Raw genomic sequence first — 144,179 nt, forward strand, 5'->3', positions numbered from 1 at the left:
CGGGGAAATGGACTGCTATCTGCGCCGCCTCAAACAGGAGCTGGTAAGAGAGGAGCGGGCGGCAGGGCGGGGTGCGCCCCCGATGGGTACCTGGCCTCGCCGGACCCCGGGAGCCCGGACGCGCGCGGGAGGAGGAAGGCCGAGGAGGAGGGGGGGAGGGGACGCGCACTGGCAGGCAGAGGGCAGGGCCTGTCCCGAGAGAAAAGGGCCACGAGGAAACTTAAAGCAAAGATTGTGTGAGAGCGAGGCCACAGGAACAAGTGACAGAGACCGAGCTAACCCAACCCAGACCGAAAGGTTCCAGGGAAGCCTGGGCAGAAAAGAGGGCGCGCACCGAGGGCGCACACCGAGACGCGCGCACACGCGGACGGAGTGGGACCTAGACGCCCGCACAGAAGGAGCGGGGCGCGGTTGAGGGGCTGGGTGAAAAAGGTGTAGGGATTAAGCAAAAAAAAAAAAAAAAGAAAGAAAGAAAGGAAAAAGAAAAAAACCTCATAGACACAGGAAAAGAAAAAAGGGAGAAAGAGAGAGACGCAGGGTGCCCGGCTTCTGGGGTGGCTCTTGGCGATTGGGGCGGGCGGGGCGCTGGGGAGGGTTCGCGGGCCGGATCCCTGCCCGGGGCAGAAGGTCAGCCGGGGACTGGTCGCTCGAGAGGAGCTGGCACTGCCTGGGGCCCCCAACTCTGCCGGGCTTGGCAGAGCTGCCGTGGCTGCGGGGGCCCGCTGGGCCGGCTGTCTGCCCGGGCTTGCCTGCCAGCAGGGAGGGGGCTGGCAGCTGGAACGGCGGGGGAGGGCCCGGGCGGAGGGAACCGCCTGGCAGATCGCGAGCGGGAGCTGCGGAGGCCCAGCCAGATGTCAGGTCTGGGCGTGCGGGGGCGGGGTGCGGGGTCTGGGAGAAGTAGCTCCGTGTGGTGGTGGTGGTGGGGTATCCAGGAGGGGTGAGGGGTGCCCGCTCCAACTCTGGTTGATTCTCACTGACTTCATATACCTCCACCCCTACCTGCCACCGTGTTCCTTCAACCGCCAGCCAGAATTCAAGCTCTCTTTCCTCGCCTCTGCCTTTTTGTCCTGTTAAGTGTTTCTCTGGGAGTCGGCTACTTCCCAGCTCACCTGTTCTCTCCTCCTCTTCTTAACTTCCCAGAGCGGGGCACCCAGGCTCACAACAGCAGACCTGGATCCAGACAGTGCCAGCCCCGGGCTTGCCATCCCATGGCACCCTCTCCCCTCCCGCCTGCAAACCCCTCCCTCTTCCCGCTGGGGAGGGAGCCCCCTCCTGCCTGCAAACCCTCACTGCTCCCGCTGCGGAGGGACCCTGGCAGCCTGGCAGGGGCCAGCTCCGGGGAGAGGGCCGTGGAGAGCAGGTGTTCTCCGTGATGGTGAGGCTCCCGGCCTGCCAGCTCCAGGGCCTGCCTTCTCAGCCCCGGCGCTTCCCTCTGAAGCCCTGCTTGTGGTGACAGTCAGAAGGGAAAGTTACCCAGCGAATTCCGTGAGCGACAGAAGAGTCTCCATCCTGTCCCCTCCCAGACTAGTTTCACATGCTTCCCAAGACAGTTTGGGATGGCTGGCCCAGCCCACACATACACAGTTCTGACCTTTCCCATGCATTTGTCCAATACCAGAGAGGAAGGTCAAGAACATCACAGATAATGTCTGAAGTCCAAGGCCCATGCTGAGAACAGAATCTAACAGAATCTTTTTCTTTTTCTTTTTTTTTTTGTTGGAATCTGGGACCACACCACCCACCTCAGGATCTATCTTAATAGAGGGTTTGTGGGTGTTCCTGGCATGGGCTGGAATTTTAAAATCCTACCGATTTGCATTTTTTACTGCACCCTAGGTGGGAGGTAGTGAGGGGAGGAAGACAGAGTCTGTGGGTGCCAGGAGAATAGAAAAGGCAAACAGGCATCTGCACCGAGCTGAGCTCCAGGTCCTGATTTGCACCGTCTCCTGCCAAGGCCTGGAGCCCCTGGTCCCCAGGAAGAGGAAGGGGAAGAGGCTGAAGTCCCCAGCTCCCCATTAGCTTTCATTTGGCCCTTTGTCTGAGCAGCTTCAGCCTTTGACTCTCTTGGAGAGGAAGCCAAATGCCTGGCCTGGGGCCCAGAATGACACTCAGATGGGAGAGCTATGCACCCTCCCCCCCCACCCCCATGGGGCTCCATTCCCGCCCCTGTGCCAGTCCGCTCCAGAAGGGAGACAGCAGAGTGACAGGCAGAGCTGTTAGAGGCTCCTTCGCTCCCCGACACCTCAGCCCAGTGCTTAGGTTGCTGAACCAAATCTCAGCGCCTCAGTTTCCCCAATGGGAATGAAGGAGCAAGCAGAGCTGAGTTGGCCCTGGCTCCGCCCTCTGGCTCTTGTAAGGGTTGTGGGGGGTGAATTCAATGCAGCTTGGTTGGAATAGGAAGGTGTTGGCTTATGTATTCCCCAGGTCCGCAGTAGGGTGGGAAAGGCATGACGTTTGTCATGAGTTTGAGAGGGTGTGTGTGTGTGTGTTCGTTCCTCCCAGCCAGAATCATCCCTGCCACCCGGGAGGACTGGCTTTGCAGTGTGTGCCCAGGAATGGCACTTGTGGAATATCCGTCAAGTTCGACATTTATTCCATGAAATTCCTTTCCACCGGTATTGGTCCCGCAGACACTGTGGGTTAAACCTGCTGGAAAAGGGAACAGTCAGGGGCTGTGAAGAGGTCTCTGTCCGGGGCCTTCTGCACTCCCCTCCTGCATCCCGGCCCTGTCCCTGGCCCAGGAAAGCTAGACAAGAAGAGTCTGTTCCTGGAAAACCAAAGTAGCAGAATCTCCCAGTTTCTTGAAGCAGAATATTTGCTCTGTAATGAGTGAGCTCAGGGTGGGGGAGGGGGAGGCTGAGGGTTTGGGGGTCTTGGCTCAATTTGGCTAATGTCTAGAGAACTGGCCCCTGGGCCCTGCCTGGATCGGGTTTCAGGGATGAAATGTGGCAGCGAAGTAGCAGCAGCTGACACGCTTCTTCATTAGGACGAGGGGCTTGGGGGCTGCAACTACTCAGCAGGGAACACATCTCTCCCGGCTCCAGGCTCCAGCCGCCAACGGAGGGGCCCTGCCTGGAGCACAAGGCCTTGGGACCAGCTGTTGCTTACACTCCGCTCCCGGAGGGCTTCTAACAAAGGGGTAGGCACGGCACACGAAGGAAGCAGATGTAAGATGCTCACAGGGCGTTCCTCATGAGTTCAGATCAGTAGCAAACAAAGTGCATACAGGCTGAGCAGTGGGGGCTCGTGAAGTACAGCCAGGCTGGGAGGGCTTCCTGGAGGAGGAGGCGGTTGATGGAGGCCAGCTCTTGGAAGGTCCACCCCAGCTGAGGCCTGGGGAACCAGGAGAGGGACTTCTCTCAGGCTGGAGAAGGCCATCCTAGGACAACACGGTGTTGCTAGAAGGTAGGCCACTCGCTAGTGGCCACAGCTCAGGAGGTTCTGGCATCTGGAGGAGGGCCAGGCCTAAAGGCAAAGAGAGGAGGAGAAACGATGGTAACAGAGGAGACACGGCAGGATCAGCCCTCAGCTCTTGGTGCAAAAGAGCACATTCCCTGAGGCGGGTCAGCGCTTTTGCAGAGGACCTCACACGGCCGTTCCCTCGATGTGGAGAACTGGGCAAAGAGGAGTTTGGACGAGCCTGGCCGGTGTGGCTTAGCGGTTGAGTGTGGACCTATGAACCAGGAGGTCACGGTTTGATTCCTGGTCAGGGCACATGCCCGTGTTGTGGGCTCGATCCCCAGGGGGGTTGTGCAGGAGGCAGCCCATCAGTGATTCTTATCATTTCTATCTCTCTCTCTCCCTCTCCTTTCCTGTCTGAAATCAATAAAAATACTTTTTAAAAAAGAAACGGAGGCAGAGGATGGGCTAGAAGGCTATTAGAAGAATCCATGCAGGAATGTGAAAGCCGAACTAGGAAGGAGAAAAGGAAGGTAACTTTCTGAGGTCCCTTAGATGCCCAAGGAACTTGATTGACCGACTGCTGGGGGCAGGAGCTGAAGCTGTCGGGGAGGAATCGGTGAGGTGGAGAGGCCAGCGGAAGGGGCGAGATCGGGCACCTCTGTCTGTCTGCTTCTTGCCGGAGCACACAGCCCCCGGGAGATGGTCCGGATGGGAGAGTGGGCTCATCCATCTCAGACTTCCCTCCTTTCTTTCCCGTCCTCCCTCACTGGTTCTTGGCAAAGTTTCTGCTCTACCTTCCTGTTGAGCGCTCCAGCCAAGGGCAGGGGCTGTGAAGGTCCCCATTCACTGGGCTGGAGAATGGGCTGCTTGGCAAAAGCGGGGCTTTTCCCATTTCCGGCCCTGAACCTCCTTGTAGCTTGCAGAGGGGCTGAAAGGCACTGTGTGGGGAGCCTGGGAGTGATGGGGAGGGGGCAGACAGGCAGGGCACACTGCCAGGCCCACGGCTGAGCTGGAGCTGGTGTCACAGGGTCCTGGCTGAGCTGGGAGAGGGCGTGAGACGGCTGCTGGAGGCACAGCTGTGGGATGGGTCAGGGGCTAGGAGAGGGCGGGAGGGCTGCCGAGGATGCTGGTGCCACCCTTTCCCACCTCCACTCCTCCCACACCACAGCGGGCCCAGCGAGTGCCCGGCAAGGGTGCTGGCCATGGACGGCTGACCTCACATGCCCCGTCAAGGGCTCGGGCCCGGAGGTCCAGGATGCTGGGGTCTGGCTTCCCAGCAGCAGCGTCCCCTCCCGCCCAGGGCAGCCAGTCCCTTCCTCCTCTGATGGGTTAGTGGAGAGGCGCCTTCCCTGGCTCTTGGAGTCCCTCCCAGACTTCATGTTCTTCTCTCTGTACGATGTGACTTTGCACGTCCACTGGCCAGCCTGGTTTCTTTCCACAACAATCCCATGAGGCTGAGAAGTGAGGGGTGGGGATGACATGGGAAGCCCTCCGCCCTTGAGTAAGGGCCAGGCTCGGGGGACTCGGGTCCGGTCCGGTCCTCCCACGAATACACAGGAACCTCAGGCAGTCGATCGATGTGTCCACTGGAGGCGTTCAAGGCGATGTAGGTGATGCTCGATGAAAAACCAGTTTTAGAGCGGCCATCTGCTCCCGGCAGATGATATGCATCTCATCTAGGTTCCTCTATAAAAGCACTTCCACAAGCAGTAGATATAGGTAAGGCATTAAATCCTAGTAAGAGCCGAGGCCGTCTGCAGATATGGTGAAAATCGTGAGGGCAGTCTCGGGAAGAATGTTCGGGAAACACTGAGGGAGAAACTGAACCTCCAAGCTGCAAGTCCATCAAGTGGGGAGGACTCCTGCCACCCCTGCCAGCCTCCCGGGTCACCACGGGGTCGGATCTGGCCACAGAAAGGGGAGGGTGAGTGCCACTGCCCACGTGGGAAGGGTTATCGTTTTACAGATTCAGAACCCAAAGCACACAGGTTGGTGCACCTGCCCTGAGTCACATGGCCGAGCGTCAGCCTGACCCAGGCCAGGCCTCAGACCACAGCAAGTGGCTCTGCACAGACCCCAGGAGGGTGCCTGGGCGTCCAGCTCTAATTTGGGAGGGAGCCCAGGCTGGTTTCAGCCGCAGCGAGAGACACTAATGTTGGGCATGAAGACAAGTTTCAGAAGGAAACGCCTGGAGGCTCAGGAGGGGCGGGGGTGGAAGGTGGACTGTGGGCGGGTGGATGGATGCTAGGAGCATGGGGGACCCTGTGTGGCCTTTCTCAGAAAGGATTCCCACACCATTGCTGGGACGGGAGAGAGATGTTCGCAGTAGAGAAGACGGAGGCGGCTGTTAGCTCTATTCCCACCCAAACCAAGTGGGGTGTGATTTGGTCCCCGACCCGAGGAAGGGCCTGAGGCCCTGGGAGGCTGGAGAGGAACTCCGCACCCTCCCGCCTGGAGACTGGGACTCCGTGCTGATGATTTCCAGTTCGGGATCCTCTCTGATGTGGCCCTTTCTTCGCTCCCATCCCACACTGCTCTCTTCTCCCTCCTCTGGTCCCGAGGCCAGAGAAACCCTGGGATGGAGAAGGTCCCACGCTCTGGACCAGACAGCAGCTTGCCCCTGGCTGTCTCTCCGGGGGTGACGTCATTCCCTCGGGGTGGGGAAAGGCAGCTGCTTCTCAGTCCAGACCCAGCCGCTGCTCCTGCCTCCGTTTCCCACACTTGGTGTCCTTCTTCCGTTCTCACTCTTCAGTGTCAGCACTCCTGGCTGGCTGACCGAGCCTGCCTGACGATGGGCAGGCGGACGCCAAGGCTCCCCCTTCCCCTCCCCATCCCATGTGGGGCGCTGGTAGGGCAGGACTAGAGATGCTTCTCCTTGATCAGACCAGGTGGATGAATGGAACCCAATCATTACTCTGTATTCAGGTCCACTGAGGAAGAATGTTCTGGAAGTTCTCAGGAAGCCATGACAACAGCCCCAGTTCACCTCCAGGCCTCTTATAATCACATACTGCCTCACCCGATTCCTCCAAAGCTGTACCTACAAGGCAAGAAGTCTTATTCCCATTTTAAAGAAGGGAGAAATAGAAAAACAGGATTTCAGTAACCCACCCAGATCATTACCTGGTAGAGGTGGGATTTGAACCCTGTTCCATTTGTCTCCAGAACCCAAGAGCTCAAGCAATACAGAGTACCATTTTCCATATGGCTGTCCTGTCAGCTCCTGTTGACTTAAATGCGGCCTCTGTTTTATGGACAGCCCCGAATTCATACATACCCACACATTCATTCTCCCTGGAAAACCACACAAAATGTCAGCATTATTTCTCAAGGATTTTTCCATACTGGAAGAGATTGAATGGGGTCATTTCATTCCTCCCCTGCCTCCGACCTGGACTGTGTTCAGCCTCGCAGGAGGCTGTGAGCTCAGACTCCTGGCCTCTTGGGGAAATGAAACCCTGAGGTCTGTCCCAACGCTCTCTCCCTGTGCAGGGAGGTGCTGTCGGAGGGCAGCAGGCAGTCTGGGGATGGTCTGAGGCCGTGGTCGGCAAACTCATTAGTCAACAGAGCCAAATAGCAACAGTACAACAATTGAAGTTTCTTTTGAGAGCCAAATTTTTTAAACTTCTAACGCCACTTCTTCAAAATAGACTCGCCCAGGCCGTGGTATTTTGTGGAAGAGCCACACTCAAGGGGCCAAAGAACCGCGTGTGGCTCGCGAGCCGCAGTTTGCCGACCACGGGTCTGGGTGTCCAGTGGGACTCAGTTGGTTTTTTTTACTCCTCACCCAAGGAACGAGGATACTTTTTCCATTGATTTTGAGAGAAAACCAACTGGGGGCGGGGATGGACCCTGCAACCCAGGTACGTGTCCTGGACCAGAAATCGAACCCGAGACCCTCCAGTGCGGAGGCTGATGCTCTAACCCCTGAGCCACGCCGGCTGGGCTGTGTGGTGTGGAGCAAGTGCAGGTGCTAGCGGGGTTCTGGGGAGACATAACGAGGCCCAGTCCCTCCCTCAATCAGTAGATGCACAAAGAATGTTGCCCGAGAGGAGCCGGCAGGGACAGGCGCTGCGGGACCATAGGGAGGGGCATTTTAAGTGTCTCAGAAGAGGACTGACAGGAGCTCTGGCAGCGGAAGGCCTTGCAGGAGGCTTCTGCATTTCAGATGGAAAGGCAGACGGGAGACATCTGGGGACAGGAACGGGGCGGGGCGTTCAGTGGGAAAGGCAAAAATGACCCCGAGGCTCTAGGTCCGGGTGAGGAGGAAAGTGGCATGGGGGCGGAAGGGGGCAGGAATACGGAGTCAGAGGAGCAGTTTGCAGGAAGGGACCGGGGAGGCTTAGAATGAGGGCTCCGCGTCTTTTCTGACTTTGCTCTGGGTCTCCCCAGCTGAGGAAGGGGCCGGGAGGTGGTAGCCAAGAGGTCAGAGCGAGGGGCCACAGGAAGCCAGCCCCACCCCCGAGGCTGTCTTGCTGCTGCGGAGGCCACTCTGATGGCACGGGCTGGCCCAGGCAGTTGGCTGTCAGGGCCTGGACACATGGGGGAGGTTCTGAGTGTGGCGATTCCCGACTCAGCAAAGGCCTTTCTTTGCCCCCAGAACAGGCAGCCCTGCCCTGCTGTTAGTGGGGCTGGCTCGGGAGATCCTGCCCTGCTCCCCCGCCAGAGCCCCGTTGGCAGGGGAGGGAGTGACCCTGAAGCCTGAGAGGGTCAGCTGCTCGTGCAGCCCTGCAGAGTCTCTGTGCCTGTCCTCCCGAGCCCCCCACCCCCACCCCGTGGGCTGAGCTGTGTGCATTAGGACCAGGCTGGGAGGTAAGATGATCCCCACGGGTCTCTGGGGGGCTTAAGAAACAGATGGCCCCCGCACAGGAGGATTGCTGCTGGTAACCTGAGCAGAGCTGGCGGGACCCAGGCAGCTTGGGCCCCGGGGTAGGAACCTCATGAATGTTATCAGACCAAGCATCCCTTGCCCAGCCTCCAAACTCGGCCCTCACCCAAGTCCATCTCTCAGCCCCTTCCAGCTGGCACCTGGGACTCGGGACTTAGACACCCACAAAGGGGCTGGGGAACTGGCCCCCCGTGTCCCCAACTCTCGGCCCAGTGGGCCAAGAAGGCAGGAAGGGCACCAGAGCCGTGTCAGAGCAGCTGGGAGAGGACAGGTGTTCAGAAGGACTGGGAAGAGCCGGGCGAGGGTTTCCACAAACAGGAGCTTGCTGGCCTCCTGACCTCCGCCCTGGCAGCCAGATGTGCCCAGCAGTGAACGGAAACCCCAGCCGACCGCTTCTCACAGGGAGCGAGCTCCTCCTCTTCCCTCACGGAGCACGGGGCACAGGCAGCCTTCAAGCCCAGCGCCACTGCTACCGTCTTGAAAGTACTGGGTGGTGAGGACCATGGCATTTGGACAGAGATGTGCTGTGTGAGTCCAGCCCTGTGCGCTGTGACTCAGGCGGGTTACGTCACCCACTATGGTAACTCATTTGTTCAGCTGAGAACAATGATATGTAAAGATGAAGGGCGATGATGCTTGGAGCGTCCTCGGCACCATCCCGGTTGCACAGTTCATACTCACAAAGCGTCATTGTCCTTGTCGTCATCAGAGGCAGGGGCACAGACACAGGAAGGACAAAGGTGTTTTGTCCACACCACAGCTGTGCGCCCCTCACCATGATCTCAGCTCGCCTCTTACTATGTAATCTTGAGCAAGTCACTTGTGTGCCTCAGTTTCCTCATCTGTAGAATGGGAACACCACCAGTTGCTCCCTCACAGAGCAGTCGGGGAGCTTAAATATAGGTTCGTTTGTACGCAGGCATCTACGCATACACCCGCGGTGGAGTGGAGAGCAGCGCCCGTCGCGGCAAGGAGCTGCCGGAAGGCTATCCTTCATGCAGCCACCGCGGGTTAAAGGTCCTCCTCCCCAGCTCTGGCCTAGGTTGTACAGGCGGGGTCACTGGCAGCTGGAATGACACTGGAGGTGTGTGTTGGGGAAGGGGGTCCAGGTTCAGGGCCAATGAGGGGCAGCTCTCCCCACCCCGCCACAGCTCACTGGTTGGCTCTCTTCTGTCTCCGTAGATGTCCATGAAGGAGGTGGGCGACGGCCTGCAGGATCAGATGAACTGCATGATGGGGGCGCTGCAGGAACTGAAGCTCCTCCAGGTGCAGACAGCCCTGGAACAGCTGGACATCTCTGGGGGGGCTCCTGCCCCAGGCCGCCCTGCAAGCCCCCGGACACAGCTGGAGCCCCCTCAGTGGGACGGTGGCAGAGGTGCCTCCCCCTCCAGCCAAACTTCTCATGGGAGCAGCGCCAGGTGCCCATCCGACAGGAGTGTGTGGGGTAGGGAGTCAGCTCTCGGACCCAGGACCCAGCCGCCAGAGCTCCAAGGCTGTGCCGAGCAGAGGCCCGAGCTGGTGGAGCCGGATGACTGGACCTCCACGTTGATGTCCCGGGGCCGGAATCGCCAGCCTCTGGTGATGGGGGACAACGTGTTTGCGGACCTGGTGGGCAACTGGCTGGACTTGCCAGAACTGGAGAAGGGCGGGGAGAAGGGGGAGCCTAGGGAGGCGGGGGAGCCCCAGGGAGAGAGGGGCCAGCCCCGGGAGCTAGGCCGCAAGTTCGCCCTGACGGCCAACATCTTCCGGAAATTCCTGCGGAGTGTACGGCCTGACCGCGACCGGCTGCTGAAGGAGAAGCCAGGCTGGGTGACCCCCTCGGCCTCAGAGCCCCGAGCCGGACGCTCGCAGAAGGTCAAGAAGCGGGGCCATCCCAAGGGGCACCCTCCCTTCCCGGGCATGGGGGAGCCCAGGCGAGGGGAGGGCTCGTCCACGGGCTGCCCCAAGGCCCTGGAAGCCGCGCCCTCCGGCTTTGATATTAACACCGCTGTTTGGGTCTGAATCCCGGTACAGAAAGTGGACTGAACCCTGAACCCTGCGGGGCCCTGGGGAGGAGGATGCGGCTGGCGTGGCTTTCAAAAGCCCAACTCCAGGTTCCGAAGCCCAGCTGCCGGTTCCTTTTCCCCAGAAAGGAGAGGAGGCCAGGTGGCCTGTGGTGGGGAGAGACAGTGACGGCTGGCTGGTAGGGGAGGCGGTGTGTGTGTGTGTGTGTGTGTGTTTTGCTCATTCTGGGCTGGAGGCGGGTAAAAGAGGAGACCAGAAAATCCTTCTGATTTCCTCACTGTCCCCAAAGACCCCAGTTGAACATTCTATATGGACTAGGGCATCCAGGCCTCAGGTTCCTCAGAGAAGCCCCCAATAAAGACCTCATCTCTCGTGTCCCCATAACTGTTTGCTTCCCCGGCACAGGTATTAACCCTAAGCCTCCTGGGAGTGGGGGCAGCAGAGAGAAACCCCCACCCTCCTGTGCCTGCTGCCTTGAGCTGTCAGCTGGCACCGGATCCGAAACGGCTGGGTAAGCAGTGCAGGCATAGGAATACTGGGGGAAGCCCTTGTCTTTCCAAATCACAGGAGAGAGATACCTGCAGCACCGAGAGGCCTTTTCACACCCATTATCTCCTGTGCAAGCGAGCAAGTAGGCAGGTATCACCCCCACGCCCACAGGAGGCACCACCCGTCCTAGGACACACCAGCAGGGCCCAGACCAGGGCTGATTGAGTGCAGCTGGGCCCTGGAGTCACACCGCTCCCCCCAACACCCTGTCTTAAGCCCTGCACCCCCACCAGGACACAGGGTGTATACACTCCAGCGAGAGTGAGCCCAGATGGTACACACACTCAAATCCCTAGCTCTATCTCTGGCCTCTGCCCACCTGACCCAGAACCACCCTAGGGAGAGGGAGGGCCCTGGGCAGCAGCTCAGCTTCTGCAGCCGTGGTGGTGGCACGTGGCCCAAGAGCATTGCCACCCCAGCCACCCCCTGGAAGCCACCAGCCCGCCTACTCTGGCCCGGAAAGCCTGCTGGCTGGGAACGGACAATGCAGGTCCCTGTTAGGGCCCAGCCAGCCTGGGAGGGCACACCCTCCCTCCCCTTCACCCCTCCCGTCTGATCTGCCCTCTGCCTGATGGGAGGTGACAGCTGCAATTAGAGGCAAGACGCCTTCCTGCCCTCAGAGCATTGATAGCAAATTGGAGAAGAAAAACAAGAAAGGCTCTTCACCCAACCCGGGCCCCCAGGGAGGAGATGGGGGGGCGGGGCTTACAGTGAGCAGCTCCATAGGGTCACTCCCAGATTGCCACACAATCAGATGGTAGGTGTGCAGCTCTGGATGGCGGAAGCTACAAGAGGAAACCCAGCTTGGTGGTTTTCCTAGAGCCCCCTATTTGCCAGGCAGCATGCACAGCTTTCAGATCTGGGAATGCCCCTAGAAGGCACTGTCGTCCTCTGAGCAAATGGAAGAAGCAGGATTGGAAACAGAGGGTCCTCTGGCTCTGAGACTAACTCTTCCGCTCTCCCCGGCGTTGGCCAACGCAGCTCGCCCTGCCTGGAGGAGCTGCCCTGCCGGCCTGAGGAAGAGACCTACCTAGTCCAGCTGTTCCCATCCCAGCCCCTTCCCCCGGGTCTCCCCCTGGACTCGGGTGTTTCAGCCCTGGGGGAAGGCCCACAGACTGGACTGCCTTTGGTGGTGGTGGCGGTGGTGTGTGTGAGTGCAAAGATTCCACCTACTGGTTCTCTGAATCCTGAGAAGAGAAGCCATCCAGCAAATTACTCAAGAAGGCACCAGATCTGAGTTAGGAGCAACTACAGGAAACAGAGTCACCTCTCGGCCATTCACCTGTGACTCCTGTGGACCAATCACAGCAATTTAGACCAATCAAACCGTCCGAGCGCCTCCCAATGCCAGGCACTGCCACAGAAACGAAGAACAGAGCAATGGAAAGGACCCAGTTCCTGATCAGGGGCCAGAGCGGAGAGAGAAGCAACATGAACCTACCGGTGAGCCAGGATTCAAGGGAACCAACACCCCTTTTAACTTGGGGGGTGGGGGGAGGGAACAAACCGACCAGGAGTGCCGTCTGCTGCGACATCACTAACGGGTGTCGCACCAGCATCTTCAGGTTATTGCCTCCCCACCATACCCTGGAAGTGGCTGCTGTGACTCGTTTCACAGGGAGCGGCTCGGAGATGGGAACTGGCCAGGGTCGCAGCGGCAGAGCTGAGACTGGAACAGGTCCAGCCCTGTGCTCCTCACACTTCCCACAAGCTGCCACCTCTGCCCCAAAGCCAAGCCAAAACCTGTCCTCTCAGGATCCAGGCCTGGAAGTAAACAGAACGCTGACTTGGGTGGGGAAACTGCCGGGGTCTTGACAGGGCTGGTGTGATGCCTCTTGCTATGTTAGGCTTTGCTAATGAAAGCTTATGGCCCATTCATTCACTCCCCGTTTTTCCTTCTCCCTCCTCTTGTGGGCTCCTGCAGGGACTGCAACCAACCAGGATGGAGACTATGTTAAGGAGGCAGAGGGAGGAAGGCGCTGGGAATGCCTGGAGCCTAAGTGATGAGGAGGTGCGGGCTGGCTGGCTGGCTGGAGAGCTGTGGGTAGTGGGGGGAAGTAGTGGAAGCACACAGCAGAGAAACTGACAGCTTAATTCTGCCCCTGGGGCTTATTTTATGGTTAATTAGGACATGCAAATAGGCTGGAAGCTCATTTCATATTCTCCCTGGCCTGGGGCCCTGCCTCACACCTGGCCTGCTTCACTGGCAGGTACTGAGCCCCCCTGATTGGCTCAGGCATCTGCTCAGGGTCCCCACTTGCTTCTTTGTGGCCCTGTGGCCAGTCTGTGCCTACCACAAGCAAGAGCTAGAACAGGAAGGGCCTGCCCCCTCCTGCCCTTCTCTTTCCAACCCTTCACACCTGGGGCCCCTCTGCCCTCAAGCACTTCCCCTGCACCCACCCCTCAGGTTGAGATCTGAACCCCAACTTGCCCTGAGGAAGAGACCCTGCCTGGTTCAGCTGTCTCCACCTCAGCCCCCCGTTTCCCAGGGCCCTGTCCAGGAGGGGCTCCTCTGTCTCCCCAAGTGACATTTCCTATAGGGCCCCATAAAAGCCAGAGCACAGCCTGTCCCTCGGGGGAGCAGGGGCCTGTGTCCCCAGGTGACTTCCCACCAGGGCACCTAAGGCCCTTCTGTTAGTGCCAGGGCACGAGCGCTGGGTCTGGAGGCGGACACACAGCACGTGAGGCCCCTTCTGTCACTGCAGAGCCTGAGCCTGTTGCTGGGCCTCTGGGAGCCTCATTCTTCTCACTGGAGGAACAGGGACCATGCAGGGCTGTGTTGAGACTTTAAGGACAAAGTGTACCTAAGGGTCAAGCACACCTTCTATATATTGAGCAGAATATGTGGGACTCCCTGGCCTTCAGTTCTGGCGCTAACCATGGGACGCAATGCAAAAATGCTAAAAAAAAAACAACAAAAAACAAACAAACAAAAAAAAACTTTCTCTGAGCCTTGTTAAAAATGTATACTGGCCCTATGACCTCACAGGATGCAGCCAGGATCAGAAGACAATAGGTGTGGACATGTCTTTGTATAGTGCAAAAATATTACCCGGAGGCCTGCTGTTGCCAGTTTACCGTTTTCCATGGAAGGATGGTGTGTGTGTTGGGAGTGGGGATGGAGGGCAGCAGCATGGGCTGCACCCAGAAGAGGGGCTTGAGGAGCCCACTGCCTGAGGATGTGCTCTGGGGAGCACCCCACCCCTCCCGCTCTCAGCTCTCCTGCATGGTCAGCCCTCGGGGCCCTCATGTTCTTGGCAAGGACTAAAGTTGCATTAGCCAAGTCCTGATGGTTTTGAGAAGAGTCAGGCCCCTGCTCTAAAGCCCTGGTGGATGGAGTCTCTCCCTCCCCAACGCCAGCCACTGGGGACTAACGGCTAAAGGAGATAGTGGCTGCCCTCCTCGAACCCACGGCCATGGACAGGACGCAAGGCGTGGTGGAGGGAGACGAGGCGTCTATGAAACCTGCCCCTTTTGGAGGGCTCAGGCCCAGGCTGTGTTGCCAGAGGAAGGCAATGGACTAGGAGGGCCTAGAAGACCCTGGGCTAACCCTGACCCTAACCCTATGGGGCCGGGGCCGGGCCAGACCCGACTGCAGTCACCCCCTCGGCACTGTTAGATGCCCCCTGCCTCTCTTTTGCCTCCTCTAGCCAATCCTTAAGGCACCAGGATGATGAAACCTCTCATCCAGATTCCCTCTGTTCCTGCCCGTCACAGTGCCCTCAATCAGTCCCGACACACCCCTCCACCCACCACCTCCAGGCCCAGAAACACACCCCAGTTCTGGCACAAACACACACGTGCACGCCCAGGCAACACAATGAACTCAGCCTTGCCAAGGTCCCGAAACCCTGGGCCCTGGGTGGAGAAGGCAGCGGGGTCCCCAACTCCAGCTCTCAGGCCAGATGCCACCGGCCCTGGATTCCACATCACAGAAGCCATTCCCTCTCCATATGCCCCTCTGAGCACGTCTGCCCTGGTCCAGGGACACAGGACTCACTGCCAAAAACAATCGCCTAATGCTCTGTGCCTCCGCCACTCCCAGCCACGACCCAGCCCTGGGAGGTCCACTGTCTGGTGGCTCTTTTCCCTCCCCACTCACAGAGGCCCCTCGTTTCCTCCGACTGGCACAGCAGATGCCCACCCCAGCTTGCGGCTGCCCGCCTCTGGGGCTGTTGCTATGGTGGGGGAAGGTGACCCTATCCCAGAGAAGAATCAGGTTTTGTTTTCTTGTTTCCCGCTCTGCACATGTTACTCCCCCTCCTCCCGTGCTTCCCTCAGCCCCTTCCTCGTCTGCTCTCCCCACCGGAGGCTGGAGCCCACAGCTGTAAGGAAGTGCCGCCTGAGGTCTGCGGGGACAGAGGAGATGAAGGAAACCGAGAGCCTGTGAACTCATCATCCTCACTGTCTGCTTCCCGGGGAGCCTGGAGGCCCAGCCCTGCCCACCCAGATCCAAGGGAGCTCAGCCTCCTTTCTGGGCACTGCTCACTCCCACTTGCCCTCCAGGAGAGGAGCTCCTCGGTGGCGGTGGCGGGCCCCCAGCCTGGGGTTTCTGTGCCTCTGGGACTGCCCCCCCCCCTCAGACCGGCTGGCTTTTTCTCACCTTTCACTTCCCTGGGAAGCCCTCCAGGCGGCCTTGCAGGTGCCTGTCCCCAACCACAGGACTCAGACTGTCATTCACGTGCGTGTTGATCTTCCTAGACCAGTGGTCGGCAAACGGCGGCTCTGTTGACGAATGAGTTTGCCGACCACTGTCCTAGACTATGAGGGCCTCCAGGGCAGCGACTCCTCACTCCTTACTGGTGTATCAGCAGCCCCAAGCCCTAGGCTGTCACTGGACCTCCACTCCTCAGCCCCAAGCTGAGCCTGCCCCTCCCCCCCACCCCCAGGTGAGACCAGCAGCCAAGTGGACCTCAGTTCCCATCTTGGACCGTGGCCCCAGCCCCCAAGTCCTCTCCCTTTCTGCACCCCCGCCCCCCACTGTACCCGTCCTCCTGACCTGGCTCAGCTCCTAGTTCTTTTTGGCAACATCTGGCCTAGACCTGCACTACACTAGTTTTTCCTCCTCTGCACTGCCAGGGCTCCCCACCCGTCCTGGGGACACTGAGTCTGCTGCTTCTCCCTCCCACATTGTGGAGGGCCAGGGCGGGGCAATGGGGAAGGAAGCTGAGAGTTGGGTGTTCAGCGCCTTCTCTACCCCCAGCTGCACTCCTGGCCACATGCCAGGCATTGTCTCCAGGGGCTGGGGGGCCAGCGAGGCACCAGGCGGACATCACTCGGGTGGGAAAGGGGAGGGTGTCAGGAAAACAAAACAAAACAAAAAAACCACAAAACACCCAAAACCAAAACAGAGGTTCTTCCAAATAGGGTAAGTGTAGCAACTGAAATTGCTCCACTGATTCAGCTTCCCAGCCAGAGGTACGAGGGCTGGTAATTTCCTCCCGAGCCTCCTCGAAGCCTCCCTCCACCAGGCAGCCTGGGGGCAGCCAGGGAGCGCTCGGTATTGTGAGCACTGGCCAGACTGACTCAAGCAGGTGTTGGGATCCCGACCTGAGTTCCGAGCATCTGTTCATAGAAGTCCATTTATATCCCAGAAAATAGCGGGTGAGGCTCTGCTCTGCATCAGTGGTTCCAGGGCCCAAGGAATTCCGAAGCGTGGCCTTGGCTTCAGGACCCTGCTGGGAGGGTAGGGATCAAATGTCTTCTTTCATCTTCCCCATTAAATGTATCTGCTCCCAGGATAGGCAGGCGGGCCCAATGCCCAGTCCCAGTTCCAAGCCCTCCCTTCCAAACTGGGAGGACTGCATGCTTAGCATCCCCCCAGCCTGGTGGCTCTTTACACTCCCAACCCACCCAACCAGAGACAACGGTGACAGGAAGGGGAAGGTGGACGGGGCGACCATGTGGCTTCCCTCTCGCCCTGAAGGCAAGGCCTGAACAGTGGAAGCTTGGCAGGAGCACTGGCATCTACCTGGTAGGGGTGGATTTAGAAAAGACCCCTTCCCAGCCTTCCCACTCAGTGGGTAGATCCCCTGGGAAGGGCCCGAGGGGCTGCCGCCTCCTGCTGTGAAGTAACCATCAGTCGAGAGAGGAAAACATGGGAGGGTGTGAGGGTGGAAATATGTACTGCATGCCCAGTAGGTGCCAACATTTCGGAGGGCAGCAGCATCATGCCAGGTGAGGCAGAGGAATACGTAGCAAAGGAAGACGTGTCTCTTCAACCCTAACATCTCTGAGCACCAAAGTACTGATGCTGGTTCCCTTCTAAACGGGGCTTGCGTTCAGGAGATCATTAAAGGGGGAAAATGAAGTGAGAAATGAAGACCGGAAGATGGAGCCCATGGGGCGTGGACAATACTGTAATTTTCATTCTGGTCAGTTCTGAAACGCCCCCAAGCCTGCCCTCCGAGTCCCACCTAGAGGCCGCTCTGCCCTCTTAGTTACCTGGCTTTAACCTACTAGACTGTCAACTTCCTGTCCCAAGGCCCCACGCATAATGCGGCCCCAACCTCCTCCAGCCAATTCCACCCACAGTAACACCAACGGAAACCATCACTTCTTGTTCCTGCTTCCTGCACTTGCTTTTTCCTGAAACCTGCCCGATTCTTCCCCACTCTCCCCCTCCAAGGCCTACTACCTCCGCCTCGTCTCCGAAGTCTTTCAGATCTCCCTGAGAGCATGCACCTGTCGCTTCCACCTCACACGACTTTGCCTAAACTTCTTTATGGTATTTCCCATCAGTGCTCTGCAGCCTGCAGCCTGCAGCTCCTCTATCCCTGCACTGCCTTCCCTCCTGCTGCTCTGCCCGTCTGTGCTCTAGCTGGTCTTCATGGAGACGAGATTCCACTTCTCCACCCAGTTCTCCTCAGTGGATTCTTCTCACTAGAGAGAGACACACACACACACACACACACACACACACACACACACACACACACGTTGCTTCCCATCTTCACAGAGAAGGCCTTGCTTCATGGCTCCATCGTCCTCCTCCCCATTTCTCCTCCGCCTGCTACAGACACTGCCAACCACTCCACCGGAGCCCATCAGGTCACCAGTGACCTCCACGTTCTCCTTTGCTAATTTCTCCTCTCCCATCCCCATGATGGGCTTCCGGTACCTTTTCTCTATCTGTATTCAACCCTTGAGATCCCATTCACCTCCAAATGTATGCCCTCCTCGGAATCTCACTCACTCTGTCTCCTAACTGGCCCCTCTAGAGTTATTCTCAACTCAATGGCCAGAGTATTCCTGGAGGTAGGTGGTGTCAGATCACATTATATCCTTTGCTGAAACCCTTTCCATGGGTCCCGCTCAGAAAATGCCGAAAGAAATCTGCCCTTACCCAATCCCCGTTGCTCACTCTCTCTAGCTACGTTGGCCTCCTTGCCAGTCCTCCTACAGGCCAGGCACCCGTCCACCCTGAGGCATTTGCAGACCCTTCCCACTGCAGGAGGCCTCCCCAGCCGCCCCACCTGCCCCAGCAGTACAGGCTGCACATTTCAAGCATTTATGCAAACAAAAACTTGAGTGAAACCTAAACCTTCAATCCACCCACCACATTCCTCTGTCCAGCACTCCTGCACCTTTACACTGCTAACTGTTCTCCACAGCACTCATTACACACATGCACACATGTGCACACACAAACCTGTCAAAAACTCCACGAGGGAAGGACTTGTACTACTCACCGCTGTATCTCCAACATGCAGATCAGCACCTGACATACAGCAGAAGCACGATAAACACTTGCTGACAAGTCCATAATGAATGCGCCTGGTTCTGCTTTGTATGCTCTGCAAGAACTCTGACACAGTTAAAAGCAAGCGCAAGAACTCACATGGTTAAACATAAAAATAAATGCATTAAAACCTGGTGGGGTGGATAGGGGCTGGGAGGAGGGGGTAAAGGGAGGGAAATAGGAGATATCTGTAATACTATCACCAATAAAAAATATATTTAGAAAGAAAAAAAAATTAAATGCACTGAAAACAATAGCTTAAAAAAAAGTCACATCACTGCTTAAAATGGAAAGGTTTATTAAGGTTTTTCCTCAAGAGGCACAGCCAAGCCTGTGCTGCTTCAGAGAAGCAATTCGCAGGAAATGTATGTCACACCGTGCGCCCAGAACCACAGAAGGCTGCTGCTTAACAAGCCAGAGAGTGTGCACCCCGTCCCAATCCCCTGTAAAGCTCTTGTTAACATCTCAAAACAGATCCACCCTTCCCAGAAAACAGAACTAGGCACCCGGTTCGAAGTCGCCAGCTGTTCTTGACAAGAATATTTAAGCAAGACATGGCATTCAGTAAGTGGATGGCATGTTCATCAAACCCACGAGGAAACTGCAGTAAGAAAAACCCATGCTCAATGCAACGTCAAACTGCACTTTCAAGAGCAGGCTGCATTTTTTACATCTTTGGGGAACAGAAATGCTAGAGGCTGGGTGGCTGGGTTGCCTCAAAGCTTCCATTCGCTGCCCTCCCCGCCAGGCGGGTTCCTTCCAGGTCCTGGACCAGCACCCAACCACTCTGCCCTTACGCGTTTGGAGCTGAGCCCACAAGGGCTATTTCAACATACATTTAAGTAGCACCTTAAATAAGTACAAGCCCCAAATAAAACAAAAGGTGGTTTTACAAGTGATTTTCTTCCTCCGAATACCTGAGGATTTCTTCAGTTTGGTTTCACCACACACACAATTTATACCAGCCTATCTTACGTCTCTGGAGATTCCGTGAGGGCTCACCCAGGACATGCTGAGGCAACCTCTACCTCTCTCTGCCCCTCAGTCCTAAACACAGAACGCAGACATGTACGCGGACGGACCAATGTACCTCGCAACGAAACGAGGCACAATAGTGGAAACTGGCAGGGCCAGAACATGAAGAATGCTCACAAGTGGAGACCAACAGCTTCAGATCAGGTAACCTGTTTTAATCAAGTTGGTAATAAAAAGATCAGTATCTTCCCAAGGATTAACTTTTGCCAAGTACATTCTAGCTTCAAAGCAGCAGGCGGTCTCACTGAGGAGCACATGGTGGCCAGTGATGAGGGCAGGCGGAGGGGCCGCACAGAGATGAACTCAGTGTAGGGGGAGAGAGACACACCCAACATTCCTCAGAGAACGAGCCCTGGGGCCGTGGCCGATAACTGACAAACTGCCTGTGTAGCTTCCCTGCCCACTCAGATGGCAACCTCTAGTGGGAAGGCCTTACTGCCTCTTAGTGAGGCACGCAGTGTTTACAGAACAAATGGCTCCAATACATACTTTTAATTCAATGCTTATAGAAATGTTAACTGATGTTGAAGCTCCCCCTCGTGGAGGATAAAAGTATAGCTACATTACGTATTTACTGTTCATTTCTAAGACTAGGTTGTCTGGGGTACCACTACACCCCTAAAGTTGTTTGTGTGTTAGCAGGAAAAAGCTGGCTGACCATCAGAGGTGACATCAAGTCTCCTTTACATTGCATCATCCTCATACAAGCAAAGTCATCACACTTTAAGTAGCTGCAAATACTGATAAGGTGCCAGTTCTCGGCTACTTGTCACGAGATTCATACAACACGAAGGACTTGTTGAGCGATGAAAATCCATCGGACTTTCAGGCACCCTGCCTCTGGAACCAAGGCTGTGAGTTCACACAGGGACACCACCAAAGCACACCTGTCTCACCTTCCACAAGACACCTTTCTGTCTTGCTCAGCCCGGCAGATTCCTGAGATAGCAACGCCTGTCTGATTCAGCCAGGCACACCCTGCATAGGACTGCGCGGCTTTGGGCCTTTTTATTCACAGTCCTACCTCTATCCCAAGATCATGACATAGTAACCCTGCACCTGTCATCCTTCTGTACTCTGTTCTAAAACAGAGGACACCAAGTTTACATAATCAAGCAGATTGTAACTTGGAGTTACTCTTATTTAATGATTTCTACTTGATCTGGCAAGTAACTACATAGTCTATGTAACAGGTAATATTCAGAATTTTTCACTCGTTTGTGAGATATCTATGGTTTTAAGTCCAAGGGGATGTTTTGAGAGGTGAGTCTTAAAGCAAAAATGATTGTAGGGACCTTAAAATATGCCACCCTCTCCTGGACTGGCCCTAATGCTTCACTTATTGTTTTGTTTTTAATTTATTGCATTTACCAGACTTTTGGCCCCTCAATCCCAGATATAAGTATAAGTGGATCAATAGGAGGTAAAGTATTAGGTAACTAAGTTTATTAGAAACTCAAAGGAATACAATTTCCTTTTTTTTTTTTTTTTTTTACAGCACTTGACATTTTCCAAGTTAGTCAGAGTTTTCCAAGTTGGTCAGAGCTTACACTTGAAATCTGAGTTTAAAATTTCAATTTCAAAACTGGCTGACCATATCCCGGAAAGTCTCAGTGAGGTGTGAACGCAGTGCTGCCTCTCCGCCGTGGCTATGAGCCAGCATCAAGGTCCCTGAGCAAGGATGCGGGCTTCCTAGTTCTGGTGTCTTCCTAACAGTCAGGGGCAAGGCACAAGGGTCCCTAAGCTTGTTCTTTCCTTCTCCAGATGTAACTGCTAACAAGCTGTTTTGCTCGACTTCTATGGAGAATACATAGGTCATATAACCCTTTGTCCATTTCCTACTTAAGCCCCATCTTTTGTGGAGGGGAGGGGAGGGGAGGGGAGGGGAGGGGAGGGGAGGGGAGGGGAGGGGAGGGGAGGGGAGGGGAGGGGAGGGGAGGGGAGGGGAGGGGAGGGAAGAAAGAAAGAGGGAGAGAAAGAAAGAAAAAACTGGGAAGAGAAGAAAAGCATCACCCTATGGCCAGCTAACATTTTGACTGAGCAGTCCTTTCCGGACTACCACTGTTATGCTTCTCTGCAGAGTCAAAGCAAAAGCACCTATGCGACTTCACTCACACTCACTTCTCTCAGATTCCTCAACCCATCATAAAGCAAATGTGAACATTTTACATGACACTTCACTGGTGGATTCATACGCACAAATTAACAATGGCAAAAAGATTCCCTTAATGAAGTTACAAGCCATGGAAGATTTGTAAAAGTTAAACCCTGATACAGTATTAAACTTATCTTTTTACATATAAAAATAATACACAGTGGGACATTTTATTCAATAAGATACATTCTTTAAGATCAATAGAGAATATACAAAACTATTCTATGTAGCCCGCTGTATGTTACTGTATAGTAGGAATAAATACATCCAGAACAGACAGTGGGAGGTCTGTTCTCAGAGAAATTACCAGTTACTTAGGGGTTTCAAGCCAAGTGCTCTGCAGATTCCAGGCAGAAAGGAGCTACCTCTGTTGCATTTAAAACGATGTGGTCATTATAAAATAAAGGCCTTAAATCTATAAACAATAACAAAAACACACAAACCAAATGAAAATGTACTAAAATTTAATCATTCATAAAAGCTGTAATTTAATCTGACAGTAAAACACAAGAAGCAATATTAGAGTTGGTTTAGTATATTATATATTTTAGCTTTGAAAGCCATAGAAATCAGTTATCCCAGTTTTTTCCTATAAAAGACCCATTTTTCCAAAGCATTATGCACAAACAATTTTAATTAGAATATAATGACAGAATGATATTTCATAATTTTTAAATATAAAATGAAGTCAATGACTCAAAAAAGTTATCTGCTGTAATGAGTTTGAGGGGAAATTTCATCATCTATATCATTACAGATATAAAGTATAATGGTTCAACGTTTAGTGCCTGACGGGAGGAATCATGATAAAAAGGTCAATATGAAATCATTTGATTATAGTAGCAATATCTAACTTCTGAAATGCATCCATGCTCTTTTGTATAATCATATTAGAGTCAAGTATATTTATTTTCACATCTGTTATAACTGCTATTGCAAAGGAGAAATACTATTGTCTTATTTTCTGAGAGATATACACAGAGCAATTTTTTTTCTCTCCAGGGAACTTGTGCAAACCAATATAAGATCTAAATTCTTCACATAATATATAAAACAGGAGAAGCCGCTTCAGATTTATTTTTTGAAGTCTGGAATGCTGGCACTTTCCAATTAGGCAACAGTTCTTCATTCCTGTAATCTAGAATGTTGAATAGATACAGACATATATTATATATATGGTTAATCTCTTGATGTCAGAACATAACAGTAAACAAGCAGATATTTAATAATATAGAAAGAAACAATGGTTTTGGCTGATCATTACTAGAGAACAAATTATACTAAGTAGCTCCAGTAACAGGGCTATTTTAAACTCCCTTTCAAAGTGTTTAAAAAGTAGTTTTATTATATTTAGTGTTACAATATATCTGACAGTCCTGTCTATAAAGAGGAAAACTATTTGTTTTATTTCTATCCTATTATAATTTTATTCTGAAAGTTCCTTTCCACTAAGGAAACAGCATCCACCTGCAAACTCTTTCTATGGGAATTAAAAAATTTTTTTTATTGGTTTTTAGAGAGAGAGGAAGGAAGAGGGACAGAGAGAGAAACATCGATGTGAGAGTGAAACACTGATCAGCTGCCTCCTGCATGCCTCCTACTGGAGTCTGAGCCCACAACCTGGGCATGTGCTCTGCTGGGAATCAAACCTGCAACCTTTGGTGCTCGGGATGATACACAACCAACTGAGCCACACCAGCCAGTCCATGGGAAAGTCTTTCCTCAACTATTTTAGGACTGTGCCTATTAGGGTTACCTCTTACAATACAGGTTAGGAAAAGACACTGACAGAGCTGATCCCTGTATACAAAGGCAGAATACTGACAGTCTCATTGCTCAGCAGGAAAGAGTTAGTTAGGTTAAAGCAGTGGTCGGCAAACTCATTAGTCAACAGAGCCAAATATCAACAGTACAACGATTGAAATTTCTTTTGAGAGCCAAATTTTTTAAACTTAAACTTCTTCTAATGCCACTTCTTCAAAATAGACTCGCCCAGGCCGTGGTATTTTGTGGAAGAGCCACACTCAAGGGGCCAAAGAGCCGCATGTGGCTCGCGAGCTGCAGTTTGCCAACCACTGGGTTAAAGGAAGAATTTTCCAAAAATGAATTTCTCTCATAGATCTTTAAAAGTGTTACACATTAGAAGGAGATTAACATATTCCAGTACAATTCTGCCTAAAGGCTAAGGCTAGATAAGCTGCCCTCAGATTCACATGCTCTTACGAAAACTGTTTACCCCGAATCGCAGTGCTTTTCACATGGGATCAACAGGGCCCTCGAGTCGTAATCAGGACAAAATGCTCTGCATGCAAAGTATTCCACCTGCTAAGTGGCCTATTCCCAAACACTCACAGAGCGCTCAAGTGACTTATTAACTATGTTATGAGTTAAATTACATAGCAGAGCCTAAGAATTTATGCAACCAGGATGAAAGTCTTATTTCTAGATCTAGGCCAAGATCTTTCCTCTAAGGCAAATCTCACAATACATTGTAGGATGTGTGAGGGTGAATTTTCACAAGAGGCCAGGAGATGGCACCTCTTCCTTTAAGTATAAGTTTAATGGACATTTCTGAGAATTGGAAATTAAACCAGGACCAGCCAAGGTAATGACATACACAAGCCAGTCAACTCTAAGAGAGTTAATATACTCCAGATCAGGAACAGAGCCCTCGTTTCCCCTACCTTGCACCCTTACCTAAACACACACAAGCACCAGCAATTTTAACAATAACCACTTTCAGGGAGCTGATGATTTATAGCTAATGAATCAATTTCACTAAGCCTCAAACAACCATTTGGCCGGAAGCTGTTTTTCCTGAACCCAACTCCCAGAGGTGATGCCATGCCCCCTGCCCTTCTGCCCCTTTTCCTCTACTTTCTTTGAAACTGCTACCCAGCTGTTTCCCTTGAGAGAGAGAGACATTCACTCATCTGTCTAAGGAGGCACGCTCCAGCTAATGTGGGACTCTGCAAGAGGTGATCTACTGAACAGACCCAAGAGGAGGAGTTAGCACAACCAATTCTCAAGTGGGAACTTGACTTTCCTCTAAACAAACCAAGTTTACAAATTACACCGTAACTCCATTGTGTAAACATATTCTTTTATGGTATTGCTTATGCAGTTGATGAAGAAAAGCAGAAATTGTTACATACAGAATTACAAAAAACAAACAAACAAATGGCCCCCCAGGGCCTGGTTTCTTACTTGATAGGTAGCTTCAAGGCTAGCGCTGATTGGCTCACTTAATGAAAACTTAAAGTCAATTACTTAAGTATTTAAAGTCAATTACTACTTCGAAGCCTCCAGACAAAACATTGGAAAGAAGTCAACCGTACCTGAGCTGAGATAAAGCAACTACCAAAACCACACTGACGTAGCATCACACACCCAGTCAAAACGACCAACAACACTAAAGTTGGGGAAGGTGGAACTCATAACTGCTGGTAGGTGTGCAACTGGTGCAACTACTTTGACAAACTTTTTAGTGTGTCTACGAAAGCTGCCCACACACACACAGTGTACAACCTGGCCACGCCGTTCCTGGATATACACCACACAAATACATGCACACGTGCACAAAGATTTGTACAAGAGTATGTGCAGCAGAATTACCAATGCCAGTCCCCAAAAGAACCCGGATACCCATCAACAGCAGAATATATAAACATATTGCCAGGATAGTCATGTAATAAAAATGAACTATTACTATATGCAATCAGGATAATTTTCAAAAAGACCCTCACATTTTTGAATAAAAGAAGCCAGACATAAATTAAGCCAGACGTTTTTGTTTATATTAATTTCAGGGAGGCAAAACTAACCCAAGTTGTGAGGATTCAGGGCAGAGGTTCCATTTGGGGGAGGAGATTCTTATTCAGATATGAGTATGTTCACTTTGAAAAAATTCATCAAATGTGCACTTCAGCCTTTCTGCAAGCCCTTTTGTTTCACTGTTCCACTACAATTTGGCATGAATTTGGGAATGACCTTGGTGGCCATCCTATTCATTCAACCACTACTTTCTGAAGATCCTTCTACACCAGGCATTGGGGACACTGTGGTGAGCGAAAACAGACATGGGCCTTCTCTCACACAGCTTAGAATCTCATGGGAAGAGAGACAAATTACCCACAAGTTGAGCACAGCTACAGTTAGGTATCACATTTACAAGGTACAGAAGCTGGAAATAGCTCAACTGGTGCCATGGGAAGTGGTGAAGGTTGGAGACAGCCTAAAACAAAGTCAAGGACAAGAGAGGCATGTGCTCTGCCTTTGGCACTCACCTGGCTCAGAGCTGCTGCTCACTGTGGGCCTAAAGCAGCAGACAGGATTTCTTTTTAGGCTTCTTCTTTTCCACTGGTGTTTTTCTATTGATCTGTCTGACCAGGTCATAAAATATCTAAATGAAAACAAGAAAGATGTACTTATTCAACCAACATTTGAGACCTTGTTCCACAAAACAATCTTGGTTCTGTTAAATATTATTCAGATAAAACATGAGTCAGATGAAAGGACTTACAGAACCAAAGGCCCGAGAGGAACAGCAAGAGAAAAGACAAGGCTGTGATAACCTGGCCTGCTCCCCGCGCCCACCATGCCGTGAGCGAGCTGAATTCTGGGATTACCTGAGATGCTACACATGGCAAGCACAGCAACAAGTGAAGCTTATGCGCTTCCAGGAAAGGAAAAAAAGTCTTAAGAAAAATGATGTCGAAAAGAACAAAAGTAAAGGGAACCTCAAGCTTTTGCTTGGTTGGTGGTGGCAGCTGGGGACTGCACCAATCTTTTAGGGATCCGGTCAACTTTGGCCCTTTACACCCAGTCAGGCAGCTTACTTGTTAAGCATTCCTATCCACAGCTACGTTCTTAAGATAGTGGAGTGCTTAAGTCATGGACAAAAAAAGCCTTATACACCTGCTGTATCAGGCCAAAAAGAGAGTGAATTACAGTCCACACTCAGATTCCTCCCTTTGAGTCATGCACTAAAGGGAGGCAGGACTCAAAACACCAAATTCTGTGATATCCATGAGGTAGTATGTTTCTCTATAAATTCACTATAGTAACCACTTTAATTTTTGTGCTTTTCTACTGACTTTATAACCTATTCATACATATCTGCATAAGCAATTGTACAATACATGGGTGATGTGACAATTTTCATATACTACTTTCTGGCACATGTCTAGAGCAGGGGTGGCGAACATCCAGCCCGCAGGCCATATAAGGCCCACGAAATCATTTGGTCTGGTCCTGCCAAGGCATTAGGGGTGAGCTAATTAAATGTTTGACCAAATACAGCAGGCTACTTTTTAAGTTGATAATTGTGTATGGCCCGCGAATGATGTTATAAGTATCCAAATGGCCCTTGGCAGAAAGAAGGTTCCCCAACCCTGAAGAGGCTTAGCAGGACTTTAAATATATTCCTTTAACTTAAACGTCCTCTTTGCGTATAAGGTTAATATGAATGTCTTCATTACAGTCATCAAAGTGACTTTATGCAAACAAAGAATTACTTAGTGATTTCTATAAATTGGTAGAATCAAGACTGTTTAAAAGAATAATTTTTTTTTCTTAGTTTTTGGCTGTTAAAGAAGACTAAAAGACACTTGTCTGTGCTGCCCAGCAGCTAGAGGTTACCTCATTAACGTTGATCTTTGACTTTGCAGAAGATTCTAAAAAGGCACAGTTACACCACTGTCTTGCTAAATTCTGACCCTGTTCTTTGCCAACTACTCGCTCATCTTCCAGGTCACATTTATTGCCAACCAAAATCATTGGAACCTGTGGGAAGGAAATAACAGAAAACGAACACTAACATACTTGTTACTTATCCTTGTGAGTAAGCAACTATCTGTCACCAATTGCAATGTGTAAATGAGGACCATATGCTTCACCAAGTGCTTAAAAAAAGGAGTGCTAGAGAGAAGGTGGATGGCAGGGGAAGAGACAGAAAAATTATGGAAGAGATCGTACTACATTGATCTGCTAATTATTTTAAAGATATAATCCCAAAAATTCCCATGTGGGCTACAAGTGATAGCTGAATTCCAAGTGGAAAAATCTGAATATGGAGAAGAATGTACTCGGGGGCCTAATTGTGGTTCAAGTGCTTCATCTCACAGTCCCAACAAATGCCAGAAGCAGTGGCAAGACCAATACAGGAGCAGTAACAAGTTTTGCTCCTACACCTGACATCCAAATCTGAGATCAGTTCAGGTGGGTTGTTAAGGAGAAAATACAGCCAGAGCAGCGACGTCTCCCCTTTTTCTCCATACCAGAAATGCTTGGCTCTGTCCATCCACAGCCCCTACTTCCAGTAAAACAGATTGCTAACAAACTGTACCACACCCTTAGTTCAAAGACACCCACAGAGCAAAGCCATTTGTGAGGTGATGGGCACGATACAAAAGAAAGAATTTAAGGGACATGGTGGACCTTGTACCTAAAATAGGCGATTATCACGAGTTAGATGAAACATTAAGCACCTACAACTCCATTGTTTTTAGTCTGTTGTATGGATAAAATGATTAACATTACCAGAGTTCAGTGATTTGCATGTAACTGCCTAAGAAAACAGAACTCTCTTAGATAAATTAGTCCTGGGAAGGAAGAGGACTATTCATTAGGTTATGGTTGGTCATGAATCATAGGGTATAAATCCATCCCGCCTACAATATTACCGAAGTGAAGGTACCGAGCAGGTGCATATGTTCCCATTAATAATGAGAGAGAACACACAAAAGAGAAAAAGGTACAAATGAAATTTAATATCCTGATTGATACAACTGAAAGGGAAGCCTCCATAGTTCAAAACTGAAGCAGACATGTAAAATATACATTTCACCTTTGCAAAAAGGCACAAAAACAACGAATGCCAAATAACACAAAAATTCTAAAACAAAAATAAAATAAAAAATATAAAAACCTGCCCTAGCTGGTTTGGCTCAGTTGATAGAGAGCATTAGCCTGCGGACTGAAGGGTCCCAGGTTAAATTCCAGTCAAGGGCACATGCCCAGGTTGTGGACTTGTTTCCCCAGTAGGGGGCGTGCAGGAGGCAGCCGATCAAAGATTATCTCTCATCATTGACATTTCTATCTCTCCCTCCCTTCCTCTCTGAAACAGATAAAAATATATTTTAAAAATAATAATGAAATTAAACCCTGGTTAACGAAAATCTTTTAACATAATAAAAACACCTGTAAGTAAAAACTATACCAACAGAACTTTAGAAGTAGGAACAAATCATATGGTTCTTAGTAATGTTCTTTGAACACTGTTTCTGACATAGCGTCCACCTCTCAAAGCTCAACCAAGTCTCACTTCTACCAGCCTTCTTCCACTCCCCTGCTTCTGCACGAACTACCCACAGAGCAGGAGCATGTCATCATTCCTGTCCTCCCTTTTGAACTATCTCAATAGGCATATAATTTGTAGGTAAATTTATAAAGGTAAACTTATTAGGCCACAGAGATGGCAGTGTGTCTTACTGAGAGAAGAATACTTACATCTTCTGTGTCCTTAACCCGTAAAATCTGTTCCCTCAGGTCCTGTAAGTCATTAAATGTGGACTGAGCTGTAATAGAATATACTAGTGCAAACCCTTGGCCATTCTTCATATACAAATCCCTCATCGCTGTAAATTGCTCCTGTAATAAAAATACACAATTATAAACATGATTTCTTGAACATACGTTAGGACAACTTAAATCAGAATGATCACAGTGAGCTACTGCATTTTTTATTTACATGCTATCATGACAGGAAACGGAAGACAGATGCATGGTTTCTATAAACTCCTGAGGTGAATTTTCCTGCTCTCTACTTACCTGACTGGAAATAATGACAATAAACTAGATTTAGAGAGAAAATCTTAACCACCTTAGTTTACTTTTGTATGATTTAGAAAAAACTATATATCATTCATTCCTTTTTTACTAAGAGATCCTAATTAAATCATTTTGGTGCTAATAAAGATGACCTCGAGGCAGTGTTGCTAGAAAACAGAAGCCCAAGTACTGAACCTGGAGGCTCTCTATCATCAAGAGCGTAGAGAGAAGACAAATCTGGAAAGAAAACTTAGGAGTAACCAAGGACACAGGCAAAAAAAACACCCAAGCCAGGGTTGTTTCCTGGAAGCCAAATGAATATACAGTGAACCACTGAGCTAAGGCTGCTGAAAAGTCAGGGCAGTTGAGGATATGTGCAGGAGATTGTTTAGGAATGAGAGACCAGGGGCCTGAAGCTATGTGAAGAGGGGGTTGAGGGTATGAGGAATAATCAAAGATGTTAGGATAAATGGAACCAGGTTCCAATGAAGGTAAAGGGTATGAAAGTGAGAGGGAAAAACAGAAGTGGTAAGTGGAGAGTGTCATGCTTGAAAAGGAGACTGGGTGGTATTACAGTTATGGGCAATCACATAGTCTAAGGTAAGACCATGGGTGTGAACGGCTGAAGCAGGATGGAGGTCAAGGAACTGACAGGCCAGGTTACTGGATTATCTACAACATCTACAGAGATTCTATCTGGACACTAAAATCACCAAGAGTTCTAACTGAAGCAGTATTGGAGTGAGCAAAAATCTTCAAGGAATAAGAAGTGATCTGAGACAAGGTACACTAATGTGATTGCACTCATTTAAAGATAAGAAGAAAGAGGCTCCAAATAATCATAAAGAGTTTTGTCAAAAAACAAGTATCTGTCACCAGCCCCTTGAGATGTTAAAATACTAATAAAAGCAAAACAATCTTTATAAACATGAAGGACTACGGTGCCAAGAGACAGTGTCTTATTTAAACCCAGTGATTTGAAATACCTTTTTTTTTTTTTTTTTTTTTTTTTTGAGCAGTAACAGCATCATCCTTACCCGAACACAGGGAGAAGAAACCCAACACAGAGATTCCATAGGTGAACTCAACATACAATTTAATAGTGAGATATGAGCTTTAAGTCCACCATCGATGGTTTCATGCACATAAAAACCCTTAAGAAGCCCTACATTTAGAGAATTTGTTCTTAATCATAATAATTACTTTTACTCAGAGGAATTATTCAGATGATAAAACCTGTTCACAAATTAAAATCTATCATAAAAGGAGAAAGCATGCTTACTGTTCCTGCTGTGTCCAGGATTTCGAGCATACACTGTTGGCAATCTACTTCAACTTGCTGTTGGGGGCAGGGAAGAAAAAGTGAAAAAGTAACATCAAAACCTCCGTCTGTTTTCCTCCCCACTCTACACTCCAGTGCATATGAACAAGGGCAAAGCCCTTCCACAGAGTGTGCTGGATCGGTGAGACTTAACTTGGTATTACAATTAGGAACAGGAGGTCTCAGGCATTTTCTATTAATATTACAGAAGCCAGGACTATCAATGTCGGGCTTAGATATTTTCTGATCACTGTAAACTCTGAGTAATGACTTTCGTTACTACTAGGAAGCTAGTGGTCAAATTCTATGACTTAAGAAAAACTATAGGAAAATAGGTACAGTTCTAACAGAAAAGAATGCATAAAATGATTATTCATATTATTAAAGAAAACAAAACACAAAGTATTAAATTTACTCCAAATGCAGACAAGGTTTGGGGGCAAAGAAATTTTGACAACTTACTATGTTAAACGTTTTACTGAAATACATTATATCCCAAATTTAATACACAGGAAAATTTTAGTTTAAGAGATACAAGGAACACAGAGCTGCTAGTGAGTATCACTGAACTCATATAGTCCTCAGGACTTGAGGAAAAAGATACTTGTTTGGAAAAGCTGTGTGCATAAGGTGAAATTTTATAACTCAACTCTACTTTCCCAGTGTTTTATTTTTTTTGAAGTGAACATATCAAGATTTTATTGTCATATAATAAAATAAAATATGAAGCTTAGAACTGGATCACTTGACCCTTTCTCTTCTTATCTCCTCCCCATTCACAATGCTTGCATCTCTTAATAGCCAGCATTCTCTTATATCGGCAGCTGGGCTCAACACATTCAAGCCTCAGCACAATCTTCTTTGTAGTTTTAGCCTTTTTTTAAAAAAAAAAAAATTGGCTTCGTCTGCCCATCATAGCTTCCTGTCACAACGCCACTGTCCCTCTGCATACAGAGAATCCTTGCCCTCCTGGTACATGGTACTTTGTGGGGTTGATGCTTGCCACACTTCTTACAGAATTCCCATGGGTTTTAGGAACGTTCACCACGTTTGCGAGAGCGCTACCGGCAGGGAAAGCCCAGTGTTTTATAGAAGAGAAGGCTGGCCTAAAAAAAGTATCAGTTCTCAGCCGTGTGGACACTTTTTAACAAAGAAGGGACTGAGCAAAGTGGTCAATCTCCTGCATTCCAGGTACAGGTCTCCATGTGGAGTTAAAGCTTTAACCAGCAACTTATTTGGAGGAAATCCCAGTAATGCAACACTGTCTCTAAAATTAACCTGAGGCCTATTTTAAACTCTACTTCTTTGTCAGATCAGGGACTGAGGAGCACCACTGGTGGCCACAAATTCATTGTCTCACCACTTGTGGGACGAATGTGGTAGCCTGCCCAATCTGTAAACGGGCACATTCAATGAATAATGAATTAGGCCTGGAGTTTCTCAAAGTATCTAGAGCACAATTTTGTATCCAATGTGCAGATAATGAAATTGCTCAGTCAGTACAGTTCAATGAACTTAATTTCCTATTGTTGAATGGTAGGTTTAATCTTTTTTTCTTTTTTGTATATTGTTAGCTGTAGTCTTTTTTATAACACTGTCTTCTGCCCACCACCCACCCCACCCCACCCCACCCCATAAGGTTTGGGAAATAAAATCATAAAAATTATCCACAATTCTAGCTAATCTTGTAATTAAGTAAAATAGTATATTTTGCCAAGATCAACTTTTCCCTTTTAAAAAGCTTTATTTTTTAGATTCACAAGAAAACTTGGCAAAAATACAGAGTTCCAATTTACCCTTCCCCTGCTCCCAGCTTGGCCTCCCCCACTATCAGCCACACTTGAGTTGATTTTGTTAGAACTAATGAACCTACTATATCAACACATCATTACCATACAAAACCCGCAGTTTACAGTAGAGTTCACTCTTGGTGGTGTTCATTCTACGAGTTGGGACAAATGTATAATGACATGTATCTACCATTATGGTATCATACAGAATTCAACAACTAATTTTTTATAGTTTAAAGACGAAATTTCTTTAAAGTTAATATATAACTAAACATAAACTTTCAGTCACTAGAAAACTTCAAGCATAAAAGTTACTTAATTTTCATATTTTACCTTTCTGTAGGAATCTTCTATCGTTGGGTCATATTTTTCAACAAAAATTCCCTGAACAAACTGAACTGTCTAAAAAAAAAAAAAAGGCAGAGAAAAATTAGAGAATTTAAAAAAATCAACTCCTCTAAATGTTATTAACCTCACAATGTGGTAAAGATTAAATGAAAGTATGTGAAAAGTCTGGGTAATTATCTTTCAATATAAGGACATGCTGACACATAAGAGTAACTTACTATGAAAGGAGATGGCCATATTCAAAACTGTCAGCAATGTTGCTGCTGACACTGCACTGCTAACTATTACGTATGTTTTAAAATGCAACAAAGATACAAATAATGACACAGATTCTAATTTATTAAAAAATGAAAATTATCAGTAAACTCCCATTAGTCCCCTGTATATCTATATATAACTTTTATCTCATGCTCTGAAAGGAGACAGACGTAAGGTTCTAAATTTTAAAGTCTTGAACCAGCCTTTCTAATTTTGGGGAAAAGATAAAAGAGAATTAAAATGTATTGGATTTATTAAATTTATAATCACATTCAAATTTCACATTCACACCAGCTGAAATTCAAATGTACACCATCCTGATTCTGAAGCCTTATGCTTTTCATTGGAAAATGCTGCCTACAAATCTTTTTCAGATTACCTACTTTTATCTCTAGGATTTCTGTAAAGCACAGACTAGAAACTAGGTATTTTATCATTTGACAAATGAAAAGAAGTACAGAAGATGACTGTGAAATATTTCCTGGACAGCTTTAAACAGGATCTGGTCCATTAATCCTAGAGAAAAGGTAAAGATGTGGGCTGAGAGCCTGACACCAAGTTACCCAGGAGTATTTTGAACATGATTTTAGCTTGAGCTAAACAGATTAACTTGAATATAGTAAACTTCAAGCATCTTTCTCTTACTAATCTCCTCTTCTTCATAGGAAACTCAGGATATAATCACACCAAGAACTTTAAACTCCCTAATATGCTTTATACTAGAGCAGAGGTCCTCGAAATACGGTTCAGGGCAGAGGTTTAGAAAAAAACCTATTTTCCTGCCCCTGCCCCTGCCCCTGCCCCTGCCCCTGCCGGGTGGCTTGGTTGGTTGAAGCACCATCCTGTACACCAAAAAGGTTGCGAGTCTGATCCCCAGTCGGGGTGCGCACAGGAGGCAACCCAATCGATGTTTCTCTCACATCAACGTCTCTCTCTCTCTCTCCCTCCCCCTCCCTCCTCCTCCATAATCAATGAGCATATCCTCAGGTGAGGATAAAAAAAAGTACAAATCTGGCCCTAGCCTGCTTCTCACCTAATTTCTCTCTACTTCCCCCTTGCTCAATCCTGCCCCAGCAATGTCGACTTTTCTCTTAGTTGTTTAAATGCTAATTTAGGTTCACTTGTCACCAATTTGTACTTTTTGTTCAAAGTCATCTCTCTTGCAATTATAATCAAGTGGTTCTTTGTTTAACTGTGTATTTATCACATCTCTTCCAGGATGATGGAAGCTGTGTGCGGGACTGGGATGATTTGTGTTCACTGTCACAACCCCAGTGCCTGACATTGCAGAAGCTCAATAAACAGTTACCAAATAAATACAGCATGCATACAAAAAATGGTCTTCGATCCATTAAGTCTGGGGTAGGGTAGGGCTTACTCCACTGGTATCTATAATATCAGTGTAGTCTCCCCCACTGAAATGTAAATTCCTTAAAAATGAAAACAATCTTATTCCTCTTTGAATGAACAAGCCACCATTATAAAACTACACATCCATGGTTATTGAAAGAATCCTTGTCCCCTCTGGGTGAGATATAAGCATATAAAAAACACTGGCACCTTTTCTCTTTAGTGACTTGAGGTTTCAAAGCAAAAACACAGCAATGTTCTTCTTGTATTATACTAGTTGGTTATAGTTCGGTGGCTAACTTACCAGAGCAGACTTCCCCACGCCTCCTGAACCAAGGACCACTAGCTTGTACTCACGCATGGTGTGGTCTGTTTAAATACTGACAATCTGAAAAAAAAAAAAAAAATCAAAGATAACTACATATGATAAGATTAGCCTAAGAATGTACAACTGTTACATGAAATAATGAGATTTAATTTTTGTTTGCTTTCCCCTTTCGACTATCAAAGACAGAGGTTGCACAGTAAAACCATGCACATTTTAACATTAATTTATAGGACTACTGCCAAGCATTTTACTTCATTAAGATCATTTTTTACTAGCATCAATCATTAGCCTGTCTGTTACTTCTAAGAGTGTTTGATCAGAAAATAAGATTAAAACTAGCAGTTATAAGTACAGTCATAAACTCAATTATTTATGAAGCTCTCATTTAAAACAGCTTATGTACTCTTTTGAAGTTTACTCATGAGCTTTAATATAATGTACATACATGCTATGTAATTTGCTTAAAATATCATATAGTAATTCTATACTATTTTGTTCACATTATTACATGTAGCTGAACTATGTAAAATGTTAACTCAAAAATTATTAGGATACAAATGGGAGATTAGGGATAATATCGTTAAAATTTTATATAGGTGGGTATTAGTAATATACTCCATAAGGCCCAAATTACTAAAGAGAAAAAAAAAAGAAATATACCCTGATTATCTTAAAAAGTAAAAAAGGCAGGAAAATATTTCCAATGGTCATGATGGAATATGTAGGAATGAACTTGCCATCCTAAAATAACAGCAAAATACCAGACAAAAATATATAAAAACAATTGCTTTCAGACACTGGTTGATAAGCAGTATAGGACTGTGATCTTCGAGAGGTGGGAGGAAATGAAGTGAGATCTACATCGGCCCTGGCTTTCTGCTTGAAGGCACTTTTCAGACTGTGGTGCAGGGAGGAAGAACTCAAGCAGAGACCAGAAGCATACCAGGGAAGAGATTATGCACAGAAAATTCCAGAAATCTGCACAGGGGTCCACTTGAGTCTATGGCCAAACACTAAGCAGGGCATACAGGGTGAAACTCCAGGAGGCAAGGCAAAGAATAAACAGGGATCTACAAGCTGAACGATTCCCAGAGTGCTGGGAAATAGGGGCGTTCTGACCAGAAAAGTCCTCCTTGTTGAAATACAGGGAATTAATTCAACTCAAAGATTCATACTTGAAAAGCAGCATCACTAGAGTAGAAGAATTCTAGATGCTTCCTAACAAAGCTCAAAAACAAGCATCAGAAGTACAGAGCCAATCCATAGGTAACTCAACTGCTTGTCATAGTAAAATCCCAAATTCTTTAAAAGATGAAAAAAAATTCCATCATACAATGTAAAATTTACAATGTCCATAGCATCCAATAAAACATTAGTAGACATGTGAAGAAGAAAAAAAAATGTGACCTGAAAATGAGGGTGAAGTCAGTCCACTGTAACAGCCACAGAAATGAGATTATATAATGAGGTCACTAAAACCACTATTATAAGCATATAAGTATGCTCAAGGAATTAAAGGAAAATATGAGGAAATGATAGAAATAAAAAAGAACCAAAGTAAATTTCTAGTGTTCAAAAATAATATATACAATGGAAATATCACTGAATGGAATTAGTAGCATATTAAATACTGCAGGTGAAAATTTCAGAGACCTAAGATGCAGAAAGCAAAACGGTGATGATGAAAAGGGTAAAGAGGGAAGTAGAAGGGGGAAAGGGAGAGGGAGAAAGGAGAGAGGAAGGTAAAAGAAAGAAGAGAACCACAGGACAATATCAAACTATCAAATGTAATTTCCAAAATGATAAGAAATATAGATTAACAAATTTAAGAAACTCAGTGTACCCTCTCCTCAGTATAAATACAAAGAAAAGTACAAGGCACAATAATTAAATTCCTGAAAAGTTGTCAAAAAAGAGAAAGTGTTATAAGAGGCTAGAGAAAAAAGTTTAGACAAATGCTAAACACAATGAATATATTCTTCAAAAATGAAAGTAAAAGAATTTTTTCAGATTAAAAAAAAAAAAGCTGGGGATTCACCAGAACACGTTTATAACAAGCAAAGGAAGTTCTTCAGGTGGGAAGAAAATGCTGGGACAGAAACTTAGATCTACATAAAGGAATGAACTGTGTTGATCGATGCAACAACATGAATGAACTAAAAAACACACTCAGCAAAATAAGCCAGACACAAAAGAGTGAATACTGTATGATTCCACTTATATAAAATTTTACAAAAGATGAACTTACAGTGCCAGAAAGCTGCTTGGGACCAGTGGTGGTAGGGTAGGGGTGATGACAACCAGGGAGCATAAGGGCACTTTTGGGGGTGATGAAAATTATCTGTACCTTGACTGTGGTGGTGGTGACATGGGTGCATGCATCTATCAAAACTTACTGAACTGTACATTTAAAATAGGTGCATTTACTACATGTAAATTATAGCTCAATAGAATTTAAGAAAATTCAATGGGGAAAAAAGGGGAAATTTCTCAGAGAGCCAATTATATACATAGTGTTATTAACTGAATGTGTTTCCTGCAAATTCTTTTTTTTTCTTTTTAATCCTCATCCAAGGCTATTTTTTCCATTGATTTTTAGAGAGAGTAGGAGAGAGAGGAAAGACAGAGAGAAATCAGTGAGAGAAACACATCAACAGGCTGCCTCCTGCATGCGCTCCACCAGGGCCCAGGGAGGAGCCTGCAACCAAGGTACGTGCCCTTGACCGAACTGAACCCGGGACATTTGGTCTGCAGGCCGACACTCTATCCACTGAGCCAAACCAACTAGGGCTCCTGCAAATTCTTATGTTGAAAACCTTCCCCTAATCCAATGGTATTAAGTGGGGGCTTAGGGAGGTAATTAGGGTTAGATGAGGTCATGAGGGCAGAACCCTGATGAATGGAATTAGCGTGCTCATAAGAGATCCAAGAACTCAATTCTCTGTCTGCCTTGTGAGGATACAAGACAGCCAGGGCGCAAGGTCCGCACCAGACACCTAATCTGCCAGTGCCTTGATCTTGGACTTCCCAGCCTCCAGAAGTGTGAAAAACAACTTGTTGTTTAAGCCATCCCATCTGTGATAATTTGTTATAGCAGCCAAAGGTGATTAAGTAACATAGCAAGGATAAATTAGTAGACTATGCAACAGACATAATGGGACTGTTGTTCTGAATCAAACATTTTCAAAGCATCTCCTAGGTATCAGTTCAATACGAGGTGCCAGGGACACAAAAATCAAAAGCATATGTTTCTCATCCTCAAGTAGCTCACAGAGGAAGAAAAAATAACTACCATATGATGTGAACAAAGTTATCAGAGACAAAAAAATTAAAGGGGTGGAGGATCAGAGGAGAGTGCAGTTTTTCATGCAAGTTACGTAACAGCTACATGATAACTAAATAGAAATGCTCCAGGTCTGTAGGGAAGGGCATTCCAAGCAGAAGACACACCTTGAGCGAACACTCTACACGATGAAATAGAGAAGATCCAGGGAAGACCACATCATTCAGTGCGGCCAGAACACAGGGTATAAAAGGTCTGAAAAATGAGGCTGGGTATGGAGCCTGGGCAATGCTTGCAAAGGCATTTGCCATATTTAAGAGTTTACGTTTTATCTAGTAAGCAATGGGGGGGAACGGGGGAGGGGAAGAATTGATATATTTTTTAAGTAATATAGTTAGGTATATACTCCGGAAAGGTAACTGATAACACTATATAAAGTGGACGGAGGAAAGAGACACTAGAGGCAGGAAGAAGAGTTACGGGGAGCAACTAGAACAGCTCAGGTGGCAACGACAGAGGCCTGCACAGCAGCACTAGGCTGAAGGGGGAGCAGTGCTTTCGTGCTGAGGAGACTCCGTAGCCGACCAGAGGTTATTAAGGTGAAGGAAGAAGTCGATGGTAACTCCCAGATATCTAGCTTAGAGAAATTAGGTGGCTGGTAGCAAACCTTCCATTAAGACAGGAACTACAAAAAGAGGTTTAAAAAGGAAGTTAATACTTCCAGCCAAGAATTTGTTTTGAGACTTCTATGGGAAAGCAGGGAGAGTCAGTGGGCTTGAGGTAGAGACATAGGAGTTATTGTTATGAAAGAAGGTAGTTGAAACCAAAGATGACCAAGGGGCATTTACTCAGTGAATACAGAAGAAAGCTAAGAAACAGCCACATATAGATGGATAGAAAACCTGAGGAAAAAATGAAGTGGGAGAGTTATATTCTGGACACTAGTCACCCTATACCAGTGGTCGGCAAACACATTAGTCAACAGCCAAATATCAACAGTACAACGCTTGAAATTTCTTCTGAGAGCCAAATTTTTTAAACTTAAACTTCTTCTAACGCCCCTTCTTCAAAATAGACTCGCCCAGGCCATGGTATTTTGTGGAAGAGCCACACTCAAGGGGCCAAAGAGCCGCACGTGGCTCGCGAGCCGCAGTTTGCCGACCACGGCCCTATACTTCTGTTTGTATCAAGTGATTCTCCCACTTGTAGGGGGAAAAAAAATACTGACATTAAACACAAGAGCATGTATTTCATCCAGACAGATCTCCATATCCATAACTCCCTTTCTAGGCCCCAAGTGATTCTTAGTCTTAGGACTGCTGTCATTTCAAAAAGAGGTGATTTCATTCAATTCAAAAAGGTGTATCTTTCAAGAGGGAATCCTAATATAGTAAGGTTCACTTATACTATCCAAATTACCCCCTAGGGCAAGGGAATTTGGAAAAAGCACTCAGACATGGCCAAATTATTTTGGGTATTCTGCAACAATAAAATATTTGGCCGATCCTCAATTCAAGTGGCAAGATAGTTAAGTTCCAAAGTCATATTTTCTTTATACATAAATACCATGGCTTACAAATGTAAGTCTATATGCACACATGCAAATACAAGCATGTATAGCTCAGATAAAAAGACACACACACAAATACCCAATAAGGAATAATGTGAATTAATATTTTCTTTTAAAGGAGTTAGTTCTAACTCATTACTGCCAAGTTAGAAAACCACTATGTTCTTCCAAGCAAATCCCTTGCCTTTTTATGGAAATCTCTTGTGCCCTGCACTCTCAACACAGCACCAGAAAATTTCTCACTCTGGTTAAGATTCCCTGACAAATAGGAGGACAAGAATAAACATTACACTATGTTTAAATTTTAAGTCAATCTTGAGTCTCTAACATGGTCCAGAGTAATAATATAGCAACTTTTTATTCTTTTTTCAGCAAAAGCACTTCTAAACATCACAAAATAATATGTAACTTCATTGTCGTTTTGACACAAATCGATCCCAACTTTGTTTCTGTTTTTAAATATGTAAACTAAGTACAAGACAAAATAGTTTCTCCACAACTAAACCTACAAAATTTATTAAAGAAATTTTAGAGAAAAAAATTTACATTAAAAAAACACTGAAGGTAGTTTCTTAGCAAGAGGTTATTTTGCTGGTTAAATATTTATAGAAGCCATGTATATTTTAAAACTTAAAACTGACCACAATATGCTGAGGGTAGGGTGAGGGGTGGCTAGAGATGAGTAAATATAGAAATCACGGTTAAGATTTAGCTTTCTGAAATAAGGAACAGTGTTCTTCATAGTGCATCATAATGGAAGTTCAACTTTTTTTGTGACATGAAATCACAGTATTTTCTCATTGAGAGAATCTTCTTGATATTTTCTTCTTATTCTTCTCAAGACAAGTACTTTGGGAGGAGGATGCACAGAGAGATAAAGTGATGAGACAAATACACTTATAAAAGAAGCTTATAAATTAGTCTTCACACTCTTAGAGGGCAACATGGATTCCCAACAAGAGCACACAATCAAATACTTGAGGAAAACAATTTGACAGAGGCAATAAATATAATAAACAGAACAAAATTCAAAGAAAACAGAGTTAAGAGGTCTATAGAAGACTGTAAAGTAAATGTAATATCCTTAAAGAAATTTGTGAAACACACATTGGGAAACTTAGGAAGAAAATTATGACTATAAAAACAGTTCAGTAGATGGGCCAAAAAGAAAAATGGACACAGCTAAAAAGCAAGTAAGTGAACCAATCTACTGAACCCACGTAAGGACTGCAGAACGAAGGGCAGAGAGAGAGAGAATGTATGAAAAGAGGTAAGAAGGATAAATCCCAAGTTCTGCCAGCTCTCTGACAGGAAGTTTAGAAATCGAACAGAAAAACCAAAGAAACTATAGAAGGACATTTCCAGAGGTAAATAGGAAAATTAGGACTCTTCAGATATAAAGTGCCCAGTGAATGCAATCATCATCATCATCGTCGTCGTCGTCATCACTACCACCATTATCATCATCAGAGATTCACAACTGAAAATATTGTAGTGAAATTTCAAACCACTAAAAGTGACGACAAAATCCTAAAAAGTTTCTAGAGAAAAAAAAAAAATTCCTTCTTTTGAATATGGACGGGTTTAGTAAACAAAACCGTATGAGCGATGTCTGACTTCTGAAGCTAGGAAGAGTACCAGAGCTGTCAAGCTGCCCTGGAGCTGCCACTGGGAGAGACCACAGAGACAGAGTGGCCTGAGGAGCCCTAGCTGTCTGAGTCCTCCCAGAGCAGTGAATAAAGAAGCCTTCAAGGCGACCCCAGACAGCCACCATCTGACTACAACACCCTGGAGACCTAAGGCCAGATCCACCCAGTGGGGCCACTCCCTAATTCCACAGTTGTTTTAAACCACTACATTTTGGAATGGTTTAATAACTAAAAACAGAAGGAAGAAAGGAAAAATAAAGGAACAGATGGACAATTATAAAATAAATAGAAAGATGTCACGCTATCCAAATATATCAGTAATCACATTAATAAGTATTCAATAGGAAAAAAATAAAATACAAGGCAAATATATAAAGCAAAACTAAAGGAAAAACTAGGCAAATACACAATCATAATTAGATTTTAACATTTAACCCAACAGATATATATAGAACACCACACCCAACAACTGCAAATTACACATTTTTTTCAAGTGCACATGGGTCATTTACTAGAACAGACCATGCTGGGCCACAAATCGGGTCTCAACAAACTTCATAGGATTGAAATCATACAGAGTATATATTTTAACCATCATGCAATTAAACTAGAAATCACGACAATCTCAAAATGTTTGTAAATTAAACAACACAATTATAAATAATACAAACAAAAAGAACTAAATGATTATATATATAAAATTACTGGAGTTGGTAACCCAACAAAAAATGGAAATGACTCAAGAAATAGAAAGGCACAAGAATAAGAAATATGGCAAGCACATAAATCAGCAAAAATTATAGCCAGAAATCTAATTATCCCTGTAAAATATGTACAAAAATCTGGAAATAAAACTCATAATTTGGAAGGAGTTAGAAAGTAAAGGTAAGTTAAAGTTTTCCTCTTGCTTGGGGAAAGGATAAGTATATTGAATCTCTATACACGCATGTTGAAAAAATATCAATCTAAATGTGAAAAAGGTAATGTCAAAAACTGGATAATATATAACCTAAAAATCACTACAGGAAAAATGGACAAAGAAACTTGACCAATTCAACCAGAATTAGAAAATGAAAAATAAACAATAGTAAAGAAAGGTAAACCAAAGTAATGAGTAAGACAAAACAGATCAGTAGTCCCAACATAATATAAAAAGAAATCCTTCTAAATCCTGATTTTGTAAACCACACATGATAAAAGCATAACTTACATGTAGCAAATCTTATGACATGTTGTATGAATAGCTTGTTTGTCTTTTCTTGTTTTAAATATTGAATATGCCTGAACTATAGTGTTTCTTTTGTTGCAATTTACTCTAAAAACATCTCTAGATATGGATATGGCAGACAATCTAGCCCTTTCAAATCTACCTTCACAAAACATTCCGATTCTGGGTACCCTAATAGTTAGAATGTTCTTTACACTGCTCTGTTTCTTTGTAGTGGCCATTTATTGGATCTCTGTCCTTGGATGCCAAACAGAATAAAGAGAATTCCTCTTCCAGTCCATACGCCTTCAAATATTTGACAGTTATCCTTCTTCGCCCTACATCCTCTTTTTCAATGAGCAGTTCTATTTTCTTTCCCAAATTACGAAGTTTCAAATTTTGTGATAAGTCGGATCTCTTCTGCAAAAGCTTCAGTTCTTACTCTCATAAAATAAAGGTCATATAAGCTAATTAGCACTATTAGCAAGCACTACCAAAAACCTTGTGACAAAAAAATAGCATGCACCATATCCCTTTAACCTACAACTACCTCAAACTTCTGGCTATTTCTTTGAATGCTTCCCTCCATATTTATTTTTAAATAATTTTTTATTGTTGGAAGTATTACCTGTCTCCCTTTTCCCCCATTGACCCCCTCCAGCCAGCCCCATATTTCTAAATAAGACATTTATACCACTATCTCTTGGTTTTTAGTTTTAGATATTGCTCTTAGGATAGATGAGAATTTCAGCTCTCTTAAATAACACACAGCAAAGTAGTATATTAAGATTACATTTCCTGCCCTAGCCAGTTTGGCTCAGTGGATAGAGCATCGGCCTGTGGACTAAAGGATCCAGGGTTCGATTCCAGTCAAGGGCATGTGCCTGGGTTGCAGGCTCAATCCCCAGTAGAGGGTGTGCAGGAGGCAGCCGATCCATGATTCTCTCTCTATCATTGATGTTCCTCCCTCTCTCCCTCTCCCTTCCTCTCTGAAATCAATAAAAATATATTTTTAAAAAAGAAGTCTGAACTTAGGCTACACCCTATCTGGCTAGAATCCTGCTCTACCACTTACTAACCTGACTACAACTTTTCCTCCTAAATATTGAACACTTAAAATGCATCTAATTAATATTAGAAGGGAGATTATCACAGTGCCTTTGGATAGGTCATGTGCTGTCAAAGATAAGGTTTACTAAATTAGGTTTACTAATTTATGCTAGATATAGCTAAGTATATTAATTCTAGACTCTTGATAGATACACTTCCATAGAGGTATTTATTTCAACATTATTCTCTTACAAGAATTACCTCATAAATTATATAATCCAGTGGCCACCAATCGGTGGTCCGTGAAGTCCGAAAGGTTGGTGACTGCTGATACAATCATAATTTTAAAATTTAAGACTAACACAAAACAAGCCATAACTAAAGCATGAATTTAGAATAATTTCTAAAGCAAAATGGCCTGTCACTAAATTTCTGAAATCATTATTCTTTAAAAACTACCTCATTACTCCAAAACAGCTGAACTGCTGTGAAGCTTCTCGAAGGGAAAGTAAAATGATGTGACCAATAGCAACTAAATTTTATATAGCATTGTTTTCACTTACAAAGCTTTTTTTCCCTTTATATTTTTTAGTTCGTCAAAATCAAAGCTATAGAGCATTACCCCCATTAAAAAGATGAGAAAAGCATACAAAGTTTAACTTGGATTAAATGACTTCGGAGAAAAGTATCTAGGAGGCTGTATTGTCTCCTGATTCTAAATGTCATTCTCTTTTCAATCTATTATGCTTTGCTATAAACAATAACAAGAGCATACATTTACTGAGAGCTTACCATGCTCCAGCACTGTTGTAAGAAATTCTCACAAAAAGCTTATGAGGTAGGCAATTTGCCCAAGCCACACATCTAGTGAGAGAAGCCACGTTTCAAACTCATAGGTAGAGGAGTCAATGAAGGAGGACAAGCCGCAGCAGCCAGGGAGGCAGGGGAACACCACATGTGTGGTTTCTAGGAACAAAGAGAAGAAACTATTTCAAAGAGGAAGTGATCAACTGTTACATGCTGCTGACGAGTCAAGATGACTGACAACTGACCATTGGATGTCACCGGACACTCGATGAGCTCATTTCAATGAAATAGCCTAGGGGCAAAAGCCTGTCTAGATTCAGCCAAGACTGGGCGGTAAGAAATGGAAGTCATATTACAGACGATTTTTTAGGAGTTTAGTAATGGGGTGGTCACTGCTACAAGGAAAAGGGGATTGGGATTCAAGTGGGTTTTTCTTTCATTTATTTTTACAACAGGTAGAAGTAGGTTCATCAGACATTTAAGAGCTACTCTATAAATGTCCAGAATGAACTACTATTCTAATGACCAGGTTTACTGCTTGACACTAGAGGTTACAGTGCTGTAATTCTGAACCTTGCTTCTTTTCTCTCCAAACATTACCTCACCATCTTTCTCCAATGTCATCAAAATTTTTAATAAAATTCTTTAACGAACAGCCCTTCATAGTTCATAATCTATATATATAAAAACCAAGCAACCGGAATGACGGAACAACCGGAATGACTGGTCGCTATGACGCGCACTGCGGAGGCCAACCAGCCCAATCAGGGCCCCCCCAACCTCCCACAGCCCCTCCCCCCGGCTGGCCTGTCCCCCGATCACCCACCCCCACCCTGATCGGGGGCAGGGCCGGCTGGCTGACCCCCAACCATGCACAAATTTGTGCACTGGGCCTCTAGTTTAGTTATAATTGCTAAGGACCAGGTGTCAGTGGATTAAAGCAAAAGATTGGGTTTAGAAATGAAAGTTCTGTTGTATGAAAGTCTCTTATGCTATTTATACCTGATATATTCTGGTTTCCTTTTAAATGAAAGTTAAGAAAGTTTATAAGTATATGTCTAAAGGATAGGTAGAAGTATATAACAAAATCTGGTAAAAGCAATGAAAACATCAGGACTTGAATTGAGAACACCTATCATTAAGTGCTGGCTCTATCACTTACCGGCTGGAAGACTTTGGACTCCTTAACCTCATTCAATTCTCATGACCTATCAATAACAACGTAACACTTATTGAGGATGATTCTAAAAATTTTAGTTTTGTCAATTTATTTAAATACAACTCTAGTATGTTATAATCACCACTTTATATAAGAGAAAGCATATAACCTAGACAGGTAAAATAACTCATCAAAACTCACATACAATTAGAAAATAGTAGAACCTGGAATTGAACCTAGGCTTTCTAACTCCAGTGCCCCCATCCTGGCATTGGAATGATACCATCTATCACATAGGTGTGGTAAGAGCATTAATTGAGGCAATACACACGAAAGAACTTTATAAAGTTTATGAGTTAAAATTGGTTAAAAAAAAAAAAAAGATGGTAGCAAATTCCTCAAAGCGTATGTATACTGAGAATTAAAATCCTTACAGTACCATGGCAGACAGCCCTTCGGTCTTGCTCTGTGGTTGGAATAAAAAAATCCCGCCTTAGGCTAGAAAAATATACAATTTATTCCATGAAAATGATAGCACAAAGCATGCTCTCTCACAGGTCAAATCAGTTAAATATTCCAGTTTAAAAGCACCATGAAAACAAGAGGCTCAGCTTCTTTCTTCCTCTTACATCTTGCCATGTCTCCCTCTTCCGTCAAACACCAGTATCTTGGTTTATACCCCTCCCTTAGATCTGTAATGCTGTATCTACTTCCTTTTTTTCTCCAAATCCTCTATGCCCTCTGGAGTGCGTTTCAATCCTCAACTTCAAAGTTATATTCATTAGCTCATGCTTTTAATCTTCTCTTTTTAAAAAAAAAATATTTTTATTGATTTCAGAGAGGAAGGGAAAGGGGAGAGAGATAGATAGAAACATCAATGATAGAGAGAGAATCGTTGATCGGCTGCCTCCTCCACGCCTCCTACTGAGGACCAAGCCCACAACCTGGGCATGTGCCCTTGACCGGAATCAAACCCGGGACCCTGCAGGCCAAAGGCTGACGCTCTATCCACTGAGCCAAACCAGCCAGGGCTAATCTTCTCTTCGTTACCTAATCTCTCATTACTTCTTTTATAAAAACTACTTAGCCTCTGATCACATTATTTTTTAGATATAAATTAAACTCACAACTTAAAAGTGTACAATTCAGTGGTTTAAAGTATATTCACAAGGTTGTACAATCATCATCACTATCCAATTCCAGAACATTTCCATCATCCTAACAAGAAACCCTATATCATTAGCAGTCACTTCCCATTTCCCTGTCCCTCTAGCCTCTGGCAACCACTAATCTACTTTCTGTCTCTATGGACTTGACAATTCTAGACATTTCTATAAATGGAATAGAGTATGTGACCTTTGGTGTCTGCACTGTTTCACTTATTATAATGTTTTTCAAGGTTCATCCATGTTGTAGTATGTATCAGTACTTCATTTCTTTTTACAGCTGAATAACACTCTTATGACTATACCACATTTTGTTTACCCATTCATCAGCTGATGGACATTTTGACTATCAGGACTAACAATACTATGAGCATACTGTACCAGTTTTTATATGAACATGTTTCTAGTTCTCTGGAGTATTTACCTAGAGTGAAATCGCTACGTCATACAGTAACTTTATGTTTAACCTTTTAAGGAAGTGCCAAACTGTTTCTACAACAGCCTCACCATTTGCCATTCCACCAGCAGTGTTATGTTCTAAACTTGCCAACACTTGCTATTGTCCATTTTTTTATTACACCTTCCCTAGTGGGTATAAAATAGCATCTCCTTGTGGTTTTGATTTGCATTCCCTAATGTCTCAGGTTACATTTTATTTTATGGGATTATATTCCTCTAATTCACTGTCAGCAAACTTTTTCTGTGAAGGGCCAGTTAGTAAATACCTTATGCTTTGTGGGTCACATATAGTCTATATTACATATTCTCCTCTGTTGTTGTTTTTTTGTTTGGTTGGTTTTTAAACAGCAAATACAAAAGCCATTCCTAGCTTGAGGACCATACAAAAACAGGCCTTAAACTGTTGCTTGGCAAACTCTACTATGATTGTTTCATAATTATTAGCCTTGCCTTCTCTATCAATGTCAATTTTGTTGAAAGCAAGGTAAGAACTATTTTGTATTCCTTCATAGTGATCTGCACAGAGTCCATGAATAGAAGAGTAGTGGCTCTAAAAATACTTGAACTGAACTTCTTGCACAATGAATGTCCCTAATTTAAAAGAATATTATGTATCTCTCCACAAGTATTTATACAATATAAAGCTTCTAGTTTTTAAAATGACTACTAAAAGTAAAAAGTCATTTTTCTTTTGAAAGTGGGCAGCTTAACTAAGAATACTGTAAGAAAAAAGTTTCATAATGCCCTTTGAATCGAAATTATATTTAGTCAGTTAACTTATTAAAATAACATTCTAATATCAAATGTATTGTAAGGACATACTTCTGAATCAAATATCTCTAAACCCTAAAGCTACATATAAAATTAAAATGATAGTAATAAACTATGGCAGAACTTGTAACTTTATATACAGCCCACCAAAAATCGAAAGGTGCATACTTCCAGCAAATATGAAAATCCAATAATTTCAACAACTGAGCTTTACATTCTAGAAATTATAGGTTGTTCATATACAAGCGCTCTGATACAGAACGAAAACTAATGTAAGAGACAGCAGACATAACTATCTCTTTATCTCTGGGCAAGTCACTGAACGTCTTTGAAGCCCAGATTTTCTCATCTTTAAAAGTAGGAATTATTCCATCTATCCTACCTTGTTCACAGAATTGTGAAGATCAAATGAGACAAAGTTATAAAAAGCACTCTACAAATATTACTCATATTGTTAGAAGAATTCTGAACCAAAACCAAGTTTTCCATAAATAAATAAATAAATAAATTAATTAATTAATTAATTAATTTAAAAAAATGAGTTCTCTGAGTCTTCATAGTTGTAACAAGTACTTTTCCTAATGGACCTAATGACATCAAGGAACACTATGGTGATTCTTTTTGAAGGCTTTCTAGCAGAGGAAAGGAAGTCAGCACAAACTGGTCTCACGTTCTGAATGGCATAAAGGTTAACCAAATGCATAAAAGCATGCAGACCGGTTTCCCAGGTTTTAGGAATCTAAGACAACATTCATTCTTTTGCATCTTTAGCATATTTTAGCTGAAAAAAAACAAAACAAAAAACAATGTACTAAATATTCCTTTAAACACTAAACTGCCTGCTAAACATCCAATTGGAACTGAACAGTAACCTCAAAAATCAAATCAGAGTAAGTAGTAAAGTTTTGATTTAACAGAAGAGATAATAAAGCAACGGTAACATCTAATATTCCATGGTAAGTACTTTATTTTAAATATATTTTTTGTTTATTTCAGAGAGGAAGGGAGAGAGAGAGAAACATCAATGATGAGAGAATCATTGATTGGCTGCCTCCTGCACGCCCCCTACTGGATATCGAGCCCGCAACCCAGGCATGTGCCTTTGACCGAAATCACTGGGGCACTTCAGTCTACAGGCCGACGCTCTGTCCACTGAGCCAAACTGGCTAGGGCCTGTGGTAAGTACTTTATACAGGCCATACCATTGAATTTTCATGAATATATGGTAGGGGCACTATTATTATCATTCCTGTTATAGCTAAAGAAAGTGAGGCTAAGAAAAGTATCTTACCAAAGATAACAGACAGCAATTTGCATAGGTGGGATCAGAATTCAGGCAATGACTCTATGACTACGTTGTTAACCTAAACTGCTGTTTTCTACGAAACTTTTCTCATACTTCATTTTTTATGTAAAAGAAAAAAAAACAACCCAAAACAAAAGCCAAGAAAAAAATTTTCAGATGTGTGTTTCATCTCATTTTCTTGCCATATCTAACTACTATAAAACTAAATAAAAGCAGTTAATAACCAGAAGACCACACAACAAAATACGGTGATGAAGTATTGAGATAACACATCCTACATGAGATAACATCCTATATAATAAAAGGCTAATATGCAAATCCAGCGAACGGCGGAACAACCAGTCGCTATGATGTGCACTGACCACCAGGGGGCAGATGCTCAATGCAAAAGCTGCCCCCTGGTGGTCAGTGCACTCCGGAGCGCCGCTCAGCCACAAGCTGGGTTCATGGCTGGCAAGCGCTGTGGCAGTGGCGGGAGCCTCTCCTGGGGGAAGTGTGCCTAAGCCGTCAGTCAAACATCCCCCGAGGGCTCCCAGACTGCAAGAGGGACCCCCCCCCCCCCGCAAGTGCACGAATTTCGTGCACTGGGCCTCTAGTAAACTATATTTTAATATCAGTTTCTTAATTCTTTCAAGTTCAAAATGAAGCCTTGTTTCAGGTTTCTTTGCTCACAGTGGTGGAATTATTTTATTTTTTAATTGATTTTTACATAGAGAGGAGAGAGAGAGAGAGATCAATGTGAGAGGGAAACATCGATTAGCTGCCTCCTGCACGCCACTCACTAGGGATCGAACCACGGTGTGTGCCCTGACAGAGAATCAAACCAGCAACCTTTTGAGCATGGGTTAACACCCAAACTGAACTACTCTGGCCAGGGCTTCACAGGGTAATTTTGAGTAAATGAGTTAGTACCTTAAAAACACCTTTACAAATGTGCCTAGCATGGAATAAGAGCTCTATCTTTATCATTATTACCCTCTTTATCTGAGTTATTCTTTGCCTCTATTCCATGTATCCTGTGTTCCCCCCAAATCAGCATGTATAACCATCAACCATGGATGAATCTTAAAAACCTCTCTTCATTGCTAGAGAAAATACCATTATGAAATTGATGCCACTAGTACAAATTCCTAAAATCTTATCTGGCCCCTCAGTATTAAACAATAATCTTTTTACCAACCATAGCTCCTTTTATCAAGTCCAGTCACTTTTCCTCAAGTCCTACTCAGAAGATAAAGTTGACCCTCCTCAAATTTATCGTCAACTCTCCTACCTGGCCTCTATAATTCTCTGTCATGCAAGCTAGAAACATACAAGACATACTCCACTCTATTCCCATATACAATTAACAGCCAGGCTAGTTCTGTGAATTTTATCTCCCAAATGTTTCTTTAAATTGTTTGCCTTTTTCATCCTTATTACCACTGTGTTAATTAAGGCCTGCATCATCTCTTAGACAAATCCTTCCATAGCAAAGAGATTAAGGAAAATCAAGAAAATGCAAATATCAGAAGCTGAGGGAGATGTAATATTGTGATTGCTTTTCAGCCTCCAATCCTATATCCCTCCAATGACCTATTTAACACACAGCTCTATTGTGGTTCCCTGCCTAAAATCTTTAAAAAGGAAATACCACCCTCTCCCTATGAGTTCTTAACTTTTTAGGTTAATAGACGAGCCCCTCTTCCCACCAACCAGCGATGTACTCTAGAAAGCACAAGAATTTCTTGAAATGCTATGCAAAAACAAAACAAAACTATTTTTCTTAAGTATAAGTACAATTTTATGGAGGGGGAGAGAGCCAAATATGTGGTCCAAAATTTTCAAATTCTCAATGGGATCTATGACCCCCCAAAAGGTTCACTATTCTAGAGGATAAGGCTCAAACAAATTACCAGGCCTGTGAAATTTTCCATGATCTGGCCCTGATCCATGTCCGCCTCACCAGCTGTCCCTCTGTGGGCAGATATCAAGAGTTGGTGTGAAGCGGACATCTGTTATTTTTGCATGTCTAGTATCTCTTCCTCCTTTTAGAACAGCATCCCGACTCTCTGTTGGAAAATAACCCTTGTCTCCCTCACTGAAGTTTTGGAGGAAATGTCAATCAAGGTGTCCCATTCTCCAATGGGCATGGGAGACATCTCACCCAATCTCCAGCCAGGCCAATCAGGTGGAATTTCCTAAACTGAATCTTGAGCACAACGATGTGAAGATAGAAATCGTTACAGCTGATTCATTCTGACCGTGGTACACTGTTTGTTCCTGCTACTTAGGTCCCAACCCCTGCAAACTCCCCTGGTTCTCCTCAGACTTCCTGAAGCTTGCAAGTTCATTTCTGCTCAACCATTTTAACCATGTGTTCATCCATTTATTAGAAAAATATTTATTAAACTATATGATGGTTAGCTGTATATGACAACTTGGCTAGGCTATAGTACCCAGATATTCAAACACACACTAATCTGGGTGTTGCTGTGAAAGTATTATGTAAATAACACCTATGTGGTAACATCTGCAATCAGGTGACATTAAGGAGATATCAATAATGTAGAGGAGGCCTCATCCAATCAGCTGAAAGACCTTAAGGGAAACAATGAGGATTCACTGAAGATTTTGTCCCCAAGGCTGCCAGGGTTCCCAGCTGGTCTGCCCTACTGATTTTGGACTTGGTAGCCCCTATAATCACATATTCCAGTTCCTTAAACTAAGTCTATCTCTCACCCACACACAAAATGTGTATGTATATGTATTGTGTGAGTGTGTGTGCATGCGCACACGCATGTATCCTCCTGGCCTGTTTCTTTGGAGAACCCTAACACAAACACCTACTACAGTGGTGCTGAGAACAAGACAAAATCTGGCCGAAACCGGTTTGGCTCAGTGGATAGAGCGTCAGCCTACGGACTGAAGGGTCCCGGGTTCGATTCCGGTCAAGGGCATGTACCTTGGTTATGGGCACATCCCCAGTGGGAGGTGTGCAGGAGGCAGCTGATCGATGTTTCTCTCTCATCGATGTTTCTAGCTCTCTATCCCTCTCCCTTCCTCTCTGTAAAATATCAATAAAATATATTTTCAAAAAAAAAATCTGTTTCTGTTGCTTGTACCCAAAAAAATCTTAAGTACATTTATGTACTGTATATCACTGTTTGAGGAGGACAGCATCCCCCAAAGAGTTCACTGTCTCACACAATATGCTAATAGTTTAAGATCAAAACTGGGAGTAGAATTTTTAAATTTCTAAACCTGAATTTTCTAGATCAGCGGTCACCAACTGGTGGTCCGTGAGGTCCGAAAGGTTGGCGACCGCTGTTCTAGACTCCTTCAAAGTATGGGGGAATTTAAAAATGAAGGCGTGCTTAAGAAAGGGTGCCTACAATTACTGAGCAAGTTCCTTTACTCTACTTCAGGGATCAGTAAACTATGACCAGCAGACCAAATCTGAGCCCCTGCCTATTTTTGTGTGGCCTGTAAACTAAGAATGGTTTTTACATTCTTACATGCTTTTTTTTTTTTTTTAAATCAAAAGAAAAACAGTACTTCATGACACATAAAAATTATGTGAAATTCAAATTTAAGTGGACACAGCCATGCTCATTTGTTTACATATGTGGTCTATGGCTGCTTTTGCCCTTTAACAGCAGAACTGAGTACTGCAACAGAGACTGTATGACCCTAAAAACCTACAGTATTTATTATTTGGCCCTTCCAGGAAAGTGTTTGCTGACCCATGCTTTAGTTCATTGGAGAAAGCATTAAAAGGGTGGGATATGTTAAAAAAAGAGGGTAGAAAATTTGTATTATTTATTAAGTACTTACCATGTACAAAATACTGCTTTGAGCATTGTACATATATTAATATTTTTAATCTTGGCAACATACCTATTAGGTGGAGACTATCATCCCCATTTTATAGGCTGAAGCAGAGAGGCTAACACAAACTTGTCCAAGCTCAACATAAATTACAGAACCAGGACTACAACCCAGGCAGTGTGGCTCCAGCATTGTGTGGTTAACCACAACACCACACTGCTTTGTCACTCATCTTGTCTGTTGAATCTGTCTTGCATTAATGATGTTGATTCCCCTTAGAATAAAGTATGACACTCTATAGATGAACCAACACTGGAATAAATGACGTCTGTGGCATGCACTCCTTAGAGAACTGGAAGGATTACAAAGACCTATGCCTATCTTCTTTCTTGAAGGCAGGAAGCTGAGGAATCCAACCCCCTTGGATTCAATCATTGCCTTTCCTCAAACCATACTGGAACTCAGAAGCTCAGGCAAGCTGATGCAGGCTAAGATAAAGCATGTTCTCTTCCCACGTGTCTTGCCTTATCATCATCAATTAAATAAAATCTCTGAACTGTGGAGCCAGGATATGGACATTTCTCAAATCTTCTCCATTAATTCTTTTGTAGAACTCAGCCCAGATTGAGACCCACCACTTTTCTCCATTCAAGGAGAAGAATGGTGGTTAAAAAAACACAGGTGGTGAGAAGAGCAAGGGTAGAGATGGAGGAACTTGACAAAACTTGTCTGTGAAAATGGAGCTTTTATTCAGTGCCCCAGCATGCTAGTAAAGAACACTTCCAGTCTTCGTGTATCACCTCTATATCTGAAAACTTAAAGGAAAAAAAAGCAGGTATGAAAACAAAATTAAATATTTCTGTATATGCATGTATTCTTAGATAGGAAATTCCTATAAGGACACAGAGCAAACTGATAACTGTTATATTTTTTATTTGTTTTTTTTTACCTGATCTGTATTTCTTTATAATGTATTACTTTTGTTTAGAAATAATGAATTTATTTTTTAAAGTGAACCTAAAATGAGGTTTAAGGATTACTTTAATTATACTTTGAATAGGAAAATTACTAAATAAAGAGCTAGTAAAAATTATTTGATGCTTTCCTGAAAAGCAGTTTGCTTTTTGTTGGGACACAAAACATAAAATCCGCCACTTCTATGTGCAGTGGAAATGTGTACTATAAACAAACCTACTAAAGAACCTTTTCCACCAGATGCCTGTACTGAAAGTCTTACTGGGAACTAATTTATCACAATACTTTGTGTGAGGAGAAAGTATTTTAAAAAATGAGAAATAGTAAAATGGAAACATTTACAAACACCAATGCTTATCACACACTCTAATTTTTATAATCAACTAGTAGCCCATCGTGTGATATCGTGCGCAGTAGGCCGCCCACCGCTTCCAAGGGAGCTGGCAGGAACTGCAGCGCCGCTTCCACAGGAGCCGGGAGGGAGCTGCGCCGCTTCCGCGGGAGGTAGGAGGGAGCCGCGCTGCTTCCGTGGGAGGCAGGCCTGCCGTCTCCTCTCCAGGCCTGCGCTTGGCCGCAGGCCGGCCCCCTGCTCCCCAGAGGCCCGCCGTGGTGACGAAGCAAGCATTCCGCCAGGCCACTCACGCTGCCCGCTCTCAGTGGCTGCCCCCCCAAGGACTGGGGGACTCCGGCGGGGCTGAGGGGACTGGGTGCCACCACCTTATGGCTACGGGTGCCGCCATCTTTGTGACGGAGTGACGGTTAATTTACATATTATCTTTTTATTAGATAGGATAATAAGCTCACATAACATTTAGTTAAAATCAAATATCCTCCTTCTGTGGACTATTCATTTAAATGAATTTGAACTTTCTGATATGGCTTCGGGCTTCAGAAAACCGAGAATTAGGCAATGGGGGTGGTAAAGCAGTATCTAAGCAATCACACATGCTTGGCCAAAGGTTTAAAGTCATAAGGAGCTAGTGCTCAAGCGTGGGTTGTCATGCTTGCTGCTGTCATCCTGAGTAAAGGAACCAGTTTCATGTATATTCACAAGATGGTCAAGTTAAATTCTGCACCGAAGAATAAAATCTCCAACCTGGTTAAATGGCAAGCCTCAATAGACAAAATCACAAGTGAGATGCCCATTTTTTAAAACATACCATGCAAAAAAAGTACCACTATCATGTGGGAAAACAGCTGTTTATCCACTTTGCTAGATGAAGAACCATGCCCCAAAGCAAGGGGAACCTCTGTAAAGAGCGTAATAAGCTAGCTGTGATGACAACTCAACTCTAAGAGGCTACTCTCAGGAAACAGTTCTGTCTGAATTGCCCAGGTACTGAATATCATTTGTTATCTATATATAAAAGCCTAAGCAACCGTTATGACCAAACGACTGGAACAACCCAAACAACTGAAATGACCAGAACGACCAAATAACTGGCCGGTAGCTATGATGCACACTGACCCAGACCTTGGAGCTAGGGCCCTGACAGCTCCAAATCTGGTTCACCCACACCCTGGACCCAGACAGGAGGGAGGAAGAAGCCTGATTCCTTGTGGAATCTGCCACTGGTTAGCTTGCTGCTGGGGCCAACCTCCCGCGGTCCCTCCCCCTGGCTGGCCAGCCCCCCTGATCGCCCAATGGGGGGGGGAGGGGCGGCTGGCCAACCTCCCACACTCCCTCCCCCTGGCCAGCTGGCCAACCGCCTGTGGTCCCTCCCCCCGGCAGGCTGTCCCCCACCTCTTGATTGGCCCTGATCACTGGTCAGGCCAAGGGACCCCACCTGTGCACGAATTTGTACACCAGGCCTCTAGTATTTATTATAGTTAGCGATAAACTGACTCTTCAAGAACATTAAGATCATTTGAAAGTCTCACTCAAGCATGTGGCTAAAATAACAAGGTTAGCTCATGAGAGAATCAGCTGCCTCAAAAAATTAGTGTTTTTTTCCTAAACTGAAAAACCTTTCTACTTTGATAAAGCATAATTTTTTTTCAATGTTTAATGGTTTTCCATAAAGAAATCTGCTTGAATCCTGCAAACACTAATCAGATTGAGAGTCTGTAAAAATCAGGTGCTGATTCACAGAAGTGCTACTTAATATAGTATCTATTCTGATATTTTTGGAGCTTTACGAGACTGTAAGCCTCAGAGAAATGCCTGAATAATTCTGAAGACAATATGTAAAGGAACTCTGTAAAAATTAGCAGGAACATGTAAGATATCTAAAATAAGGACATTACCAGAAATGCAGAAAGAGATATATCTCCTTCCAAAAGGAATAAAAGTTAGATAGCAGAGAGAGTATATGCCTAAGATCTTCAATCAATAAACCCAACATTAAAAGGCATCTCTGACAGAAATGTGTGGTTCCAGATATTCCCAGAAAGCTCCCAGCTCAAGAGCTTACTTGTTCACTTTGCAAGTCAGGTGCTTTTAGAGTTCTGAATCACTGCCAGGCAATAAAAGGTCTCAAGCCCAAACATGAAAATCCTCAAAAATCTGTATTATTCCAATCTAGTTAAAATACATGTACTTGTCTTTAAAAAAAAAAAAAAAGAAAGAAAGAAAAAACGAAAAAAAAAAAACACCCACCCAAAACTAGCCAAACTTAAAACTGTAACTTGTAATCTGAAAAAAAAAAAAAAAAAAAAAATACAGGCACATCTGCTTTCTTAATGTAACATTTCCTATATCTAGATATAATAGTCAAATAAAGAAATGAAAAAGAAGAGAAAGCCTAAAGAAAGGCTCAAGCATATAAAGTGCTTCCAATTCTTAAATAACGCAGTAATTCTGCCACAAATGGAAACTTATGGCACAGAAAAACACAAGCAAACAAAATGTATGCCAAAAACAAAAAGCCTAGGAAACAAAAGGTCTTTCACTAGAAGAATGAATAAATTACTGTACATCTTACAGCAGAATATTGCTAAAAATAATAAGGTAGAATTATATATAGTGATATGAAAAGATGACCAAAATACTTTAGGCAAAAAAGCAATCTGCCATAGTTAAAGGTCAATCTATTATTCTTTAACAAATATTCACATTAACAGTGGAAGTCCTTGGGGAAAGGGACTTTCATTTTCTAAGTTACACATACCCAAAATATTAAAACTCAAATATAATGATATTCACATTCACAGCACAACTTTTATAATAAAAATTACAAACTATAGGGAATCATTTAAAGAAATGATGGCAAATTCACTTAACGGAATACTATGCATTGATATTATTTATCCACTAGATACGACACTATTAAAATATATTTTTTCATGAAAAATTCACAATATATTTCTACAAGAGAGCGTAAGATATTATGCATCTGATCTCTTTTTTTAAAATAAAAAACATATGCATTGAAAAATCACTGGGAAAGATGTATACGAAAATGTTAACAAGCTGGGAGTGATTTTTCTTTTCGCTTATTTGTATACATTCTCAACAGGGGCAATATTGCCCCCAAGTGGGTGAATACTGGCTCTTGGGGGGAAAAAACAAAACAAAACAAAAATCCCTTAACTCTTTTAGTGTATAAAACACAGTTTAAGCCGAAACCGGTTTGGCTCGGTGGATAGAGCGTCGGCTTGCGGACTGAAGGTCCCAGGTTCGATTCCGGTCAAGGGCATGTACCTTGGTTGTGGGCACATCCCCAGTGGGGTTGTGCAGGAGGCAGCTGATCGATGTTTCTTTCTCATTGATGTTTCTAGCTCTCTATCCCTCTCCCTTCCTCTCTGTAAAAAATCAATAAAAAAAAAGAGTGGATTCCAAAAAAAAAAAAAAAAAAAACACAACAACACAGTTTAATATACAATAAAGAAATATACAGTACAACTGTGGTATGAAAATTTCATAAGGGGGGCAGTTAAGGAAAAAAGACTTAAAAAGGCTGGCGGGGGGGGGGGGGAGCAAGTGATGATAACAAATAAGTTGAAAAACACTGCATCAGAATCATTAGGGGGGGTCACCTGGAGAAGTAAACTACAGATTCCTGGCTCTACTGCAGACCTAATAAAATCAGTATTTCTATGGATGGGGCTAGTGGCTTTTATCAAAGAAAGCACATTTCTATCACTCCATGTAAAAATTTCATGAAATCCAGACACATAGGTTTTAATTTGGTTTAAGAAATTTTTTAAAGTATATGTTAACATGAAAAATATAACATAACCCAAGTGCCCAGAAATCTAGGAATCCTTGCTAAACTCCTCTCTTTCCTTTAAGGAACTTGAAGATTCAAATTTCTTCACAAACCAGTCAAACACACCCTATTATTCATTACCTGTACTGGACATAAGGCAATGTGAAGAATATACAAGAAATAAGCAATATTCATAAATTATGCCACTAAGGTCACTTTAATCTGCAAAAACCAGCATTAAAAACTGGCTTTCTCAAGACACCATTATTCACACAGAAACGCAGGTTTTAATCCCATGATGAAAATTAAACAAGTTAGGAAACCAAAGTCACTACTGGGTAATAACTGGGATGCTCAATGCTCTAGTTCACATACGTATTTGGCATGTCAATCTTGAATTACGCAAAACTGTCCCTACACCAAATTACAAATCTCCCATGTTAAATACTGAGTCTAAAACATTAAACCACAAATGCCAAGATTTATCGTATGCATAAGTAATGAAACCAACTAAGTGCATAGCTAACAGTCCCGCTTAACAAAAGGAGAATACACAGGGTTAGTCAAAACAGTGAATGGATGTAAAGCATAAACTACTGCTCCAGTCCCTAGCAACCTTCTACTCCCAGTTTCTTACAGACATCAATGCCAACTTGTTGGTTGTAATAACAACAATAGTATTTGAGTGCTTTTTGTGTGCCAGGCATACTTATTTAGTCCTCAAACATGTATAAAAAATGGGTACTGTTCTTTTTCCATTTTACAGATGAAATAGAACAGGGAGAAATAGAGGTGAGGTAACAACTGATAGGTACTATATGCAAACTTCCATGGAGTGTTTTGCCTGCTGACCACAAATACATTCTTATGACCAAATATTCAAAGTGAGACTTGGCATATTATTCATGTTAATAAGTTTATATCCTATAATTAAATATCCATAAAACAGTATATAAATTAGTGTAACTGAGGCAAACCTAAGTTAGAAGAATCAAACAAAAGTCTGTCTTCCGCCCTAGCCGGTTTGGCTCAGTGGATAGAGTGTCAGCCTGTGGACTGAAGGGTCCTGGGTTCAATTTGGGTCAAGGGCATGTACCTCGGTTGCAGGCTCCAGGGCGAGTGCAGGAGGCAACTAATCAATGTTTCTCTCACATTGATATTTCTCTCTTGTCTTTCCCTCTCTCTTCCACTCTCTCTAAAAAATCAATGGAGCCCTAGCTGGTTTGGCTCAATGGATAGAGCGTCAGCCTTTGGACTGAAGGGTCCCAGGTTTGATTCCAGCCAAGGGCACATGCCTGGGTTGCGGGCTCGGTACCCAGTGGGTGGCGTGCAGGAGGCAGCCAATCAATGATTCTCTCTCATCATTGATGTTTCTCTCTCTCTCTTCCTCTCTAAAATCAGTAATATATATATATATTAAAAAAAAAAGTCTGTCTTCCTATCAATGGTAAAATACTTTTCCCAATCTCATTCCCTACACCCAGAAAATGGCAACCTAATTTTGCTTGTTTTTAAGTACAGATTTTATCATTACATAATTCCATCTCAGGAATACACTGTTTCTTAATTCATTTGTAAAGCCTTTATCTCCTAAGAATCTTCACCTTAATAGCTTTACTAAATTTAATTTCATATTCTATAATAAATTGATTTTAGACCTTTCATTTTCTAATTATAAGATATATGAATAATGTATAAAGTTCAGAAAAGACGTCTAAGGAGAAAAATAAATCACCTGTAATCCCAATTCAAGATAACGTTGATCTTTTTGGTATTTCCTTTCAGCCTATATTCTACATATGAATAAACATTTTGTAAAAATAAGAACTGCAATCATACTACAAAAACATTGATAATCAGCTTTTTCTCCCATAACAATAGAGAAGTTTTTTAAAGATAGTGCAGACAAATGCAATTATATGACTGACTTTCTACAAAGCACTTTGGACCAAAAAATAGTTTGTTATACTGTGAAAATTAACAAGATGGAAACATGATGGTGGGCCCTTCATCTAAAGAATTCACTCTCTTTTACAAGTATTTGAATGTTTTAAAAAATCATTTTAAAATTTTGCTAATTAAGTAGGCATTTTCTTTGCACTACTAAAACATTTCACAAATCCGTCTTCAGCACGTCAACACACGGAAGACATTAAACACATGGCTATGGAAGGGTTACGGTTGCAAACGATCAAAACGGTGACAATTCACTGTAGACACAAGCTGAGCCCAGCACACTCGAGCCTAAGCAGAATCAGCTAAGAACACCACAAGAGATGATTATTTCCAGTGTCAAAGGCCATTGCTTACATACACAGCAAGCAGATGGCCCTGAGTGTGACACAATCTCAAACTTGTTCTGTATGACAGAAGCCCAAGTCTAAAGCATAATGGGAATAATAGAATAACTACATCATTTGGAACCTTCCAGCTCAAGGTTTCAACTGCAGATTTTGGTTGATCCTTGAATTATAATGCTGTCATATTCCAATGTAAAAAATTATGACATTTGAATATAAGTAAGAAGTTACTAAACATTTATTTAAAATTCAAAGGGATGTTTTAACAATGGAGTTTGTCCAAAGTGTGCTATTCAATCTTCAAAAGGCATAGGAACCTTTTTCAAACAGTATACTATTTGACCAATTTTGAGTTACTTAAGTTCCAGACTTACAATATGGATGTAAAGAAACACCATCAAAAAGCCAAAACCGGTTTGGCTCAGTGGATAGAGCGTCGGCTTGCGGACTGAAGGGTTCCAGGTTCGATTCCGGTCAAGGGCATGTACCTTGGTTGCGGGCACATCCCCAGTGGGGGCTGTGCAGGAGGCAGCTGGTCGATGTTTCTCTCTCATCGATGTTTCTAGCTCTCTATCCCTCTCCCTTCCTCTCTGTAAAAAAATCAATAAAATATATTTAAAAAAAAAAAAAAAAGAAACACCATCAAAATAACTTAATAATGGAAATCTAAACAAACAAGTAAATATGGGTTTGAGACATAAGATTCAACTTCCAAACTCACTTGCCTGTGGTTTGTAAGTTAATCTGATTTTTTTTTTTTTTTTTTTTTTAATTTCAGAGAGGAAGGGAGAGGGAGAGGGAGAGCCTCCTGCACACCCCTAATGGGGATCAATCCCGGAACTTGGGCTTGTGCCCTGACCGGGAATTGAACTGGGATCTCCTGGTTCCTAAGTCAACATTCAACCACCAAGCCACACCGGCCAGGCTAATCTGATATTCTTAAATAATTACATTTACAAAAGTTCCACCACACTGATACTGGTAGTTTATATGCAGAACCTTCTGAAGCATGAAAATCTCATACCAGGGGGTTATGTATGTCATTACTAAACTGATTATACAGGGAGGGGCAAAAATAGGTTTACAGCTGTATGTGAAACTGAGTTTATTCTTATCATTTTCCATATGAACAACTGTAAACCTACTTTTGCCCCACCCTATATGATCAGAATGGAGAGCAGAGGGGTACGACAAAAGAGCAGTCTAAATGCTATCACACAGAAATCTAACAAAACACACCCACAAACAAAAAGAGCAGTTGGAGGACATCAAGAGCCAAAATATCATATAAAGTTATGTTTTATAAATGTGTCATATTATAGTCTTAGTCTCAGACATCTATAAACAAATCCTAAAATATGTCTTTACAAAAACAGCCCTCTTCATTCTAAGTTTATTGTATTTTCTACTCAAACCCTACTTCATGAGTGTCATGATTTGTGAGTCATCAAATCGTCTCTGAAGGTCCCTATAAGCCACCATATTAACCTACAGGGTTCTTTCTACCCATTCAACATTAATTTATCTCCTCATAGCTCTCACACTTCACCAATTTCATTTCTTTTTGTAAAAATAAATTTATTTCCCACAGTTTAGCATAGCAACTTCCACCTGCAAATCCCGTAAACCCTTCCTTTTGCAACCTTTCACTAAAATAGTTTCTTTCAATCTCTCGATTATCTGCATCTACTTTCATCCATGGTATCCATTACTGTTCAGTATTCATTTAAAAAAATTCTAATCTTAAATTTATTAAGATATTGAATCAGTGAAGAATTAGAAACTGTATAAATATGCAGTTTAGAGATTCACATTACTAGTCTGTCCAGGTATTAACATCAGTTGAAAATAATACCACATTATGTTTTTAACCCTATTAAATTACCAGTTGATATTTCTGAACAAACCACACTGTTGTACTAATAGAAAACAGAAACACATGCCCCCCCACACAACTGAAATAGAGATTGGATGGTCAACTAATGCTGGCTACATAATTATTTCGACTACTGTTATATCATCTCATTTCAGACAACTACAATAAATTTTTAAGTTTTAAAAATTTAAGAGATACAAACAGAACCAAAAGATAACACCCTGAATGTGAATAGAAGGGTCTAACGCAGATATAACATTACAGACTGATAACATTACATACTACTTAGTTAAAATCTAAGTGGAAGTGATGCTTTTCATGTCTCTGGTCTTTATTTCCCTTTAAGGATTTTACTGTGTGATTTAAGTAATTTAAACCACCTGAGAGAAGAGGGAGTTTTGTACAGAGAAAAAGAAAGGTGAATTCAATTGTTTGTGAAAAATTTTCTGGACTCATCTGAAAGAAAAATGTGCTGCACTGAATAAAAAATTATTGAGTTAAAGGCTGTCTTCTATCATTCACATTCACTTCTATCATTCACCTACTGACCCATTTATTCACTAAAATTCATATTAATTCATTCATATTTGAAATGAACATTAATTCGTATTCATTCATTCATGTTTGTAATGCAAGCAAAATACAAATAATTATTGATCATCTATTTTATGCTTTTGTATGGCAGTCCCTGCTTTGGGTAGTTTGCTGTCAGCAATATCCTATCTAATAATCCTATCTAATAAAGAGGGAATGCCCTAACCGGTTTGGCTCAGTGGATAGAGCGTCAGCCTGCGGACTGAAGGGTCCCAGGTTCGATTCTGGTCAAGGGCATGTACCTTGGTTGTGGGCACATGCCCAGCAAGGGTTGTGCAGGAGGCAGCTGATCGATGTTTCTCTCTCATCCATGTTTCTAACTCTCTATCCCTCTTCTCCCTTCCTCTCTGTAAAAAATCAATAAAATATATTTTTTAAAAAAGGGAATATGCTAATTGACTGCCCCGACCTCAAAGCTGGTGGCGCCCACAGCCAATAAGGAGGGAATATGCTGACTGTCACGCCCTCAAAGATGGCGGCCCCCAGTCCCCTCAGCCCCAGCGGGGCGGCAGGCTCCACGCCCCTGCCTCCGGAGTCCCCCAGTCCCCTCAGCCCCCAGCCACCCAGGGCCACCCGAGCCTCAGGTAACCAGGGCTTGCGCTGCCCGCAGTGGCAGCAGCAGAGGTGTGATGGGGCATCGCCTTCCCCTGATGGCTGGGTCACCTCCCGCCCCTGAGGGCTCCTGGACTGTGAGAGTGGGCAGGCCGGGCTGAAGGATCCCCTGCCTCCAGTGCATGAATTTTCATATACCAGGCCTCTAGTTCTCTATAATTAGAGTTTGTTAATTTTCATAGATTATAAAATTACTTTGCGTTTCATCATCTGTAAAAAATGGGCACTATCTATTTCAAAGATTTGCTGTGCAGATTAAATGAGATGTAAGGGCTTTAACTTCAAGAAAAGGCCCTAGTGGGCTTTATGCTCTTTTATTTCAATTTTTTGGTACTAGAATAGAAAGTCTATTCGTGTTTCACACACTTCATATATCACCTCACATAAAAAATAATTTTTTTAAATTTCAGCTTTACTGAAGTATAATTACCATATAAAATTGCGAATTTTCTTATAATAGTATATCATGAGCCACTCAATCTTATTCATAACTTATTTTTCCTGCCAAAATGCAAGCAGACTTCTAAGAATTTAAGACATACATACTGGGAAGGCCACAAATGCCAGCACAGTGACAGTGCCAAAATGGCCCAAACCAGGGAAGCTCCTACTCTCAGCTATGGTTGGGGTGGATGAGGGAAGGGTAAGAATAATCAGCCCTAAGGGAATGACTGTAGTTCTGATTTCTGTTGACAAACAGAAATATCTTCAAACCAATTCAAAATAGACTCAACTAGGATGTTATAGTTTGAGACATTAAATTACTGTTTTGACTATCTGGGGTCCCTTTAGTAAATGAAGTATCACTCAGTTGACCAAATCTGGGCTCTTGAAGTTTCATTAGGAAAACACAGTATTTATAAAAAGTAACACACACTATCCCCAATATTATGTGCTATATTTGCTTATTACAGTCGAGTGCTGCTTTATGATGGGGACAGGTGCTGAGAAATGGGTCATTAGGAGATTTTTGTCATTGTGCAAACATCATAGAGTGCACATAGGGTGCACTTATGAAACCTAGATGGCATAGCCTCCTACCCACATAGACTCTAAGGCTACACACCTGTACAGTAGGAACTGTAATACAATGGTAAATATTTGTAATATCTAAACATAGAAAGGATAGAGTAAATATACGATATAAAAGATGAAAAATGGTGCACTTATATAGGGCACTTATCATGAATAGAACATGCAGGACTCGAAGTTGCCCTGGGTGAGTCAGTCAGTGAGTGGTGAGTGACTATGAAGGCCGAGGACATTACTGCACGTAACTGCAGACTTTTTTTTTTATATAAAGTGCATGTTTGCTACACAAAATTTTAAAATAACATGAGGTTAAATCAAATGCAAGGCAGAATGATGCAATCAAGAAACAGTGAACAAGTGATATGAGAGGCTACTGCCAGCGTAACCTGGCATGCTGTTTTACAGCAAACTTTTTTATAAGTAGGAAGAGTACACTCTAAAATAACAATTAATAGTATAGTAAATACATAAACGAGCAACAGTTCATCATGATCAAGTATTCTGTACTGTACATAACTGTATGTGCAGCAGGCTTGTTTACACCAGCATCACCACAAACACATGAGTAATGAATGCACTGAGATATGACTGTTACTGGGCAAAGGAATTTTTCAGTTCCATTACAATTTGATGGCACCATCATTGTAGATGTGGTCCATCTCTACAAAAATGGTGCATGACCATAATTTTAAAATATTTTCAAATGCACTTTTAAAGGAAAGAGATTTGAATAAAAATTAATAAGGACTTTATTTCTGAATTTAGAAAATATTTGAAAACTAAAAGAAACATTTAGAAAGGTATAACAACTCAGTGCTTTAAAATATGCAAACATCATGCAAGTATCACAAACCAATATGTAATGTTTACAAATTGGGGGTTGCTTCTTTTCTCAACTCGTAATATTAAAGAAAGACAGTGAGCAGATAATTCACAGCAGCAGTGAATTTACTTATGAGTCAAAAAAATATTAATATCAATCTTTAGGCTAATTTGCTTATGTATTATTCAGCCAAGTGGAAAATACAATGAACAGAGCTACAGCCAGGTACCAGAATGACTAAGAATGACATGAGCAAACTAATTTGTTTGTAATTAATAAATTAAGGGGAAGGGAGAGAAGTACTAAAAGTAGTATTTTTTCTAAAGACCATACATTCACTATCCTATTTTTCACTGCTCCATATTTCACTGCCCTCCATTCGAAGTTGCTTACCAAACTAGAAGTCTGTACTTTACTTTTCATCACTTCTGCTCACACAACTGATGTTTCTAAAGTCCAGTCACATTCACAAATGCTGGAACGACCACACACTGAAGAACTGTACTGTACATTGACATATTTTAAGATACCTCCAGAAGTACCAATGTCTAAATGTGAGGGTTCCCTGTTAACTAAGAACTCAAAATGCTAAATAAATAAAACTTCTAAAGTTACAAACTTGTCAAAGAAATAGCTTGAACGTGCTTTTCATTAATGAAATAACAGGAATTTTTACCTTTCAATTTTTAAAAATAGCAACAACCAAAGTGTACTGAGTCCTATCTTCTCTCAGAGATTGCCAACCTCCATGGAACCTGTATCTTAGACTCAAATTCTCTTTTGAATTTCAATTCCAAACTGGGTACACTTGAAGAGCTAGATTTTCACAACAGTGACTCCCAGCAACTCCCCTCAAAACCTTCCCTAGTTTCCTTTAAACTCTCAGATCCTGCCTTACCTGTATTATTACCAGCCTCCTTGTGTCCAGTCTCTTTCTTCCTCAATTCATACTCAACTCTGTAGCTAGATTCAACTTCCAAAAGATGTCATTTTCCTCCTATCAAAACTTCTTGCACTCCTGAATAAAGTCTATACTTCTCAATCTAGCATTCAATGAGTTCTAAAGCCTAGCCCCAATCAATCTTTATGGCCTTAATGCCACATTTACTAATTGTATAGGCTTAGGCTTCTGTCAGGTCAATCTCCTGTTCTCCAACTTGTCCTGAACATTCTATCTTGGCTCGTACCATTCCTACCAGAAAGAATGTCTACTACCACCCTGGCTGGGTAGCTCAGTTGGTCAGCACATGGTCCCAGTGTGTCAAGGTTGTGGGTTCCATCCCATCAGGGCACAAACAAGAATCAACCAATTAATACATAAATAAGTGGAACAACAAATCGATGTTTCTCTCTCTCCCTCTCAAAATAAATAAATAAGTAAATAAATATCAATAAGTAAAAAATACAAATAAAAAGAATGTCTACTACCACTCCCCTCTAGCTGCCATTGCTCAAGGCCATTTTGCATCCCTCGAGGCCATTTTGCACTGTCATGTAGACAAGGCCACACAAATGACATCTCTTGCCCCACCCACCAAAATTGGCAAAACAAAACACACAAAAATAAATTTAACAATAGCTAGTTTTTATTAAATGCCTACTACATGTCAAGCAGTCTTACACAGTATTTCTAATCCTCTCAACAATCCTATGAAGTAGTTATTATTCCCCTTCTAAAAATGAGAAAGCCAAACTTCATAAATAGCAAATCATATATATTTAGCAAGTTACCTTAAGTTACATGCACAGTAAGTTGCCTCAAATCACGGACTTAGTAAGTGGCAAAGCAAGGATTTGAACCTAGGTTGCCTAACTCCAGAGCCACTGCTCTAAACACTAAGTATTTATTTTTTGTTCTGAACCATGTGACTAACCCACCCATGTATCTGAAATAATTTAGTTTTACTACATGCTATGAGCTTTCTCATGTTTGTCATTTTAGCAAAGGGAGAACTTTAAAATGCCATTTCTTCCCAATAAAAAACAATGCTCAAATTGTAACTTTAAGGAGTATCTTTTTATGGAACACTAGAGGCCTGGTGTAGTGGAGTCCCTCGGCCTGGCCTGAGGGATTGGGCTGAAACCAGCTGTCCAACATCCCCAGAGAGGTCCCAGACTGCGAGAGGGCGCAGGCCAGGCCAGGGAGGGACGCGGCAGGTTAGTCAGCTGGGGAGGGACCGCGAGAGGGCTCCAGGGCATGTCCAGCCCGTTTGGCTCAGTCCAGAGCAGCAGGACCCCAGAAGCAAGCTAACCTACCGGTGGTTAGCATCTGCCCCCTGGTGGTTAGTGCACGTCATAACGAGTGGTTGTGCGGCCTTAGCATATCATTAGCATATTACGCTTTGATTGGTTGAACGGACGACCAGATGACCGGACACTTAGCATATTGGGCTTTTATTATATAGGATTTTTACCTAAAATATTTTCAAAGAAATTCATTCCAACCAACTTTTTCAAAGATGACTACAAATTACCAATCACACACTATGATGGTTTTATAGATCATTAATAATCTAAGGATTTTGTGGTTCCCACCCAAGAATTGTAAAAGATATCTATCAAATTGGCAAAGACTGTAAAAACTAACCTACTCAATGCCATTGAAGATGAAGTGAGACACACTCTTATACACAGGGTAACCACCCTCTGATCCAGTTATCCCACTTCTGAGAATCTATCCTAAAGAAAGAAAGAAAAATACACAAAGATGCAATCAAAGATAAATGTACAAAAATGTCTGCCCCAGTATTATTTAAAACTCTAGGCCCGGTGCACGGATTCATGCACATTGAAAGGAAATTAATTAGAAGGGGCGAGACAAGGTGAGACGGGCCAGCATGCCCTGGAGCCAACCTCCTGTGGTCCCTCCCCGGCTGGCCGCACCTGGGGAGGCACCGGGGCTCAAAGGGTGTCTGCGGAGTGAGTGGGATCCTTCCGGCAGGTGGGGTTCCTTGGCTTGGCCTGCAGGGATTGGGCCAAAACCTGCAGTCCGACATACCCCAAGGGGCCCCAGAGTGCAAGAGGGCACTCTGCAAAGTTGCTGTCGTTTAGCAGCTCCTGTGTTGAGCATCTGCTGCTGGTGGTCAGTGCATGTCATAGCTACTGGTCGGACAGTCAAAAGGTCACTTAGGCTTTTATATAGATAGCAATACTATAAAGAATCAACCTAGCCCTAACTGGTTTGGCTCAGTGGATAGAGCGTCGGCCTGTGGACTGAAAGGTCCCAGGTTTGATTCTGGTCAAGGGCATGTACCTTGGTTGCAGGCACATCCCCAGTAGGAGGTGTGCAGGAGGCAGCTGATCGTTGTTTCTCTCTCATTGATGTTTCAAATCTCTATCCTTCTCCCTTCCTCTCTGTAAAAAATCAATAAAATATATTTTTAAAAAATATTAAAAAAAAAAAAAAGAATCAACCTAAAAATCCCACACTAGGTTGAACACCAATATCCTGTTCAGAGAAAGAAGTAGTAGCAAAACAGTCTATATAAAAGCATAATTCTAATTTTTAAGAAGAAAAAAGTCTGTACATACAAGAAAACTAGAAAATGTACTAAATGTATTAAAATGTTACTATTAAAATGTTAGTAATTATCTCTAGATGATAGGTTTATAGGTGATTTTCAATTACTTCTTTCATTTGTGTTCTTTGCAAAATTTACCAAATGGAACATAAATTACTTTAAACAGGAAAACAATATTTAAGCAGTTACAGCAACTGAAAATGATCCTGAACCTAACAAGAGCATATTACTTGGAACAGAAACTACATTTCTTAGTGTAAAGAAATCAGCAAACTTGTTTTGTTTCTAGCTTCTATTACATTCACGTTTTCCTTTAGATTGTGTAAAGAATGTTATCCATGACTCAGTAGCATTCACGGAATTACACAGGCTCACTAAAAGTCAGCCAATACTCCAACAGAAAGCATCACAGTTAAGTGAACTGTATACCTATTGAGAACTAGAGGCCCGGTGCATGAATTCATGCACCAGTAGGGTCCCTCGGCCTGGCCTGCAGGATTGGGCTAAAACCGGCTCTCCGACATCCCCCGAAAGGTCCTGGATTGAGAGAGGGTGCAGGCCTGGCCGAGGGACCCCACCGGTGCACGATCGGGGACAGGGAGGGCCGAAGGAGGTTGGCCAGCTGGGGAGGAACTGTGGGAGGGCTCCAGGGCATGTCCAGCCCGTCTCGCTCAGTCCCAAGAAGCCGGACCCCAAGCTTACCTACTGGTCAAAGCATCTGCGCCCTGGTGGTCAGTGCACATCATAGAGAGCAGTTGAACAGCCTTAGCATATCATTAGCATATTGCGCTTTGAGTGGTTGAACAGCCAACCGGACACTTAGCATATCAGGCTTTTATTATACAGAATAATAAACATCCAGTTAATCCTAACTCAAAACATGCAAAATAGAAAAATCTGAAAAACTATTCTCATTTTATAAGTTAACTAAACATACTGTTGTTGCCTTATAAGTACATCACAATTAGGTCTGAAGGGGGGAGGAACGTGAAAATAAAGCTGGCAAGCTACCAACATTCACAAAATGCACAGTGATGTATTTGTCTATATGCACATTTCTGTTCTAGTGGATAGTTAACTTCAGTCACAGGATAATTTTAATCAGTGTAGAAAAAATATTAAGCTGGACTGCAAAAAAAAAAAAAAAACCCACACAAAAATACATTCACATTAAACAAAATTAAATTCGCTAGCTGAAAATGGGGGAAAAAACTTCCCACTATGTGACATATATGCAGAAAAGCAATTTGAAAAATAAAAGTCTTGGAGGAAAGTAAAATAGGCAGTAGAAAGCAAATAATTTTTATTTGACTATGTTTTAAAAAAATTGGAAACTGGTTTGCTCTAATACTAAAAAGCTGTTAAAAAAAAAATAAGACCACAGAAATAGCTGTTGAGTAGCTAAGAGATCATTTAAAATAGTTTACTTGGAAAATTAATATATGCCCGGGCCAGTGTGGCTCAGTTAGTAGGAGCGTCATACCATACACCAAAAGGTCTTGGGTTCCATTCACGGTCAGGGTACATACCTCTCCCCCACTTACCCTCTCTCTAAAAAAACAATGAAAATGACCTTGGGTGAGAACTTAAAAAAAAAGAAAACGGCCCTGGCTGGTATGGCTCAGTTGGTTGGATGTCGTCCCCTGCTCCAGGAGGATGCCAGTTCAATTCCCGATCAGGGCACATGCCTGGTTGTGGGCTTGATCCCTGGTAGGGGGCATGCAGGAGGCAGCCGATCAATGTTGTGCTCTCACATCAATGTTTCTCTCTCTCTCTCCCTCCCTCTCCTTTCCTCTCTCTCTAGGAACAGTAAACCATTCTATAAATAAATAAGTTAATTAATTAATAAGACAAAGAATAATATTATCCAGAGACAAGGGGTGGGGGGGTTAGAGGTCAACCAAAGGACTTATATGCATGCATCTTAGCATAACCAATGAACACGGACACTGGGGTGGTGGGAGCTTGCCCTTGGGGGTGGGAATGGATTAGGGGGGATCAATCGGGAAAAAGGAGGCATATGTAATACTTTAAACAATAAAAAATAAAATGAACATGATTCTATTTTAATTCTAAAATAAAAATACAAAATTTATTTATAAAACGTATGTCGGGTTCTGACAACAAAATTACTAGACTGAATTCCTTAAATAGAAACTACAGTCCTCACATTTCAGTTTCCATCAAAGAGCCTAATAGTGGGTCACTCAAACATCATTCAATGACTAAATCTAAAGTCTACTAATGAAATTATGCAACATTTTCACCAGCATATGATGGAATTTAAAAGGTATTTCAAAAGGCATCAGTGATTTGGGCTAGATACTGAAAAGTACGTAAAATCCATGATAGTGTTAAAATTCCAACTGCTAAAATAATTAAGTTATAGTTGCTTGCTTAATGTTTTATAATACTTGTCTAGAACAGAGTGATTCTATTTGTAAATGAATTTAAAAATATCACTGAAAATACAGTGAATGAATTTACTCTCTGGATTACACATCTGACAAATCTGAAATGTTCAATCTGCAATAAAAGAGAATTTCCTATTATTGCTAACTTGGAATCTCACAAACTGCATTTGGGATTTGTCCAAAGAAACAGTTGTAGCCAGTTATCTGTGCCTCTCTTACAACCAGAACAAGTGAATACAACACTATACTGCAAACAAACATGAACGTTACAGGTATATATACTTAGAGTTCAACATAAGGTACTTCAAGTTTTAATTAATCCAACAGTGTATTTACTAGAGGCTCGGTGCACGAAATTCGTGCATGGGGGGGGGGTTCCCTCAGCCCAGCTTGCACCCTCTCCAATCCAGGACCCCTTGGGGATCAGGCCTAAACCAGCAGTCGGACATCCCTCTTACAATGCTGGACCACTGGCTCCTAATCACTCACCTGCCTGGTTCCCCCTAACTGCCCCCCTGCCAGCCTGGTCACCCCTAACTGCCCCGCCCCCACCAGCCTGGTTGCCCCCAACTGCCCCCCCTGCCAGTCTGGTCACCCCTAACTCCCCCCCCCAGCACCGGCCTAGTCGCCTCTTACTATCCCCCCTGCTGGCCTGGTCGCCCCCAACTGCCTCCCTGGTCACCCAACTAGATATGCAAAGAATTTTTTTCCCAGATTTATCTAATCTAAATTTATACAGCCTAAATAAGTAAGTCATTAGTAAAAAACAAACAAACAAAAAAAAAACATTAACTTGTCTAATGATTGAAGTTAATTTCATAGAACATATTCAATCCTCCACGTGTATATCATGGGCTTCTAAAAATTACATAAAGTGTTTATTTTAGAGCACTTATAAAAGTACACTATTTCTTGCTTCAACTTCATCTTACTCATCACATACAATTTCCTTTTTTTATTGGTACATGCATGTACCTTCTACCTCAAAAGGCCTATTTTCAAGCAGAAATGAGAGCATGGCATAGTTCTCTACTGAACTGCTTTGGTGATCAGAGTATCTTGATAAGCTAAGCTTATAGCTTCAGTATTCATCTGGATCATTTAACTTGGACACAAGCTGCCCTCTTAACCAGTCACCTCAAAACTGTGCAAAGGGGACTGGACAGAGAGCACGTAAATCATTCAGTGCAAACCCATAACCACCACTACAAAAACTCAAAATGTAAATGGGCCAGTATTATCTCTGTGAACAGAGTGAAAAAGCACATAAAATCTACCCCAAATTTCATGCATGAAAAAGGGGGGGAAATGGATGCTTCATCTCTCTCAGTAGGAGAGGGTGAGAGAGATAGAAACATCAATGATGAGATGGAAACATCATTGACGGGCTGTCTCCTGCATGGCCAACACTGGGGACCCAGCCTGAAATCCGGGCGTGTGGCCCCACCAGGAATTGAGTGGTGACCAGTTCACAGATTGACAACAACTGAGCCACACCGGCCGGGTTGTGTTCATAATTTTAAACTCAACATCCCATTAATATATAAATGCTTTATATGAGGTATTTTTATTGAACTTCTAAAATGAAAATTTTATAACTGGGAGCTTAGGGAGTTACCTGAGGCTAAATAGACATTTGCTGGGTCCCTAGCATGTACAGACACAGTGCTAGGTGCTTGGAGTTCCCAGGTCATGCCAAATCGAGCCATCTGGATTTTAGAACTAGAAATGCTGAGCAATGCCCTCACTGTGGTATGATTTCTATCAAAACAGACCAGTAACACCCTCCTTTAAAAACTAAATAAAATTTCAAAGCTGCTATGCTGACCTTATTTAACAGAAACAATAGTTTCTATGTTTTGAATAACTATAAAGAATTACAACAATTTAAAAATTCAACTGTGAGAGTCCTCAACTAAGTACTAGTTGCATAATTTATTGCAAAGAACAAAACAGGCTGTCACAGTTGTAAAATTCTAAAGACACACAGAACAGAAATCAAACAAACTGCAGATACCATTAAAAAAAATCCTTTTATAAGAAAAAAAATTATCACTGAAAAATAAAATGCTTGGAATGCCAATGGTATATAAAAGATCATCAACTGCCCTCTTAACCAGTTACCCAAAACTGTGTAAAGGGGATAGAACAAAGTTCGTGAGTATGAGTGAACACTGGCAAGATGTGAAGTTATTTAACTATCAGATTAAAAATTAAGACAGAATGTAAAGTTCCCTGAGGGCAGAGACCCTGTCTAATTCATCTCTCTATCCCCAACCATTAGCTAATAATATATGAACTCTAAGTGAGCTATTGAAAAATTAAACCTAACAATCTAAAATTGTTTTTAAAATATTAAATAATAATACTCAATGCAGGTGACATTGCCATGAAACTTAAGATCAACAACTGTGGCTATCATTTTAACTAGTACAACCTACTCTGAAGGAATTCACAGATACAACACCAAGAACACAAGTATATTCACATACTTTGATTCTGTAGTCCTTCTGGAAATCAATCCCAAGGAAATATTTCAAAAGAAAGAAAAAGTTGCACACACAAGTGTTCGTTTTATTGTTATTTTAATAGGGGTGAAGGAAACTACCTGTATACCCAACAGCAGCTAGATGGACTAATTTGCAACCACTGAAAAAGATTTAAAATGAAGATTAACGTCCTGATCTGTCTTCCTGCTTCTACTCTCCACACCACAGCCAGAACGATTCTCACAAACTTAAGTCAGAATAGGTTTCTCTTCAATTCCAAACCCCCAAAGGTTTCCCATCTCATTCATAGTAAACTTGAAAATTCTTGACCAGCCTACAAGGCCTTATGGTAGGGCCCCAGCTACTTCTCTAACCTCAAGTTCAACTCTCACTTTCCCTCTTGCTTACTGGCCTCCTAGTTTTTCTAAAAAAGGCAAAGTACACTGAGGGGTCTTTGCACTTGCAGTTCTCTCTGCTTGTAACCTTCTTCCCCAAAAGCACACATCCTCACTTCCTTCAGGTTTCGGTGCTAGTCTCATGGCTTCCCTGCCTATCCTTCGGCGACACTGTTTCTCTATTCCTCACCCTTCTTTACTCTTCTGCACAGCTCTCAAAACCTGACATACCCTTTATGTATGTGGTTATGGCCCATCTCTCCTGATGAGAATATACACTCTATGACAGTAAGGATTTTGTTTTATTCCAACAGACCTTCAAAAAGCACTCGTTGACTTAACATTGAATGCTGATACAATAATTATTAACTACATGAAATACCATGCATATAAACAAGCTCGGAAGAGAACAGGAAAACTGAATCATTTGATTTGTGAACATTCTCAAGTGCTGTTCATATTGCTCAGAAGTTTATACAATAAAAATCGTAAGTCCACCATGTTTACTATTTTGAGCTTCCGACTGCAGCAATCTTATTTCCTTGGAAGTCATCATTAACTGTTACTGACCTGGTAACAGTTATTAAAATGAGAACTTTGCCCCATAAAACTGCAGTAACAATCACTCTTAAGTCTTGTTCTCAAAGACACAAAGTTTAATCTGTAAGTGTAAATACTGTCATTCCTAAGGACACACAGAAAATAAAGGCTTTTGAGCAACTTTAATATGGAGCTGAGTAATACTCAGTTCCATCATAATAAACTTTTGAGACAAGTTTCCTTTGGTTGGCTTTAGAAGGTCCCTGAAGCTGAATACAAAATTTTCTGCATGAATGCCTATTACTATTTTTCTCCAGAATCTATATATTTCATTATATTCTCAAAGGTATCAGTGGCCTACAAAAGGTCAAGAATTACTATTTCATATCTTGGAAATGAAATGCAAAATTCAAATGTAAGCTACCTGTCAAAAGAACAGAAGATACATAGTACCTAAGCACATGTTTGTAATCACTCAATTCATTCAAGAAATACCGAGTGCCCACCATACGCCACGCAACGTATGATCCTCAGAAACGTCCATCTAATCATAGTTCGCAGTACATAATTCAAAATACAGAAGAAACAAGATTCACTGAAACACCAGAATAAAAAAAGAATTTCAACCAGCGCCAATATAATTTTTCAAAACAATAATAAAGACACAAAAAGAGCTCGGGACCTGATCTAGTGCTTTTTATGTCAAAATATGGCAGATTATCAATTACATCAAAAGGAAAGAAAAACTACACAGACGCATGCCCACCCCCACACGCTGACAGGAAACCAACAGAAAGTTTCCAAATCGTGTTTCCAGCAGCATCCCTTCTGAGGCTGCCCTTCGGCGTGCTTGTGAAGGCAGGAGCCCCACAGGAGCACGGAGAGCTGACACTTGACTCTGACTGTGATTAAAAACAGAACGAGTCCTCCTCCCACACCCAGGAAGCAGAAAACCGTGGCCACCTGTAAGGACGTGGCCCATTAACCTCCTGCCCTCTTACTCTTCTCTTTCACTTCTTATGCCCTCCTCCCTGCAAAGCAATGACACCACGATCCTCCCTCCCCAAAAGAAATACCTAACTGCTCAAGGTATCTGACTCCAAGATGTCAAAAGGCCCCCTAAACTCTGGTTCTTAGCCCTATGAGAAGACCCCCCCCCCCTTTTTTTTTAGGCACAGTGTCTTCCCTCAGATCTTTTCCCCATAGCAGTAAATTACACAATTCAGCTTAAGACACTGTCCTTAACTTCCTGACTTGAGGGGGGCAAACGACACCCCTATCAGCCCCAGTTGGAAGGAAGACAAGAATCAGACGGACCTCGTCCCTAACAAAATTCAGGGAAGCAGAGGCAGACCCCAGAAAAGCCACGCCGAAAAGGCGGACACGCGGCATGCTACGGAAGACACCGGGGAAAGAGGGCGGGAAAGGGGCCGGGAGGTGGAGTGGGATGTGGAGATGTCAGCCCGGTGCACTGGGGGGATAAAGGGAGCAGGGGACCCTGGACCCAGGGCCACGCTCCCGTCTCCCCGCACCTCCTAGCGCAGGAAGGGGGGACAGAGAATTCACTCAACCCGCCACCCCTCTCCGCGTGCCCCCCAAAGGGAAAGCTGACCCTAGTCTGGGGACTGGCAAGAGGAAAAGAGAGGCGACGTCCAATCTCCTACATCGCCCAGGCGGCGAGGGGCGAGGGCACCGTCCGGGGAGATGGCGAGGGAAACGGGCTAGTGCCATGACACCTCCGGGAGTTGCAGGGTGGGGGACACAATGTCCTCTTTCTCTCCCACACCCGGCCCGGCCCCTCCCGTCCGTCTCCCGCAGGCCCAGCCACAGTCGACCGGCTCCGTCCGCGGGCGTGGTTGGCTCCGGCCCCGGCGGCGGCGGCGGCGGCCCGGCCTCCGCGAGCCCTGGCCCCTCCCGCCGGCCAGGCCCCCGGGCCGCCGCCCCGGACACCGAGGGAGCGCGGAGGAAGAAGGGGGAGCCGGGGGACTGACCGGCGACAGGAGTCGCCTCAACCCCGGCCCGGCCGACCCGCGCCCCCCGCTCCCTCCGGGGTGGCTCCGGCTCCCCGCCCCTCACTCACCCCCCCAGTCCAGCGCCTCCTCCACCTCCTCCTCCTCCTCCTCCCTCCTCTCTGCCGTGGCTCCGGCTCTGGCTCTGCTGCGCGGCGACGGCGGCGGCGGCCTCGAGAGCGGCGGCGGCGGCGCCTCCAGAACGCGCACGCACGCAGCACGCAGCCCCGCCCCCTGCTCACGCCCCGCCCCTCCGAGCCGCGTCGGCGAGGTTTTGGCCCCGCCCTCCCCGCCGCTTTCCGGACTCCACTTAAAGGGGCCGCGCAGGAAGGGGTGGGGAGAGCAAAGGACGGTGGGGGAGGTGAGGGCTGTCGTGGCTTAGCGGAGGATGGGATGTGGGGTTGCGTATGGCCTGAACTGAACTGAGGAAGGGTCCAAAGATTCAGGAGGAGTAAGACCTTGGAGGAAATGCAATCGTTCGATTAGTACTAATTGAACACCTAGTAGGTGCCAGGCACTGTTCTAGGCGGTAAAGCCATACATGGGCAAGCAGGGGCCCTCGTGAAGCTTGCCTTCTACTGAGGTAGGAGAGAGGAGACAGACAACAAACAAGGGAACAAAAACTTCAGGTATCCATAAGTGGTGTGAAAGAAATAAAGTCGGGAAGGGGGTGACTTTATCGCTGACCTGGTATTGCCAGGCCAGGGAGACCTCTGAGCACATGCAGGAAGGATAGGATAGGCAGGAATAAGCCTAGCAAATAAATAAGGGGGAGGGGAGGGTAGCCTTTCCAAGCTGAAAGAAAATCAGCATAAGCTCAGGTGGGAATATGCCTGGCATGTTGCAGGAACAACAAAGGCCAGCATGGCCAAGGAATCAGTGGGCTTCTCTCGCTCCCTCTCCCTTCCTCTCTCTCTAAAACATCAATAAAAATATATTTTTAAAAGTTACTCTTGCCGAAACCGGTTTGGCTCAGTGGATAGAGCGTCGGCCTGCGGACTGAAGGGTCCCAGGTTCGATTCCAGTCAGGGGCATGTACCTTGGTTGCGGGCACATCCCCAGAGGGAGGTGTGCAGGAGGCAGCTGATCGATGTTTCTCTCTCATCAATGTTTCTAGCTCTCTATCCCTCTCCCTTCCTCTCTGTAAAATACCAATAAAATATATTTTTTTTAAAAAAAGTTACTCTTGCTAATGTGTGTAAAATACACAATAGAGAAGCATGGGTCTCCTAAGGGAGACCAGTAAGGAGGTTGCGGTAGATTGGAATAGGGTGGGGGCAGAGATGGGGTGAGAAGAGGGCTATTCAGACACATTTGGAACTGAAATGGATTTGGCAGTGTGTGTGAAGGAATGAAAAGATCATGGATGATTCTTAGATTCAGGGCCTGAAGGAGGGGTAAATGGTGGTGCCATTTAATGAGTTTCGGAGGACTCAAAGAGAAAATATGGGGCGGAAGTAGGAATTCTGTGTTGTACATGTTACATAAGGTGCTTGTTACCCATCCAAGCGGGCATGGTGAGTAAACAATTGGCTATATGAGTGTGAAGATACAAATTTGCGATTCATCAGCACATAGATGCTTTTTAAGCCTTACGCTTACAGAAAATCACTTAGGGAGGGAGAGTCTCTGAGGGAGAGGGCTAACAGGAACTCCAACACTTGGAGATGAAGTAGAAAAGGGAGGAGGAACACTTGGAGAGCCTGGAATGTTGGAAGATAAGAATTGTTTTCAGGAGGTAGGAGGGAACAGGCTTATCAAACTGATGACATGAATAAGATGAGATCTGAGAGTTTGAAGGCTGGCTTTGGCCTGATGAAGGTGGCTGATGTCCTTGACAAAAGCAGTTTCAAAGGGGTCATCGGGGAGAAAGTCTGATTAGGGTGTGTTAACAGCGAATGGGAGGTGAGGAAGAGAAAGTGTTTACAGCAAGTCTGAAGAGCTCTTGAAGAGCTTTGCTGAGAACCCGCCCCGCAGCCCGAGATTTACTTGGGACCAAGGGAGGGTATTTAAAATGGGAGACATTTCCTTCTGCTGGTATGCTGGATGATTCTCTAGGGTGGCGGCGGGGCGGGGGTGGGGGGGGGTGAGGTAGAGTGATGGGGCAAAAGATAAGAGGAGACAACTGGAGAAAGATTGTCCGGCGTAGGGCAGAAGCAATGGGCCCTAACAGAGAAGTGTAGGGATCGGCCGTGGCTAGGAGCGAGGACAGTGTGTCCACACACTATTTTTGGAGAGAAGGCGAAGTCTGTGGGTGGTATGTCAGGTAGTCCATTGGGTGGCATGCTCAGGCAACCGCGGAGCAGAAGGGGGGCAGGTGGGACCTGAAATCCAGTCCCTGCTCTGCCAAGCAGACAGCGAGGCACATCAACCCGGAGGAAGGGGTACCTTTTCTAATGGCTCCACGTAAAGGGATGGGGGGGCGGCTTTTAGCAATCACACACACACTCACACACACACAGTGCACCCTTTCCCAGTTGGTACTGTACGTGCCAGGGTCTCACTGGGTTTGATGAGTTAGGTCTGGGCTGTGTGCTTTCTTTTACTCTATGTAATAAAGCTGTGAGTCGGGAGGGGCTATTGGCTGTTTGAGGAGATAGGAGAAGGTGAGGGAGAATGCCGTTGAAGAGTGGAAGAGTTACTGGAGAAGTGTAGCAGTCTGGACAATGCTGAGCGCCCTCTTGAGTTGGGGGTCCTCTCTTTAAAGTGAGACCACTCGGCAAGGTTGTGTTGTTTTTCTCCAGCCACATTCCACGGCTGGGGTTGGAGAGTTGAGGGGGGAGAGCTGGATTTGACCAGGTCTGGGGTTTGCTGATGAAGGTCAGTGAGAGGGGGAGGGGAACAAGGAGGGAGTGGTCATAGCCTTGGACCTTGGCATCTAAGCTGGGAGGGAAGAGAGGGCACGTCGGAGAGCAGTGGGGCCAAGGGCTCAGTGGTCCCTGTGGGAAAGAGTAGTTGAAGAGGAAGCAATCAAACAAGCGGAGGCCAGGGGACTTTCCAAGGATGGGGCATGCGGAAGGGAGAGGGGAAGTGAGGGTATCTGATTTCTCCTCTCCGCTGAAATCCCGCTGTTTCTGTTTTTACTTCCATGCTGCCTTGTCATGTATTTTGTGTACTTTTTTGATCCCATTACTAAATAGGCCTCCTTACAGATCCTGTGTTTTAATGGTCAGTGTCAGTCTGGTGTCTGTTACAGCCACTGCATTGAGTTGTACACTTTTGTGGAACCAAGAGTAGCATCACTAACCCTCAGTGAGAATGTCTATATCCCTGGGAGAAGCACAAAGCAAACCAAGTGGCAGCCAAAAAGCAATTATTTCATGGCACTCCTGTCACAACTGAGAATTTCTTGAGCTGGGAGGCCAAGTTTGACGCAGAACTCTTGGAAATGAAAAGGAAATGAATGAAAGAAGAAGAGCAAGCAGGAAAAAATAACTTAAGTGGGAAACAGCTATTTGAGACAGATCATAATCTTGACCCATGGTATCCAGTTCTTGGCAGAGGCTGGGAAAATGTGGAGGTAGATGAGTCTTTATTCCGAGAAATGGATGAGTCGGAGCCAGAGGATGACGAGGACCGAGACAGTGACTTCACCCACCCAGGGACCATCCCCTTGGCCAGAGAGGCGTGGCTGCCACAGCATCTGTGCCTATGCTGAGGGGGTGTTGGTTTTCCTTTTTTTTTTTTTCCCCCAAGAAAAAATCATTTTCAGGGGAATATTTTCCTTATAACTTCCAGCATTGATCTTAATAAACTGACCTTAAGTAAAAAAAAAAAAAAAAAAAAAAAAGCCATGAGATTTTCTAACATGAGGTTCAAACTTTTGAAGAGAACAGATTGACTATATTTCTTTTCCTTCCAGATGCTTCCCAAACTTAGGGTACTTTTACCACTCAGTTCTAGCTTGGAATCCTAGAGAGCGTCATGTGCTTAGAAATGCCAGGACCTGCCCGGCTACTCCTAGGGGCAATTTATGGAAAAGGCCTTTAAGGACCATTCAGATTGTGAAACAGATCAATAAAAAGAGGCTTCCATCTAATAAACGTTTAGAAAATGTATTTTTAGACCTCAGACTCTTAGAAACCTGTAACCCAAGAGTAGAATTACATCTGCCATGGCCTGCCATGCCTAATGTACTTTTCCTGTTGGTGCAGTGATTTCAAGAGCAGGGACAATATTTACCATATTTTAAATAAAAAATGCTATACACATGCAGCTAGTACCTTACACACATTTATTCAACACACCTTAGTGGAGTGCGTGCTACTTGCCAAGCATTTGTGCTTGTTGCTGAGGATGCAAAGATAGGAAAGATATGGTCCCTGCCTTCAAGAAGGTAAAACTATGACCTGACATTGGCATATCATTTTACAGTTTTCAAAATGATGCCACAGTACCTAACTTAACCCTACCACCAATGCCACTAAAGTATGTATAAGTCTCCTTTTGCAGAGGGAAAAAGTTGCTCAGAGGGATTAAATGAATTGCACAAAAGCACAGAGCTACTCATTGGCAAGATCTCAAACTGGAACCTATCTTTAGTCGACAAAACATTGATCGAATTAGAATGTGAAAAAAAGTACCAGGTACTTGATAGGTTCTTTTTTTTTTCTTTTCATTGATTTTTTTACAGAGAGGAAGGGAGAGGGATAGAGAGTTAGAAACATCGATGAGAGAGAAACATCAATCAGTTGCCTCCTGCACACCTCCTACTGGGGATGTGCCCACAACCAAGGTACATGCCCTTGACCGGAATCGAACCTGGGACCTTTCAGTTCACAGGCCGGCGCTCTATCCACTGAGCCAAACCGGTTTTGGCTTGGTAGGTTCTTAATAAGCATGTCAGGAGTGTGTGTGTTGTGGAGAGGGAGGGAGGGAGGGAGGGAATGTATATGTGCTAACCTGATCTTTTCTATATTAGTGCTACTCAAAATGTGACCCATGAACTGGTGCTGGTCCACAAAATTGTTTACCACCAGTTGTCTTAGTCCATTTGAGCTACTATAACAAAATACCACAGACCGAACAACAGAACAACAGAACTTATGAACAACAGAAAGTTCTTTCTCACGGTTCCAGAGGAATGTGTCAGAAATCAAGGTGTCAGCATAGTCATGTTCCAGTTAGGGCCTTCTTTCTGGTTCATCCAGTGTCTTCTTCTTGTGTCTTCACCTGGTGGAAAGGGCTAGAGATCTCTCTGGAGCCTCTTGTATAAGGGCACTAATCCCACTCAAGAGGGCTCCATCCTCCTGGCCTAACCACCTCCCAAATCCCCATCTTCTAAACCATCATTTTTGGGGAGTTAGAATTTCAATACATGAATTTTGGAGGGACACAACCATTCAGACCATAACACCAGTTGACTGTAAGATAAGTACAGAAAATGAGAGTAAGCATTTAGAATTGTGGCAACTTGGCATTGCTGTGACATACAAGGGAGTGATCAGACTTGTCTAGTTGAGCAGGGTATAGACCAGTAGAAGTATTGTCCAACTTGTGTAAATCACATGTGGTATGAGCTCTGTACTCATCATTTGGCATCTATTTTTTTTTTAATCTTTTTACCCCCCCACCTCATGTATTTCTCCCACTATCTGAGCCCCTGCCTCTGGCAATCACCAATCTATTCTCTAGATCTATGAACTTTATTTTATTTTTATTTTTTATTTTTTAATTTTTTTTTAGAGTGGAATCATAAACCAAAAACTGAAGATTTATTACTGTGAAAACAAACCTGTAGTACAGTAAATGAATCTTGGGTATTAAGCATAATCAGTTGAATCAAGTTAAGTTGAAAATCTGATAAGAAATCTGTGTGTGCGTGTGAGAAAGTCGGTAAGCCAGTTGATGAACTTGGTTTATTTTAGATTCCACATATAAGAGAGGTCATATGGTATTTATCTTTCTCTGCCTGATTTATTTAACTTAGCATATTGGCAGGATTTCATATTTTTTATGGCTAAAGAATAGATATATAAACCTCTATCTATATCACAATTTCTTTATCCATTCATTCATTGATGGGCACTTAGTTTGTTTCCACACCTTGGCTATTGTAAATAGTGCTGCAATGAACATGGGCGTACACTTATCTTTTCAAGTCAGTGTTTTTGGTTTTTGTTTCTTTTCAGTTAAATATCCAGAAGTGGAATTGCTGGGTCATATGATAGTTCTATTTTTATTTTTTTGAGGAAACTTTATACTGCTTTTCCTATTGACTAGACCAATTTACATTACCAGCAATAGTGCAAAGAGTTCCTTTTTCTCCACATTCTTGCCAACACTTGTCATTTCTTATCTTTTTGATAAGGACCATTCTAACAGGTGTGAGCTAATATCCCATTGTGGTTTTGATTTGCATTTTCCTGACGATTAATGATATTGAACATCTTTTCATGTACCTATTGAACATCTGTTATGTCTTCTTTGGAAAAATGTCCATTCAGAGCTTCTGTCCAATTTTTAATTGGGTTGTTTGGGGTTTGTTGCTGTTTAGTTGTATGTAGTCCCAATTGTTTATTTTTGCTTGTGTTGCTCTTACTTTTGGTGTCAGATTCTTAAGTCACCACCAAGACCTATGTCAAGGAGCTTACCGCTCATGGTTACTGATTCAATCTCCGGACCAGTAATGACTGCTCAGATTTTCTATTTCTTCATGATTCAGTCTTGGTAGGTTATATGCTTTAGGAATTTACTTATCTAATTTAATCCTAACCATTTTTGCCATTTTTCACCCACCTTAATTTCCTCCTGGATATTCTTTACTCTTTCAGAAAGAGACTATTTCATGCCTTTGGAGTAAAAGAGTCAGCAACAGATTTGAAATTTTCTCTATAAAAGCTCTCTCCTCCCCCTCACAGAAGCGATATCTAACATCTTATTCTATGGAGGCATCATCGCTCAGTAATTAAGCCAAGGGATCTCTGGAGTGAGACTGCATAAGTTTAAATGCAGGTTCTACTACTTATCAACCATTCGCCCTTGGACAAATTGCTTAACTTATTGTAGCCTCAGTGTTCTTATCTGAAATATGGTACTGATAATAGGGTTTTGGTAAAAATTAAGTGATCAGGCATGTACAATGCTTTTCACAATGACACAATGTTTTTTACATTACAGTAAATATTATCTATCATTATTATTTCACTAGAGGCCTGGTGCATGAAATTCATGCACTCAGGGGTGGGAGGTCCCTCAGCCCGACCTGCGCCCTCTCACAGTCTGGGAGCCCTCAAGGGATGTCTGATTGACGGCTTAAGCCGTCACTGCCACTGTGCTCCCGCCACTGCCACTGTGCTCGCCAGCCTTGAACCTGGCTTCTGCGCGGCACTCCCCCTGTGGGAGCACACTGACCACGTGGGGGCAGCTCCTGCATTGAGTGTCTTCCCCCTGGTGGTCAGTGCGTGTCATAGCGACCAGTCCTTCTGCCGTTCGGTCAATTTGCATATCAGCCTTTTATTATATAGGATTCTGGGTTCATAAAAATTCATGCTGCTTTTAAAAGACTTAAAAAATCTTGACTATACCGGTAATTCTATAACTATCCAGGCTTGTAAATAGATGGTCAATTTTCAATTATCCACATTATTAAAAGATAATGAAGATCAGCTAATTCCAAAGTGCTTCTTCTTTGTTTTCAAATGCACTGTGTGGTCTGGGGGACATCTGTCTTCTCAGGGGCTATGAGAAGTAGCTCCTCTCTTTAGCTGAGGTTATTTGGTGCTGAGAGAAGGCAGTAGGGTAGGTGTGTGTGTGCATTGCGTGAAGTGACTTAGTCGGGGGAGGGCACACACAGATAATGAAGGATGTTTGTTGGGTGGTGTGTTTGCTGCCCATTTGTATGTTGTGTATAACAGACGTTATGTGTAGGGTCCCTCCCTGCTAAGCTGCAGCCAGCTCTTTCTTGGCCAGTCATCTGGAAGGAAGCAGCTACTCAGCCACGCAGCTCTGCAGCTCCTAGAAGGCATCAAGGATTTCTGCAGCAAGGAAGTTGGGTAAGAATGAGCACCAGGCAGGACACCGCTGGCTGCCGATGAGAAAGCCCAGTGCAGGCAGGAGGCCAGAATGTGCCCATAGTAAGCAAAGTTCTTTCTTATCAGAAGGGAAAAGCTTACACTCAACTACATTATCAAGGAGGAGACTGTCCCCAGACCAACCCAGCCTTCAAAAAATGGAGGGAAAAGGTATCCAAGAGGGCTTGTCCTAAGTTTGTGGCTAAGAGTTCACATCGTTTATTCTGCAACAAAACTCAAGCATATGTACACCACAAGTTAAGCAACCCAAATAGAGAGAGAGATATACATTTATACAAGTCAGGATAGCATGGTGAGGGTTGCTAGATTTAGCAAATAAAAATACAAGATTTCCAGTTAAATTTGAATTTCAGAGAAACAACAAATAAGTTTTTGTATAAATATGTTAAGTATAAATATGTTCCATGCAATATTTGGGGTTGTTTTTCTGAAATTCAGACTCACCTGGGCATCCCGTATTTTGTCTGGCAACCCTAAGTGTGGTTAAACGTGTTGGCTCTGGAGTCACACTGTGTGAGTTCAAAGCTGTGTGACTTCACACATACTACTTAACCTCTCTGAGCCCCAGTTTCCTTTTGTGTAAAATGAAGATAGCATTTACCTCATAGAGCTGTTGTGAAGATTAAATAATACACACAAATTCATAATGGTAGCCCCAATACATAGTAAATACTGAAGAAGTACTAGCTACTTTTATAGGAGAGATAATCGTCATTTACTAACCAATTTTTTAAATTGACATTATAGTCAAAGGGTCTTTTTAAAAATCTAGGTGGAGATACCCCCTCCCCCATTTTCGTGGTACTTTCAATACTGTTAACAAATTAAATTAATACATCTTTGAGACTCACTGTCTATGGCATAAAGGAACATACCACCAGCATCTTACGGCATCATCAGGCTTCCTGTTTGTTCCCTGGATGTCTAACACTTGGACCCAATCTTGAAGATGTCCGAAGCTCCCAATTCCCACTGAGAAATTGGGTGAACTTTCATAATGTACTTGAGTATTTGCCAGATGAAGCCCAGGAGAGAATGCTGGCTTTAGAAAGGGGTTTGTTGTGATGGGATTCCTGGGCTCTGTAGGTTAGTTAAGAGGGTTCTAGCTCTTGCACAGAGGAGCTATTAACAAAGAATTAAAAATCACACAAGAGGAAACATGGTGAAATGTGAAGAAGAGTAGACCTAGAACCCCAAAATCTGGTTCTACCACTCAGAGTAACTCACCTAACACTTTTGAACATTTGCTTCCTCATTTTAAAAAAAATATATTTTTAATTGATTTTAGAGAGGAAGGGAGAGGGAGTGAGAGATAGAAACATCAGTGATGAGAGAGAATCATGGATCGGCTGCCTCCTGCACGCCCCACACTGGGGATCAAGCCGTAACCCTGGCATGTGCCCTGATGGGGAAATCAGATCATGACCTCCTGGTTCATAGGCCAATGCTCAACCACTGAGCCACACCGGCCAGGCTGCTTCCTCACTTATAAGAGAAAAAAATCCATGCTACCTTCAAGAATTAGAATTAAGTTAAATAAGATGATATAATGAACAATACTGTACTGGGAACAAGATAAGTGTTTGATAAATATTTGTAATATGAATCTGTCTATTCATTAGAAGAAAGACCATATTGCCCTAGAGCAGCCTTACAGAGAGATGAAGGTGCAGGCGTCCTCAAACTACGGCCCACGGGCCACATGCGGCCCACCAAGGACATTTATCCGGCCCGCTGGGTGCCGTTGCCTGTCCTGCTTAGCAGCCGACTCGTTCCGGGCCCGCAGTGCGCATAGGAATTTGTTCATAGTTTTTTTTAAAACTATAGTCCGGCCCTCCAACGGTCTGAGGGACAGTGAACTGGCCCCTGTTTAAAAAGTTTGAGGACCCCTGGCTAGGGTTTGTGCTACTTGATATGCTGAGCTAAGTCAGGCACTCTTTACTCTGTCCATATCTGCTCCTGGAGAACCAATAACTTCCAAACAATGATACAACCTAAGGGGAATTCCAGCAAGGACTTCAACATTCCCATCTCCAGTGACGTGTGTGTGTGTGTGTGTGTGTGTGTGTGTGTGTGTGTGTGTGTGTTGGGGTGATGGGGGGGCAGTGGTGAGATAGGGGAAAGACCAAAAAAGGAGTTGGCAATTTCCTGTGCATTTGAATAACTAGTTGAGCCAAATACCGAACTCTGCGTGTAAAAAATATTAACTGGGGGCCAGAAAGTAAACAATGTACTTCCAGTACACTTATAATATTAATTTTGAGCTGAGCTGAGGGAGCAAATCCCAAATTCAACCAGATTCAGCAATGAGGACCTCGGCTTCCCCGGTGTTTGTACTGATTAGGCTTCTTACAGAGTAAGTGGAGGTAGAATGTATAGGGCGGGGGAAACATAGCAGAGAAAAATAGAATTCATGAGACTATTCCAACTCAGAGAATGAAATTGCCTGTCTTAGCTGCTAAGAAGTGAGACTCAATGAAGGGGAGTAGTAGGAGCGAAGCGGGGAGTATTAGGGATTACCTAGGGAGTCAGTTGTTTGGGCTGGAAGGTCCTAAGGAGCATTGCAGGGCAATACAGGGGGGATAGTAAACTAGGGGAGTAGCTGCTGACAGTTGTCAGATGAGCTAGCTAGGCAACTATTTTGAAAGCCAATTAATCAACATTTATACAGATGCTCCTTAACTTACAATGGGGTTACATCACATTGTAAGTTGGAAATAACCTACCTTGAAATTTAATACACCTAACCTAGGGGACGTCAGAGCCAACACACCTTAAACACACTCTGAGCACAATAGCCAAAGAACACGGGAGACACAGTCCACTGTGGAAGGTCAGTGCTCAACCCTCGTGATCGCGTGGCCGGTTGGGAGCTGTGGCTGCCCAGCATCACGAGAGAGTACCATACTCCGAACTGCTAGCCCAGGAAAAGGTCAAATTTTAAAATGTGAAGGCCAGTTTCTACTGCACGTGTGTCACTTTCACACCACCGTAAAATAAAAAAACCTGTAAATAGAACCATCACCAGTTGGGGACCATCTGTGTATTGAATGTCAATTATGTGTTCCCCAGTTTCATAAGTATTCAGGGGACACAATGGCACAGAAGGCAGAGCCCCAGCACCCAGTAGGTCTAGTTTAGGGAAAAGCACCCATGAGCCTAGATGAGACGGAAGATGATAAAAAGAAGGCTCTCCAGCCAGAGAGTTAAGATGTCTCAAATGACTAACATTTGAATAAAAAAAGTAAGGGCTAAATTCTAAAACAGAGACTGGAAAGAGAATTTGCTACCAAAGAGGAGGATTTTGACAAAAAAAAATTCATTCAGTGTCAGGTATGCTGGTGACAAGATTGGAGGAGGCCTCATTTGGGCTTTGAACTTGGCAAAGGGTAGAGGGGAGCATTGCTCAAGCCCTTCCCTCGCGTCCTGCAGCCTGGAGGTGCATGGCATCAAGGAAGGAGAGGCAGGGCCTGTGGCCCTCTGGACCGGCATCTGGTCGACCAGAATCTCCCTGCGAGGAGTTGTAGGGTTTCTCTCTACAACTGCAATTGCCCAAATGAACAAATGATCACAATTTCAGCCTCTGCAACTATCTCACTAAGTCTCCTCTGCTGACTTTCATGAGTTCCAGAAGCAGTTTGTGATCTTAGAAATCAGTTCGGGCTTATCACCGAGAGAAAGCGCTGTACGTCTTGTGAGGGAGGCCAGCCCTGCAGCCTGCAGGTACCTTGCTATGATAATGAATTCAAATGAGTTCTCCCAGACACTGTCAGGACCCCACATTCCCTAACATCATTAAGCACAACGTTGGATGCCGCCAGGTGTCCTGATGAGCCGGCTCAGGCACAATACCAGTCTCACAAACTCCTTCCCAGCCTCCTTTCATTCTCTCTTTAATTGCACAGCTTCCTCTGCTCTGCCTAAAAAGGAAAACTCTTGTCTCCCAGCCGTTACAATAAAACTATTGGCAGTGCGTAGAGTGAGAAGGGAGTCTTGTCTTAATTTATTGCACCTCACAGATTTATTACGCTTCAGGGTAATAATAACAACGGCGTGACTTGCCGCCTGATAATCTCCTCTCCCCAGTAGGAGCGGGGCGGAGGGCGCTGGGAGGCCTGCAGACACCCTGTATGGAGCGGAGCACCGCTGGGCACGCTCTGGGCTCGGTGCCACCGGAGGGTATGGCACTACTGGGCCATGCAGAGCCAAGATGAGATGCAGAGCTGGTGAGGAGACGCCGTGTTTGGACAGAGAACACTGGAAGCCATTTGGCAGGTCTGTGGGGTGAGTGTTTCCACAGCCGCTCACTGCCAGGGGGATAAGCCTTCCCAGCCACCTTCCTCTTGTACCTGAAGTCTGAGAACACGGTTTGGGAATCAGAGAGGTGAGGGAGCCCTTTCCAGGGCATTTGACCTGCCTTCAGACAGCACCACACTGAAAGAATCTGCGACCTTCAGCCCTGGCCTCTGTGACTCAGTTGCTTGGGCGTCATCCTCTGTACTGAAAGGTCACCACCCGGTCAATTCCCGGTCAGGGCACATGCCCAGGTTGCAGGCTTCATCCCCAGTCCAGGTGTGCACAGGGGACAATCGATCAATGTTTCTCTCTCACTTCTCTCTCTCTCCCTCTCTTCTTCCTCCTCCTCCTCCTCTCCCTCCTCCTCCTCCTCCCTTCCTCTCCCTTCATCTCTCTCTCAAATCAATAACGAATTTAAAAAAAAGAATCTGTGACCTTCAAAGGGAAATCTGTTCAGAGTTTCTGAGAACAATTCACAAAACGCAGGGTTCAAGGCAAGCACCCTTCAGGCCGAGGGTCTCCTCTGGGTGCCAGCCTCGCTCTGGGCTGGTTCTCTGTCTCTTGGTGATGGCTCCCGGGGGGGGGTGGGGGGGGTTCCTGAGGCCCAAGGTGCCCAATGCACTGGCTTCCAGGGAAACTGCTCGGAGACACTCGGGCCCTCAGCTTGCCATGGTGACAGTGACAACCTCACAGAGGACAGGGTCCATTAGAGGTGCCCTCCTGCTGCTCGGCTCCTCCGAAAGCCTCTCATTAGGGTTTCTAATGTGTTAGATAATGGGAACTTAATGGGATTATTTTGTTGTTTTTTTCACCAGCCCAGCTGCCCCCAGGGGCACTGCCCCAATGAAGAGCACCTCGGCCCAGGGGACTGACCTCAGAAGCACGTCCACTCTCACGGCCTCCTTTCTTCCCTCTTAACCCAAGGGTTTTGCCTGTGACAGCATTTCAGTCACTGGCCATCCTGGTAACCACTTTGGACCGTCCTGTCTCCCCACCAACTTTTATTTTTATTTATTTTTTTAAAAATATATTTTATTGATTTTTTACAGAGAGGAAGGGAGAGGGATAGAGAGTTAGAAACATCAATCAGCTGCTTCCTGCACACTCCCTACTGGGGATGTGCCCGCAACCAAGGTACATGCCCTTGACCAGAATCGAACCTGGGACCTTTCAGTCCGCAGGCCGACGCTCTATCCACTGAGCCAAACCGGTTAGGGCTCCCCACCAACTTTTAGAGGGACACATCTTTAACAAGTCGTCAGCGGACTCAGCAATTAATCCTGAGCAAGCGGAGGCTCAGGCAGCTGCTGCTCCTCGGCTCCTTACCACATTTTGTAAAAATCAAGAACCTGGTCTGCCCGTCATCCATTCCCTGGCTCTACTCTACGACATCGACCTTCCAAGGGCAGTTGCGAGACCCAAATGACTGGGACATTACGCATGACCCACCCTTAGAGGAACTGAATGACATCAATAAATATTTGTGGAGGCCATGAGGCCTTGGGGAGCCGAAGACATTATTCTTGTGCTCTGCCAAAGCTTTGGCCTTCTTCTCAATGAGCAAATGTCAGTTTGTTTGTTTTTGCGTTGGTAAGTGGCGGTCAGCGGGGTCAGTGGGCCTTTGGGGATTTTTATCTGCTGAAATGATGGCAAACCACAAACAATGTGCAAACCACCATCCTCAGGAGACCAAGTGGGTTGACACCTCCCGGCACAGCCTGGGTGTGGATGCCCCTGCCTCTGCTGGCTCTTAGCTCCTGGGGCCACTCAGCAAATCCTGAATCCTGGCGGGTAAGCAACTATGTCCGTCTTCTGTCTGAGGTTCAGTGGACGAAGTACTAATTTGAATTTCTGGAAGTAAGTCTGCCTCTCACACCTCACCCCAAAGTAATCTAACAGCATAGAAACCAGACAGAGAGGTTGATGAGTCACAGAAATGCAGACACACTTGGTCCCAGACGTGTTCAGAGAGGTGGCAGGCCCGATGCTTCCTAGCACACTGCTGATCACGTCTGATGGAGGACCCGGTACTGTCCTAACTAGAGGGTTGTTTGTGGAGCTGTTTTGTGGGGTGGGTGTCAATGGGTTGGCCCAAAAGGAGGAAGGAAGAAAAGGGAATCAAATAAGGCAAATGACAAAGCAAGATGAGAAGTAAGTAGACTCTGTCAAATCAAACAAATCAAAACTGTGTCAGGAGACTCATTTTCATTTATTTTTATCGTGATATTTTTCATTTGTTTCTGTTTTTAGGGTATAGATGAAACTGTGGACACTGGGAATTGATTTCAAGTGGAACCAGCCTGTAATAGGGACCCCCGAGAAAGATTCAGATCAAAGCAAGGAGGTAAGGGGGGCATCGAGGAGGTGACGGTGAGGCAGAGGGACTAATGAGTCCCACGAGAAGCATCCCTGGCTTCAGAGGATGCCTGTGGCGCTGACAGCCTCGAGCAGTGCCCTCTGGGTGCAGAAAGCGGCTTGCCAGCCCCGGCTTGGACTCACTGGCGGTTTCTCTGGGGCGCGCTGGGCACACGCTCATTCGCTGCCTTCTTCCGTCTGCAGGTGCTGACTTTGCTGGTTGAGTCTCCACCGCAGCCCCCGGGCCTCTTCCCACTTCCTCCTCCTCCACTGCTCCTCGTCAGAGAAGCCCCGACTTTGCGTGTCTTACATCAGAGCCGTGGGACAGCGGATGGCAGGCCATCGTGGCCATCTTTCCCCTTTGTGCTCTTGACGTCGGAGCGCAGAGGCAAAAAGAGTAAGGGGCCCGGAGCAAAGAAACGCCAGCATTTCCAGAATGAGCCCGGAATGCGGCTCCCCCGCAAATGTCACAGGAGCGAAGTCCCCTGTCAGGGCAAACGCCCCCATCCTACACATTTTACTCGTTTCGTTAAAAAGAGAAGGAAAGAGCCCTTCTTTCCTTCAACGGCGGGCATGGCTCAACGGCTGAGTGTCGACCTATGAACCAGGAGGTCGTGGTTCGATTCCCAGTGAGGACACATGCCCGGGTAGCAAGCTCGATCTCCAGTGTGGGGCGTGTACTACACAGCTGATCAATGGTTCTCTCTCATCACTGATGTTTCTCTCTCTCCCTTTGAAGTTGATGAGAATGTTTTGTCTTATTTTTTAAAGAGAGAGAAGGAAAGAAGAAGAGAAAGAAAGCTGGACACTATTCCTGTAGTTGGCATGGTGTGGAGAAGAATCTGAACTATGCTCACTACTTTTTAAATTGCAGTCCTGGGCAGCCCAGCTGGGTGGAGTGGCTCTTAGATTCCAACACTTAGAAGGAAAGAGAGGAAAGTGTTTTACAAAGGAAAAAAAATAAAAATAAAACGACTGTGATCCAAAATTGTCTACTTTGACAAAAATTAAAGTTCAGTTCACAAGCTAAAGGGACACTCTGTCAAAATGCACGGCACCCCAGCTCACACCCTGCCGCTTGCCTCAGCTCTGCCTAATTTTGTCACCTTTCGCCTCAGAATACGTGGTAAATACGAGTTAATTTTCATAGCTTTCTGGCAGCTGGTCAGGTCATTCACGCGTAGAGCGACGACAGGTTGGGCGGCAGGTAGCATCTCCCTTTGTTGCCACTCCCCTTCCCACGTGCTGGGGAACTGAGGCCCCGGCGGCTTCGGGCTCTGGACCCAACCAGCGGTGTTCCAGGAACCAGGCCTTGAGCAGGGCTGTCGTCTCTGGGAAGTGGCTTTTTGATTCAGCAGCGGTACTTTCCAATGTCAGCACTTTGTGTCAACAGCTACGATGACTGCGTCCACAGGGCCCCCCGGTTCTCGGTCTCTGCTGCCTCTCAGAAAAGTTCTCAGGTTGGTTGAAGACACGGAGGTGGGGGAGGGGCAGGTAGGGCTTGATGGTTGGGTGCTTGACTAGATCTTAGCAGAAAAGGCGAGGGGCTCGGTGACTGTGCATGAATACAGCGACCGGGGGCTGGACTGGAGACTCCGTGTTGTCCTTAAAACGCTGGTAAGAAGCTGGCAGGACATGCAGCTCCCCCCTTGACAATGAAGCACCTCAATGCCATGGCCAAGCCTGACCCCAGTCTCACTTGTCCTGCCCCCTGGGGTGTTACACACGCCCTGTAAACTTGGACAGGTTTGGGGTAGATTTTCTTGAGGCCTTACTTGTTCCCACGCTCCAGAGAGATGAGCAGGGCACTTATTCCTCGCTTGATCGAGGTAGTCTTAGAGTAGCTGGGGAAGTCACTAACAGCTGGACTCTGATCGCTTTAAGTGCTAGAAGAGAAAGATGGGCCGTTTTTGCTAGGTAGAAAAAGATCAGATCAATGGATGCTTGTTTCTTCCCACCCTCACGATCTCGTGCCCAGGAGAGTGAGAGAAAAATGAACTGACACATCATTCAATGACTGCCCCTCCCCCAGGGCAGGCTCTGTATCTCAGCAGGAAAGGGGGGAGGAGGAAGTGGGAACTGGCATTTAATGAGTGCCAACTCTATGCTGGTCACTTTATATGAATAATTTAATTTCATCCTCCAGCGCAAGAGCCTACTACAAGCATGTCAAACTCGCGGCCCGCGGGCCACATGTGGCCCACAATGAATATTTTTGCAGCCCAGCCAATATAACGGTATGTAAAAAATGTTTTAATAAAAATTTCGTAACTTAATTTTTACAATATCCTGTTATACATAATTATGAATAATGAACTACAATGTTCACTAATGACTGATCACTATAATCATGTTGCATTCATTTTCTTTACACGCCTTACGTGCAGGTGCACCATTTCTCTCCACTAATACTAGCAGCGAATATTTTAGCAGCTGGTTGCCATGTCATTGGTCTTGTACTGACGTGTTTGGTGTGCGCAACAGGAAATATTTCGCTTTCGGAGAATAAGAAAATAGGTTTATTTGCATTACCCTTATTAATTTGTGCAGTTATTCAGTGTCTGGTAAGTTAATGTTCAAGAAAAAATATTAATTTTTAATTAAAATGTTCTATTATTTTATGTTAATGATGACTCATTTATTTCAGCCCTTTGTATTCAGCATGTCTCTATCAAAATAAACCTATCTTTGGCCCTAACCGGTTTGGCTCAGTGGATAGAGCGTCGGCCTGCGGACTGAAAGGTCCCAGGTTCAGTTCCGGCCAAGGGCATGTACCTTGGTTGCGGGCACATCCCCAGTAGGAGGTGTGCAGGAGGCAGCTGATTGATGTTTCTCTCTCATCAATGTTTCTAACTCTCTGTCCCTCTTCCTTCCTCTCTGTAAAAAAACAATAAAATATATTTAAAAAAATAAAAATAAAATAAAATGCACTGCTATCACCACTCCTACCCCTGTCAGACATTAGATTAAGTTTATAAAAAAAAATAAACCTACCTTTCTATGAAAATTGAAGCTTTTGTTTTTTTGCGGCCCACATAAACGTAAACCGTTTATTTAGCCCGTGTGATCCTTTGAGTTTGACATGCTTGCCTTAGACTCTCCCAGTGAGGAAGCCATGAGATCAAAATTTAAAACCCATGTTCTCTCCATGAATATTGTTTTCATGCTAAAGTTCATATTTCGAATGAAGACGGACTTGACCCTGACCTCAGCCTACAGGAGGAAAAGGTCAGCTGTCAGGGATTGTCTTCTTGTACAACATGGTTATCAACACGTTCTTCGTGACAGGAATGGTCAGAGGTCAAACTTGTTCCAAAGCCTGTTTGGCTGGAGGAACTGACTCACTGAATGAACATCTTTCTTTCCAGGGGTGGGGGTGCAGGCCCTTGTGAAGGGGAATCAGCTTATGGAGGGAGATACCCTTAAAATTAGAGTTTACCCTTATTCATTTGTTAGTAAATTAAGGGGTACCTTAAACTAGAAGGGCCTTCAAAATCATACGACTCTTATCTTTCTCATAAAATAATTACAGCCAAATTTATTGAGGGCTTATTATGTGCCAGGAACTGTCCTTAAAGTTTTATATGTGCCATTTAATCCTCTGACAATCCTATGAGGAAGGTACTATTATGTCCTTCATTTTACAGATGAGAATACAGATGAAAGGCACAGAGAGGTTAAGTAACTTGCCCGGGGTTACACAGGAAGGAAGTGGCAAAACTGGGATATGAACCTCCAAATCTTCTACATTTTTGTGGCCTGTCAACGGGGAAGATTGCACGTAGATAGGAAGGGGCGTTTATGTCCTTGGAGAAGACCATTCTTCTTCCCCCATTTTCCATTTCTAGTGTAATAGCAACCTTCTGCCACGAGAAGCACCAGGTCCCTTTATCCACACACACGTCAACCTGCTAGCGAAGTCGACAGAGTTGAACTCCAGTCCTTCATGACACAGCGTTGTTCCTCTCTTCCCTTCTCCTGGGCTGGTCTTCAGCCTCTTCCTCTTGTGATGGGAACGGGGGTGACCATAGACTCCCAGTTGTGGGTTATTACCTTCTGCCGTGGTCACTGTCCTGGACACACACAGGCAATAGAAAGTGGCAGAAGCCGAAACCGGTTTGGCTCAGTGGATACAGCGTCAGCCTGCGGACTGAAAGGTACCAGGTTCGATTCCGGTCAAGGGCACGTACCTTGGTTGCGGGCACATCCCCAGTAGGAGGTGTGCAGGAGGCAGCTGATCGATGTTTCTCTCTCATTGATGTTTCTAACTCTCTATTCCTCTCTGTAAAAAATCAATAAAATACATTAAAAAAAAAAAAGTGGCAGAAGTCCACTCCTTGGGCACAAAGAACCCCACTATCATCATCGTCCTCACCCAAGAGAGCCAGGCAGTTTACCCACACTGAACGCTGTGGTTGAGGTTAATGAACGTGGTCTTACGTTGTCTAAATATAAGTATGTGGAACTCTCTGGGGAGAGACCAGGCCCTCAGAGAAAGGACGCTACGGAGAGGGGCTGAGCGAGGCCCGGCAGCCTCAGCTTTGAATGTGCTTCTGAAACTCACATCTGCCCAGCCGTGCAGGTGTAAACCAGGATCGCAGAATTACTCACACCACTCAGATGTGTAAAGAAAACATGGTTTCCTTTTCCTCTAATGTCACCTTCTCAGCCCCCACCTGCTGGGTCGCCAGAGGGGAACACCTAATTTTAGGTCAATAGATTGGACAACTCAGTCATTCAATGATGTAAATCGTTTCTTTCGGTTCCACCTGTGTCTTTGGGGGAAGGCTCTCAGCCTTTCAGATTCTCCCTCCTTCTGCTGGTTTCTCCCTACATCAGTGGTTTTCAGGCTTTTCTGACTCATGGCACCAGGAACTAATTCCTCAAGTTCTACAGCACACCAAACAACATATTATATTTTTTTGCTGATCTGACCAAAAAAATAGGTATAATTTTGATACATTCACACCGGATGGCTCTTGTTGTATTGGCTGCTGTCATATTTTGGTATTTGACAATCTAAGGGGAAAGAGGCCAGTGCCCTTGACTAAGTAGTCAGGTATTACATGTTTTAAAAATTCTTGTGGTGCATGGGTTGAAAATCGCTGCTGTAGGTGGTGCTCCTGGCTCTGAGACCGGGCCTGGCTCCCTCACCCCACGGCAGTGCCCTCTTAAAGGCGATGCCCTGCCAACCAAGGGATTCCAGGGGGAATAGGAAATAGCTCTCCTGTCCTGGATGTCCCCTTAATTTATTTCATTCTCCTTCAGGCAGAGACCTGGAGAGGAGCAGTTAGGAGAGGGCAAGGGACTCCGGGCCTGATGTGGGGCCGTCCGCTCCATCTCCTCTAGCATCAGCTGGAGAGGAGGCCTGCTGGCCGCTACCACACTCAGAGGAATAGCCTCTTTATCTTAAGGAACTCTACAAGCTGAGTGTGCGGTTCCTGAACTGAGTGTTGATTATCCAGTTTGTTTTTCAAGCTGGTTGTAACAGTGCTGACCTGCCTGAGGCATTGCTCATCCCGGCAAGGCCTCGGGGCTGCAGGAAGAGGGACTTAGGGAGGAACTGAAATACTGTTCCTGAGTATTGTCCCTGTTCTATCTGTGTACTGGTGGTGGAAGGGGTGGAGGATTCTAGAATGTTTAAAAGCTCTCCTCAGCCAAAACCGGTTTGGCTCAGTGGATAGAGCGTCGGCCTGCGGACTGAAGGGTCCCAGGTTCGATTCCGGTCAAGGGCATGTACCTTGGTTGCGGGCACATCCCCAGTGGGGGGTGTGCAGGAGGCAGCTGGTCGATGTTTCTCTCTCATCGATGTTTCTAGCTCTCTATCCCTCTCCCTTCCTCTCTGTAAAAAAAAAAAATCAATAAAATATATTAAAAAAAAAAAAAAGCCCTCCTCAGAGGAGAGGCAATGTTGTGCCCTGCCTCGATGGGTCCAGAATGGCTTCTGATATTTCTTTGTGATTCGGACAACTTGATTCATATGTGAACTCGGTTTCCCCATCCGTAAAATGGGACAATAGCAGTATCTACCTCATGGGGTGATTACAAAGTTTCAATCTGTTAACATACAAAGGACTTTGACATTCTTTGTCTCCAGCACTATCTCATAGTAAGCTCGCGACAAATGTTAGCTATTTAGGTTCCAAATGCATATACCATTAGAGTTCAAGCCTCCGAAGCCTCTTATGTGTGATATAGGTGAAAGGGCGTAGATCTCAAAATAGACAGCCTAAGTCCCATGATCCCCAGCAAGGAAGGTTGTATGGCCTCTGCGAAGCGCGGTCTGAAAAACAAAGACAAATTCACAGGATCGCTGTCACGATGAGATGAGGTGATGCATGTGAAGCACTTAGCAAAGAGTTTGGCAAAGAGTCTCTTCTTTCTCTCTCTCCTTATGTCAGTAGCATGCTCTCTTATGATTGTTTACCATGATATCCTCAGCCAGGGATCTAGAGCTCTTACCAGCCCGAGTGGCTCACACACAGGAAAAGCCCATAGATGCGAATGAGGCCCCCAAGGTGGGGCCCAAGACCCAGAACTTCTCCCCCGTCCATCCGGTGCGGCTGGTCCGAGGACATTCCTGTCTTCCCATCGTCAGAAGGGCACGCATTTCTCCTCTCTTTTTAGTAAGTGACACTCTGGTCTGGAGGCTGTGTCTGCTTTACTCACATCGCTCAACCCACACTTGGAGAGCAATGTGTTTGCATAAATACTAGCAGATGAAAAATTTTAAATATCACTTTTCCTCTCCTGGCACTCTGTGAGAGAAATGAGCAAATATAAACAGGAGTGTCACACCAGAAATACAGCAGATGGGTTCCTGCTGGAGACCCGGACTTTCCCGGAGTTGACACATTGGGGAGATTTAGGATTATGACAAAATCTACTTGTAATGCGCTCGCTTTCTTATTTCTTGGGCACAGTATTCATGGCTTCATGACTGGGCTTAATGTACACTTGCAGTCCAAATTCTCCCTGTGGAAAGCACCAGGAGGCTGTAGGCACTCCCTGGAGGAGGGAGTCCCTTTGGGGCCTCGCACAAATCCCGTGGGATTTAGGGATCAGGGGGAAGAGAGCAAGGGAGAGTTCATCTTCACTCCACACTGCAAGGGCAGGAGGAAAAGAGAAGCTCTTCGCTTCCCATGTCAGTGGTTTCGTGCTTGCGACCTGCAGCTGATCATGGATAATCACACGCACTCCTGGCCAATGCTGATTCGGGCCTCCTCCGTTCAGACGTCACATCCCGGGAAACACATCTATCTGTACCTGGGGAGTTGATCACAAACCGTCCCTAACTCAGCCCGCGCCTTTGGGCCAGACCTGGTAAAATATGATTTTCACTCATTCATGCAACAAATTTTATTGAGCACCTACTATGGGCGAAGCACTGTGCAAGGAGTGGGAATACGGGAATGAAAAAGACGAGTATAATCCCCGGAGGAGCTCCTGACCCACAGCTGACCTGGCTGACTGCTGGTCTTCATGAGTTGTCTTCATGTTATGAAGGAGTCTGCCTGCCCACGATGGTGCCTTTTGGATCTCAGAGAAAGTTCCACCCTTAATTGATAAGTATGAAGTAATGTTTTATTGCAAGCATGTTTATCTGTTAGGTTTAATAAGGGAGGCAGCATGATGTAAAGGCCACAGACTTTAAAGATGGCCCTGGGTTCCAATCGAGGCTCAAACATTTAATAGCCATGTGCCGTGGGGAGAGTTATTCTACTTTTCTGTGATTTAATGGCCTCATGTGCCAAATGGGGAAAAGAGCACTTAACTCCGGGTCGCTGAGATTCTTAAATGAAATAATCACCAAGCAGGGCTTAGTGGGGAGCTCACTGTCTTCCACTAAAGCCCAGGAACTGGATTCTGCGTGACACAGGACTCGCCTTTGTACGGAAACAGCACTGGCCTGAAATAGTTTTTTTTTCTAAAATATATTTTTATTGATTTCAGAGGGGGAGAGGGAGAGAGAGATAGAAACACCAGTACTGTGAGAGAATCATTGATCAGCTGCCTCCTGCACACCCCACACTGAGGACTGAGCCCACAACTAGGGCATGTGCCCTTGACCGGAATTGAACCCGGGACCCTTCAGTCCACAGGCCGACACACTATCCACTGAGCCAAACTGTCCAGGGCCGGTCTTCCTTTATAGGACCTGTAGTTTTCTTTCTAGCTACCAAGCCTTGGTAGTTTCCAGTCTCCCCCTTCCTCTTGTTGCCAAGCTTTGCCCTTTCCGAGTCATGGATCTGATGGCGCACGGATGCGGGATAGGGGTGAGGGCTGCCCGAGATGAGCCTACGGGCTGAGTCCAGCCAGTGAAGCAGAACGTGGCTTCGGGCTTAAAGACACACACCAACTTGTTTTGTCTTTCCCTGCGTTTAAGCTAGTCCCTAAACTTCCTGGGTTTTAACCTAAACAAGAACCAGACAGCCTGTGAACTAACCCTATCGTCCTCCTAATCTGAGACAGCCTACCCCCCGGGGGACATTTGATCATTTCTTTTCCCATAAAATTCTCCTGGCAGCCACACCCTAGTCACAGTCTCTGGATGCATCTGAGCCCTCGTTCCTTCCTCGTACACGTGGTTTTACTTGCTGGTGTGGGGGTTCAGATGGAGCCACCACAAGCTGTGCCTCAGGAGTGTGCAGATTACTCTGAACGAACGGCAGTTTTAGCTTCAGACTCAGGAGAAACCCGCCCCCTCCCTTTAGCTACTATCTATAGGGCAGAGGTTCTGTTCTGAACCTCTGTTCTTCTTATCCTCCTGCAATGACCCTTTGAAGCCCCCAAGGTGCATGACCTCATCCCTAGCTCAAAGGTCTCCTACACCTCGTCCCCATTTCTGTCTCTGAACCTCTCCAGCACGTGGGTCTCTGACTCTCTCAAACTTGATTATTTTCTCTTGCTGATCTGTCTCATGTCTGTCTGATGATGATTAGACCAACCAGAGAAAGCTTGAGGGTAAAAGAAAGTTTGTTCCTCCCCACGCTGGCTTCTTGTAACAGTTTGACAGTCAGTCTGTGGGACGGGAGGGGGCGCGGCGCTGGCCAGGCAGAGGCCCGCAAAATCAGACACTAGACATGTCTCAAGGGCTCAGCCTACTCCACTCCTTTTTGACTTAGAAAAGTATAAAAAGCAGGAGTCATGTCCTGAGCTCCCAGGTCACATGCTCAGTGCTTTCTGAGTGGAACTGATCCTGAGGGGCGAGTGGCCCCGGTCTCTCAGCCTTCTCAGCCTTTGCTGACCATCACGTCCACCCTTAGGGCTGCCCGGAGCCTCCTGCCTTGAGCTGGCCGACCAGCTCCACCATATGCTTCAAGATAACGTTTTGGAGAAATGACGCATTCTAAAAAAATCCAGACAAACAGAAAGGTAGAGAAGAGATTTAACTTAGGCCCCGACTCCTCTCACCCAGGCCATGGCCTTAGAGCAACACCGCTGTGTCTCTAAGTAGCAGCCCTGCCCCAGCCTGAACCCAGAATTCCTGGCCCTGGGACTCAGAACTTGTAAACAGAAGAGGACTGCAGTCAGGTGGCCGGTCCAGCTGAGTTTTACTAGACAGCCCGGCCTTAGCAGTTGCCGAGGGGCCTGCATTGGCCTGAGTCAGCCAGGGCGTGACAAGCCACAGCGCCACTCTCACCTTGGCAAGCCCATGGAGTTCCCCGCCCGCTGCGCCCACTCAGCTGCTCTTAGCCACCTCTGCCAAACTTGCTCATTTTGTTTCTATTTTTCTCCCCCCTGCACCCCGCCCACCTCTCGCTGGGCAGCCACCTCCTCTGCTATTTACCCCCCAACACACCCGCTCATCGTCAGAGATCTGCTATCGAAGCGTGGTGACTCATTTGTCACTTAGGTATTTTGGGTTCATTACTCTTCAGCCAGTTTACCCAGAAGAACCACAAAGAGCCAACACAGAGAAGAGAGGAAATGGGGGCGTGCAGATGGGAGGGGGTGGGGCGGAAATCCAAGGGCTGCTGTGGAAAAACTCAGCGGAGGTGCGGTTGTCAAAGAGCCAGGGCCTTCCAAAAGCAACAGGGGGGAGGAAGCAGCGCTTTGATTAAAACTTCATTGAGAGGCCTGGACACGCCCCCCGGAGTCCTCCCACAACAGGGGATGGAACGTTCAGGAATCCGAAAGAATCGTCACTGCTCTTTGGGAATATGAAGCGCAACCACGCCCCAGCTGTGTTGACTGGGTCAAAGCAAGGTGGAAGGGAGCACTTATGGGACAGCCAAGCAGCGCCTGCAAAATACAGTTCACATTGTCTGCCTGAACCTTCTGTCCCCCGCTCCCCTGCATCCGTGTGCCTGTGGCTCAACCATCTAGGTTTGCTCTGAGAAGAGTTTCGTGGATGTGGGGGGAGATGCTGCTCTGCTAAGTAGACAGACACTGCTTATGCTGTGAACAACGGAAAAATCGTGTGTGACAGGTCAGCCAGAAGACTCATAGGCTTGAGAAGCTTCCAGAAAGTTATTGTTTAGAAATGAATTTTCCTTACATTGTTCCCCCTAAGACACTGTTCAGTACGACGTGACACTTCTGCTTGTATGCCAAGCCTGCCTTGTTTTAGTTCTAATCTCTTTAGTAAGAGGATTAAATTACTATTTGTGACATTTGCCATCCGTTTCGAGTTTGGGGCTTGCAAAATGAGCAGGCTGGGAGTATTCATTCCTTTCTAACTATGCATCCTTCAACTCAACAAATATTCCCCAAATGCCTAATGCTGGAACCAGCCCTTCAGGTCCAGACCCGGGGCATGGGCTACATCCCAGGCTCCTGACGGGCAACTCCAGAACAGGGTTCTGAACTTGAGAAAGAAGCTGATGGGAATACAGGGAGGATGCGCCCGAACGGCGTGGCTCAGTGGTTGAGTGTCGACCTATGCACCAGGAGGTCAAGGTTCAATCCCGGTCAGAGCACATGCCCAGGTGGTGGGCTCAATCCCCAGTGGGAGCATGCAGGGGGTAGCCAATCATGATTCTCTCTCATCATTGATGTTTCTATCTCTCTCTTCTGCCTTTCTCTGAAATCAATCCTATATAATAAAAGCCTAATATGCAAATTGTCCCCTTGACTGGGAGTTCGACCGAGGGGAGGGGACGGCCAGCCAACAGCGGGGGAGAAGGGAGGCCCTGACCAGCAGCTGGCAGCTGACAGCCGCTAGGGACCCTACCCGTGCACGAATTTCGTGCACTGGGCCTCTAATAAAAATATATTTAAAAAAACACACACAGAGACAGGGAGGATGGATTCATGATAAATCTCATGATTTTTCATTTGGGCTGTTAATTCCTTCTTATGAGCATGGTACATTAGGACAGTAGGCTGTCCCCAGCAGCTGCTATGTGCAAACCACTTCCTGGGAAAGAGTGAGAAATATAAAACATGTCTATCGTGGAATCCCGGTGTCAGGATAATGGAGCAGGAAGAAAGCACCAAATCTCTGATGACATTATGGCATCATCTCAGCCACAGTATCATGTAGGTCCCATTTTCTGATCTATAAAAACCTTACTTTAATTTCCATGCATTAGTCCCTTTAAAAATATTTCTCTAAACTGCATTAAGAATAAATCATAATTGATAGGTCAAAGAAAAAATCATTACTAAAATCAGGCAATATACGTACGGAGCTAAATAATAAAATATATTTCAAAACTTGTGGGATGCAGCAAAAGCTGCAGAGAAATTTGCAGAGAGGCATTTACAAAAGCTTTAAAATACTTATTTTTAAAAAAAGACTAGAAATTACTGAACTAGATGTTCATCTCAAGACACTGGATAAAGGAACAATAGCATACACACAAAGAAAGTAGAAGAAAAGAAGTAAAACAGAGGAGAAATTAATTGAGAAGAAGGCAAAGTTATAATAGAAATGATGAAGAAAATAAAAAGCGGGTGCTCTGATAGACTAATAAAGCCAACAGAGATTAAAAGGGGAAATCACTACGTGTATAACAGAACTTTTAAGAAATAAGAGACTGGCCCTGGCCAGGTGGCTCAGTTGGTTGGAGTGTCGTCCCATAGACTGAAAGGTTGCGGGTTTGGGACGCACATGGGAGGCAAGCGATCAATGTTTCTCTCTCACACTGATGTCTCTCTCTTCCTTCCCCTCTCTAAAATCAGTGAACATATCCTCAGGTGAGGATTTAAAAAAAAAAAAAAAAAAAGAAGAGAATGTTATAAACTTTCTGCAACTAAATTTGAAGACTTACATGAAATGACCAGTTTTCTAGAAAAAATGAAACTTACTAAAACTAACTTAAGAAGAAATAGAAAGTCTAGTTAGAGAGCTATACCTATTTTTAAAAAGTGGACTTGATAGTTTAAAAACCTACCTACAAAAACAGAACAAAATATATGGGGCCAGAGGAGTGTGTACGCAGATTCTGACTAACAGCAGGAAAAGATCGTCATGATCTTGCACAACCCGTTTCAGAGAACAGAAGAAAGAAAGAATTGCCACATGTTTTAGGATACTGGCAGAATTTTGATGTCAAAACCAGACAAGGATAGATAAGAAAGGGAAATCACAGATGAATCTCTCAGAAGGTCAAAATCCTAAACAAAATAGTAGAAAATTAAATCCAGTAATGCATTAGAATGAATATTTATGATCTGTTTGGGTTTATCGCAGAATACAATGCTAGAACATTAGAAAATTTAGTAATGTCATTTACTATATTTATATTCTAAAGGAGAAAAAAACAAGTCATCATCTCAATGGATGCAGAGAAAAACATTTGATAACATTTAATTTGTGGTAAAAAAATTTCGCAAATTCATTATGAAAGGAACTTCCTTAACTTGATAAAAGGTGTCCACCCAAAAATTACAGTAAACAATATACTTACTGGTAAATGCTTCTTAGACGCATTCCCTTGGAAGACAGGATTAAGACAAGAATGTCTAATATCTCTGTTTCTATGAAATTGAGTGACGGAGGGCCAAGCAAGCGACCAGGAAATAAAAATACATTAAATGTGTAAGGATTTAAAAAGAAGAAACACACTGTTGTTCTCCCCAATCAATGTAATTATACAGCCAATTCAAGACAATCTACACACTAGTAAAATAAGGGTTCAGCAGAGTCCATAGTAACAAAATCAAATGTAAAAATTAGCTGATTCCTATCTGGGAGAAACAAATAATTAGGCACCGTCATTAAAAACAATGCTTCCGCCCTGGCTGCTGTGGCTCTGTTGGTTGGGTGTCATCCCTTGCACCAAAATGTTGCCAATTCAATTCCAGGTCAGAGCTCATGCCCGGGTTTTAGGCTCGATCCCCCGTATGGGCAGGTGTAAGAGGCAGGCGATTGATGCTCTGTTCTCACATCGATGTGTCTCTTTCTCGCTCTAAAAATCAACAGAGCCCTAGCCAGTTTGGCTCAGTGGATAGAGTGTCTGCCTGTGGACCAAAGGGTCTCAGGTTCGATTCTGGTCACAGGCACGTAACTTGTTTGCAGGCTCCTCCTCAGCCCGAGCCCTGGTCAGGGCTCATGCAGGAGACAACCAATCGTTGTGTTTCTCTCACATCGATGTTTCTCTCACATCGATATTTCTCTGTCTTTCCCTCTCTCTTCCACTCTCCTTAAAAATCAATGGAAAGCCCTAGCTGGTTTGGTTCAGTGGATACGATAGAGTGTCGGCCTATGAGCAAAGGGTCCCAGGGTTCAATTCCGGTCAAGGGTACATGCCTGGGTTGCAGGCTCAATCCCCAGTAGGAGGCAGCAGATCAACGATTCTCTCTCAACATTGATGTTTCTATCTCCCTCTCCCTCTCCCCTCCTCTCTGAAATCAATAAAAAAATATATTTTTAAAAAAGAAAAATACCCTTGGGTGAGCATTAACAAAACAAAACAAAACAAAAATCAATAGAAATATTTTTTAAAAAATGCTTCCTAGCAGCAAAAATTTTTTAAAAAATGAATCTAACCAAAGAAGTGTAAGATATTTGCAGAAATTGGAAGACATAAAAAATACCTAAACAACTATGAGAGGTACTATATTTTGTCAATTCTTTTTTTTTTATTTATTTTTTTTATTTTGTCAATTCTTCACAAGGTAACTTATACTAGTAAGTTCAGTGCAATTCAATAACAATCGGCAAGTGTTGTTTGGCTTGGTTTGGTTGTTTTCTTGAGTGCCACGTGATAAGCTCAACCTCCAGGGCCTAGAACAGTGCCTGGCACTGCAGGGAGGTAAGGGCAGGCGCTGGACAAGCCGAGGAATGCATATACTCTAACACTCATTCATTAGAATACGAGCCACAGGAAGGTTTTCTAGAACAACGCTTTCACATGTGCTCAAGAGATCATGTCCAAATCTGCTTATTTATTCCAAAATAGCAACAAGTGGGAAGTAAGAGAATAGATAAATAGACTGCGAAATATGTAGATAGTGGAACAACATATGCCAGTTAAAACTCATGAATGGGAACTATCATGTGTCAATGTGGGTCGAGTATTATGTTATTTTCTGAACTTAACATATATTTGCTTGAACTATGTTATTAAAAGAGTTATAGACCCTCTTTAAGGGGTTGAAAAATGTTAGGTGAACAAAACCTTTAATGTAAAACCAAATATGATGGTGCGTAGCATTTTTTGCTACACAAAAGTTAGTCAATAAAACCAGGTATGGTAAGAGGTACAGAATGCTCTGAGAGCCCTGAAGAGGAGAGATTAATCTCCCCAAAGGGAACGAGAGCCCTGATCAGGCAGGGAATTGCTCTTTTTATCGGCGTAGTTGGAAATGGAGCAGAGATTCTGGGCGGAGGGAGGAAAGGCCCGGGTCAAGAACATCGCGGGGCAGTTTTAGGGAGTGCTTGGAAGTTCAGCTGGACTGAAATGTTGGGTGATTACAGCGAAACGGGGGAAGAGAGTCTGGGATAAAACCTTGGAGAAATTTAAATACCAAACTTGGGGAGAAAACCCAAACTGCCCAGGTGTGCTCTGGTTCCTGGACTTGTGTTTCAGGTACCATCACCACTTGAATTTATTTCCTTGGGAGTTTCGTTTAAGGTATCTTTCTGATGTATTATTTAGTGTGTGTGTTTTTCACTTATAATTGAGAATATCAGTAAGACACCAAAAGTTTGATAGTAACTGTATTAACACGCTTATTTAAGGGAATGATACAATTTAGAAAAAGATGTAACTGGAGATATCTAATTTAATGAAGTGCTTTCTTCATACTTCTTTCACTGTTATCACTACGTAGTTTATCCAGAATTTTCCATCTGTCTTGACTATAAAACAACTTTTTATGCACTTGACCTTATTTTTATACTCGAAGGCTCAGTGACTCATGTGCTCACATATATCATTGTATTATTTATAACAGCCCAAGCCTAATAATAATGGCCTTTGCTTTCACAGAGCATAATATTCTAGGACAAGACCTGTAACTAAGCCAGCAATGACAATAGGGTGACAGAGGTGTGCTCAGGATGTTCTTGTGGAACAGAGGAGTGGCCGCTCATCAGGGCGTTAAGGAAGGCTCCCTGGAGGAAGAGGTATTTGAGAAGGATATTCAGCAGTTAGTTAGCTGGAGAGAGTAGGAGAGCATCCGAGAAGGAGGCTCAGGGGCATGAAGCATCCTGTGTATTTTGCCAAGTATGATCAGGAAAAAGAAAGTGTTAGGGTACTTAGTGGAATAAAGGCCACAGATGTAAGCAGGGGCACGTCATAAAGGATTAGGTGTTAAGTAAATAGGAGGTGGAAGTGGAGGCAACCATCATAGGCAGACTTTTCAGACTTGGCTTTGAAGGAGAGCAAAAGGGCTGGAACTAGGAGAGGAGAGCACTGTGTGGAAGGGTGGACGTCTTTTTTAATTGGATTTATTAGGGTGACATTGGTTAACAAAATTATATCGGTTTCAGGTATACAGTTCTACGATACATCATCGGTATGTGGTATTTTGTGTGTTTACCATCCCAAGTCAAGTCTCCGGGTGGAAGTTGTTTTTAAAGAGAGTAGAGGTGAAAATATTTATCTGCTGTCAGGAGAGACCCAATGGAGGGGAAGCTTGGAGTAAGAGAGAACGAGGGTATGATTAACAGAGGAAGAGTTTCCGGAGGAGGAGGCAGAGACCAGATGGAGGGATTAGCCTTGACCTGGAGAGAAATTTACTGTGAAACAGGAAAGGAGGAGAGGAGGAGAGAACTTGCGTCTTTCGTCTTTAGGAACTCAGGGAGCGCCAACCAGATGGCTTTAATTTCTCTTGGTTTGCTAAAAGTCAATGTGTTAAGGGTCAGAGGAAAAAGGGAACCAGTGGAAGACAGACTGACAGACTGACAGCCACCGGGAGCTGGAGCCCATGTACCTGCGTGAGGCTGGAGCTACCTGGTGCACAAATACCAGGGACAGGAAGTCAGGGATGGAGGATGGAATGTTCAATGCCAGGACGAGGAGGAGGAAGAGGGCTGGGAGAAGGCTGCTGGAGAGGCTGAGGGCAGGGCCACTGGTGTTGAGGCGAGTCCAGAAACATAAGATCACGCTACACTGAGTCTCCCATGTGGACACCGGAGTTTCACAATCGGATAGAGGCCTAGGAGGTGTTGGGGGGGAAATGGGATGGGAAGCAGGTGCCGAGGCCTAGGTGAAGGTCAGGAGATGCATGATTCCCGCCGGCTCTGGGGACTGAAGACTGCAGGGCAATGCCACCAAATGAAAAATAATCTGAAAGAAGGCAGAGGGTGTCATTTCTGCATGCCTCCTCAGCCACTCACTTGTTTATTCATCCTTTTATCTATCCTTGCATTCCAGTCCTTCAACAACCTAAAAATATTTGTTGGCCATTTGCTATGTGCCAGATCCTCATCACTGGAGGCAAATAAGATATAGCTCAATCCATCAGTTATGAAACACGCATTCCCCACCCACCCCACTCCTCCAGGTGTTTCATGTCTCGAGAATGGTTTGGGATACTGCTTACGCTGATGTGTCACCTGGCGGCAGTCATGCTGTAGTTGTCATGGTCTGCCCGGGCTCAACCTTAGTCATGGCTGTTCACGTTGCCATTACTTCAATGGAGTTAAGTACACTGTTGGTAATAACAGGTTGAGCTGAGTGGCTGTTTCAATTCCAAAAAATTACACTATCATTTGGCATTGAAATGAAAGTTACTGTGTTTGTAGGAGGCATGGGCATCGTGGGACATGAGTCTGATGTCAGTGAAGCAGACATTCATCATCATTACAGAAATTCCCGCCGTTCCATATATCATCACAAAGCTCAAGAACCAAGTGCTTTATGGGACTCTCAAAAGAAAAATACCCACACACAAATATAATTGTGTTTTGTCTGTTACTGATATATACACAGAGAATTGTCTGAGACCGTGGTCGGCAAACTGCGGCTCTTTGGCCCCTTGAGTGTGGCTCTTCCACAAAATACCACGGCCTGGGCGAGTCTATTTTGAAGAAGTGGTATTAGAAGAAGTTTAAGTTTAAAAAATTTGGCTCTCAAAAGAAATTTCAAGCGTTGTACTGTTGATATTTGGCTCTGTTGACTAATGAGTTTGCCGACCACTGGTCCAAGATAAGCCCAGCGATGAAATCAATGGAGGGCCTGGAGCACTGTCCCATGTTTCAAAGCTGAGAGGCTGGTATAACTAATTCCTGGGTCACAGGGTTATGGTTAAGGCATCAGGTCATAGTGTAGGCAGAGTTTTGTGTGTGTTTTTCTTAGCGATACATAAAATAATGGTGTATCCTATAATTAAATGTCTTAGAATGGATGATATACAGTAATTTGTGTCCTGGAACCATATACACATTTTCTTTTAGAAAAGAGATTTCATAAATCACAAGTTTTATGCCCTACCAGGGGTGGGCAAACTTTTTGACTTGAGGGCCACAATGGGTTCTTAAACTGGACCGGAGGGCCGGAACAAAAGCATGGATGGAGTGTTTGTGTGAACTATTATAAATTCAAAGTAAAGGAGCGGAGGGGAGAGCAAGAGAACCCTCCGCTCTTTCGGCTCCGCGGGCCGGATAGAACAGCCGAAGGGCCGGATCCGGCCCGCGGGCCGTAGTTTGCCCACGGCTGCCCTAGCCGGTGTGGCTCAGTGGATGGAGCGTCAGCCTGCAGACTGAATGGTCCCGGGTTCGATTCCGGTCAAGGGCATGTACCTTGGTTGTGGCCACATCCCCAGTAGGGGGTGTGCAAGAGGCAGCTGATCGATGTTTCTCTCTCATCGATGTTTCTAACTCTCTCTCCCTCTCCCTTCCTCTCTGTAAAAAAAATCAATAAAATATAGAAAAGAAAAAAAAAGCTGTGGTACATTTAAAAAAAAATCACAAGTTTTAAATAGCCCATGCCTGGCTGGTGTGGCTCAGCGGTTGAGCATCGACCCAGGAACCAAGAAGTCGCTGGTTCGATTCCCCATCAGGGCACATTCCCTGGGTTTCAGGCTCCTTCTCCAGGAGGGAGCATGCAGGAGGCAGCCAATCGGTGATGTTCCTCTCTCATCACTGATGTTTCTCTCTCTCTATCCCTCTCCCTTGCCTTTCCAATGAAATGCCACCGTCCACGAAGACAGAGTGTACTCCACACCTCCACCCACCCTTCATCCTCTTGCCATCATTATAGGACTGTGTGGTGGAAGCAGCCAGGAGCCCAGAGCAGCTAGGATCAGGGCCAGGTGGCCGGGCTCTGGCCTGGGTGGGAGTAATCCCCTAGCCTGGCACCTAGAACTTCAAAGAGCAATTTGATCCGAAAGCCCTTACTTGGGTCTTGCTTTCTAGCACAGCTGTTGGAGCACACACCCTATAAACAGGAAATGCCTGAGAAAGTACAACTGAGAATATCTTGTTTTTATTTTATAAGAAACCGTGATGAAGCCAGCATAGAGAGTGACATTTATCTGGCATTTCAGTTAACAAGTTAGAGCTGCTCCCTTCGACCCTGGTTTTACGTTCTGGGCAATCGTGTGCCTGCTGCTGCCTAAAGAGCCCCACGCTCATCAGTAACTCACTCTGCCTTGTGCAACGAGTGTCTCAGTCAAGGGAGTTGTAGGTACGTATCTGTGTTTTGCTGTCATAGAAAAGGAAAGGATTGATTAAACCCTAAAGCGCTATTTAGATGTCTCTGTGCTTGGAATATGGAAAATGTAGGCCTGGGCGAAAGGAAAACCATATACAACGGAGGATGGGGAAGCTCTCCTTGGTTGGAGAACATCAGAAAAGGCTACAGTGAAGAAGTGCTGGCTTCCAGAAAACACGGAGCTGCATAGAGGGCACAGTTCTAGTCCACCCTTTGCTCCAGATCCCGCACCTGCCCCCTGCCTTGTCCATGTATCATCTGCTTCAGTCGCAGTCTCATCAACTCAGTTGCTTCCCAACACTGGGCCTCTGCACGCGTTCCCCAACGCCTGCAGTGCGCCTATTCCTCTCGCCTCCTTTCTTCGTTTGGCAAACTCCTGCTCGTCCTTCAAGGATGAGATGTCACTTGATTTGCTAATAGCATGAAGACAGCCTAGTGGAGAGAACTTGGACGTTAGAATGAGACATAACTGGGTTTAAATCATTTTTACTGGATGGATGACCTTGGACAAGTTCACTTCACCTCTGGAAGTATGTTTCCCCCTCAGTTAACAGAGCTACTATCTCGCTCCCTGGTGTGTAGTGAATGTTAATTCACACAACCATACAACGTGCTGGCACACAGTAGACACTCAATAAATGTGAATTTTCTTCTGCCATGCCCATCTCCCAAGCCTTCCCTAATTCTCTAGGCAGCGTGATTTTATGGAAAACTTAGAGTACGAATGAGCCTGTGTCTTATCGCTGCATCTGTTGTGTCTACATAGTATTCACATTCTTCATGCCATGCTTAAGATATAAGGTTTCCAGATGAAAATTTAAATTCATTTATTTATTCAACAAATATTTATTTAATGACATCAGATGGCAGCTAACCCTATCACTTGTATGTGTTTTTTTATTGTTGGAAGTATTACATACGTCTCCCTTTCCTTCCCATTAACCCCTTCTAGCCTGCTCCCCTCCCCCACCCCAGGCCTTCACCACCCTATTGTCTGTGTCCATGGGTTATGCATATGTGAATACAAGTTTTTTGGTTGATCTCTTCCCCCTATCCTCCCCTGCCTTCCCTCTGAGATTCTGTAGTCTGTTCTATGCTTCTATGTCTCTGGGTCTATTTTGTTCATCAGTTTATTTTGTTCATTAGATTCCACATATGAGTGAAATCATAGGATACTTGTCTTTCTCTGCCTGGCTTATTTCACTTAGCATAAGACTCTCCAGATCCCTCCATGCTGTCTCACAGGGTAAGAGATCCTTCTTTCTAACCGTTGTCTAGTATTCCATGGTGTAAATGTACCACAGCTTTATATCCACTCGCCCACTGATGGGCATTTGGGTTGTCTCCAGATCTTAGCTATTGTAAATTGTGCTGCTATGAAAATAGGGGTGTGCACATTCTTTCTGATTGGTGTTTCGGGTTTCTCAGGATATATTCCTAGAAGCGGGATCACTGGGTCAAATGGCAGTTCCATATGTAATTTTTTGAGAAAAATCCATACTGTTTTCCATAATGTCTGCACCAGTCTGCCCTAGGTTCCCTTTTCTCCACATCCTCAACAGCACTTGTCACTTGTTGACTTGTTGATGGTAGCCATTCTGACAGGTGTGAGGTGACACCTCATTGTCCTTTTAATTCGCATTTCTCTGATGGTCAGTGACTTTGAGCACTTTTTTATATGTCTCTTGGCCATCTGCATGCCCTCTTTGGAGAAGTGTCTATTCGGGTATGGGGAAAGGGTGGGAGGCTTCCCTGCCCACTCCGAGGGCGCCACTCTTTCTAAATCTCCATGTGTTCACCAACCTGGAAGCTCCTGAGCCCTCTTCTTATCTTAGTCTCCAAACTAAAAGTAAACATGCTCTGCTTTGTTGCTCTTGCCCATTTAGACATTTGTCAGGGCATCTAGGGTGCTTAATTATACTTATTTGTTGACTCATCTGTCTCTCTCTGAGAAACTGTGTGCTCCTTAGGGCAAGGACTGTGCCTTTTACTTGGCATATAGGAGATGCTCATTTAAATGTCATCTAACTGAGAAACACTGTAGTAGACTTTAGGACGGGAGGAGGGAAGGGAAGGGGACTAAGCCACCGCCCCTACTGCCTTTTTGGGAGCTTGCAATTGTATAATGAAAAGGAGTGTGATTAAGTGGGGTTATGAAAGAAGAGATTATAATAAAAGCTAACCACTTCATATGCTTTATCTTTCATTTAATCCATTATTTACTTGGAAACACATGCTACAATTTTATAAATGTGGGAAATTGAGACTTTACTGATTGGACCAAGCAGTTAATATGCGCCCCAAATCCAAGCTCCTCATCGAAATACAACAATGTATTTGATGCTACAGTTTGAATGAAGTCCTCCAAAATCTATTTGGAGAGAGATTACCATCAGGGGTTGGTCTTCGCGACTGCTTACCTAGATGTCAGTGGATTCATCCAAATTGACAGGGGCTGAGATTTCTGCTACCCTTTCTCAACCCATCGTCTCACCTCCAACTCCAGAAACACTCTAAAAACATAATCTCCTGGAGTTGCTGGATCCACAAACCTCCTGGGTCTCAGGGGACAAGGGAAATCTGACCTGCGTGGGGCCAGGTGCCCGGGACTACTTCCTGGGGCACAGTGAGAACAGTAGGTCCTGAGGATGAAAGTCTGGAGGCTCTACTCAAGATGTTTGCCTGAGGTTACTTAGTAACCCAACGCCAAGTTCGTCCTTCCCCTCGCTAGGTCCTCTTCCCACAGCTCTGGCCGCAGGCCCACACGGAGGCCTACCTCCGGGTGTCTTAGTTAATGACTTTACAGTCTGATTGAAATCAGGTGGCCTCCACGCTGGCACCAACACCCATGACACTCTCCAAAGATAAGGAAACCCCACGTGACCCAGCTGGTAGCAAACAGTGCCATAACCACGCCCACACCTCCCTCCCCTGCACCCCTTCAAAGGAGCAGCAAACACCACTCGGGTCCTTATTTGGATTGGGAAATAGAGACACCCTGAACACCACCTCGGCTATTTCAAGTTGCTTTAGCCCAGAGAGGTTCTACGGCGTGTGCTTTCTTCATTCCTTTTGCTGAACCAAGTGCCTCCCTTTCCTTCTCCAGGAATTCTCCGGATAGCTTTACCTGCCTGGGCACCCCCACCCTCTGGCTCAAATGATATGGTGACTGGAATGGTACTGCAGACCCTGATGATGATGGGCAGAGACAGGATGAGTCCTGTGAGCATTTTCTGGCCACTTGATGCATTTTGTTTGGTCTTGTGGATCCAAATAGTTGAGAACCCCCATTGGGACGAAGCAACCCACTTCTTCAGTGCCACCCGGTGTGGCCCTCTGACCAACAGTGTGAGAATTAACTGGGAGCTTTTTGGAAATTCAGACCCTCGGGGGGGACCGCTTTGTAAAGTATATGATTCTCTAACCACTAGGCTGTACATCTGGAGCTGATACAGAATAACACTGAGCATAAACTGTAATTGAAATAATAAATTTTAAAGCAATGCAGATTCTCAGGCCCTGCCCCAGATCCCCTGAATCAGAATCTGTACTGCAGACATCCTCAGCGATCCGTGTGCACATTACAGTGTGAGGAGCTCTGGGCTACAGTGTTGTTAACTGAGACACTGAGAGACTTGTGATCCCCGCATGGTGGTCAGTATGCGGGAGGACCCCCCCAAGATCCTCCACTGTGGATGAGAAGTCTACCGATCCCTTTTGTATGTTTTCATACATATTATATATTTTTTTCGGTGCCCTACACAGATAATTTTTAAAAACATATTTGTATGGATTTCAGAAAGGAAGGGAGAGGGAGAGAGAAATAGAAAAAATCAATGATGAGAGAGAATCATTGATTTGGCTGCCTCTTGCATATCCCATATTGGGGACCAAGCCCACAATTTAGGCATGTGCCCCAACCAGGAATTGAACTGTGACCTCCTGGTTCATAGGTCAACCACTGAGCCATGCTGGCTGGGCTACACATAATTTTTTTTATTAGTAAATAATAAAAAGAACAATAAATTGTTACTGAGCACTCATGTGCTAGGGCATTTACGTGTGTTATTATGCTGCCATCATGAAGTACCAAAGACAGGGCAGCTTAAACAACAGAAATTTATTGTTCCCACAGTTATGGAGGCTAGAAGTCCAAGATCAAGGTGTCGGCAGGTTCGGTTTCTTCTGAGAGCTCTCTGTCCTTGGCTTGCAGATGGGGCTGTCTTTTTACTGTGCCCTCACATGACTCTTATCAATGTGGGCATGTGTCTGGTTCCTCTGTGTCTAAATTTCCTCTTCTTACAAATCAGATTGGATCAGGGCCTATCCTAATGGCTTTGTTTTAACTTAATTACCACCCCCTTCTTTTTTTTTTTTATAAGACCATCTGAGTCATGGCACCAGATGGGGAATGGCACCAGATGTTAGACCTCAGTCCTTGAGTTTTGGCTAAAGAAGAATTCAGAGGCAAGACTCAAATACAAACAAAAGTTTCTTTAGAAAGTCACACAGGTAGAAGAAGTGAGCCAGCAGGGCTGTGTGGGCTCAGGAAACAAGTTACAGCGGCAAAAGAAGGGCTCTTGCAGCTTAGGAGAAAGAAAGGCAAAGAAAATGGGCCTGGGGGAAGTGTGCTCCAGAGCAGCAGTCGCCAGCCTTTCAGACCTCACGGACCACCAGTGGTCCACGGACCACCGGCTAGCGACCGCTGCTCCAGAGGTAGCGCATGAGTGGGCCTTAATGACCTCTTTGACGACCTTGTCTCCAAATATAGGTACTGAGGCTTAGAATTTCAACATACTCAGGACACAGTATTCAGAAGTTTCATCCTTGGCATTTTATGCTTTGAAATATATATATGTGTGTGTGTGTGTGTGTGTGTGTGTGTGTGTGTGTGTGTGTATAATTGATTGATTTCAGAGAGAAAGGGAGAGGGAGAGAGAGATAGAAACATCAATGATGAGAATCACTGATCAGCTGCCTCCTGCACACCACCCACTGGGGATCAAGACAGCAACCTGGGCATGTGCCCTGGCCGGGAATCCAAGGTGACCTCCTAGTTCATAGGTTGATGCTCAACCACTGAGCCACGCTGGCTTGGCTGCTTTGATATTGTTTCCAACCACAGAGTCTGCTCCCCTACCTGGGAGAAGATTTTGTTCATCAGAACCTTCCAGGGAGACCCTTGAATTTCCACCTCCTACAAATACATCTGTGGCTTCAAAAATGCTAACAAATGGGGGGATTTTGAGACTTTGGAGTAGGTAGTACAGCCCCTGTACACCCCAGAGTGATTTGAAGAATGCTGGGAAGGCCTCCTGGCCAACCTCCCCTTCTTAGACGATTCCTTCATGTGGAACCCAGAGATATTTCAGGCCTCAGAGACCCATGAAAGTGAATCCCGGAGAGATAATTGCTTAGACTCCTGGAATCACTCAGGTAGACAAGAGCTTAGGGATAATTTAGCCCATTCCCCTCATTTTACATTAAATTAAAAATTCCTATCTTGCCTGGCCGGTGTGGCTCAGCGGTTGAGCGTCAGCCCATGAACCAAGAGGTCACGGTTGGATTCCCTGTCAGGGCACATACCTGGGTTGTGGGCTTGATCCCCAGTAGGAGGCATGCGGGAGACAGCTGATTGATGATCCTCTGTCAGCATTGATGTTTCTATCTCTATCTCCCATCCTCTCTCTAAAATGAATAAAAATACATATATTTAAAAAAATTCCTTTCTTCAGTCATACTAGTCACATTTCAAGTGCTTGATGGCCCCCTGTGACCAGTGGGGTTGCTGAGCCCATAAGACAGCCAAGGCCTACCTGTCACCTCCTCTCACGTCCCCAGGCTGCATGTGGCACCGGAGTCTTTGGGCTGGACCTGACCACAGTACCTATCACACTGTGATGCAGCCGCCTGCTCCCTCCTCTCTGTTTCCCATTAGACCCTACACTTGACAGTTAGGACTTTGCCTCATTCTTCTTTGTATTTTCTGCACCCAGCAGCGCAGGCCCAAAATAGCCGCTCGGTTTGTCTGCACAAGGTTGAATGCTTCAACACCGGCAATTTTCTCGGGGCCTTCACGGAGCTATGAAATCTGGTCCCTGGCTCGCTCTGGGACCTCATCTCCTACCAGCCTCCCCTCTGTTCACTGGGCTGCAACCACCTCGCCCCTCGCCCTTCCTTGAATGCCCTCAGCACCGTGTTCTCCGTCCCTGGAGAGCCAGGCGACTTTGCTCGTTCCCTCATTGCATTTGGATTCCTCATTAAAGCTGCCTTCCCCGGCCAACCTCTTAACAAGAGGCTCCATTCTGCAGCTCATATTCTCGCCCCTTTCTTTTTCTTTTTAAATATATTTTTATTGGTTTCAGAGAGGAAGGGAGAGAGAGAGGTAGAAACATCAATGATGAGAATCATTGACCGGCTGCCTCCTACATGCCCCTTACTGGGGATCGAGCCTGCAACCCAGGCACGTGCCCTTGACCAGAATCGAACCTGGGACCCTTCAGTCCACAGGCTGATGCTCTATCCACTGAGCCGAACCGGCTAGCGCTCCCACCCCTTTCCTTTTTACTTCACTAACCCGACGCTCCCTACTAGAATGTGAGTTTTATGAGAGGAGGGACTTTTCTGTGTCGTTCAAAGTTGAACTTCTAGAACAACCCCTGACATCTAATAGGTGCTCAATGAATATTTACTGGCTTCAAAGAGGTCAGACTATCTATGAAGGGGAACCGGGGGAAAGGGAAATAAGGTTGTCCATGGCAGAGTTCCAGAAATCTCAATATTTTTCCCATTTCAAACTGTCCGAATGGCTTTTCCTTGATTTATGGGGCAAACGTGGTTCAGGAGAAGCAGGAGAAGCAGGAGAAGCAGGGGTTGGAGGAGGCCGAGGCTTCCTGAGTTCCCAGAGGCAGGAGGTTGGCTGGTTGGAATGTGGCTGTTGGAAGCTTCCACGGCAGTTGGTGCAGGAGACCACCAGTTGGGCTGATGGAAGGGACTCCAGGCGGATGCGTGGAGCAGGAGGGGGCCAGGTAGGCAAGCTCCCGGGAAAAGCAGTCCGGCGGGCTTTGGGCCGCCTGATTCTGAGTGGCAGGGAGGCCCGGCAGAAAACGTAAGAGTTGGGGGCAACAATCTGGGGTTGGGGCTGCATTCTGGAACGTGACGGGGTGACACGGGCAAGCTACTCAATCAACGCTTTGTCCTTGCCTGTAAAATGAGGTAACTTGTACTTCACAGGATTGTTGTGAAGATGACATGACGTGATATATGGGAAAGTGCTCCGTCGACTGTAAAGTGTTGAGAAATTCAAGTGATGGGGACTCCAGGCTTCCCCCCCGTGTGTCCTCTTGTCTGCCTGCCCCACACATTCAATCATTGGGTTTATCGATTATATACAACGCAGGGCTCTTGTAAACTTTTATTTGGTTATAAAACTCAGATCCTTTCCTCCTGTACATCCCATAGGGCTCAGAAAAACAAATCTCAATTTGGCCTTGGAGAACCACCAGAGCCACATTTTGGCATTTTAATGGAGGCTGTTTTCCGATGATTTCACTTGTGAATGTCTGATCTCCCAGATAAACTGCAAGCTGCTTGTTGTTAGAACACAGACTGCAGAGTCGTTCAATCCTGGGTTTAAATCTTGGCTTTGCTGTTTCCTTGCTGTGTAGGACTTCGGGCAGTTACTCAGTCTCTTTAAGCACCAGTCTTATCCACAACATTGATATCCTAATAATATCATTTGTAGTGTTATGAGAATTAAAAGAGATAATGTATACAAAGTTCTTGCAAAAAATATTTTTTAATTTATTGATTTTAGAGGGAGAGGGAGAGGGAGAGGGAGAGGGAGAGGGGGGGGAGGGGGGAGGAGGGAGAGGGGGGAGAGAGGAGAGGGGTGGGGAGAGAGAGAGATATTTGTTTTTCCAGTTATTTATTCATTCATTGGTTGGTTCTTGTATGTGCCCTGACCAGGAATCAAACCCACAACCTTGGTGAATTGGACGACATTCTATCCAACTGAGCTATTTGGCCAGGGCTCCAAAGTTCTTAAGTCAGTGCCTAGTTAGTACCTAGCAAGAGACTAATCAATTGTACTTTCTGAACAACAGCTGCTTATACAACACTAAGCACAGATGTACTAGTATTGGGTTTTCCCCAAATACTTGATTGAGAACTAGTAGTAAATCAAAAAAAGCAAATAGCAATTCAAGGCCAGTTTTGGCTTTAATCTCCCAATCTAGCTCTAAGAACCGAAAGGGCTGTGGCTTCCTGACCCAGGCAGAGACTGGAATAGCAAAATAAAAGCATTAATTTTCTTGGGTCAACAGCTGAGAAATCTCACTTGATCCATGACAGTGGGTTTGGGTAGAGGAAAGGGTATCAGCATATGAATCCTGAGATGTTGACAGAACGGTTATGGGACATAGGTGTGGGCAGAATGACACATATTTTCAAAGATATTTTTCAATTTCAAATTATCTGTTCCATTTTCAGACCATGTATCTTGATTTTTGTTCGGAAAATTTGATGGACATAAATGTAGATGTGTTACTGTACAGCACCCAAAATGATTAGCATGTTTATTTATTGGGCTTAATTTATTCACACAACAGTTTTTAAACTTATAGCATCCAGAGGGTGACATCAATCCTGGATTTGACTTCCTCCAGAGATCCAGAGTGGTTTTTTTTACGTGAGGAAGAAAGCGGTGGAGCGATGAGGCTATAGATCCTGAGACAGGAGGGAGAGGATTAGCAAGGGTTTGGGGATGGCGAGAAGTTGGCTGGATTCATCTCCCTTGGTTCCCAGGCAATTAACAAGCAATTATCATGTACCAGGTGCCTGCTACCAAGGCCTCCTTCCTGTCTGCTCTGCCTGCTTCATTTATTCGTTTGCACAAGGATTTCTTAAGGACCTACTCGGTATCAGCACGTGTCCTAGGACCTAGCCATTTAAGACAATAAATGAATTCGGTGCCATCTACCCTGCCCTCATTCTCTTTGTTAGCCCAGCTCTCAGAGAGTGAAGTAGAATGGGGGTGGGTTGGAGTGGGAGTGGGGGTGTCCTCTTTGTGTTTCTCATGCGTTTAACTGTATTGAGAGAATGTTAGGCAATTCTCTCAATTTGTCAGCCTTACCCACTAAATTATAATCTCTGAATTCCCGGTGCCTCGCTTATTACCTAGCACATAAGAAGTGCTCAGTAAAAGAGCATTGAATCAAAATGACAGCTCTGTGAGGTACTTTTGAATTCAGTGTTTTATGTGCCAAGAATCTTTGATGTTGAAGTGAGGGTCAGGACAATTGACAAGTATGTGGTAGCATGTGGAAATCCCACCGTTGGGAGTTGCAGAAATGCAAGGCATACCTGAGAGTAGATTTAGTAATTTATCCTGTAATGTGGACCTTGATTTCACAGCATCAGATGACCCAGCACTGAGTCTCTCCCAACATTAAGATTTGAAGCCACTTTGACAATAGGCCCATCTCATGGCCGTTGGCCAATTGAAGAAGGGAACACTTTAAATCCAGCTGCCATTGTATTTCTCCAAGACGGGGAAGGCAGTGAGAGCAAATGGAATGTGGATGCTTTAAATATTAATAACAATCACTTTATATTTGAATAATGCTTTTAATTTCCCAAAACATTGTTTATGTAATTGGATCCCATTTGATTATATCACATTTTAGATAGGACAGATATTATGATTTCCTTTCCAGAGTAGGAAAGGGAGGCAAAGTAGGAATAAGTAACTTACCTAAAGACTTAAAGGTGGTTACTGGGACAGTTGGGAGTAGAATCAAATCTCTTGATGACCAGTAGTATATTTGTTCCCACATGCGGTTATAGAGGGTCTAAGTTCCATGAGGACAAAGACTGTTTAGATAAATGCTTTATTTTCAATGCCTAACAGCAGGTACTCAATAAATACTAGCTTAATTAATGAATAAATTATTTCCTTCCTTCTAATTCTTTGGACCTGTTTTAACTGCCATGTTCCTAACTTCTTAAAGTTAGCCGATTAACTCATTGATTTTTTTGCCTTTTTTCTTGCTATTATAGGAAATCAAGATAGTACATTACTTGTTAAATACTGATTTAGTCTCATCACCTAAGTTTCTATATGTATTTTCATTTGAGCCTCAATATTTTCAAATGTCAAATAATATTTTTTATTATTTATTTTAAATATATTTTTATTGATTTCAGAGAGAGAGAGGGAGAGGGAGGGAAATAGAAAAATCATCAATGAGAGACAACCATGGATCGGCCGCCTCCTGCACGCCCCCTAGTGGGGATCGAGCCCGAGACCCAGGCATGTGCCCTTGACCAGAACTGAACCCAGGACCCTTTGGTCCACAGGCCGACGCTCTATCCACTGAGCCAAATCGGCTAGGGCTCAAATAATATTTTATTTTTATTTTTTTAAAATATATTTTATTGATATTTTACAGAGAGGAAGGGAGAGGGATAGAGAGCTAGAAACATCGATGAGAGAGAAACATCGATCAGCTGCCTCCTGCACACCTCCCACTGGGGATGTGCCCGCAACCAAGGTACATGCCCTTGACCGGAATCGAACCCGGGACCCTTCAGTCCGCAGGCCGACGCTCTATCCACTGAGCCAAACCGGTTTCGGCTCAAATAACATTTTAAATTAGTGTGTAATTGAATTGCATTGTGTTCACAGAACATGGCATATATGATACTGATTATTTTAAATACGATAGAACTTAGTTTATGTCTTAGTATATATTTAATTTATGTGAAAGTATAATCTGCACTGGCTGGGACTATGTTTTATACATAATCAGTTTCATCAAGCTTACTGAATAATTGAATACTACCTTATTGGTATTTTAGTAGCTTGTTCTATCAGTTTCCAAAAGAGGCAAGTAAAGTCTATCACTATGATGGTAGATTTTTCACTTTTCGCTTTCTACACTTGATGCTATTTTATTAGGTACTTAAGAGTTTAGAAGTTTATATCTTCCTGGGAAATAGAAATGTTGGTGATTATGTAGTGACCCTATTCATTTGAGTGATATTTTGGTTCAATATTATTATAGCTACACCAGCTTTCCTCTATTACATTGCCATTCTTTAAGTTTCAATCTTGCTCTGTCCTATATTCTGAGTATTTATCTTGTAAACAGCAAATAAGAGGATTTTAAAAAAATCTTTTTAAAAAGTCCTTCATATCTGACTTTTAACCCATAGAATTTGGTCTATTTGTAAGCGCTGTTATATTTAGATCATTTGGACTTTCTCTTTGTTTCATTAGTCCCACTCCTGTCTTGCTTTCTTTTGGATTGAGATTTTTCCTAGGCTTATTTCATTTCCCCCTTTGGTAGATGGTCTTTTCCTATAGTGGTTACCCTAGAAATTTTAATGTGCCTAATTTACTTACCATAGACCAGTGGTCGGCAAACTCATTAGTCAACAGAGCCAAATATCAACAGTACAACGATTGAAATTTCTTTTGAGAGCCAAATTTTTTAAACTTAAACTTCTTCTAATACCACTTCAAAATAGACTCGCCCAGGCCGTGGTATTTTGTGGAAGAGCCACACTCAAGGGGCCAAAGAGCCGCATGTGGCTCGTGAGCCGCAGTTTGCCGACCACGGCCACAGACTAATGCTAATTGATGTATTTATCTTCCCTTACAACAGTACAAGGAAACTTAGGGTGCTGTTACTCAGATCATTCCCCCAAATTCATATACTATTACTGTTTCTAGTTCTGTTTATTTTCCTCCCATCAGTTACCAATTTTTATTATTATTTTATATGACCAACTGTTTTATAGATTTAGCTACATATTTTTTAGACTATCTGCTCATTGTTCTTTCTGGCACCTCAAACATCTTTTCTGACATAATTTACTATTTCTCAAAAGGTACTTTTTAGAAGCTCATTAGTAAAATTTGAGTTTTTAATTATCTGGACTTAATTTTCCCCTTATTTCAGTAAGATTTGTTAAAGTATCTGTTTTCATGCAGAATTCTTTTTCATCTTGGTCTTTTGAAGACATGCACTTCTCTCTTCTGGCTACCACTGTGATGTTCAGAAACCTGTTGTCCGGCCCTAGCTGGTTTATCTCAGTGGATAGAATGTCAGCCTATGGATTGAAGGGTCCCGGGTTCGATTCCTGACAAGGACACATGCCCGGGCTGTGGGCTCAATCCCCAGAGCGGGGTGTGCAGGAGGCAACCAATCAATGATTCTCTCCCATCATTGATGTCTCTCTCTCTCTCTCTCTCTCTTCCCCTTCCTCTCTGAAATCAATAAAAAAGTATATATGTATATATAAAAGAAACCAGTTGTCAGTGTAGATATCATTTCTTTGTAGGTAATTTCTTTTCCCTTTGCCTGGCCTTAGCATTTTCTTTGCTAATCTGTAGTTTTACTCCAATGTGTCTAGATATGTTTTTCTTTTACTAGGGATTCATTGTGATTCCTCAAGTGGACCATTTGTGTCTTCTATCAGATCTGGAAAAATTATCAACCATAATAATCTTTTCAAGCTTAAAAAATTGTGATAAAATATACATATTAACCATTTTTTACGTGTATGATTCAGAGGCAGTAAGTACATTTACGCTGTTGTGCAACCATTATCATCATTCATCTCCAAAACATTTATCTTCTAAAAGGGAAATTTTATACCCATGAAAGACTAAGTCTCTCTCCCCCAGCCCCTGGCAGCCACCATTCTGTCTCTATGGATCTCACTGGATACTATTTAATGTTCTATAACATCAATACCTACATTTAAAGACTCGGCAGGTGATTTTCCCCCTACATGTTTTTCTACTGTCTCTCAGGGAAGTTTGTGTCTTCACGTGTTTTGTGATTTTTGATTGTGAGCTAACATTCTTTGGAACTCCGTGGGACTTCTCAGAGGCCTGAGTGGAGAGAATTCGTTTGCTTTTGCCAGAGGCTGGGTACTTACTAATCTGGGACCACAGAGACCACCCAGATTAAATTTTTGATTTATGTTTGTTTTTTTTAAACATGAAGAAAATCTGAATTCAGGCCCCAAACTGATTGGAGATCTCATATGCGGTTAACAAGTCACAAAGGGGACTCTTTGACCATGTACCAAATGCCACAACTGATATATTAATTGAATTTCACTATGTTTCTTTGACGGATATATGTGTCTCTTCTATTTATTGAGTGTATAATCCTTTGCAACTCCTGGATAAATGTTTGGGTTTCTGATTTTACTCTTTAACCTATGTGAACTTGAGACTTATTGTACTGCCTCCAAGTGGTCATTAAAACAAATGCTCTAGACCCAATACATTACATAAAAAGGAAACAAAACGAAGAAAACAAAAACCCCAGAACAGACCCCAGCCTTAGCTTTCATCCTCCTCTTTAGGTCTGTGCTGTGGTTTCATCTTTAAGCTTCAAATATTTTCTTTATTTTATTGCCAAATAGATGATGTTTGTGAGATTTGACCTAGTGGTTTTGAGGGGTTCAGAGCAGCAAGGTTTTCAGAAATGAAATCCCTTGTGATACTACACACCTTCTGCGGGTTCTCGTAGCTCTAAATTCTGTGATGTTTCTAACTTGGTCTTTGGTGCATCTTTTTCTGTATTTTAATTCTCACAGCAGGTCTGTGAGATGGGCATTATCGTTATCAGCATTCCCATTTTTGAGATGAAGAAACGGAGGGATAGAAAAGTTAAGTAACATGCCCAAGGTCACACAGCCAACAACCACTGGTGGGTATTGGAATCTGGGAATTCTGGCTTCAGTGCCCTGCTCGTACCCAATCCAGTCAGTCATCTTCAGTTTCTGCTTTGTGCCCAGCACACTTCCTTCCTGCCTACAATGTGTGTGAGGAGGCAATGCACACCCATACGAAACCATCTGGAAACCAAGAGAACAGGATGAGCAGATTAGACAACCTGGATGAAATGTACCAACAAATTAGACAACCTGAATGAAATGAACAAATTTAAAGAAACACACAAGCTACCAAAAAGTGATTCAAGAATAAACAGAAAATCTGAATAGACCTATAAAAAGTAGAGAGATTGAGTCAGTAATAAAAAAAACACACACCAACAACACAAAACTTTCAACAAAGAAAAACCCGGGACTAGATGGCGTCACTGGTGAATTGCTCAAGGAAGTAACACCAATCCTTCCAAAAAATAAAGAGCAGCCAAGACTCCCTAACTTATTCTAGGAGGCTACTGACATCAGACAAAGACATCAGAAGAAAACTACAGATCAAATTCCTTCTGAATATAGATACAAAAATCCTCAATAAAATACTAGCAAAACAAACCCAGCAGCATATAAAAAAGATTATATATCATGAGCAAGTGGGATTTAATCCAGAAATGAAAGACTGGGTCATTTCTTGTATGGTATACAAGCAATGTAATATAAATTATATATACAGAATAAAAGGGAAGGCACATGCTTATCTTTTTAAAAAAATATTTTGATTGATTTCAGAGAAGAAGGAAGAGGGAGAGAGAGATAGAAACATCAATGATGAGAATCATTGATTAGCTGCCTCCTGCACGCCTCACACCACAGGATCCAGTCCGCAATCCAGGCATGTGCCCTGACTGGGAATCCAACCCTGACCTCCTGGATCATAGGTTCATGTTCCACCACTGAGCCATGCCAGCCGGACAGGAACTTTTTAATTTTATCCTTTCCTTACCCATGGTTATGGAAAGAAATCTACATGACAAACTTTGAATGCAAGAACTGGTCTACATGTGGGCAAGCATGTCTGGTATCGTAAGTTTGTGCATAGAAGAAACGCTTCCCTGACGCTCTAAGTCACAGATGGAAGGGCATGCAGATGGCCGTGGTGCAAGAGGTCTGCCCTGCTCTATATCAAAGGTGTCCACTTCCAGGGACTGTTCCAAAGCACCCCTCTCTCTTCAAACTCTCCACCCAGCCCTGGACACCGCCCTCAGTGCCTGCCTGGTCCTTACTCCATCAAAGGATGGAGGTCATCAGGCCGCTTCCTGCCGCTCCCACCTCTCCGCACAGTCCTTTCACCCACGTGGACAGGAGCCACAGAGCCACTTCTCCTTATCTAACCTTTGTGCCTGGTCCCCAAGTCCAACGGCTATTTAAAGAAGGGAATGCCAATCCAATGATCTGGTGACACAGACCTCATAAAATCTCACATCTTGCAACGGGTTCTTTTGAGGGCAGCGGTCATCTTCCCGCCTGTCTCGCTTGTGCCTTGCTCGATGTCTCAACCTCGGCCTCCATAAAACCTGCGCGGTTTAGGGCAGTCACTCTCAGCTCCCCCAGACTCTCCATTTCCTGGGCCTCTGTGAGGCTCCTCCCTTCTGGGGGTCTTAGACCCATAAGATGATGGTCCCTCTTCCCTGCTCATGCACGGAACGTCAGGTTCCCCGGCATTCTGCCCACTGCCTTTCTCTCGCTTTCTCTTCTTCAGTGGTGACCTCATGTATTCTCATGACTGTAACCATGGCGATGCGCCTGCTGAACCTCTCCACGTGGACATTTCATAGGCCCTTCAAACTCGGAGAGGCCCAAATTGCCGCCTCTGTACATGTAGTCCCCCTTTTTGTGGTTGGGCTGTAAATTATCTACTGATTTCACTTCAGGGTTCTTTCAGGGTGCTCACAGAAGATTTCAGATCCCCTCAGTGGGCCTGAAGCTAGGGATGTAGGGCCCCGAGTGCACGGTTTGTTTCCCTAAGTTCTCCAGCACACGTAGAAGTGACCAACCAATTCTATCACAGCTTGAATCGGCACGAAAATCTCCTTGTTAACTCAAAGCTTTACCTCTCATGGAAGAAGTTGGCAAGCTACATCCTGGGCCAAATCTGGCTTAATTTAAATAACACAACTTTTACTATTTTTAAGTGCACAGTTTAGTGGCATTAAGCACATTTACATTGTTGTGAAACTGTCACTACCACTCATCTCCAGAATTTCCTTCTTCTCCCCAAATTGAAACTCTGTACCCATTAAACACGCACTCCTCATTCCCCACTCCTGTCAGCCCTGGGCAGCCACCATTCTATTGCTTATCTATGAATTTGACTATCGACTGCGCTAGATACTTTATGTAAATGGAATCAGAGTAGCTGTCCTCTTGCGACGGGCTTATTTCACTTAGCGTAATAGCCTCAGGTTCATCCATGTTGTTAGGTGGGTCAGAATTTTCCTTCCTTTCTCAGGCTGGATAATATCTCATGGTATGTGTATACCCCATTTTGCGTATCCATCTTTCTGCTGATGGACGTCTGGGTTGCTCCCATCTTCTGACTATTGTGAGGAATGCTGCTATGAATATGGGTGTGCAAATATCTGTTCGAGTCTCTGCTTTCCATTCTTTTGTCCCATCTGCTGTAGCTTTACTCTCCTTAGTCTTATCTCTGTCCCCACCTTCCACCTTGTACTTCTTTGATAATGAATGCCTAACTGCTTGTACTCCTCATCACAGCCCATTCTCTTAATTGATCATTTTTTTAAGAGAGAGAGAGAGGAAGGGAAGGGGATAGAGAGATAGAAACATCAATCAGCTGCCTCCTGCACATCCTCTACTGGGGACTGAGCCCACAACCCGAGCATGTGCCCTGACTGGGAATTGAACCAGTGACCTCTTGGTCCTGGGTCAACACTCAACCACCGAGCCACACTGGCCGGGCACAGCCCATTCCCTTTATACTGCTGTACGTTTGCTCGTACTATTCCCTCTGCCAAAAACACCCTTCCTACTTGGGGGGAGTGACTTCTCCTAATTCTTCCTTTAGGAATTAGGTTACCTGTTATCTTCTCCAAGAAGCTCATCCCAAACTCCCATATGAATATGATCCTCTCTTCTGAGTCCTACTGGTTCCCAGTCTACACTGTCTGGTTAAGACATTATATTACATCACAGTTATCTATAAGCTTTTTCAAGAGCAAGGTTTAGATCTTCTTCTTTTCCTTAACTTCCTGTGGCTAACCTCGCTTTTTGGCACATAGATAACATCTATTAAAATTAGCTTAACAAAACTGAAAGGAATTTTGTGTTTCCAGGGCAAGTGCCTGCCGCTAAGGGTGGGATGTCACAGCCAATGGCAAAGGGAAGCTCAAGTAGGAGAAACCCTCTAGTAACGGTCCTGAGGATCAGGTTCATTGGGGGGTAGAATAGATGAAATCCTGCAGATCAGGAATGTAAGTATCAGATGACTTCCGTATCACAGACTGGGAAAACTCTCTGTTCCCAGGGCATTACGCAGGACATCTACTGAAAAGGTATGTCAAGTTCAGGTCATGCCGAAGGCCCGTAGGCAACAATCCAGTCTCTCTGTGGTTACATGGTTCTTTCCCAGAGGAATGCCAGAGCCAGAGGGAACCTTCTCGTGCTACGGTGTGTTTAGATGGAAACATGTCTTATGCCAGGTTGGATCTTCAACACTTGAGAACGTTTCTCCAAATGCACTCCAATAACTGTAGATGTTGCCATGATTTTGTGGACGATGTGGTTCCAAACCCAAAGGGGACCCAGTGGGCTTGGTTCCTGGGACATCAAAGATGAACAGGAGCATTTAGGGCTAAATATACATAGTAGTAGGTGCCCACTACACAGGGCGAGGAGCCAGGAGCAGGCTGACTCAGCAGCCACAACAAAAGGGACACATCCTCACAGGAACCTCCTCCTCACGCTCTGAGCAGAGCCACTAATCACACAGAGACATATGGCGTGTCTACACAATGAACTTGATAATAATGGAAAGACCTCACAATTTCTGCAGACTTGTGAACGAAGGCTGTGAGTAATGAACTTCACAACTCAAATCCTTTCTCCGGATTTGGAAAACTTGAGAATAAGGAGTCGCTTGGGTACAAATTGTAGTTTTGTGGTTTTGTTTTGTTTTTGGCGTAGTATCTTGTCCATTGAAAAAGGGGGGAGAGGAAGGGTGGCTAGCTAACATCCTCCCAGCGCCCTTATCAAATGTGCTTGATAACTGTTTGATATGAGATCTGTTACAGGAGAACTAATTGTGATTTCCGTGAAATTGCTGTCATGTCCTGCCTATCACAGGAAGTGTGTACTTTAATGGCTGGTATCACCCAGGCCATCATCCTGAGATGTTCGATTTTCTGATGCAATTATTCTTTTTAAAAACTGTGAAAATGACATGTGAGCTGACAAAAAGCAAACAAGTGGTTTTAGTCTCAACAGCTTAGGTTTTTAAGGAAACTATTTGAAGAAAATAGTAAGAGGGCCATTCTGGTGCTAAGCGCATGGTGGGGTGGGGTGCAGGGAGATGGGGAAATGGTCTTGAATAAATGAATAGTAACTAAAATGATCCAACAAAATGATCACATCCATTTTAATCCTTATTATCCATGCCCCCCCCCTTGAATCTCATGTTACTAAGTGTGATTTTTTTTATCCTCATCCAAGAATATGTTTTATTGATTTTAGAGAGAGGAAGGGAAAGAGAGAAAGAGAAAGAAAGAAACATTGATGTGAGAGAGAAACATCGAGCAGTTGCCTCCCATACGCACCATGACTGGGGATCGAACCCACAACTTAGGTGTGTGCCCTGACTGGGAATGGAACCTGAAGCCTTAATGGTGTACAGGATGATGCTCCAACCAACTGAGCCATCCAGCCAGGGCTATACTATATTAATTTTATTTATTAACTCCAGATTAGATATGTCTTCCTTAGGCTAGTAAAGTAGAATAGTTTCCCTTGGAAACATAATATAGTTGTTCCTTAGCATTTACGAGTGAGTTCAGACTACCTTCTTTTTCATTGTTTCAAATCATGTATCAAAAAGGGAGGGGGGAGAGGAAAAACAAAGATGGCGGCATAGGTAAACACCTAAACTGCTGCCTCTCACAACAATATCAAAACTACAACTAAAAGACAAAACAGACACCATCCAGAACCACAGGAAAGCTGGCTGAGTGGAAATTCTACAACTAGAAGGAAAGAGGAAAGCGCATTGAGATTCAGGGGAGCTGCAAAAGGCTGAGGTACGGAGACTTGCGCACGTGGGCGGAGAGGACGGGCAGCTGAGTGCACGGGCGGCTGAATGCGTGGCTGGCTTTCTCAAGCAGGAGGGAAACGGAAGCTTCCGACTGCACTGAACTCCAGTTCTGGGCAAGAATCTGGGAACCCAGACTCATTCAGGGGGAATCTGGACTGTCAGGAAAAGAGAAAGCACACTGAGACTCAGGGGAGCTGTGGAAGACAGAGGTCCAGAGGCGCACGCGCTCAGAGAGGACTGACTGCTGAGTGCACGGGCAGCTGAGCGCACAGCTGGCTTTCTAAAGCAGGAGGGAGACAGAAGCTCCCGAATGTGCTGAACTCCTGTTCCGGGCAAGTTTCTGGGAACCCAGACTCATTCGGGGAGAAACTGGACTGTCTAGCAGCAGGCAAAACTCGAGGGCGGCTTTCTCTCAGAGGTGCTTGCAGCAATTACTGAGGGACACTGAGACCCAGGGGCCTCATAGGGCAGGGCTGATGGGAAGCCAAGGCTGTCTGCTCTGCCCTGAGACTCCGCCCCATCCAAGCTGAGCACAGAGGCTTTTGCAAGTCTTGTCTCATAAAGGTGTCTCCAGCACAGTTGTTCTCCCAGCGTAGACACAGCTGATCCTCACAGCCAATTGGCCTGGAGGTCAATTCCTCCCAGTGATACCAACAACAAGCAAGACTTAACTACAACAAGACTGTGCACACAGCCCACAAAGGGGCGCACCAAGAGTGTCCACCTCAGGTAACTGGGGGAGGCTGAGCCACTGGGCCCTAGAGGACACCTACCACACAAAGCCACTCTATCAACTCAGGGAAGCAGCCAAAATGCGGAGACAAAGAAACAGATCACAAATGAAAGAAATGGAGGAAAGCAAACGACTGACTATAAAGTTCAAAACCACGGTTATAAGGATTTTCAAGAATTTCCTAAAAAAGGCCGATAAATTTAGCAAGACCCTCGAGGATATGAAAAAGGACCAACTAGAAATTAAACATACACTGACTGAAATAAAAAATATTATACAGAAATAAAAAAAAAATATATTATACAGAAACCTAACAGCAGACTAGAGGACCACAAGAATCAAGTCAAAGATTTGAAATACAAAAAAGCAAAAAACACTCAGCTGGAAAAGCAAAAAGAAAAAAGAATCCAAAAATTTGAAGATAGTGTAAGGAGCCTCTGGGACAACTTCAAGCGTACCAACATCAGAATTATGGGGGTGCCAGAAGAAGAGAGAGAGCAAGATACTGAAAACCTATTTGAAGAAATAATGACTGAAAACTTCCCCCACCTGGTGAAAGTTATAGACTTACAAGTCCAGGAAGCGCAGAGAACCCCAAACAAAAGGAATCCAAAGAGGACCACACCAAGACACATCATAATTAAAATGCCAAGAGCAAAAGACAAAGAGAGAATATTAAAAGCAGCAAGAGAAAAACAATTAGTTACCTACAAGGGAGCACCATACGATGGTCAGCTGATTTCTCAACAGAAACTATGCAGGCCAGATGGGAGTGGCAAGAAATGTTCAAAGTGATGAATAGCAAGAACCTACAACCAAGATTACTCTACCCAGCAAAGCTATCATTCAGAATTGAAGGGCAGATAAAGAACTTCACAGATAAGAAAAAGCTAAAGGAGTTCATCACCACCAAACCAGTATTATATGAAATGCTGAAAGGTATTCTTTAAGAAGAGGAAGAAGAAGAAAAAGGTAAAGATAAAAATTATGAACAACAAATATAAATCTATCAACAAGTTAATCTAAAAATCAAGTGAATAAAAAATCTGATGAACAGAATAAACTGGTAAATATAATAGAATCAGGGTCATAGAAAGGGAGTGGACTGACAATTCTCGGGGAGAAAGGGGTGTAGGCGGTGCGGGAGGAGGCTGGACAAAAATCATACACCTATGGATGAGGTCAGTGGGCGGGGAGAGATAAGGACAGAGGGTGGGGTGGGAACCGGGTGGAGGGAAGCTATGGGGCGGGGGGGGGGGGGGGAAAGAGGAACAATTGTAATAATCTGAACAATAAAGATTTATTAAATTAAAAAAAAAGATCTTTAAAAAAAAATAAAAAATTAAAAAAAGGGAGGGGGAACTCCCTGGTGTCCTAAGGCAGCTTGTCCTGGGACAACTTTCAAAGTGCAGCTCGGATTTTCAGCTTCTTTGGCCTTGGTCACCCAAAAAGGGAAGTTTCCCCTTTAAACAACAATGCTCTCATGAACACGTGTCTTGCGTCATAATTGCCATTTACAAGTGTGGGCCTGCGTCACTGCATGATGAGCTCTGGTGTCAGGTTACCCGCAGGTGCCCAGCGAGTCTTCACTGAGCCTCTGGGTCGGGGAACTAAGTATTGATGCCACACAGGGCGTTTACTGAGCATCTGCACGCTGCTGGGCATTAGTATGCAAAATAGGAAGGATGCTCCCTGTGTTCAAAGAGCTCAGAGTTTGGTGAGAAGCCAGCTGATGATCCGCAGTTTGAGCCATCGTGTGCCAGAGGGGAGCACCCAGTGATGCCTAAGAGGAAGGGAAGAGGAACTCTTTTTTTCTTTTTAAAATATTTGCACTGATTTTTAGAGAAAGAGGAAAGGAGTCAGGGAGAGAGGAAGGGAGAGAGAAAGATCGATGTGAAAGCGAAACATGGCTCAGCGGCCTCCCGCACGCCCCCCACTGGGGATCGGCCCGCAACCTGGGCATGTGCCCTGACCCAACCAACTGAGCCACACCAGCCAGTGACGTGGAAGAGAAACTTTTTAGAGAGCAAGTGATCGCTGACCCCAGGCCTTGAAGAGTGAATGAAATTCTACCAGTTCAAGACAAGTTACGTGAGAACTGTGGGGAAGTAAGTTTGGGGAGGTCAGGTGGTTGGACCTGAACTGGTGAGTCACGGGAAGCAATCAGCTGTGAGCTGCGGAGCGGGACAGCACGACCCGGGAGCTGTTCAAGGGAAACTGTTCAGACATGACCTGTTGGAGACACGGAGGTTGGCCCAGGGCGGCCAGGCAGTTCTGCCAAGTGCCAGTCAATTGGAAGGTGATGGGTCCGGGATTGGGGTGAAGAAAGAAGAAATGGAGGGCAAGGACAGTGCCTGCACACGGGAGGAGATGCACGGAAGTCTGCTAAGAGGAGACTGGCACAGTGAAGTGGCTCATGGACAGCACTCCGTGGATTAAAGAAGAGTGGACGTGAAAACTGAGAGGGATGAGGAATATGAGGGATGAATGGCTCCAAAGAAAAAGAAATGAACTAGCCCTGGCTGGTTTGGCTCAGTGGATAGAGCGTCGGCCTGGGGACTGAAGGGTCCCAGGTTTGATACTGGGTTGCACGGGCTTGATCCCCGGTGGGGGGCGTGCAGGAGGCAGCCGGTCAATGGTTCTCTCTCATTATTGATGTTTCTATCTCTCTCTCCCTCTCCCTTTCTCTCTGAAATCAATAAAAATTATTTTTAAAAAAAAAAAGAAAGAAAGAAATGAACTAGTCACTGTGAACTCCTCCTACAGGGCCGAGTTTTGCTTCCTTCTCCTGAGTGCACCTCATTACACCCCCAAGTGGTGCACAGCAATTCACCGGTGTGCTTTAACGGGAAGTGAACAGCGCAAGGAAACGAGGGAAAGACGGTGTGACTTTCAGCCTTGCTGTGTCCTCAGATGGCTTGTCCTGGGGGTACCTCTCAAAGTTCTTCGCAGGCTCTTCGCAGACTCTTTGGCCTCGGTTTCCTCGTCTGAAAAATGGGGCAGCTGATTGGTGACTAGCTGCCGTCCTGGCCAGGGTTAATAATCAGTGACTCTGTCCTTTTTTGCCGATACTGGTGTTCTTTCAACTTAAAAAAAAAAAAAAAACAAGCTGAAAAATGAACCTCAAGCTTCCCCTGAAGTGAGCAGAGAACACATATGAGGTACACAGAGAATCTAAAGGCCTGTGAGCCGAAGGCCCATTGCTCACTGTTTGAAGGATCCCATTGCCAAAAATGGAAGTGGCGTTTGGAGTGTTGTTTTTGCCGTGTCTCCTGGACTTAAATGGAACGAAATCCTCTCGCAAAGTTGAGAGAGGAGAGGAGAGGAGAGGAGGGGAAAGGAGGGGGTGCCTTGGCTGGGAGCGGCTGCTATTCTATGCACCCGAGGTCCAAGTTCAAATACGCTTGCAGGAAAGCTGCGGTCCAATCCCCCCACCCACCACACAATGAAGCTGTTGTGAGTCCCCAGGCTGGGAGAAGGCAGCTGGATTTCTGGAGCTCAGTGGCCAGCGTCTTTCTTGTTCCTTTCTGAATCTCCTCTTTTGGAGACACGCCCTACAGGACACACTGGTCTGGAGAAGGAAATCCTTGTTGTCAAGTCTAACAAACAGGCAGCGATCCCGAACAGGAGCCACCAGCCCTCGTGAGCACGTGCCTCCGTGAGTCACCCAGCCATGCGGGGATAATGCCTTTCCATAAAACTGGGAGCGCCCGACACTCTCCCCTCACCCAGGGCTTGCCCTGCCTCTGATGACCATTTTTGGTGGGGAAGTTGCTGGACTGCTGGGTCTTTCTGCTGCGCTGGCTGAATTTTGTAAGCTACCCCCTCCAGGAATGTGTTGGATAAATGCCCATCTGATTGCCAACGTCCAGAGGGACTTCTGTGCCTACCGCTCATGAGATCTAATCGGCCGGCCCCCGACATGGCTCTGACCCTGTCTTTGCGAAAAATTTCCCAAATGATAAATGACTTTTCCTGCTGAACCTCTCTCTGTGCGATGGCTTTTTTCTGCGCGTGAAGCGTAAGCAGTTGACACAAAAGGAAACTGAGGCTCACAGATTCGGATACAGTACTAACCCGGTGGACACCTGCTCGGTGCTGACTCCGTGCCAGGCACTGGTAGGGGCTCTTTGTGAGTTTAATTCACTTAATCCTCGAAGTGACTAGCCAGTAGATATTATTGTCTTCAACCCTTTAATGTTGAGGAAACTGTGGCCCAGAGCGGTGAAGTCACGGAGCTGCTGGGTGGTCAAGCCGGGATCCCAGCTGTGGTGCTCAGAGCCGGACACTGTGCTGATTTCCCCCGAGCAGGTGGCCCCCTAACTCTCCTGCCTCTTGGTCTGCTGAGGGCTGTGCGGTGTTTTAGTTCTGGATCTGGTTCTTGACTATTTATTGTCTTTGTACTCGGGTTCCCAGACATAAGATGGGCAGGAAGTAATGGGAGAGTCCATAGGGGTGGAAGGTCAGGGAAGAAGCCATGTATTGAGTAAACACACGTGTGGGTGCACACACATGTACACACGCACGCACATATACCGACACACATGTATACAGACATGCATGCACACAGACACACACACACTCACAAGCCGGCCCATTTGTTTACTTTCTATTCCCGTCACGGGGCTCCGAGGCCCCTTTCCTGCCAGGTTATACATAGTCCTTCCCGAGGGACCAGCCCTTTCTCCGCCAGGTCCTGGGAAGGGGCAGGAAGGAGATGGCTTCCTTTCCAAGGGCCGCCCGGAAAACCGTGTTTGGAGAGGAGCCCTGACAAGAACTGGTCCATGAGAATAGCAACTGGCAGTGCCCTGGGCGCCCCGGATCTGCCTCTGGCTTCAGCAGTGTTTGGACGGAGCAGACCCAGGTCGCCCCTTCTTCCAGCCTCCGACCACCCTCCGCGTCTCTCCCGGTCCCTGCCCCCAGCACCACCCCCGAGGCCAGCAGCGCACCTGACGTCCCTATTGCCCAATGGCCTGGGCTCCCAACCTCGTCAGAATTATGCACCCAAGGAGGTGGCGGCCCCGCACACCGCCCGGCCACCTGCCTCTGCGGGCCCCCTCACCCACCTCTCCGCACGCTGGGGCCCGAAGGGCGGCGTCGCTTCTTCCTGGAGTTGCACAGAAGGAGCGCGAGGGTCCGAGCGTGTCTGACAGATGCAAACCCAGCGCCGTGGCCGCGCCCTGAGCCTCCCCAGGAGGAGTGGGCAAAGCTAGGACGCCCTGGGAGCCTCGCAGGTCCTGCTGAGGAGCCCGAACCGGCCCTTTCGGAGCTGCACCCAGGTGCAGACCCTCAGCTCCGTGACTTCCGGGAGAACCACTTCCGGGTGAGGAGGTGAAACTAATCAAGAGGATGGGCGCCACCTGACTCACCACGTGGGCTGCTGGCCCCAGGCTGGGCCCGGCAGGTGTCTCTTCCAAAGGCTCACCCTCCAGCAGGACTATAGCCCAGAGGCCTTGGAGGGGCCCTCTGCCTCCCCGGGTGTCTGGCTTTCTCCTGAGTCTCTCCCTGAAACGAGCCATTCTTTTCACCTCCCTGCAGCCCTCTCCCATGCATTGGAGCAAATGGAAACAATAAAGCTTTTTGCAGAAAAAAAAAAAAAAAGAAAGAAAGAAAGAGAGAGAAAAGAAAAGAAAAGAAAAAAGAAAAGAAAAGAAAAGAAGAGAAAAGAAAAGAAAAGAAAAGAAAAGAAAAGAAAAGAAAAGAAAAGAAAAGAAAAGAAAAGAGAAAAGAAAAGAATAGCCACTGTAAAGGCCAGGCCTCTGGGAGTGAGACGGCGCCATCGGCAGCTCGCAAAACCTAGCAGGAAATTCGCTCTGTGCTCGCGTTGACCAAAGCAAACCCCAACCCGATGGGTCACCCCCACACGTGCCCCAAACCCAGGATCCCAGGATTGTCATCTGGGGACATATTCTTTTTTTAAACATGTTTTATTTTTCAATTACCATTGACATGCAACATTGTATTAGTTTCAGGTGTACATGGGGACATGCTCTGAGGCATGCTGTCATGTGCTCTAGTCTCTTGCACCCTGGACTTCAAAACACCTCCAGCTCTTACAACCATACCATCGAGAGCTGTGCTGCCATTAATTCAACCTGAATTAATGAGGTTGAATTAATACTGAAAGATGCCCAAGGTGTGCTTATCAGGTGACGTAAGCTTGCGGAACTGTATGCATGGCACAATCCCATTTGTGTAACAAAGATAAAAATACCTGAATAATAATAATAATAATAATAATAATGATGATGCACAGTAGGAATACCTACATAGGGTTTGTTATGCGCTTGCCATTATTCTAAGTATATTTATTAATGTAATAATCCTCAGAAAACAGTCCTATGAAATGGATACGCAGACTGCCTCAATTTTGTATGAAGACGTCAAAGTACAGAGAAGTAACTTGCTCAAGGTCGCCCAACTCAGAGGCCAAGTCAGAATTCAAACCCAGGCATCCTGGCTCCAGAGCGTCTGTTGTTGAGCAGCACATGCTACAAAGGCAAAGAACAATTCTAGACAAGCACACGGCACCCTGCGAACAATGGTTGGCTAAGAGGAGTGGAAATGGTGGGTGGGATGAAGGACAGCACGGGAATTTTATTTTTATAATCCCTACTTTTGTACTTTTGGGCGTTATTCTTTTTTTATTGTTGTCGTTAATCCTCACCCAAGGATATATTTTTTTGGACTGATTTTTAGAGAGCGTGGAAAAGAGGGAGGGAGGGGCAGAGAGAAGTAGAGAGCGAGAGAGAGAAACATTGATTGGTTGCCTCCCGCACACACTCTGACTGGGGCCAGGGATCGAACCTGCAACCCAGGTACATGCCCTTGACCAGGAATGGAACCCAGGACCCTTCAGTGCATGGGCTGATGCTCTAACCACTGAGCAACAGCAGCCAGGGCCTTGGCATTGTTCTTAAACTATCTTATTATTTGTGTACAGTTTTAAAAATGCTTGAAGGGCTGCAGGCAACCATTGATTCCGTGGTAGCTCAGCCAAAGGAAGAGATTCCACAGACTTGGTTTCTGGGAGGACAGAAGAAGTGGGCTGGGCTTATGTGCAGAAAGGAAAGAGCAGAGTGTGACTTGAGGATAAGAGGAGGTAGGAGGTGCTTAGCCAAATCCTAGAGACAGGAAGCGGAACTGTGCTCGGGGCTGGGGAGGGGGATGGGAGTCAGTGTTTAATGGGTACCGAGTTTCTGTTACACAAGGCGAAGAGCTCGGGAGGTGGAGGGTGGTGACGGCTGCACCGCAGTGGGAACGCACGCAATACCGCCGACCTGGGCATTTAAAACGGTCAAGATGAGCCCTAACCAGTTGCTCAGTGGATAGAGCATCAGCCTGCGGACTGACGGGTCCTGGGTTCGATTCCTGTCAAGGCCACATGCCTAAGTTGTGAGCTCAATCCCCAGTATTGGGTGTGCAGGAGGCAGCCGATCAATGATTCTCTGTCATCATTGATGTTTCTATCTCTCCCTCTCCCTTCCTCCCTGAAATCAATTTAAAAATGTATTTTAAAAAGTGGTTGAGGTGATAAAAGTTATCTTAGGTATAGATTGCTACAATTAAGAACATTGAGGAGATGTCCGGCCAGTGTGGCTCAGTGGCTGAGCAACGACCTAAGTCCAGGAAAGCCATCCTGCGTTGCCACAGGTGACGGTGGAGGCCTGGCAGCGCAGGAGGGGGTGTGGGCTCAGTCAGCTGAGGGGAGGAAGTTACTAACTCAGGTACTCGGTGTCGGTACTTTCTCCCATGAGGTGTTTTCCAGAGGATTCCTGAGACGCCTGCCTCTCTCTAAATGTTTCATGAAGCGTGTATGTGTCTGTGTATCTGGGTGTGTATGTGTGTTTGTGTGTGTGTCTGCGTATGTGTCTGCGCGTGTGTCTGTATGTCTGTCTCTATGTATGTGTGTGTGCCTGTCTGTCTGTGTATGTGTGTGTGCCTGTGTATGTGTGTGTAGTGGGATGAGACCACAGTGGCCTGGGGCGGAGGACCCAGCAGAAGCAGGGACGGGACAGGCCGGGCTGGCAGTGGGCCTCCCTCCAACAAGCAGCTCCGTTTCGATGGGGTGGAAATGGTGCCTAAAATAGCTGCGGCCTCCACGGGCCCGAGACCAGCAGCGCCGAGGGGTCGCACACTGATGCCCGGGACTGGGCTGTGAGATAGGGGTGGTTTCTGGCTTTCCTGGGGCCCCCTCACCCCATCCGGTGTCGGAAGGCATCACACCCTCCGCGGGCAGATCCTGGCCGCCCCAGGCAGGGCACGGATGAGGCTGCGGCCCGCAGGAAGTCTGGCTCCCTCAGCCGCCCAGCCCCGCGCTCTCCCTGCCCCGGGCAGAAGGGCAGCGTGCTCTTCCCAGTTTACCGACCCGGGGCCTTCACTGCAGGAGGGAAGCAGCTGCGGGCTGGGCGGCAGGCAGCCTCGGGGGAGACAGGGTGGGACGGTGGCTTGAGGGCTGATGAGGGTGGGTGTGCTCCCCACGGGCCCCTGCACTCGCCTGTGGGCCTTTCCGAGCCACCAGCATCCGAACGTGGCCCCTGCACGCGCCCCCCGCATGACTGACGGGAGGAGGGTTATTTTTAAGCTGCTCTGGGTGACTTCCTTTTGGCCTCCATCCTGCTCTCCTCTCTCAGAGGCTGACAGCGGTTTCCTGCTTAGATCAACCCGGCCCCGGGAGGGGTGCAGGGTCCTGGGGGGCAGGGCTGCTGTGTGCAGAGTGTGATGGGGCGGAGGAGGGAGCCACACTCCCGGCAGGCAGAGTCCAAACCCAAGGATAACAGAACTGTCAGAGGCCTCCCAGCCTCAGGCCCAGGTCTCCATGGGGGTGGGCCTGGATTGGTCCCCAGCAGGGGTCACAGGGCACCTGCAGGCTCTGGCGCCAGGTCCTGGGGCTGCACTGAGCCCCAGCTCTGCGGCCTGTGGGGAACGCCCTCCGTCCCTCGGCATGTGGCGTGTCCGGAGGGTGGGCCAGCATCCTCAAATTGTGCCCCTGGTGAGTCACACTGACAGCCCCCCCTCCACCTTCGCGTCAGAGCAGGCACACACTGAGCTCCGGGGAGCCCGGGGGACGTGGCTCCGCCTGTCACCTCTGCCTCATCTGGCTCTCAGACCCACAGCTGGGGAGCTCAGCCCAGATGACAGCTCCCACGGGGCGGCGGGGTGGGGGGGCTCGCAGCCCCTCCCCTAAGAGCGCCTGTCCACTGGGGACTCCAGCCGAGGAGCAGGGCTGAGGACAGCTTAGGGCGGGGGCTTTCTGTCCTCGGCTCAGGGAACCGAGGCTCGGTCCTCAGCAGGTGGGCATCCCGGTGCCAGAGCGCACGGGAGACGGGCCGGGAGCGCCAGCGTGTGTGCCCGGGCCCAGTGACCACTGCAGCCGGTGGGGAGCCCAAGCGGCCTCACACTGGGCCGGGGACTGCTGGGCTGGAGGCTGGCTCCTCGCCCACAGGCAGTGCAGCCTTGGCAGGTTACACAGCCTTCCCCAACGTCAAGTTCCTCACCTGCAGGAAGCAGATGTGATGAGGATGCTGGGGGCTCCGGGCCTGGGCCACACCCGGGATCATGGGAGGGCCCATGACAGCGCTTGGCACGGTGCCAGGCCCAGCGGAAGCTCAGGAGGAGTAGTTGCTATTTTTGAATGACTGCAGAGGAAAGTCCCAGGCCACGCTACACACGCACGCACACACATGCGCACACACATGCACACACACAAACATGCACACACACACGCACACTGTGCTAGGCGTTACTTTAGATTTTGCTACTAATGTACGGACTACATCTGTTCCCTCTTCGGGCCTTTGCCGTCGTCTGTGACATGGCAGTTGGACTTGCCGTTTTCTAAGACCCATTGCGGCGTTCACCTAGAATTCAACACTCAAAAGGGTGCTTGCACAGGGCAATGCAGAGACACCCTTCCTTTGCGAGTGAAAGGGAGGGAGAAGTTGGGGGGCCTGGTGGAAATGTTGGGGCCTTACCCCAGGGCCGCTCAGCCTTGGGCGGTCGGGTTGAAGCTGTGCCCTTTGCCCTCCCCGAGGTTCTGGCATCTTCCTCCCACAGCCCGCCCCCCATGGCCCCCCTCCCGCACGCAGCCTGGCCCCAGCCTGCGCTGCCCGCCTCCCAGCAGGTTTCCAGCTTGGAGATGGCATGGGGTCCACATTGGTCACTTGTTCCATTTGCTCAGAAACAACAGCCAGCATTATTGGCCGCAGCTGGCGAGGGCGCCAGCTCCACCCTAACACAAAAAGCCCCAGTCATGGGCGCCGGCGGGGGCGCGGCCGGGGAGGGCAGGCAGCGGCCTCGAGCCCGTGGCTGCAGCTGAAGTCCTGGTGGCCGGAGCGAGGTCCAGCTCTCCTCTGGGCAAGGCCACGGCCGGCCCGGGGACTCCGCTCGGAGGGACAAAGACAGGGTGTGATTCTTGCTGTGTAGGGGCCAGGCCTGACTGGAGCCCAGCCCGGCCCTGAGGCCGAGCCCTTGACCCAGGACAAATCCTATTTCTTTGTTTCTTCGAAATCAGGAAAGATTCCAGGGTTGACGAAAGATGAGATGGAGCTTGGTGTGGAGGGCTAAGAGCAAGTACAGCAACTGGAATTCACATCAAATTGTGGGCCTTGCAAGTGAGCCTCCCCCCACCCCCGCCCCCCGCCCCCCTCCTCCCCACCCCGTTTGCCATGCTGTCAGTCATACTCCCGCCCTGCGAGGGGGGGCCCTTCCTAGTGAGCAGTGCCCCACGGACTGCAAGGCCCCCCCCGCCCCCCCCGGAATGAATGACACACCAGAGACAGAAACTATGCCGGTTGCCGGTCAGTTGCGGGGGGAGTTTCACCTGCGGCAGGTGGGGACCCTGAGCAGCCTCACAGGCTGGTGACCCTGCGGGAGGCACTTGTGGGAACTGCCTCACACAGGACCCCACCCGGCAGGCCTGCTATGCTATGCTTCCCAGCAGGCGGGCACCTCTCCAGTGCTCACTAACCACTCAAAATGGGGGGGGGGGTGCAGAAGGGAGAGGAAGGTGCTTCCCTGAAATCTCCTCTGGACACTTCCCGTTTGTGAAGCCATGAGCGGGTCTGGGGTTTGGAACAGGAATGGAACCCACCCCCCAAAGAGACAGAGTCGCAGGGAAGAGTCACAGGACCTGGGGAGGGATCCTAATGGATCCCCGGCCGTTTCTGTTAGTGAAGGGCCTGGCTGCTCACTCCAGGTTTGACCTTGAGCTGGCCCCTCCCAGCATCAGTCACCTCTGGTGCTCCAACCCACCCCCGTCCTTGGGTCCAGGAGACCCCGTGTCAAACACAGTGATCTGAGTCACTCGATGTCATGAGCCCCGTTGCATCACGTGTTAGACAAACCTGGCCAGCCAGGGCCCCCGGTGGTTCTAGGTCCCGCATGCAGGTAGAGCGGTGACAGGACAAGGGAGGAAACGAATGGGCTAATTCCGGCTGCGAATGAGGTGACGCAGGAGACAGAGTGTGGTGATGGAGAGTGCCTGGGCGTGAGTGTGTGCGTGAGGGCATGTGTGTGAGAGAGAGAGGTGGGGGGCACCGTTTGAGAACCACAGAGATGAGAGAATGACACGGCCCATCGCATGTCAAAATGCTGAAACCACAAACCGTAATGCCCAGGGTCCCTTTGACTAGACCCCAGCCCGTCACATGCACTGGTTTGAGGTTGAAGTCAGATGCAAAAAGCTACTTTTTTGTCAAGGAAGCGGTCTTTCCGGATCCCTCCTGGTTCCTGCTGGCGGGGAGAGAGGCGCGGTCAGCATTCTGACAGGGTGAGGACACAGGCTCACGAAGAGTACATCGTACGTTCCGTGGGGAGGTACCGCAGCTCTCCTCTGGGCCAGCTGCTATTCCAGGCTCTTGGTGCTCTGGGGAGAAGGGGAGAGGGAGGGAGATAGAGAGACAAATACAGCATATTTTCATGTGGAATTTACATAAGCTGCTTATGAGCTAGCGGGAGTCAGCCAGCCAGTGGGAGAAGCAGTTGTGTAAATAAATAGCTACAAAAGAGCGTACCAAGCGCTCAAGTAGAGAAGTGTGTACACGGAGGTGGGCGCACAGAGTGGGGAGCGATCAGCGCGGCTGGGAGTTAACTTCAGTCCTCTGTGGAAGGAGGTGGGGTGTCCCCAAGTAAACAAACCCCACCTGGGGGAGCGCGCCCTCATGCCCGGCTCAGCACATTTCCAAGGGAGCGCGGAGCGGCTGTGACCATGGGTGGCTATGGATGATTCAATGACTGTATTGAAAACTTGCCTCCAAGAGCTCACCTAACCGCACAGGGCAGTTTCAGTTTGATCACTGGTATTTTCCTTCTGCCCAAACGGGCCATCCAGGCTATGGTTCTGGAATAATCAACCTGCGGACACGCCTTAGAAATAACCACGAACGCCCCTTCCGATGTTAGCCCCGTGTGTGTGTGTGTGTGTGTGTGTGTGTGTGTGTGTGTGTGTGTGTTACCTATGCCCCGCCGGCCTCCCAAAAGGGTGGGAAGCCGCTCAGAGTAAAAGGACGGGGGTGGGGGTGGGAATCACTGGCCCAAAGGAGCCAGGGGCTGGCGTGGGGCAGGCAGGGGCCCTGGAAAACAAAGCCAAGCACCACCCCTGAGGTAGACGCCAGCTCCCAGCCTCTCTGCTGCCCGTCCCCCCCCCCCCCCCCCGCAAAATCAACCAAGCCCCCCGCCCCCGCCCCCGCCCCCACCCACGGAGCAGGTAGACAAAGCGGGCTGGTTTCCGAAAGAGCAACCTCCGTTGTAGCACTAAACTCTCCAGAGAAATTTATCCTCGGAAACGTCCTGCTAGCGCCGTAGCAGCGGAGCGTCCGCAGTGGTGATGGAGCTGGGACACATGGCTTTCCACGTTGTCCTTTAACAAGGAGCAGAGAGAAGGTTTCGGCAGGGAATGGAAGTGTGTGGTTTCACGATGTCGTTGTCTGATTATTGACCCGATATAGGAGCAGCAAGTAGAGAGTGTCCAGGCCGAGGTGTCCTGGGCCACAGAGGGAGCGTCCAGGCGGAATACAGAGAGTGTCCAGGCCGAGGTGTCCTGGGCACAGAGGGAGCGTCCAGGAGGAATATACAGAGTGCCCAGGCCGAGGTGTCCTGGGGCACAGAGGGAGCGTCCAGGCGGAATATACAGAGTGTCCAGGCCGAGGTGTCCTGGGGCACAGAGGGAGCGTCCAGGCAGAATATAGAGAGTGTCCAGGCCGAGGTGTCCTGGGGCACAGAGGGAGCGTCCAGGCGGAATATAGAGAGTGTCCAGGCCGAGGTGGCTGGCCGCTCTCCCCGTCCCCGAATAACAATCTCTCTGCTGATATTCGACAACTGCTGGGGAGCAGACAAGTGGCACAAGGACACGCTGCCCCCAGTAGCTGGCCTGACCTGTGACACAAGACTTACCCATTAGCACTCTGAGGAATTCCTGCCCCAAATGACAGCTCGGGTTTTGGCACAACTGATAGGCAACTGTTCTCGTGGGGTTCGTTGCAAAGAGTCGGGCCTTCCAGCCAAGTTAGACTTGGGTCCGGGCCCCAGCTCTGCCATTTGCTGGCCACGTTGCCCGGAGCCTGTCACGCCGTTGTCGTGAAGCCTTAGTTTCCTCACCCGTGAAATGGATCTAATGGCACTCCCCCGCAGGGTTGCTATAGACCTGGGGGCGCCGTGGGTAAAGCGCCTGGCAGGGCGGAGCGCCTGGCACGTGCCCGCTGGCCTTCTCACCGGGACGGATTTCGTGAGGAT

At 45.4% G+C, this 144,179-nt stretch overlaps 2 protein-coding genes across 7 annotated transcripts in view; one reads left to right on the forward strand and one right to left on the reverse strand.

The window, feature by feature from the left end:
* INKA2 (inka box actin regulator 2) overlaps positions 1–10,671 on the forward strand; it is a 10,785-nt gene extending 114 nt beyond the window's left edge. Inside the window, exons 1-2 of the mRNA XM_080647639.1 lie at positions 1–43; positions 9,473–10,671. The exon at positions 1–43 is cut by the window's left edge and continues 114 nt beyond it. Of these exons, the coding sequence (XP_080503765.1) occupies positions 1–43; positions 9,473–10,291 (862 nt within the window). The 3' untranslated portion in view covers positions 10,292–10,671. The remainder of the gene's footprint in view (positions 44–9,472) is intronic.
* Positions 10,672–22,221: 11,550 nt separating this feature from the next.
* Positions 22,222–77,207, reverse strand: RAP1A (RAP1A, member of RAS oncogene family). Of its 6 annotated transcripts, XM_080647347.1 has the most exons (9): positions 77,039–77,186; positions 44,551–44,724; positions 34,976–35,059; positions 33,049–33,117; positions 30,887–30,943; positions 29,284–29,424; positions 27,415–27,558; positions 26,061–26,176; positions 22,222–22,912 (listed from the first exon to the last, which is right to left on the reverse strand). In XM_080647347.1, exons 3-8 carry the CDS (start codon positions 35,030–35,032, stop codon positions 26,090–26,092), a joined length of 555 nt encoding a protein of 184 aa, XP_080503473.1. In that variant the 5' UTR covers positions 35,033–35,059; positions 44,551–44,724; positions 77,039–77,186; the 3' UTR covers positions 22,222–22,912; positions 26,061–26,089. The 6 variants fall into 6 exon arrangements, with proteins under 6 accessions (XP_080503473.1, XP_080503474.1, XP_080503472.1 ...); XM_080647348.1 differs by lacking the exon at positions 44,551–44,724 and having other exon boundaries at positions 77,064–77,207; XM_080647346.1 differs by lacking the exon at positions 44,551–44,724 and having other exon boundaries at positions 77,039–77,203.
* Between the last annotated feature and the right edge of the window lie 66,972 nt (positions 77,208–144,179).

The sequence above is a fragment of the Plecotus auritus genome (genome assembly GCF_963455305.1).
Source record: "Plecotus auritus genome assembly, chromosome: 12".
Lineage (NCBI taxonomy): Eukaryota > Metazoa > Chordata > Mammalia > Chiroptera > Vespertilionidae > Plecotus > Plecotus auritus.

What these genes read in the sequence shown, in the direction of transcription:
- RAP1A (XM_080647348.1), bottom strand. Translation starts at nt 35,032, where the DNA reads ATGCGTGAGTACAAGCTAGTGGTCCTTGGTTCAGGAGGCGTGGGGAAG. An exon ending in GCGTGGGGAAGTCTGCTCTG is followed by an intron (nt 33,118 to 34,975) that starts GTAAGTTAGCCA and finishes TTTTTTTTTTAG; the next exon opens with ACAGTTCAGTTTGTTCAGGG. An exon ending in GGGTTAAGGACACAGAAGAT is followed by an intron (nt 27,559 to 29,283) that starts GTAAGTATTCTT and finishes TCCTTCCCACAG; the next exon opens with GTTCCAATGATTTTGGTTGG.